This window comes from Ictalurus punctatus, chromosome 1, assembly GCF_001660625.3.
Source record: "Ictalurus punctatus breed USDA103 chromosome 1, Coco_2.0, whole genome shotgun sequence".
Classification (NCBI taxonomy): domain Eukaryota; kingdom Metazoa; phylum Chordata; class Actinopteri; order Siluriformes; family Ictaluridae; genus Ictalurus; species Ictalurus punctatus.
Window position 1 is genome coordinate 20,500,407 of NC_030416.2, and position 121,896 is coordinate 20,622,302.

The following is a 121,896-nucleotide window of genomic DNA, read 5'->3' on the forward strand; positions in this document are numbered from 1 at the left end:
TTTCTCTCAACAGGAAAAAAAGTGGTAGGAGCGATTTGCAAGCCTAGGCTAGTACCCTGCTCCAAAGCAGCAGTCACCTCCTGGCAGTGTGGAGGGTGAGACAACCCCAGCCCAGACCTTTCTAAATCACTGAAAACGTGAGGACAGTAGAAGGCTGCAGCCAGTAGAAGGCTGCAGCCAGAATCCCTGAGCCTGTAACACATGCTTGCTCTCTGTCACTGTGCACTACCAGGTCACCAACGCATCCTATCTAGATATAAACTGAGGTGCATCTCAGGGGTAAAGAGAGAGAGAGAGAGAGAGAGAGAGAGAGCACTGAGGACTGTGCACTCTGTCAGGAGCTGTCCATAAATGTCACTCATGAAAAGAGGTGGAAGCATAGCGAGACATTCGATGCACAGTAGGTTTAGGGGTCTCGAGTTTGCACACTAACCAGCAGACAGCAAGAAGACATAGAAAGCAGTGGAGTGAGACTGAGAGAAACAGAGCGAGAACTGGAGGGAATGAAGGAGATGGATGAGTCAGGGATTTATAGATTCTTAGAGTGCGCAGAAATAGTGAGAAGAATGCTAAACGAGAGGGGGAAACAAACAAAGATGAAGATTTGGAGACTGAGAAGTGTGAGGGGAAAAAACACAGGAAACTACAAGCCTAAGAAAGTGAGGGAGAGAGGGAACAGAAGGATGAATAGAGATAGCGAAAAACAGGCTGGATTCATGACGGGCTATCTGTCGTCTCATAGTTTAGCGTTCATATGGTCAGAATATTAAACATATGCTCAGATACTGACCTACTTTCATCCACACTGACACACAAATCCACATAGGACTGCCACGTCTTAACCATCTGACTCACCGTCATGTCCCCCCAATTACTCCACCATCACCCTGGCCAAATAGTGACCTACTGCCTCAGCAAAACACTCGCTACCTAGTGACTGCATTAAATCCTTAAGAAGCAAACCCTGTAAAATAGTGAAACCACAGTTGTGTCACTTCCAATGGATTACACCTCCTATGCCAAAAACTGTCCCACTTATAATAGGTCTGACTTTGGCTCCTACTGTTCTCCCTTACCCAAGTCTGACCACACGCCACATCCACAACCCACTAGTCCTGCTAAATATTGCTCCTACACATCCATAAAACAAAATCAAACTGCTTGCTACACAGAATAGAGCAGACTTTAAATATACCATTTAGAGGGGTTTGGATGTTGTGGGTGATAGCAATTTTACAGCTGTCCCCAAAATAGCAAATCTTGCTATAGATATGTGGGATCTGGTGTTGAGTAGTTTGGTTTGTATTCAACATTCAACATATGGCCACCTTAAAGCAATCATGAAAGTTTACTGGATATTTACCAAATGCTTGGACTAGCTGGCCAGGAAAGTGAATAGTTTGTGGACCAGACACTTGAACCAGACACTCTATTTTGGTTACTCTAAATGTGCTCCTAGCCAACTATTTTTATTTATGTGGCTTACTTAACACAGGAGTACAAATCTGTATCTATACAGCAAGCGTCAGGTCTAGGATTATCCGATAGTTCTTGTGTCCATCCTTGCACATATTATCTTCAACCCAGGAAAAGGCCAACATGAACACAGAGTCAGCACATGACAAGGGTAAGCAGTTATCATATTAACCACAGCCAACATGCCCTCCCTTGGCCTGCTCTCTACCATAGAGACTGACATTGAGATGTCACACTTCATATTCCTCTCCCACTCCTGCAACTGGAGTACAGGATCTGAACTGATGCATTATTTCTGCTCCAGTTAAGCTGCTGCACACATAATGAATGATGCCTGAACAGATGGAGTCATAGCTGATCCTAGACCAGAGCTTCAGTTCAGGTATTCTTATGAACCCAGGTTCAGAATTTCACATAACATAGGAGAGCTGCACATCACCTTGGCAAGTGTGCCTAGCTTTCCTAAGCCTGTCAGTATGCTTCATCTGGAAAGGAGAGCAGCGTGAGATATGGCACTCTCTAAGGCATAAATCACCTCAGGTTCCTCACAAGACACATTAATAGCCATCAATCAGCACTCAGCAGCATCCTACGAGCGAAAGCCATGTCGCTGGGTCTGAATCAATCCACACATCTCAGCGCGCTCCCAAATGCATGCTGTCAAGCTGCTACGATCATTTCACACTTTCTCAGATTTCCACATTCTTTCCCTGATACATGAGTGTTCATGTGAGTACTAACATGCTGATAATTAGAACCTAGCTGGCAATGGGTACAGAGAAGCTCAATAATGTTGTGCGTGGAATCTGAACTTTGGTAGACTCTCAACCATTGTGATTGTATTTGAGATGCACTTGTACTTAGTCATGGCAACACTGCATCTTGTGCAAATTTTGAGCCAGGAACGCAGAGGATTAAAAATTCTGTGGATTAGCATGACATGTAATTTCACATCTACATGAGTAGTTGGACTGATTTTGTGGACGTCTGGGAAGAAAGAATGGGAGTCATTCCATCATTTCGTCTCTGTAAGAAGACAGAAGAATCTTTAAGAAGGAACAAGCTGTGATTACCTCAAGTCTAAGTCAAACACTAACTGAAGAACACAGAAATGTTACATTTGTTATAGATGTGAGGCAATGTGGGAAAAACTGCTACATGTTGCTTCTGAAGTAACAACAAATTAAGTAAAAATAGCTATTTTGACAAAAAATGTTTTTTTTTTCTGCTGTAGGCAAAATATTTCTGCTCTCTAAATTTGGCTAGGCCACTTTTAGAAGATAATAATAAAGCTAGCATAATAAATGAGGTTGGCTAGCTAAGAAAACAATAAAGTATCTTAAGAGTAAATTATTGAAATGTTAGAGCCTCAACTCTCAATGCTTTAAATATTTTTTGAAAGAGTAAATCTGTATATGATGGGCCTCTTACCATTTTGCAATTTAAGTCTTGAATATTCAGATTTAAACAATTAGGAATTAGTAGTACAATTCTTTCTACTTCCTACCGTTATTCCCGCGCTATGGTAGGGTCTGCTTCAGCGGATAAATGGTCCGCATATTTGATTTGGCCCGATGCCCTTCCTGACGCAACCCTCCCATTTTTATCCGGGCTTGGGACGGGCACTGAGTACAACCTCCAGTGGCTGGGGTTCCCTGCTTGGGAATCGAACCCGGGCTATGGAGGTGAGAGAATTAACTGCCCTCCTATTATTTACACCATGTTTGATTGCAAAACTTGTAGGCTAATGCCCACGTATCAGCGCATCAATTAATAGTTAGTTATGTTTAAATAAAATGACTCAAATTAACTTAATATATATTATGACAGTTGCTTCTACTTACAATCAATGAATGTTTTTGAATTTCTGTGGGTAAACAGACTTCTAATCTCAGTCTCAGAGAACTTTTAATTTTAGAATTACAAATAAATTAAAAAGGTCAAAATTTTACCATGTGAACTGTTTTCATAGGCCACCACGCATGGGCTTGAGACATGAGATAAGGAGAATATGCTGAAGCAGTATATTCCCTAAAGTGCAAAGTATCTTCACTACATGATTCCCATACACATATATGTAGAAAATCAGGTCAAGAAAACACACACACACACAATATATTATATATATATATATATATATATATATATATATATATATATATATATATATATATATATATATATATATATATATATATATATATATATATTTCGGACTTGATCCATTTGTTTGGGTCAACCACATTAGAATCCGTTTTGTACATAACACCTAATTTATTTGAGTTGAATCTGAATGAAGGATTTATATGTAGTGCATGCTGTTTATTCTCAGCAAAACATCAATTCTTGCAGACTATCAGGAGGCTAAATCAGAAACTTAGACAAAATATAAGGTTTCTCAAAAGCCTGGTGACACAGTTATCTATGATTGCAAATAAAATATTCTCACTTGTGAGTACCAAAGACAGCAGCAGAATGAATTCTTAAGTGTATGAAAGCACCTTAACTGCTCAAAATTTTGTACTGTATGTGCTAACAAAGTTCTGGGGGGGGTTGCTTGAACATCATTAAACATGTATTTTACTTCAGATCTTACTGAATACAAGACTTAACCCAGAAACAAGCCAAAAATTGCTCCATTCCAGTTCTGGAAGAGCATCACCAGAAAAGATACTAAGCATCTGTTAATCCTAAAAGTCACAGATTTTATTCGGTCATTGATTAGAATTACAACCAATTACTAAACACAACCATTTTATTTAATGCTAATTTGTTAATTACTAATGACATCATAATAATGGCCATTATGTATAAAAAGGACTGTGATCCATATATAGATGTACAATAATATAGATACCGTCCAATTAGAAAGAACATTGTTCATTTTATCCTCATAGGCTTTCATTCCAAATCTGCATATATGTATATAAATTTGAGTGTGTTCAATGAGAAAGAGGTAGAGAGAGAGCAAGAGAGCACAGCGTGACTACAGACTGCCTGAGTGGAGCAGGCTGCCTGCAATTAAGGTGAAATCAGGGAGAAATCTGCACTGCCTTGATAATGAGCCTCGTCTGAATTATTAACGAGAGTTATTCCCCCAGGACCCAGTCTCCCACTGAGCCCATCAACACACACGCACATGCGCGCGCGCACACACACACATACACAAACATTCACATGAATACAGGTGCACACACATATACACACATGCACTTACAGTGCCTCTGTCTCTCACACACACATAGAGGTAGGTAACAGCCTACTCAATGGACAAATACATAGTCACACACACACACACAGACAGACAGACAGACAGACAGACACATAGACACACACACACACACAGACACACACAGACACACACACAGACATTGTGGCACATCTAAACACTTGCTCCCGTCAGGCACTCACCCACTGGCTGAAATGTGCAACCTTCAATATCCACAGAATGCCCACACACAAAAGAAGCCTTCAAGACCAACTATGTGAAAGGTCATGATAAAATCACAGACAGAGAGATGGGAACCACAAAAACATTTTGATAGTTCACAGAGACTTCTACATGTAAAACACAATTGCACTGTTTATCTGTCTTGCATGCAATGTGTCTTGTATGTTAATATATACATAGATACTTAGATAGATAGATAGATAGATAGATAGATAGATAGATAGATAGATAGATAGATAGAGAAAACAAAACACAGGTTTATCAAAAAAAAATCTTTGTTAAATATAGGTGTGCAACAATTAGTGAAGGGCACTGTATATGTTCTGTCTGCTTGTTATGCATAGGCACACACTTTTTAAATGCCCTATACTTTCGATTTCTTTAGATTTCTAAATACAGATTTTACTCTAATCCATTTTGCACCCAAATCCCTTTAAGTAGCACCTAGTCTGAACATATACTGAGGATCAAATTAAGGCTTTATTGAAATCATCCACCTTCATAGGCAGAACAGCTTGTCCTTGCTTCTTATCCAGTTGAAACATTTCCTGACCTCTTCATGGCACCTTTCAATAGAATAATGTTTAAAAGTTTACTGAAGAGCATACGGCCTTTTCATAAGACATCTGGAATCATCAGGATCTGAGTGATGGTTTGGATAACTGGACAGATCTTTCCAAACTATTCTGAAGCACTACATAATTTCTTCTCTATGACACCTCACACACTCCTGCCTGTGTTTGAGCAGGGTAAAAGGCAGAGCTTGGGAAAATAATGTTAAGTGCTAAGAAGCAAACTGCACTCAAGGCCTACACTTATGGCTCTGTGGGTCCGGTGTACCTCAGGGTTCTGCGTACAACCATCTGGTTGGCATGCACCTACACATTCTTCCTTTTGTTGGTCTCTTGGAATTTGCGCACAATGCAGTTTATTCTCCTCACACATTATAACACTTCATATACAGCAAGTGAACAAAGACAACTATGGCCAAAACAGTCATTACAACTTAAGCACCCTCTCCAAGGTCAACCCTCTCTGCCTGCCTGCTTTCCATCTCCCAGTTACTAGTATGACTGCACTCTAAGCTTGGCATGGACATGTGTTACTCCATCCACATTGTGCTCATAAAGTCCTAGTGCACCAGTCCAATCCAAAGAGCCAGAAAAACAGCACCAAATCTAAGGAGACACATCAAAACCTCACAACACACACCCTCCAGAGCAATAATTTTAAAAATTAAGGAAGAAGCAGCAGTAAAAAGCAGCAATCAAGCTGTTTCAGAATGCAAGAGCAAATCCTGATCAAACAATCTGTAAATCCTGATCCTGGATCACTTTCTGCACTGCATTTCTTAGTGTTTGCACCAATATTTAACGTTCTAGAGCAAATCCTGATCAAACAATCTGTAAATCCTGATCCTGGATCACTTTCTGCACTGCATTTCTTAGTGTTTGCACCAATATTTAACGTTCTAAATAAATTAAAGCTAATAAATTAAACCCTAGCAGAGAATGGTGCATTTTATAGAGTCTAATCTAGTCAAATTACTCACAGATGAAATATGCATGAGTAACTCAAATATTCTATGACTACAGAGAACAGGGATTTGAGTCTGAGTTCTGCTCTGGCTCTGCAACATCCTGTGTAATCTGTGCACCATGTGTGGCTTTGAAGACTAGTGAGAAGCCATGTGAAGCCAGGGGCTATGTGTCATGGCTTGGATGAGTCCAGTTCAGCCACTGATATTCCTCTTTGAGCACAGTACGTAACCTCAGTAAATGACATAATCGCAATATAATTACACTCACCAGAAATTATATTTCTGTTTCTCACTTAAATGCTTCATCTTCATCATTTGTCAGCTCTGCTCACTAGCACCAATAAAATATGGATAAGACCTTAGCTTACTTTCTATCTTTAATCTTTGATTCCTGCCCTGAAGAATGAGCTCCAGTGCTTATAGTTTCACTCACGCACACAGTGTAACCACTTCAGAGTGCTAAGAGACCATTTAAAATAATTGTTTTTATCCATCCATCCATTTTCTATACTGGGCCACGGGGAACCTGGAGCCTATCCCAGGGAGCATGGGGCACCCTGGACAGGGTGCCAGTCCATCGCATGGCACCATCACATACACATTCACACGCCCATATATATACTACAGACACACTGGACATGCCAATCAGCCTACTATGCATGTCTTTGGACTGGGGGAGGAAACCGGAGTACCTGGAGGAAACCCCCACAGGACGGAGAGAACATGCAAACTCTATACACAGGGCCGCGGCAGGAATCGAATCTGCAAGCCTGGAGGTGTGAGGCGAACATGACTTGTGTGACTTGTAAATATTACACCATAAAGGCATGGACTTCGAGTTATGGTGAACCAAAATAGCAAAAGCAAGATCTACACTGAAAAACAATAACGTATATCCTATATATCTCTTTGCTTCATGTCTTTCTGAATTAGATTTAGAATCATAACTCTACCAATTAATAAATATTATTATATCAATAATAAAATTATTAGAATATTTAAAATAGACTCCTTATTCCCATCAGTGTTTCAGTGTTTCCTTCTCCTTCTCTCACACTCTTTCTCTTCTAACTGACTTGCTTGCTCTCATTTTGACAGACTGCATGCAATGGCAGGCTGCTGACCCTTTGCACTGCTGGCCTGTGTTCATACCTAAAGACACGTTATAAATAACGCTCTCGTCACTTCAGATTAGAGCGTCTGACTGACTGCTTGGCACATGCTCTGACCTGACTTGCAATCCTCTGGCACCAGAACACCAGCGGTCAGACACTCATACACTTCATCACTTGCACGCTCCCTCTCCCTCTCTCTCTCTCACACACACACACACACACACACACACACACACACACACACACACACACACACACACACTTAAGGCAATAATTTCAGATATTTGCAAAGAAAGAAATCACAGTACACTGCAGCAAAAGCAATTAACTAATCTGACACTTGCATTCTCACAAATATCCACAACATTTTCTTTCTTTTAAATACTTTCCTTCACACATGCACTGGTACACACAAAAACAAAACAAAAAAAAAAACATCTGAGCAGCACATAATCCACAGCGATGGCATGCTGTCACACTGATCAGAGGATCCCCCTACACATACGTCTACAGAATACGACACCACTTCCTCAGCAGTGTCAGTAGGGCTCAACCAACACATGGTCAACATAATTACACCACCACAAACAGAATAGTAGTGGTTCAGTGGTTAAGGTTCTGCACCAGTGATCCAAAGGTTCTGAGCTCAAATCTCAGGAATTCCAGAGAGCCACTTTTGGCTGTCGAAAGCGCTTTGCTAACCTGTAGGTTTGCATAGTCTCAAACTGTGTAAATGTAACACAAACAAAAGAGAAAACATGTCAGTCTGATGTGGCATGATTACTGGTACCTATACACAAAAATACACCTGACCTACTAAACCAGAGCACAGGGACAAAGGTCAAGTTGCATAATGAAATTATTTAACAGGATTTTTTTTCTCCATAGAAGCAATGTCATAATATGTACTTTACACTCTGAGGGTCCACACGGTCAAAGAAAATAATCCAGAACCTTCTCAGAATGGCTTATTATACTGTTATTTGCATGCTGTTTTTAAAGGCATTTTCAAGTGTTCTTCTTATAGTGAATATGGTCCACTGCCTCTCAAGTGCTAATCATACATCAGCTCCCACAGAAGGATCTCAGGGAGTAATTTGGTGCTATTTAACTAAGATAGATTATCAATGATAAATCACCAATGAGTTACTCATCACAAAAAGGGAGGGTGTTAGTCAACACTACTTAAGAAATGTCAGTTTGAATGGTCCCTACAGTATGCGGCCTATATGTCTGTGTTTAGGGTATATTTTTGAAACACTATTCCTATTGTTTCTACCGGAAACCGGGTCAAATCTATAACTGAGCACAAGTGTGCTTTTAAAAGCATGCCTAAACACCTTCATTACCTGGGCTCAGGCTATGTCTGGATAAGCTCTAAAAATTGCTGCAGTAGTAGACTAACAGTGCTTGTGGTAAACCCCTTAATTTGCCCTTACACAAGCCTGCACTGGAACAGTAGTGCTAAAGATATGGAGGCCACTCTGTGGTTGACTAGCACAGTGTCTTGTCACAGTGAAGGGATAATGGAGCTCAGACACCTGTAGACACACCTCAGCACACATTATTTAAACTAGATAACCTTACATCAGACCCAGGTGCCTAAGCCAAGGAAACTACAATTCCATTGAACACTTATGGGTTTGGAGTTATGCTCAGGTCTTTTTTTCTTCCCACAGCCCACAGAGCGGTGAGCCACAGTGCAGTGGTCATGGTTGGGTCTTCAATGCGCATTTGTCTCCCATCAGTGGACATTTTCAGAACAGTCAACCTATCACTAAAGTTTGTTGTTTTTTGTTTTGTTTGTTTGTTTGTTTAATGAATGGTTTGTAGAATTCTTAGTATACTGCTTAGTCGTCTGCTATAGTTGGCTGTGGAAATCAAAATGTTTTAACATATGATCTAAAGCAAACAAATGATGCTAAAGAATAACAACGATAATGATGAGTATGCTTTATTGTAGTGTAGACCTGGACCTCTGAAACTAATTATTAAGACATAAAAAAGACTACACGTGATAAATAATTTGTAAAATGTGTTCAGGTAGGGCAGTGTGATGTGTGTATGTAAGAATGACTGCTAATGATACTCCACCATACAATGAGCATACTACCGCAGGAGTCCCAAGCACTTCTGACACTATCGTTGTCTTTACAAAATATTTTTTTCTACCTGAGCATCTCAGTATGATCAGACAGATCAAGCGACAGACAAACTTCTAGTGTTCTTTATGCTTGATGTTGGAGTAGCCTATAAAAACTAACTCTCTTAATAGACTAAGAGAGTAAGGAACAAAATATAATACAGATGCAAGCCCAAAATGCAGAATTCAAGAAGAACGTGTACTTGGTGCTTGTACCCTAGTAAATCCGCGTATGCGTGCACGTGCGTTTTACCTTCCATCCGGCCGAGCTGTTGCTGTCTCCTTTATCTTTGAAATAAGGTACGTATCGCACCATCCATTCGTATATCTGCGACAGGGTGAGCCTTTTCTCGGGCGTGCTCTCGATGGCGCGGGTGATCAGGTCCGCGTATGATAGGTTCCCCCACGCGTTGCGTCGTGAGGACTTGGCTTTGCGCAGCTGCCCGGCGACATCGAGTGCAGCGCCGCTCAGACATGGCAACGGCGTGGCTCCGGGTTCGCGCTTCACCTCGGCGGGGTTCACACTCTTCCTCCCTGATCTGCACGGCGGGCCGATCTCGGCTTCTGTCTTCAGCAGTGGACAAGGAGCTCCGTTGAGCTCTACGGCCGCGGGGAAGTCCTCAGGACACGGCAGTGGCCAGGTGCACGAGCGCGGCCGGCTGCGCGGCTCTAAGTCCGAGTCCAGGTCAAGTGCACGCGCATCCAGCTCCTCGTCCTCCACCATCATCGTCCACAGCAATAAATTCGATGGAAGCGTGACTCCGCGGCGTCCACACTATCCGACACCTGAGCCGAAATGTCTACTTCAGTGGGAGGACAGTGAACCGGCAAGCGAAGAAACGCGGCATCTCCAACTGACAGCTCTCAGAAACCGACACGTAGAAACGATATTCGATTAGACAATATTAGACATTCCATTTTCCCCTGCTAAAATGACAATACGAAGAGTTAAATGAATCCACCAAGCACATTCACGCTACAGTCAGTCCAGATTAAATGCACTCAGTGATTTGAAGAGCTTTGTAATCTGTTTGTGCTTTTAATTAAACCGGCTGCAGCAACAGATGATATCTATGATGCGACCAGGCTGTGATTGATCCTAAGCGCTCTGAAAAGTTGCATCTTTACTTTCTATTAAGAAGGTCAAGTGTGGAGAAGTCCTCGATGAATCATTATGCCATGGCCACTGAACAGAGCGAAATGCCTTCATTAGAAATTCTTCAGTCTGAGTGGAGTATGCACAGTCATGCGTTCATTATTAGCCTGTGTATGGAGACAACTGCGTGGCTCAAATCCAGTCCAGGTTCCTCTTAGTTTAAAAGCTCAGTTTAAAAGGCTCTTTATCGCCTGAGCAGGTCTTCCTCTCTTCAATGGATCACTTTGGTCCGTTGAGATCCCGTTCACGCGCCGCTACGCTCGGCCCTTTTGGCGGTTGTAGAAGGATGACGCACCGGCGGTGTGGAGTTGAAGAAATGCAGCTCGCCCATAATTGGCCAGTGAGGAGGGTGCGAGGCCATGCCCACCTATTGCGATGGAGGAGATTAACGTTGAACAAATGCTTTAAGATGTTTCGATCGATGACGGTCTGTACATCTTCGTCAAACAAATCCCAGATTTACACTCATGAGCTTTGGGTGATGAAAGTTTCCACAGACGTCTCTCCCACGGTCTTTATAATCACACTAACAGCATGCATGCCCTGAGTGGCTCCACTGAGAGAACTTAAAGACCTCTCAAACTACTTGCAAGCGTATCTAACACAGTACTATAACATCACATTATTATTTACAGTTGTATGCCTAAAAAAAAAGTACTAAACTGTACCTTCCTTTGTCCCTGGATTGGTACTCTCAAGTTACATACTGTATTTTATACCTTTAATATGTTTACCTAGTGGGTAAAATAATTTAAGACATATAGATAGACCGTAATTAGCTTTTAGAGTAAAGCATTAAACGTACACAACATTCATCTTTCAAGGTATACACAGGTGAGTTATAAAATGTGTACCCTTGAGTGCCTGACTCCATCGATAAGGAAAGATACAGTCTGGTACCCTTTTTCTGAGATTGTATAGAGGAAATTACACCAGCATTGCAGGTTACTATAGGTGTATATCCTGTAGGATCAAATGATCCCTGTGCTTGATAACCATCAGCCACATTACAAAAGAGCAATTTTATTTGAGTCCATCAGGACAAGTAGAAAAATGAAGCAGCAGAGTTACCTCAGCACACTGGCTGTTGCTCCATATCAGACCTTGGTCTGTTCCTTCATTGGTGTGAAGAGATGGTACAAAGAGTTCACCACCACGCTGGATATTTCACCTGGATAGTCTACAGTTTTTTGATAAACAGATTTAAGTGAGATCATCATGGATTAGTTATCTCCAGAGTCTGTTCTTATATAGGGAGGATCAGGGTTAATTTTAATTATTCCAGTCTAGATTTTGAGACTTTCAGAAAATGTGTATATGGTAATGACCACTGAAACAAGAACCTTACAAAACATTTGCTGTTACAGTAGCTTTACTAAGAGCCGAACATAGGCCTACAGGTGGTGACTTCAAATACCACTGCTGTAGCCAAGTCACCACACTGTATTCAAATTAACGTTTTATTTCTCTATAATGTTTTCTATAGAACATACAGGTATTTTATCTAAGTGTACAGAAGCCAATTGATACACCTTTAAATAAGATTTGTTTCCTCTCCACAAAAAAAAGATTAACCTTAACATTTTTATCACAAATAATTGAACTAACTACAATTCTGCGATCATTTCAGTTTTTCTTGCTTGTCAATTTTATCATTAAGCTATTTGTTTTGGGCATGCATGACAAGGTAATTATTAATAATCAATTAAATAATGATTATTATTATGAATAAGTGATGCACGTGTGTGTGTGTGAGAGTGTGTGTGTGAGAGAGAGAGAGAGAGAGAGAGACCTTTCCCATGAAACAAAATACACTCAATTTGCGAGGGTTTTTTTTTTTTTTTTAAATGACCAAATATCCCATGTCTTAAATAAAGACCCAAGCCACAAAATATTGCATAGTCAATGGAAATTATAATGTAAACTATGCTGGAAAAAAAACACCACTGCATGCAAAATTTCACCTTCCTCTATAGCATACATGTAAATTTTATTTAATATTATTTAATATTAAACATTATTCAGAATTGATAAGATGGCAAATATTTGTTTCCTTCACATATAATGAAAGATCTGTATTTTGAGGGTAAAACATAATGCACTTGGACATTCCACAAGTGACAAAAGTTACCATTTCTTAAATCCACAAATTACGTCCATACACACGCATGAATTCTTACCCACCCTCACTCAACACACCTACGATTTGGACACACTCAGTTACACAATACACCAACTGAATCTTTAATGTGTGGTGCCATTTACTTAAGAAATTACAACTGTTATTGCACATGCTAAACATAGAACAGGTATGAGGTGTTCTGATGAGTCATATGCAACCTGGAGTTCAGCATTCTCTTGCGATTTGGGTACCAAGAATTTAGAAAACCACAATCTAATAACATGCCAAACAAAAGAATATTTAGACTAGAAAAGGCACTTTTACCATGGGGTGCATTGAGAGATGCAGAAAAATTATTGGAGTAGATCCAGTTAAGATAGTCAGATAAGACTCAAGTATGTGCAATAATCCACTAAAGTTAACCTGTTTGTGGATTATTGACTGAAATAAATGCATAAATTGAAAGCCCAAGTCAAAAGGAGTATAGTGCACTAGTTGCGGAGGCTGCAGACCAGGGCATCGTCTGAGCATCAAGGCATCTTCAGGAATACTGCTTCACACACTCCTTACCAGACATTCCAGCAGGGTTGGCTTGGGTGTGAATACCAAAACAGTGTTGCACTCAGCAGACTTCTAACCTCATGGTATAATGGCTTTAAGTTAGACTTCATTTCACAAATCAGTTTCTAATCATGAAAACATTTCTGACAAAAACACATTTAAACAGCCCCTACAGGATTTAGTGAGTTCGCGATCGTAGAAATTAACACACAATCAAGTAAAGACCGAAATATTCTGGAGCTTGCAATGTTTCCAAATTACCGCAGATTTTCCACAGATTTGGGCCAAGACACGTCATGTGACGTCATCACAACATGCATTCAGACAAAGCCCTCTTCAACTCATATGCGTAGAACATGAGTACTGATAAAAAGGACTCATTTACCAATAAGCATCACTGCGTCAACACATCCTGCAAAAAAAAACACACAAAAAAAACTACAAGTTGCATCGCAAATGTTGGGGGGGGGTTACAGCATTTTTGGCTGCAAAAATCACAAGAACTCTGCAAAATCCTGTACGGACTGGTTTAATTAGATCTACCTATAGCATGCACAATTTTACATAATGCCCCTATACATACGCCAAGTGGGTGGACCTGCAACACTCAGTTAATCATGACTGTCAATGATTAGTCCCGATATTCACAAACAGCTCCGAGATGAAAGGTATGCATGGGGAGGTTCATTTAAAACAAGGTGACAAGTTTGAAAATAGCTGACTGCTATAAAAAATGTTTTTAAAAACTCTTCACACATGAGGCATTGAGAGAGTTAACTCATGTGATACACTCACACACCTCTTACCACATTCACAAATATAACACTAGCACAGTGATCGAGCTTCCAAGGGAGGAGGAAATTTGGAATGATACCATTTTAGCATATGCTCACAGGTGAAGGGGACTTTTTGGTCCCAGTGCAATATTAATTTCCATTCTGGCAACATTAACATAAACTGAAGATACAGCATATGGAAATATGCTCCATAGGGACTACTGATAATACAGGAAGAGTTGTTAAAGGTGAAAAATGAATGCATTTAAGTCTATTCATTTGCAGGAAGTAGTTATCAGATCTAATCAGGCTTAAGTGTTTAATTTTAAGATATAAATAAAAAAAATACTTCTAAATGTGACTTTAATAATTCAATACAACCTAATGCTGTACAACTGAGGAGAAATGTACTCAAGCTTAGTAATAGTGAGTTGTTGTTTTTTTTAAAGTACTACTCTTTCAGAATTTAAAAGAAAAAATAAAAAATATTTTTAAAGCTTTGCATCATTAAAGTCACTCATGACTATAAGGTGGTATGAAACTGACTAACCAGACAGCACAGGGCCAATGGGATTCTGCAGTACCATACATACTACATACCCAATCCACCTCTTTATGAAAGGAAGCCAACATCAATTCAATTCATCTGAGACAAACATGAGCACTCCAGTAATTTCTATCTCCATTCAAATGAGTGTATGTACTAAAACAGGAATTAATGGTAAATTCTCTCATACATTTTAAATAGTGGGATCCCAGTTGGAGCACCGGAAGAGTAATGGCCTCATCTCTAGCTGCCATCTCTGGTGTCAGCTCTCATGAGTTAATAGTGGAGATGAGAGCAGATAAGAAAAAAAAAAATATCTCCACTTTTCTGACAGGGAAGAAAGAAGAGCTTTCACAGGTCGATGTATCATTAAGCAATTGAGAAAGCTAATTAGAGATACTGGGGGGGGGGGGGGGGGTTTGCAGATCTCTAATTATTGCCATAGCAACTGCATCTCTCACTTGTGAGGTATAAAAGACATGCCACTCAATGAGGAAGCAGGAAAAGTATCAAACAGGATAAGAGAGCCACCTAGTGCAAAAACAGTGTAAAAACAAACATAGAAAAATGGCACCGGTAACAGGAATTGTGCAATATTCAATGAGGCATTTTTTTTTTTTTTTAATTCTGAAAATAACATTTACATCCTCCTGTAGTCAAACTACTGAAAAGACTAAACACATTGATATCCAAAATTGCATATGTTATCCATAGAAACCAAATCGTTTACAAAAGTACCATTCTGTTGGCATGGATAAATTATTCAGTTGCAAATTAAACACACCTTGCAATCTAGCACACTTTACTATTTCAAGACTTGATATTTAGAGTGATGCCACCTTCTTCCAAATAATTCAAACTGACACTCCAATTTCAGTCAGGATGGTTTCTGGCACCTACATGAGCCTTTTGGGGTCGATTTTCTCCAAGTGTACCAGTGGCTTAAGCTGTTCTGCAAAGCTACGCATGTCTTCAGACACTGTGTCCTGTCCAGCTGGTGCCAACACACTAAGTTCCACTAGGTAGGACAAAGACAGAGGTTCAGTGTTGTCCGTGTTGCCCGGCACAAGCACTCGAGACAGTTTGCTCACAACCACCTTGAGGGCCCCTTTGCGGAAAATATGCCCTTTGGCCACAAACTCGTGATCCATTCGGAAGCCCATCTCATTGAGGAAGTCAGGCAGACTATGTGAGGCTGCGACATCCACACAGTTCCGTACCAAGGCATGACGACTCTTATCACCCACCTCCGGCTGCCCAAGGTAACGCAGGTGCCAGGGAGCAGTAGGGTGAGCAAGTGACCGTCTGGCTCGCAGGATGAATGGATTTCCCTGCTGACCTTTCAGAAGGTATACAAGCTCGTGATCAGCAAAGCTTTCTGGCTCAATGTTGTCACATAAACCTCTAAGCCGATGGAGCAGACTGTCCAAGGATTGGTCCAGTACACTGCCTGAGGAAAGAAAGTGCAAAATGTTGCATATGGGATTAATTTTCAGTCAAAAGGTACTGTGGTCACGGATCAAAAAAATAATATGCGTGAATCAAACGTTTAAAAATGCATTTACAATTATATTGCACAAAACTGAAACATGAATTCAAAGTTTTCTGAATCACACACAAAATCATGTTTTCCTTGGTTATATTAAACTTTTTTTGTGCTCCGACATTTTCTGCGCTCCGACATTTTCTGCTCATGTTTTTCTTTTTTTGAACGCTTCCCTTCGCACTCATTTCCACATTCTCCGCTTGGTTTTGCAGTCGAGTTCCATGTAAATCAGGGCAGGCTTTAGCATCACCATTGGTCCACTACAGCTCCTCCTCTAGCCAATCAATCAAAGAAGGGAGTTGACGTCACTCCAATGCAACTCCTGGCTGTTGTGTTCATAAACACACAGATGCCACACTGGCTGCTGAATCGTAGGTCAACATCACCACCATATTGATCCAGGCAAGACTGCCCTATAAACAAATTGAAGTAAATGGGGGGAGCTGGATTTTTCTGGATAAAAAGCATAACATTTACATTTCTCAAACGATTTCAATGGTTTATGATTTACATGGTTAATAAATGCTGAGACGTCCTTAATGTAATATAATGTAATGTACATGAACTGTGCATGAAGTTTTTTCCATTGTGGAAATGGATTTTTCTGTCTTCAACCACATCTTTCAGCTTTTCTTGTGCTCCAGGTCAGAACTCTTAAAGCTCGTTCATTTTTAAATACTGAAAGAAAATGAAATAGGGCATCTTGAAGTACTAATAGACTATCGTTGTATGCAAATAGAACAAAATCGGCAAATAAAAGTCAAATAGTGAGACACTGGCAGTCGGTCTGCTTTCTATATTTTCTGAGCACAAAAAGGATACCGATATACTCAAACAATTACAAAGATAATCATAAAATAATCCTTTATGGACCTGGTAAAACATTTATAGTTACAGTGGTAAAAACATTTGTTGTGATAATTTTTTTAAAAATGCCACAATTTAATGACGAGCTATTCAATCATTAAAGCCTATCGATACTGTTTGGAGATGAGTGGGGATACCACAGTCAGGTGTTTTAGCTCCATCCCTAATCCTGACAGTCCCTAATCTGTCCTGTCAACGTTCTCCTGCTAAAAGTGTTCACTACACAGCACGAAAGACTCACTTGCGGAAACACCTTCCCTTCTAATAGCTCCTTCCCACTGTTTCTCAACTGTTTCTCTTTGGGAAAACTTCATAGCGTGAGAAAAGGTAACTAGCCAACTAATTACATTAAGATGCAAAATATGTCAGTCACTCAGCCTAAATGAGGAGCTTGTCATAAAAGTCAGTTTGCAATTTAGTTTATAATATAAACTATAATATAATCTGAGACTTATTACTGTTGCCCGGACTAATACGGTGGCAATGTTGACCTACAATCCAGCAGCCAATGCGGCATCTACGTATGTCTATGAACACAACAGCCATGAGTCAATGGAGTGACATCAACTCCCCTCTTCGATTGATTGGCTAGAGGAGGAGCTGTAGTGGACCAGTGGTGACGCTAAAGCCCACCCTGATTTCCATGAAACACGAACTGCAACATTTGGAAAAACAAACGGAGAACGTGGAAACAAGTGCGAAGGGAAAAACAGCATAAACATTCAAAAAAAGCAGAAAATATCAGAGAGCACAAAAAACAGAGTAATATAACAAAGGAAAACATGATTGTGTGCACAATTAAGAAAATTTTTAATTCATGTTTGTTTTATTACATGCGTTTTTAAATGTTTGAATCACACTTATTTTTTGATCCATGACCACAATACTTTTGATGGAAAATTAATGCCATAGTTGCATACAAATGTATACATTATAAAGGAGGTGCCAAAATCTACAGTTTAGCGATAGCATTTATGGTCTTTAAACCTAGAGTAATACAGAATACAAACTTTTCTACTATTTCAGCTAAGTTGGCAGCCCAAACACATACATTTCACCTAGTGGAAAAGCCAAATCATTTAAGGGTAAATGATGCAGGACGGACAGATGCATTTATTATAGTTAGTGGTTGCTTTCACTTTTTATCTAGGTGAACTGTGCTGAAGGACTTTTTACAATCCTTTTTCAAAAAAATTTAACCTTACAGGTTAAAATTTGAATACCATGGAAAATTTCTCTCTTTAGTAATTTAATTTAAAAAGTGGAACTTAAAGTGAAAATTTTCAAGCCTTTTTTTGTTTTAATCTTGATTATGGCTTACAGCTCATGGAAATCAAGCACCCAATATCTCAAAATATTAGAATAAAGAATTTATAATACAGAAATGCGGACCTGAGAAGAGCTCCAAGTAGATAATTAACTCGAAACACCTGCAAATTTTTCCTGAGCCTTTAATCTCACAGTCTGGTTCAGTACACACAACCACAATCAATTTTCAGATGAAAGTAAATTTTGCATTTCATTTGGAAATCAAGGTCCCAGAGTCTGGAGGAAGAGTGGGGGGAGACAGAATCCAAGTTGCTTGAAGTCCAGTGTGAAGTTTCCACAGTCAGTGATGATTTTGGGTGCCATGTCATCTGCTGGTGTTGGTCCACTGTGTTTTCTCAAGTCGAGAGTCAATGCAGCATCTACCAGGAGACTGTAGAGCACTTCATGCTTCCATCTGCTGACAAGCTTTATGGAGATGCTGGATTTCCTTTTCCAGCAGGACTTGGCACCTGCCCACAGTGCCAAAACTACTAGTAACTGGTTTGCTAACCATGGTATTATTAGCTGCGTTTACATGGACAACAATAATCCACTCTTAATCCGATTAAGACCATACTCTAATTAAGAAACTACCTTGTAAACAGCAATTTTTACTTAACTTAATCTAATTAAGGTAATAATCGAAGTAAGCAATAATCTAATTAAGACAAGTGGAGTACTCCTGTTTAGTCACATTATGGACGAGTATTACAGACATGTAAACACCTTAATCACATTACGAACGTCGTGTGGGAGTTTTCACCGCATTTTGTGACAGGACACGATCACACACGGCAGTTTTACGGCGAACAAGAGAGTACGGCTGTGCCCCAAATAGCATACTATCCTACTATAGGCCTGTAGTCGGGAAAAATACATGCATCTCGGCTACTATATAGACGATAACTACGCGATTTGGGACACACCCACCGCTTCAAGCAGTTGTCTATTAGCACGTACAGCATGACAAATAATTAACTGCACTTAAAGCGTTCGTTTTAAAAAATAGATAAATAACACCCAAAACTGTACACGGTACCATAACGAAGACGAACTGTATGCTGATAAATGAAATTCTGGAGGGACGTCAGACAGCGTGGCGCGGTGACGTAATGACGCGGGCTGTTAATCTAATTACGTTCTAAAACATGTAAAACGGGAACATGACAGGAGTATTCTAAAAGCGACTCATATAAACACCTTAATCACATTATTATCTTACTCAGATTAAGGTCAATAATTAGATTACTGCTATCCATGTAAACGTAGTCACTGTGCTTGACTAGCCAGACAACTCGCCTGACTGTTGTATTGACATGTATTGTCAAGAGGAAAATGAGACACACCAGACCCAACAATACAAACCAGCTGAAGGCTCCTATCAAAGCAACCTGGGCTTCCATAACTCCTCAGCAGGTCCACAGGTTAATCACCTCCATGCCATGCCACAATGATGCAGTAATTCGTACAAAAGGAGCCCAGACCAAGTATTAAATGCATAAATTAACATACTTTTCAGAAGGTCGAAATTTCTATTATAAATTCTTTAGTCTAATAATTTGATATACTAGATTTTTTTTTTTATTTCCATGAGCTGTAAGCATCAAGATTGAAACAAACAAAAAAAGTCTTGAAATATTTCACTTTATGTGTAATGAATCTAGAATATATGAAAGTTCCACTTTTTGAATTAAATTAAAGGAGAAAAATGAACTTTTCCACAATTTTTTTGAGCAGCACCTGTGTATACTCTCCAAAATCACATCCACCAAAACAAACACACAGTCTGGCTGGATCCGAGCAGGAATATTCAAATGGGTAAATGCCATGCAAAAAGGTGGCATGTGCTTTTTCATGTTTTAAATATAAAAATGAATAAATAAATCAAATAAAAATAAAAAAAGAGCATTGGCCATAGCTACAGGGAGACCTGAAAAGTATATTATTTACAACATGTGCTCTACATGCTCACCCTTTTATGCACTAGACATTTTCTCAGTTCAACATAATTGAATCAACATATTCCCATTAGTTCCTCACTTTTCAGACACATTAAATCAACAGACAGGTTGCTCAATAATAAAAGAACAGGGTAAAATATGCCGTATCTCTCCATTTAATATTTTCTTATAGCATTTAGGCTGTCAATTTTACTTTAATATATTTATTGTTTTTTTGTTTCGCAGACAAGTTGTTTCTTTGATATTTTCCATTCATGTCAATAATAGAAGCAGAAAGACCAATTTTATACTGTACTGATGCTCAGACCTAGAAATGTTTATAAATAAAATGAACTGTAAATATCACTACAGTTGATAGTTTGATATAATGTGCAACATAACACAGACATGGACCAATGTTCATTTTGCAATAATTGTATATAGTAAGCTTAGCTAGTTGATTACAAAAGCAAACTTTTCTGTATATTGCAGTGAAAGATCAGTTCAACCACTACATGTCTATCATTTATGCCACAGGTTCCCAACCCTGGTACTTGAGTGCCCCTTGTAACATACGGTTTCAATCAAAATTATTCAACCCAAGTTTGTCAATTTACAGACTTTCAGCTATTTGCAATGAACAAATCAGACAAGCAATTGAAATAGCTAAACAACAAATGCTTCAAGTGGTTTCCCCAAATTCAACTGAAAATGCAACTTACAATGATTTCTCCAATCTCAAAATTATTCAACACCTTCATGGCAGGCATCTTTAGTACTTAATAAGCACCCTTTTTCTGTTATGACCTGCTGGAAATGAGATGCATAGCTTCTGGCAGCGTTCCTGAGGAATCTTAGGCCATTCCTCATGAGTAATGGCCTCCTGTTCAGTTGAATGTGGGGAAACCACTTGAAGCACTTGTGTTGAACTATTTCAATTGCTTGTGTTTGATTTGTTCACTGCAAACAGCATAAAGTCTGTAAATTTTGATAATAAACCTGATTTGCAATGGAGATTGAATAATTTTGATTGCAACTGTACATTTTAGTGTTTGTCCTGCTAAAGATAAATATGTGGCCCTTTATGAGTTGACGTGGCTTTGTTAGAGCAGATAAACACTCATGTGCAGGATAATGTCCTCCAGGACCAGAGTAAGGAATCTGCGAGTTACGCAGTAAGTGTGTTGTCATCTGGTCCATTTACAAAAGCTTGGGGTTTTGTAGTTTTAAAAGTTTTTTCCCCCTCTTTCTGCGTACTAGGGTTTGTTGTTGGCAGCTCTGTATTCCGGTAGATCGAGGTTCATAGATCATTGAATTAATGCAGAGCTGGATCTGAGATGGAAAACCAGTACACTGTGCTGCACTCTGGAGCGCCAGTACCATAACTGGGGGGTCCTGTGGCAGATCAATTTTAAAACCAGTTATCAAGAAAATAATGTAACTTACCTTGTAATAAGTACTCCATCATATTAATTGTGCCCCCTGTAACAGGCATGACAGTGACTGGTGGAGCTTCCATCGTTCAACTGTTCAGTGTAGAAAAGCAAACAGCACCGTGAGCATGTTAAGCTAACTCGCTTACATCCAAAATACAGACAGCCAACAATGCTTATTTTTTAGCTTTAGAGACAAAACAATGGCACGGGTATTTCACTTTAAATGTATCTGGTCCGGAAGAGTCCTATAGCAGAACCACAGCGTGGTGTCCTGCAGCGTTACGGCGCTCTGATCGGACAAGCGCTTAAATACACACCGAGGATGAGAAGGCCGGGCCGTCTGCAGTGCAGTGAGACAAGTCAAATATAATCAGCAACCACCACGGAAGACTTTTACAAAATTGTATTATTTAAAAGAATTAACGTATAAAGATACGTAACTAAAACTCGCACCACATTCAACTAGTTAAATTAATCCATCTGTACACGATAACCACCTAGCTGGTTAATTTTAGCGGCCTTTATCATGCGCATGCTCAGTTTACATCGGTCGGGGTTGCCAGGTCCGGCAAAGATGTCCAAATAAATGTAAATACATATTCTGACGTTCTGTTGAGGCAAAGTGAAAACAAAATTTTAATTTTTCTGTTTTGCGACACATGAAATTATAGGACTATCTGAATACACTTTTCTAGGACATCGTGATGAAGTGAGTTATAAACTATGATTATAAGATTGTAAAATGTTAACATTTTCAACTTAATATTTGAAATTGCAAAATGTTATAGGTCCATGTAAGTCGCGTTCATTTGATTTTTGGTTTCAAAATTGATAAACGAAAAAGAAACGATGACGTGTTCATTCCTGTTTTGTTTTAATATTCAAAAACAAAATACCAGTTAGGACTGGAGAGTTATGAGAATTGGAGACTTTCCAGCCTGCCCTAGCCTGCCTTGCTCCGGCCTCCAGAATGACCTCACTGATTGGAGGCCATTTTTAAAGAGGAAGACGGAGTGAGAATTTGTGTTGTGTTGTGTTGTGTTGTGTTGTGTTGTGTTGTGTTGTGTTGTGTTGTGTTGTGTTGTGTTGTGTTGTGTTGTGTTGTGTTGTGTTGTGTTGTGTTCCCTTCCCTTGTGGCTAACTCTGTATTTTGATTGCTGTTCTGGTTTTGACTTTTGCCTGGTTTTTCAAATTCGAGTTTGGTTGTCCCTATGTTGTTTTTGTACATTCTCTTCACTTGTGTATGTTTACATGTTCACTTAGTTCACTGGCAGTAGGGGTGTGGTTGCCATTTCTTTTGGGAGAGGGTTCCATTTGATTCTGTTTCTTTGCTTAGGTAGATAGGGAAGAATCCCTATATTTTTCTTTCTTTTCCTTTTAGGTAACCTAGCTACCTAAACAATAGAATCTTTGGTTTATTATTTTGGCCTTGGCCCACCCTGAAGATATGCCTGTTTTGGTTCATTTGTATAGTTGTATGTATATATTGTCTGATATAATATACCACAACCTTTTTGAACAACCTTGTTGTGTTGTTATTCCTGGCACCCTCATTTAATATTTAAAGATCAATCCATTGAATCCTGAGCTGGTTACTCTGTGTGGCCCAACTTAGACTGGGCCGTTACATATGGACTAAAAATTTCTTAGTACAGGCAACATCAGTCACTTTATTGACAAACTTTGTGAACATCTTACTTGACAGGACCATTCCAGCATCCAGTGTATACAGTCTGATGCAGAAGCCTTGTTGAATGTAAAGTGTGTGTGCTGCAGTGACAGGAAACTTCTACACAGTGTCTAAAATGTAGACAAGTGTTTAGCAATGTTTTTGAAGTCACTGGCCTTTCTGATGCATTGTCTGCTCTGGAGGACATTAATTCTGTTGACTAAAATGTTTAAGAACTAATGTTTGCTAATTAGTAATTTCTGCTTTTCTGATTTTTCTGATTATTGTCCAGGTTAAGTGTATCTTCTGGTTATGTTAAGATCTAAGAAAGCTAGTTTGAAAGCTGTGAAGTCTCTGTTCACAGCATCGTTATAACATGTAGAAATGTGAGTGGTGTTCCACACATGCCCTTTGTCTCATGGAAGAGAAGGGATCTGTTCTAAATGTTGAATGTCTAGTTAGTGAAGAGCCTTACTCTGTCATAAAGGTTTGCTGCCTCCTTGGCATGAGGCAACAGATCCTCAGGGATTTTCTTTAGACATCCACCCTCTGCCAACACATTGGGAATACCTTTCCCTAGATCAGAAATAGGTTCAAGTCAGATTGGTTGGTATTAATCAGCTCTTGCTTTTGCTTTAATAAAGTTTCTTTCAGCATACCTGGAATCCTGTGTTCATTCAAAGCTTACACAACTTGACTCATGCCAAGATGACAAAGCTGGCACGTGAAGTTGGAGACACAGTATCTGACAAGATTGTCCTCCCTGTCCAAGATTTCCTGGTCAGCTCGCTCTACAAGTACAGATTTGAGTGGATAATTAGCCCTATTATTTATCTCTGGCCACATCCTTTCAACTGTGTGGTTCTGTTCCCTTTAAAACACAAGGACATTTATATATACATCTGTATAAATAATATGGCATGATATAAGAAAAAAATATACAATTAAAATGCAGATATCTGTGAAATGCTTCCCTGTAAACATCCTTTATTGGTGGGTGCATGGTGGCTCCGGTTTCCTCCCCCAGTCCAAAGACATGCATGGTAGGTTGAATGGCATGTGTCTGTAGTGTGTGAATGTGTATGTGATTGTGCCCTGCGATGGATTGGCACCCTGTCTAGGGTGTACCCTGCCTTGTGCCCGATGCTCCCTGGGATAGGCTCCAGGTTCCCCTGTGACCCTGAAGAAGGATAAGCGGTATAGAAGATGGATGGATATTCTTTATTGGCATAGATGTAAAGTAAAAACCTTGCTGCCAGCAATGGCCAGATTGCCATTGCCAAACAGCCATATCTCCCTGCAGTTGTTGCCTGGTTTCTCACTGAAGCTAAGCAGCATTAAACATGGCCAGTACCTAGATGATCCTAGGGATCATGAGGATCCTGGTGATAACTAAGCTTGCTGCTGAAAGTGGTATTAGTGAGGCCAGCAGGGGGTGCTCAAGCTGTGGTCTGTTTGGGGAAGCTGTACTGTAAAAACAGCACACTATACTGTAAGTTAAAACAAGGTTTTATCCTGACTCTCTGTGGTTATTAAAAATACCAGGACACTTATCATAAAAGAATAGGGGTATACGCCAGTGTCACCAGTGTCCTACTGAAATTCCCCCATTAGCCCTTCTCTTTCATGGCCCTGAGATTTTCTGCGATCTCTGTATATGTGGCTACATTTGCGCAAAAGGCTCCAGGGTGGACATTTTTAGCTTAGAAAAGACAATGAAGTCTACTTTTACTTCTGGATTACTTGTTAGATTGGAAGTATTGTGCATTTTAATATTATTTCCCATTACTCTACTTTCAATATCAAAACAAAAAGCGAACGAATCCGTCATCGTTTGTATTTTGTTATTCGATTTTGAAACCAAAAACGAAGGAATGCGACGTACATGGACCGTTTTACAGTATCTTTAATATTGTAAAATGTTTTTAAAAATTTTACTGAATCTGTAAAATGGTAAAATGTTATAGAATTGTATTGAATCTTAAAATTTTGGTGGAGAATTTTTCCCCTGAATGAAGCAAAGAGAAATATGTTACGTCAGGAAGTTTATTACATCAGTATTTATTACACATAGAATAGAGAAAGTATATTCTCAGTGAATCTGATACAAGATCAATTCATGTAATAGACTGAATTAAAATCACAGATACATCACTTGATATACTGCATAATTCTAACACATGACTGGTTATAGAGGGAAGGAGGATCTACAGTTATTTGTAAATGATCACATCAATCTGATGAAGGGGGAGTAAAGACAGGATTACATAAGGTTAATGGACTGCAGGTGCACTCTACAACTGACTCAAACTGGTTTATTCTTTCCAGCTGGAAGTGAGAAATTAAAACCTTTGAGATGAGTAAAAGGAAAACATTGCATCGCATACTAGGTTACTGCAACCTCTTAAACATGATAGAAAAGAACATACTAGATCATAAAATAAATATGTGTGCAGAGGATGAACAAGTACAAACAGGAGTCAAAATTGAAATAAAAGTGTAAATAATAATAGAATAATACAATTATTAAGAAAGTAGATAAACAAAATTTTCCACTGCATCAAAGTTGTAAACTGGTAAAATGTACAGCAATTTTTATGTATTTATATAATTTATTTTTCTGCACATTAAATAAAAGTATCATGTCAGTTTTGCAGTTATTTTTAAATGTAACTACTGTTTTGCAGTTTGTTAGCAAGCTTATATACTGTGATGCATATTGTTTATCATATATATGTCTTCAACTATTGGGATATGTTATTTTTGTCATGTCGCCCACCCTTGTATACTGCATGTTTCCAGGTGCACTGAAAGTCATTAATATATATATATATATATATATATATATATATATATATATATATATATATATATATTTCAGATCCCATAATATAGTATCCTAACAGGCTGACTGGTTTGTGTGCAGCCTTTTTTCAAACAAAAAATTTTCAGTTTATTTCAAGTGCAACAAGATAAAATAAATATAGCTGCAAGCAGCAACTAAGGAGGGGTCAAGCATTTTCTGTCACTCCTTTAGCAACAGAGGAAGACCAGAAGCCACTAGGACCATGAGTGCTTGCTCCAAAGAAAATGTACTGAATTTGAAGACAAAAGATCAAGCTGTTGCTGAGATATCGCCTCACTTCCTTTTATGATAGCCCTCCCAAATTGAAAATGATGTCAAAATTTGTTTCTTAAGTTCAGGTCATGTTGCTAAATATATAGTATGTGACAAGTTTAATGTCAATATATAAAAGCCTTACTGAGATATTTTCCTGTCCTGTTTAGTGATTTAGCTTTTAAATTTGTTTGCAGAGTTTTGGACTGATCTCACAATCCACATGATTTCATTATGACTGGACAAAGTTTGTAGGAGAAGAAGAGGAAAAATGTATTTGAAAAAATTCTAAATAACAGAAAATCCAGTATGGTAGAAATGAACCTAATTTTGTCTGTTGGTTTGACCTAAAGAATCAGAGGAAAGTAGAATCGCATTTGTATGGCATTCTGTTGTAGAGTTATGATTGTAAATTTATGTGCAAATTTGCACTGTTGGTGGCGCTAGAGGGTTTGAGTGGCATGCACCAAAATTGCTGTGAAAGCAACTCAGACTATCCTCTATCACTATGCCAAATTTCATCAAAAATTCCCTCAAGATATATAATAATAAGAATAAAGAACAAGAAAAAGAAAACATATAATCACTAAAAGGTGCCTACACACCTTTGGTGCTTGGCCCCCTAAAAAATTATGTTCCTTTTTAGGCAAAAATATCTGATATGTAACATGCTGCCTGTGTTTTCCTAAGGAAGTGGATTCAAACACAACAGTATTACAAAGTAAATTACTATTTATATTATAAATATGGCATTTTCTAACTAAGTAAAATGAACATAAAATAAACAACACTGTTATTTTCACTGTTAGTACTGTTGGTTTAGAGCATTTTCCACTGATCAGTGTTGTAATACATAGCTGAAGTTTCCTTGCATGTGAATAATGCATCTAGAGAGAGGGTCAAAAAGCAGTGTGGTTTTTGAGTGGAAAGTGCTAAGGTACCTGACACACTTAAAACACAGTGCAGCTAACAAACATGGGGGAGGTGTGAGGCATGAGATCGGGGGATTGCCCATAATCACGTGCTATATGTCCTTTACTGTTTTTTTTTTCTACTCAAGCCCCCTTGATTGCAAGGTGTGAAGTACATGAATAATATCAGATTTAAAGTGCAGTAACACCTTCACCCCACACTGTGCAGTGTCATGACTGCACTTGATGCACTGTTTTGACACCATACCATTTACCATTTGCACATCACTTTGCACGTTTCTACCATCCTTAACCATTGTTTGTTTGTTTTTTGCACTCCACACTTAATGCTACTTACTGTTTTGCACTTCTGGTTAGATACTAACTGCATTCCATTGGCTTTATACTTGCTCAATGACAATAAAGTTGAATCTAATCTAATCGGATCTAATCTAATTTAATAACAAGATTGTAGCGGTAAAAAAAGTATGGGGAGAGAAAACCTCAGTATATTACCAGTAGGTCTATAACTAAATCACTTAGATGTACTTATAGTAGGTATATATAATAGGTAGGAAACATAGAAGAGGTATAAGTGAATTGAGATATGTTTATTATGAAATGTTTAGTGATGTGATATAAAAGACTATATTTTATTGAACTAAGTCAAATCTAATCAGAAAAGGCCAAAATCTTTATAATCCTCAGCAACCCTTGTCAGTGTCACAGTGGATCCAGAGACAATCCTGGGAACACTGGGAACGAAGTGGGGACATGCGCTGGATCAGACGCACATTCACAGCTGGGGCAATTTAGTTTAGCCACCTACTAGTATATTTTTGCAAGGAAAATGGAGAACCCACAGGAAACCTATGCGGGCATAATTTCACATGCACACACAAATACACAAATTTATGTACACATCTGTTTTCTTGTTATAAAGTAAGTAATTAAAACTGGGCACAGTACAAAAACACAGCACAGTAAAAAGTTTTATACAGTGCAGGGTTTAATGTGCACAGATTGTTTTGTCTCAGAGATGTTTGTAACACTTCAACTATCTTCAGCCATTTATAAAAATGAATGTGATCCAAAAATAATTTAAAAGTAATTTTTCTTTTTTCTAAAGCAAGCAAAGACACACCGTGTTACAGATACCGCTTCAGCAGATAGTAAACATAATTTGATAAACAACAAACATTAAAACAGTACAAAAGATGTGTTGCAATAAAAATATTCATATTAATCTGTTTTTAATATGTTATATGTAATACTATATGTTTATTTAAGCAAATCTTAGAATTTGTGACAACTTTTCTATAAACATTATAGGGATTGCCCATAATCTCACACTATATTCTTTACTGATTTTTTTTATTGTTCAAGCCTTCTTGAGTGCAAGGTGTGAAGAATGTGAACAATATCAACACTAGATTGAAAGTGCTGTAACGCACCTAACCCACGCTGTAATGTCATGACTGCACATGATGTGATTAATAACAGGATTGTAGTATTACTCCCACCAACCATGTAGCATCTAAAACTATGGGGAGAGAAAACCTCATTGTATTACAATATTACTAAACCCTTTGCTTGAATAGCTGATTTTGTTCAAATTGTGCTGTTTCTTGGAAACTTAGGTATACTTAAAATAGGTAGGAAACATAGAGCAATATAAGTGAATCGAGATACCAATCCATCCATTTTCCATATTGCTTATCCTACACAGAGTCACAGGGAGCCTGGAGCCTATCCCAGGAAACTTGGAGCACAAGACAGGGGACACCCTGGACGGGGTGCCAACTCATCACACACTACAGAAAATTTGGAAATGCCAATCAGCCTATAATGCATCTCTTTGGACTGGAGGAGGAAACCGTCGTATCTGGAGGAAACCCCCATAAGCATGGAGAGAACATGCAAGCTCTGTGCATGCAGGTCAGGAATCGACCCCCCAACCCTGGAGGTGTGAGGGAAACATGCTAACCACTCAGCCACCATGCCCCCTGAATTGAGATATATTTATTATCTAATAAGATAAGGCCAAAATCTTTATCATCCGCAGTAACTACTTTATCCTGGTCAGAGTCACAGCGAACACAGAGTCCATCCTGGGAGCTTTGGGAGCGAAGCGGGGACATGTAGTGGATCAGACACCAGTCCATCAGAGGGTACCATGCACACACGCCCAAGGGGAAACTGGGAGAACAATCACAGAAACTCCACAAAGTCAATAACCCAAGCTTGAATCAGGCAACCCTGGAGCTGTATGGCAAAAGCTCTATCAGCTGTGCCACCGTGCTGCCTGACCAAAATCTTTATCACTCTAATGATACTTGTAGCACACCACAGTCTTTTATCTGTAGGCTTCACAGATTTACCCTCCCAGGTCTGCCCACCTTTAATAAATGAAACCCAATTTACAGTTAATAAAAACCCATTTATAGTCCCATTAGTTTCTGAGAGCAAGCAGTAAATAAGTTCCACAAAGATTTAAATTCCTTATTTTATTGCCACTCAGTATCATTTTACACACTCACAAACAAACACACACACACATATGCATTGGGGAGTAGCTAACTAAAACTAGCGACGCTACTAACTTTACTACATTTTTCAGTAGCATGACAGTAGCGCTGCTACTTTAAAAATAGTGTATCTTTTCCAGTAACTAGTTACTTTTTCAAGCAATGTAGTGTGACCAATCGCTACGTATTTTGTCCAGTTATAACGGTCTGAATTGCATATCTATGGTGCCCACTTGTTTCACATGAATTAAGAGCCTCAGTGTAATTCACATGGATAGGAAGAGACCATCTGATGGACATGCAAAGCGACCAACCACAGTTAGTTTCATGATGTAAGCTATGTGGCAAGTAAATGATAATATCGTGATAAATTAACACTGAAGCTTATTCTCTGATACAGAGAATATTACTGGTGCTTTGGTGTTAATAGATAACACAACAAATTGTTTACATTTACTTACAAGTAAAATAAAATAATTCAATAATTAGTGCATGCTGAGTGATTTATTTTATGTTCTGATTGTATTTCTCAAAATCTTGTTTAAGGGAGCAGAGAAAAGAAAAAGTTCCTCTCTTAACTTAGTTATTATTTATTATTATTTCCATGATTCATTAATTAATTATTAGTAAAAAATAAATAAAGAAAGAAGAAGAAACAACAACAACAACAACAACAACAATAATAATAATAATAATAATAATAATAATAATAATAATAATAATAATTTATCATTGCATTTATTGTTATTGGCCTATCGGAAGTATCAATTATTCAAGTTGGACACACTTATTCTTATTATCCATGATGGAGCGGGTGATGGCGTCTGAGTCTGATAATGAGAAAACCAATTACCTAAATTTCATGTGCAATAAGGAATCAAATAATAAATCTTATACCTTTATATGTAATCTTTGCAAACCAAAGGAAAATACTTCATCCAATACTTCGATTATAACACGATGTCCAAGAGGTCAAGCACAAATTTAATGACGTATATAGAGGTGAACGCGACTGTCATGTTGAATTGATAAGTAGCCTAATGTGCACGTTATAAACTCATAATTGTTCTGAATTATTTTAAAATTGTGTTTAATTTCTTTATGCAGAATAATACATAGTTATTCATAAGCTGATTCACAATCATGACATAATAAAAATGTTGCCCATTTAAGTAGCTTCAGTGTAGTTAGCTACTGTTTTTTTGTAACTTGTAGTGTAGCTAAGTACTTTTTTTTAAAGGGTGGCTTGACTGTAGCCTAACTACTTCAAACTATGAGTAGCTTGTAGCTTGAAAAGCTAGTTTCAAAGTAGCTTCCCCAACACTGACACACACACACACACACACACACACACACACACACCACACACACACACACACACACACCACACACACACACACACACACACACACACACACACACACACACACACACACACACACACACACACACACACATCAGTACAGATGATAAATTGGCACCCACACTCACATATTTGTGTACACACTTGTTCTGGTGTAATTAAAAAGTGAGTAATTAAAACAGTACAAAAAGATGGTACAGTACAAAGTTTTATACAATGTAGCTTTTAATGTAAAGTTGAGGGTTTCTATATAAATAATCAGAATAAACATCTTCCAGTGAACATGACAATAGTGCAGGCCAGTGTCACAGTTGAATGACTGTGATCCACCATCAATGGGATTGTTCATCTAATACTGAAATTAATGTAATATGCTGCTTTCCAGCACTGGCATGTACATATGCTTGTAGTTGATTCAACACTTCATTCATACAGGCTTTTATTAAAATAAATATACTATGTGACCCAAGAGTAATTTAAAAGTCTTTTTTTCTGTGTTCTAAAGCAAGCAAGGACACACAATGTTACCGCTTCAGTAGATAGTGAACATGATAATTTGATAAACAGCTGACATCAAAACAGTACCACAGATAAATTTGTGTTGCAATAATTATTATTAATTCAGGCTCAAAGAATAACAAATGCTATTAGTAACAATAATTTGTTTAAAAGTGTATTATGTAAAATTATGTTTTTTTCCTACACTTTAATCTGACTGTACACACACTCAATATCAGATGTGAAGACATTCTGTTGCTGATATCTACCAACTTGAAGGGTAGAATAAATCACCTGAGACTCGTTTCCCTCCTTTTGAGATGGAAATTTTAAAAAAGAAAATGTTAGTTTTAAATGTAAAAGAACAATGTGATAGTGTGATGATAGTCATTCATTTGGCTACATAAGGTGCAGTAAAATAAAATGATGCAGGGTTTGTCATGACAGTTACCTCTGAATGTCCATTTGCACTTCTAGAGTTTCTGTCTGCAGGATGAAAAATGTGAAAGATTTATTATATACGAACCCCCCCAGAGAAATTTCTTAGTGATCTGGTTTATGTAAAATATTTTGCTTCTCACCAGCCATCTGTCGTAAAACACGTAAAAGTATAAAAGGAGCTATTAAGATGATGAAAAGAAGAGCTGTAGACATGCATATTAATGCAGCTACCGGGGGACGGCTGCTGTACAAGTGATCTGCAGTAATGGATGAAATGACATCTGAAAATGAAGTCAGTTTGAATAAGCAAAAAGTTTAGAATTTATGACCACCTTCCTTTAAACCATTAATAACAATAATATAAAATTATTTGTTAAAAAATGTTTAAAATGTTTTTTATACCCTTTTGTATTTTAACATCTCAAAGTGCTTTACATACAAATAAAGTCAAAACAATGTATTTTACCAAAGTATAAAGACAATTACTACAATTCAAACTATATTTAACATGATTTAGCAAATCACGCATAAACTAGGAATAGTCTTTTCAGATTATTCCCATTAGGCATTAGAAATTTTAATTATAAATTATAATATTTTAAATCCCAAGACTACTTACGCAACTGAGCAGTAGCAGCGGCATCCTCAAGGCTGAATGTGTGTGTCTCCACATCACTACTCAGCAGCCTGCAGTTCAAAGAACTCTTTGGCTTATTCACTCTCCCAGTAATTGAGATATTCCATTTATCTGTTTCTACAACAGCCGAGGCTCCTCCATCTGCATCCATATCTACATCACAGTACAGGGTACAATTCTGTGGAGAATCAGTCAGCTTTACACCTCTGACTGTGAAAAGTGTGAACGTAAAGAAATGATCATGCATCAGAACCATTCTATTAGTTTATTATTGCTGTATATAATATGTTTCTGGAGTTCATTATATGTTTTTTAAAAAGGTAAATTAATTCAAAATTTAATAATTTTAAATTAAAATATAATTCAAAATCATTAATACTGAAAATGTCTCATAATATCAACTAATTAAGCTCGATAAATGAACAATTTGTTGATGCTTTTAATTTTTGGATAACTTTGAATATCCTAGTAAATGGCATTTATGTCATAATTATATTTCAATAGTTCAATTTTCATCGAAATAATATATACAAAAAAAAATTGTTATTGTAAAAGAGACCTTTTCCTATAAGGCTTTTTATCCTTATTGATTTAATTTCTTCAGTATTGCATGGATGACATGTACCTGGGAATATTTTAAATATTTTATAAAAGCAGCTTGATTGCTTAAATTAAACCTACCTGTAAGTACACACAGAGTCACAGAGCACAGTCTCTGCTGTTGTCCAGTTGATGTCTCACCCCAGTAGCTGTACTTGCCTGCATTAGTTGGCTGAACATCCGGAATGAACAACACATTTTTATTATTCAATTCATGGTTTAAAGAAATTGCAGTGTTTTCTCCAAGTGCTTCAAATCTCCAGTCCGCTTTCAGGGTTAAATTGTAGAGACAGCTATAACTGAATTGATCACCTTCCATAATAAACAGTGTCCTTAATGCTGTAGAAAATGTGTCTGCAAACAGAAAGAGTATGGCCAGTGCTTCTTATTTTTGAATATTTTTTTTATATTTGAAATTGACTAAATTGTGTTAACTATATAATATAAGGGATTGACTTCCACTTACCAAACAAGGGTAATAGGGTTATTGGTTTGCCATTAGTACATCTCATTATAGATGTACACAATTGACAAACATATGTCCCCTTGTCCAGCTCAGTGAAATGAGTGATTTCTAAAGAAAAGTTCCTGAAAATCTTTTTCCTGGTTGACAGAGGTTTGTTTTGGAAAGTGAATCCCGAATTTTCATGAAAAATTGTCTCAAACTTATTTTCACCTTTTTTGTGCAGCCACTTGCCAGTTCTGTGATCCCCATAACCATCACATGGTATCCGAACTTTGTTGCCCAGCGGCACATACTGGACAGGGACTACCAAACCATGAAATAAAACAGGAGCAGTTAGTGAAAAGTGCACTGGGATTAAGAAAATAGAAAAAAAAAAAATGTCTATGATTGAGAAAGAACAAGGTAAAAATCACACATCCATGAATTTGGCATAAGTATTTTTTACATTATGAAGCACTAGAATTTACTTTAAAACTTCATAAGATTATAAGATTACTCAAGTAGCACAATATAAAATGTATTTTAATGTAATGTAATTGTAATTTCAATGTAATTGAGAACATGACAGCAAATAATATAATTAAAATGTGATTACAAAACCTGTTATTTTAACCAGTTAACTAGATTTGTAAATAGATCATACTGGTATTAAAATTATGCTAAATGCTTATATTGACTAAAAGACAAAGTTAAACAAAAACAAGAACAAGTCAAGAAACTCAGACAAAATGCTGAGTGATTTTACCAACAAAAAAATGGTAACATCTTTCCTGCCAGTGGTCCATTTTTAAATATTTCATACATGAAATTTTTATTTAATTCTGTTTACATATGTTTATAGAGCTACTTATTACATAAAATCTATTATATATTTATATTATAGATATAAAATTGTACAGTTGTACTGACTATCTAGCAATAATTTTTATAGCCATCTAAAAAGACTGATTTATTCATTATAAAATTATTACTTTTGCTGTTTTGTATGCCCAATGATCCTCCATACTACAATCATCTTCTACACAATAAATACATTTACTAATTCAGTGTGTTAAATGAAATACAGATTAATTATACACACTTACTTATTGGCTTTAATTAACTGTTAAACTAGATATAGGCGTAAAAGATTTCTAATTACAAGAAGTGATTTATTACCAAAAAAACAGGTCATGCACATTGACATATATATATATATATATATATATATATATATATATATATATATATATATATATATATATATATATATATATATATATACACACACACACACACACACACAAAATTATACAAAATTATGTGTTATGCAAACCCTTTAGCCCTGTCCCATGTTCATTGCAATGCATTGTCAGTTTGTAATATCTTGAAAAATAAAATGGTCATTGTTACAATGAGGAAAGGTTACTTACCATGAGATGAAATAGCCAAACTCATAGTACATAAGCCCAAGATAACACAAAAAATTCTTCTCATGTTGAAAGAAGTGTGTTTAGCATGCAGACACAAAGCACAACTGAAAGAGAAAATAAATGGTGAGCAGGTCAAGGTCAATGTACAACCAATCCATTATTAGAATATATAAAATTATTTTAAATGAGGTATTTAGCAACAGAAAATTTTAGTAGACATAATTAAGTACATCATACTATTTAAATTAGGAATGTTTGTTGGTCTCACTGTTTTCATGAGCTGTGACTATAGTTATGAGTGGGCTTTTCAAAAGGTAATGCTGTAAGACCACACCTGAGCTGAGTTTCATACTGCAAAACCTCTTGCATGAGTGATGTTTGTTTATACAGAGGTAAACCAGTCACCACAAAGTTAACTGAATGCAGTTTGTCAGGAAAAAAACATTGATGCAAAGAGGAAAATACAATGTGATAAAGGAGCTACACATTCAATCCCAGAAATGGGAATTTGAACAAATAATAATGTTCATATGTGTATTTAATTATTGTTGTAAATATGAGTGTATAATGCACTTAACTGGAGGTAAAATATAGAACCTATTCCAGGAACACTGAGCACAAGACAGAATTCACCCCACAGATCATCATGTACACACACATACACACACTAATAATTCACACCTAGGGACAATTTAAAGTAGCCAATTCTAGCTGACCTGTATGTTTTCCGACAGTGGGAGGAAAAGAGAGAACAGAACAAAGGGAGAACATGCAAAACTCCACACAGACAGCCAACTGTACTCAAGATAGAACCCAGACCTGAGAGCTCTGAATTCAGCAACTGCCACCATGCCACTCACGTAATTTCATGTTTCCTGGAAATGGAAAGTGGAATAACACAAATAAATCATAGGGAAAAAAAAACGTTAAATCTAGAGGGTTCTATGTAAATAATTTTATTCTTTTTAGGGGTGTATTAATGCACATAAACCTGAAGAAAGATATATTGAATATTCTATCATTTGTTAGACATCACCATTTGAATTGACATACAATCACAGTTTAATCATGCTATGGTAAACAGAAAATGTGATAGTTATTTACTTCAGAGAATGAGGGAATAAATATTTTATTATTGCTTTTAATTTTATTGTTTACAAATTTTAACATTCATATTTGTACATGGTCATAAAAATGTATTAAAACATGTGACTTTTGATCTACTCATCGAAAAGTTTAAATCTGTTTAAAAAATCAAGAATGTTTATCATTATTAGGCAGCTATTGCTATTTATTTTTGTTTTAATAGGGACTTATACTATCATCAAAGAACCAAGCAGTTGCTATTTAGCTTTAAAATTAAAAGAACACATTGTAAATATATTTCTCTGCAACAAATTCATAAACATGTTTCTTCAGGAACTAGACAATAACCTGAACTAATTTCTGGTGTAGTTTTGACTATCATTTAACAGTGAACAATTGCAAACATACATTTCCTTCTAATGAAGTATGAAATGTGTATGCTAGTTAAATTAACTTACTGAAATACACAATATGGTCAACAAACACATTTTCCACATCTTCTAGACAGCATGAATTACACATTGTGAAACTGAATAGCTGAATGGCTTAGTTGAGTTGTGTCTTTCATCATCCTTACCATCATTATATTCATTCTAAGATCTATTACTTTCAACTTAGATCCATATACTATTTTATTTATTTATTTTGTCAAAGTAAAAGGCTTACAGTGGAATTCTCTTGTATCCTTAACATCCATGGTCTCTGAAATTTCATTTTTCATCAAGAGCTCATGAGCAAATCCAACCAACATAATCATATTTGTATGTTACAAGAAATCATAGATCATCAGTTTCCTCTGGGGGTGAAATGGAAGGATGCGTAAATAGGTTCCTCAACCCACAGCTTGAAATATTTTCCTCAACCCACTCTGAACAATCAGCTTTGCTCTATCAGGTTTTATATGTGAGTCACATCATGTCTGACAGTGGCAAAGCCTGTTAGTAATTCTCTCACTATAGCTTTTTACATTAGTAATCCATGCACTTGAAATTATCACTCTGGCTGAAGAACAACTAAAAACTAAAATAGATGTTTCCCTAAAATAATTCATTTTTGAGTGTTTAAATTTGGCTAATTTCTTCTTTATAGTCACTGAATAGGTCAAAGGAACGAAAGAAACTTATCACCAAATGTAGGTGTTCAATAGCTAACTAAAGTCAGTAGTGTAGATCTTATCTGTTGGTTGTTATTCAGTTAGAAAGTAGATTATTTTAAATTAATGTGGTGTTGGCATTTGGGATGATTGATGATGTCAACATCATAACACTCCTTGATTATTTCCATGAAATTAATTGAATAACATTGAATAACATTTAATCATTGTAAATACTAGTGTTGGGTCTGAGTCCACCTTTTACTAGTAGTCCACCAGTTTGTATGTTATAAGGGGACACCCCTCTCGCTTAATGAGGAGATAAAGTTATTTTTACATTTATGATGGCAAAGATGAAAACGTGCATGTAACACCAGTCCCATTCACAAAGCAACAGATTTTCTCAGGATAAAATTATGTTGTGAGAAAACAGCTTTTGGTCAAGATCACAAGAAAATTAATGAGAAATGAGAAAACAACTTTTTTTTATGTGGAGATCGCGAGAAAATTAAGTTGTGATCACAAGAAAACAACAGAAAAAAAAAATTAATAATGCATGGCTGCTTAGGGCTTCCATACAAATGACACCTGTTAAACTCACCTCAACATGTCTTTTACAATCATTTAACCCACCATGGGGAATCAAAAAGTTGAAAATTTGCAAAACAGTTGTTATTTTTGACCCCTATGAAGCAGAGGTACACTTTAGTGTAGTCTGGGGTGAAATGCGTTTTGTATTTTCTTTCTTTTTGGACACTCTGCCATGACGCTGCATGACACTACAGCGTTACTGAATTACAGTGGTACACTGAACTGATGGATGAACTGAAAAGAGAGAGAGAGATCAACTTTAAAGCTCGCCCAAAGAGAAAAGTGATATGTCTAGCTAGCAGAAAGAGAGACCAATCAGAATACGCTTTCTGTCACTCTCTTGCCCTTGTCACTCAGGCTGCATCCAAAACCATGGTTTTCTTCAAAAAAATTAGGTGTCTTTTTAAATAAATAAATGGATGATACACAAATGTTTTAATTTATCACCATGTTTATTTGTTACTTTTTGTTTCTTTATTTTTCACTTTGATAGTAAATATACAATACAAAAGATAAAATTAAATTTTATTCAAATGCATCTGAACTTTCTGAGCTAACTCTGAACAAATTTAGTACTACTGTAACGCATGTTGTAGTCAGAACTTTCATTTCTTACATGTCTCACAGATAATGTAAGAATGATCTTTGCAAACAGCAACAGAACATCTCACACAAAAGGCTTGCACCTTTCTGTCCATAAGTATTGGGCAGAGTTTGCACCTGTTCCTTTTCACTGGGCCTTCAACTGTCATTTCCTGTGGTCTTTCTCTATTCAGCCCACACTTTTCATTGCCTCGACATGGCTATGAAGGTGGGAATTTTGTTGAAGCCGATACTGGATTTCTGGAGTGACAATCTTTTGCCAGGTCTTTCAGGAACAACCCTCGTGCATGGGGCATACCTTCCAGGGTCTTAGGGTGCTGGGCTTTAAAGAGTGTGTAAGCATTGAGGGCTGCCACATAAAGGAGATTGTAAAATTAAACCATTGGGCATCTCTTTGTCTTCCTCTTTGAAGTGTAGTTGCCAGTCATCTGCTCCATCAGCTATTTATATATAGAGATTTTTTTTTCCAGTCATTCTGACATTCTCATATGCTATCATTCAGTTATGCTAAAACATGTTCCGATAATTCGGTACAAGCAATACTTACTAAAATAACTTGATAAAATTGTCAAGATGCCATCTTTCATAATTTACTAACTAGTTTATCCATAATATATGAATATCTGAATTTCAAAACTACCTGTCTGTGTTAATATACAGAATTTGTAGTCAAAATTTACCTGACAGGAGCAGTGCAGTGTAGGCCTTTGCTTGTTGTGATTTAAAAATTCTGTTATGACTTTTGCTATGATAACTGATGTCATGTGACAACTGATGTCTGAGGCAAATTCACAACAGATTTTTGAGTAATCCATGAACTTTTAAGGAAGAAAATGCAATATAAATAGTATTATTGAAAAAAAGTAAATAAATAAATGTTAAGTCAAAATTCCATAGGAAATGTATATGAGTCATTTTGATCCACTTTATGAAGAATTGAGGTAACTTAAATTTTTCCTGACCTATGACCAAGAAATATATACTTACATAAGGCTTACATGGAATATTAAAAAATATAAAGTTTTTATTGATCAAATTTTTTTTAAAACCACACCCTTTGGTGAATTTGACCTGCTTTATGCATTTTAGGGTTAAACTCGCTTTGAGCACAGGGGCGTTGTCATGCTGGATCATGTTTGGGCCTCTCAGTTCCAGTGAAGGGAAATCTTAATGCTACAGCATATAAAGACTTCTAAGACTTCTAAGAACTGTGTTCTTCTTCCTTTGCAGCAACAGTTTGAGGAATGCCCATATATGGGTGTGAAGGTCAGGTGTCCACATAATTTTGGCCATATAGTGTATCTGAAATTATGAAAGCATGACTGTAATTAGTGACTAAAACAGGCGATGGTACTTTTAAAACAACAATGTCTAAAGCATTCAGCTTGTTTCATCTTGGCATGGGGAAAAATGAAAAACACATCATCCGCTGCCAAAGCAGTTAATAATGGTTAATAACAGAAATGTGGAACAGGCCAAGATTCCATGAACTCTGATTAAACCAGTATGTGGCCAAATGGAAACACCACTGAATGTGCATGCTATCTATCTATTGCTATCTATCTAATCATGTTCTGTCTTCCTCCACACTAAAATGTCCAGCATTAAACTAACATTGAGAAGAGACGCACAAACAATGATGGAATCATTTCAGTCTAGGCATTGATTTAACACTGTGGTTGTTTCTGCATCTATAAAGGTGGCATACTCATTCAAAAACACTAAGCTTGGATAAGGTTATATACACTCTCCATGACAATGCTACTTGATCCACTATACTGAACTGACTATGGCACCATGCCAGACTTCTAATATTTCAATATAATAATTTGCTATTTTACTATATGTTTTTTATTACTCTTTTGTTTTTGTTTTATTAATCTTGCTGCAAAATAATGTTACTATGCTCTTGTTATGTTCTAATGATTTCTTTAGGGTTCATTAAGGCTTGTATCATGAATTGTTCTTTATACCTAAAGGTGTTCTTTTTGGAACCCCCTCTGACAGGAAAAGTCCCTATTGTATAGTTATTATTGTTCTACACAGACACTTTTAGAGTTCCCCTATAATGAAAAGCCACAAAGCCCTTGAAGGTTCTAGTTTTAATTTTTTCCCCCTCATAGTGCAGTAATACAGTTTAATTTCTTCAGATTAGTTCAGATCTCTCTCTCTCTCTCTCTCTCTCTCTCTCTCTCTCTCTCTCTCTCTCTCTCTCTCTCTCTTTCAATTTCAATTTCAATGTACTTCACTGGCATGATTGTTTACATACAATATTGCCAAAGCATCAATATAGAATTAATAGTAGTTGTAGTCATAATAATAATAATATAATTAAAAATATATAATTGTAATAATTACAATAAATTAATTTTTTTTAAAAGAGCAAAAAAGAAATAAAAGTGACAAAATGCAAGGTACTGGTGTTGGACAAAATATAAAGGTTACAATAATTATGTACATTAACGCCATAAAATAAAATATATAATAATAAAATCTCTCTCTCTCTCTCTCTCTCTCTCTGTGTGTGTGTGTGTGTGTGTGTGTGTGTGTTCTGCGCTCACTCACTCATGTCAACAGTGGGGTGTTCGCAGACTACGGCGGTAACTAAATATGAAGCTCTATAGCTATTTCGCGAAACTAACACCGTTTAACTTGGAAACATTTCACTTCTATCATGTGTTCGCAGTCTTGTGTATAATCTACATTTCAGCGGTGCTGATTAAATGGTCTATAAAGAGAAAGAAGTGGATGCGTGCCTTAGAGCAGTTTCCTGGACCTCCTGGCCACTGGCTTCTCGGACATGTTACAGAGGTAGGAGTGAATACAAAACGCTTCAAATCAGACTAAAATGTTTCGCTTCGGCGACTGAAAAAGATTTAATGGCAATTTCGCATACAGAGTGCAAGTTAAACCAGTGGTTTTCAAAGTGGGGGCCGCCATTTTTCATGTGAAAAATAAATAAATACATTACTTTCTCTTTCTCACTTTCAGACAACCACACACACACAATCAATTCCTAATCTAATGTAAAGATGCAAGATGTAATTATTAATAAATAAAAAAAGCGGGATATATTCAGAAGTCTGTATTTTTAATGTGTTTTAAAGACATCTTGAAAAAGGGAGGCCATGTTAATGCCATTTGGGGGGCCTTGCCCTGGAAAACTTTGGGAACCACTGAGTTAAACCACTATTAATAATGTGTCAGAATTCAAACATGCACGTGAAAATATAGCCGTGGACTACAGTAGCCTTATATCAATCTTATTTATATGTAGACATATCAAATATATAACAGTATATTACAGATTGTTTCATGTCATTTGAATGGTTGGCAACCAGAAAAGCCACACAGTGGGCTATAAAATAGTATTACAGAACATAATCCCTTACTTCTCTTGCCCAGAGACTCAGGAGAACAAATACAAACTTTTGTCAGTTAAGTTTATTAAGTTACTTCTAAAATGATAAGGTTGTTACAAAACAAGCAAAAAATCGTTGGTGATGAATTGATTGTTATTCTTAAACATGCCTTACTACATCCATATTATTAAACTAGAAAATTGTGAATTGGACTGCATGTGTTCTTAGAAAAAAAATCTGGTACAGATTGTTCTCTCTTTGTCTAGGGAAAACTTTAAAGGTTCTGTGTACTCTACAACACTTTCAGTTTCAGAGAAGTTTCCATGTAGAACTTTTTAATTCACAAAGCTAGAACCATGACTCATCCAACGTCGCTCTGGATAAGGGCGTGTGCCAAATGCAATAAATGTAAATGTAAATTACATAATTTCTCCATCTGGGGATTAATAAAGTATTACCTTATCTTATCTTAAATATAAGTCAAGTATTAATTATCATACCAATCTCCTTTCAGCAGATCCAACCCATGGTAGTATATACTAGTATATATTATATTGTAAATATTCCTTTTATGATTTGTTTCAATTCTCATATTTGTGGTTTTGAATTTGTGGTTAATGATTGTAGGTTGTTTTATTCATGTACCTTATTATAAATAGTTTAATATATTTTATATGTAAAACACTTTGAGATTCATAAATCAAAATTAAAAATATAATAATAATAATAATAATAATAATAATAATAGCTATTATTATTAGTAGTAGTAGTAGAAGAAGTATTATTATTATTATTATTATCATTATCATTATTATTATTATTTGGGAGAGAGTGTGTTTTACTTGGTTACTTGTGTGTGTGGGGGGGGGGGGGGGGGGGGTCACATGTGTAGGGCAAGCAGCAGCAGGGTTTGTCAGATGAAGCTATCTGAGCTGGACCTCAGTAAAATACCATACACCACAATGTGCATTAAGGAATCTCTGTGTATGTACCCTTCTGTTCCAGAAATTGGACGAATGTTGAGCAAGCCTATTACTTTTATTGATCGAAGAACAGTTTCTACATGTAAGTTTTCTCTCTTCATGACAAGATGGCCTCCTAGAGCTAAAGTAATTCTAAACTGTAGCCTTGTAGACATTTGAGTTTGCAAGTGGCTATGATCTAGCATCATATACTAATATTACATTAGGATTGTCATTGCTCCACATTCAGAACTTGAGAAAGCAAGTATATTGATAATGCATGCTGTGGATTTCCTACAAAAGATGAAAATGTATTTAAAGTGAACATATAATCACAGCCTGTAGAATCTGCCTCTCCACAAGCAGAGTGTCAGAATATGCTCTAGACTTTATGTTCAGTTTTTACAGGTAACCCTTTTTTCTGTCCATAAACCTAGATAAAATATTACAGTCTTCACAATCAAGGGTGTGAAATTTCTGTGGTTTACAAGTGTTTGATCCACTGAGATTTCTGCCAGAGAACACTGCTAAGAGATCACCCCATGCTTTTGTGCCTTTCTTAGCTGGACCAAGGTTTGTATCTATAGGAGTTTACATTGTTGTCTTGTTGCATTAGACATTGACATTTCATTTTTAAATCTAAAATGTATTTTTTTTTTTTACCAAATTATCATAATTTAGTATGTGTAAGTTTCTGAGAAGAACTTCTAATAATAAAGTCTACTTAAATTCAAAATATCTTTTGCAAAGAGTTTAAGGTTTATCCTAGGCATACATCTTTAACATGAATTATGACACATGACGTTAAACTACACCCAATTTATATTGTAGTATGAGCCAACAGAAGTGCACAAGAAGTAGGCAAAGTACAATTATAACCAAGATAAATTAGCTTATGTGTTCCATGTTTACAAAACAGCAATAATTATAATCATCACCTTCATCATGGTGTGAATAGTCATGTTTCAAACCACAAATATATAGGTGCATCTCAAAAATTTAGAATATCCTGGAAAAAGTACATTTTTTTTCCATAATTTAATTCAAAAAGTGGAACTTTCATATATTCTAGATACATTACACATAAAGTGAAATATTACAAGCCTTTTTGTTTTAATTTTGATGATTTTGCTTACAGATCATGGAAATCAAAAATCCAGTATCACAGAATATTAGAATAAAGAATTTATAATACAGAAATGTCAACCTGAACAGAGCTCTAATCAGCTAATTTACTCAAAACACCTGCAAAGGTTTATTGAGCCTTTAATCTCTCAGTCTGGTTCAGTACACAAGCTGAAACATTAGCCGTGAGTCCAGACGTCCAGGGTGGCAAATAATGTTTTCTGGCTCAGCAACAATGTGGCTGGAACTGTTAGGCAATGGAGGAACACTCCAGCCTATTAATGTCATTAGCTCTGATTGTAGGAGGAATATTAAAGGATACACACACTCATATCCCATGAGACGAAGCAGCTAAATGGATGTCCAGTAGGTGGTACAACAGTATTGGAGGGATAGTCATTTGGAGTGTAAATTAGCAAGCTAAGCTAGAAATTAGCAATTCATTATACCAAGTCACAGCCAACATTCTGACAGTACATGCCATTGGTCCACTCACAGCAGTGAAAAACGGAGTCAGAACAAAATAGAAGAGAAAAATTGGAGTGTTCCAGTCAGCTTCTGCGGACTGAAAAAATATAGCTGTGGCTGTGGTCACAGCTGCACAGGAAAGCTCAGAATCTACACACTTTATTCGGAACACCTGTACATCTACTCATTCATGCAATTATCTAAACAGTGATCAATCTACAATTACATTTACATTTATTCATTTAGCAGATGCTTTTATCCAAAGCGACTTACAAATGAGGAAATACAAGCAAATCTAGTGTTCAGTGAGGGTATATCTGGTCTGGCATATACAAAGGCAAGTACAGAAAAAGGGATGAAGTAACTTGAAGTATCTATAGAAATAGTTCATCAGTCAACTTTGTTGATGGTCTCAGTATGGTGCACACAAGAGCACATCCATAGAAATATTTCCCAACAAGGAAGTGTGTTGGTACATGTCATGTCTGTCTCAGTACTGACACCTTTGCAACTCTTTACAGTTTGAGATGCCTCTGAAGTTCTCCTAAACACTTGCCCATTTAAGAGTACTTTTAAGTGCCTTATACACACCTGTTCAGATCAGTAAACTGTTTATTTCCTTTGATAATATTTTGTTTATAATATTATCTTTATTCACTGTAGAAACGGTATTGGCCAGAACTTTGCTTTGAATGAGATGAAAGTAGTCGTGGCTCTGACACTGAGGAAGTATGTCCTCATCAATGATCCAGTTCATAGTCCAAAGATGATCCTTCAAGATCAGATTAGTGGAAAATTAACCTTGAGAAGATATAAATAGTATATAATAACAATACTGGTATTTTAAGTAATATGTGTTAAATTGATTCATTAATGTGATTCCATAATTAAAGTGCATATAAAACTCATAATACAAATAGTAAGCAGTATTAACAAGCTTGTAATAATACCTTTTTAGCAAAATAGACTATTTAATGAGAAAGATGTATATAAAATAATAGTTCATAATTTCTGACACTTCATTTTGAAAGCACTTGTCTTTATTATCTGAAGCACTGACTTATAAGTGTGGGGTATTGCAATTTTTAATACATGGATGTAAAATATGCAACATATTTTGATTTATACTGCACATAAGACACAACAGGTAAAAACAAGATACAATATACTAGAAAATATTACATATTTAAAACAAAGGACAGCTGCAAGGTTCTTGTAGAAATGTTTCGACATGTTCTCCAGGAGGGAAGGTTTTTATAAACCTCTTAACAACCATAATGCTTTGTCTAGTATGGTCTTACTGCCATCTAGCGACTGCATTGAATAAACATTTCTATCTCACACGAGCCAATGGTTCTTTTTCTTTCCAGAGCCTTGCCTCAATTGCATATTTTAATGCCATTCATAGGAAAATATAAATAGAAAGCTGGGCTAACCAGAAGCTACAGAAGTAAAGATGGAGTGGGCTTTTTGCCCTGATGTATTTCTTTGTGCAGGGTTCTCTGAGCACTTCTGGAGCTCAGAGGCCTGAGACAGAAGTGACTATATAAAAGGAAGTTGCTCCAAAGAGATACAGACTGTGGGAACAAAGTAGGAGATAACTACAGAAATAAGTACGTAAAAAAAAAGTTCAACTAATTATATAAGTACCAAAAATAAAGAGGACAATTGTGTGTGTGTGTGTGTGTGTCCGTATTGGGCAGTTTGTCTGGGTCTGAGAGGCAGCTAAAATTGGGGATGATTTCGTTCATTTTAATGAATAATTTTGTTCAAATCCCAGCTCACAACTTTTGGTTCCCTGAACAAACATTTGTTTTTGGTTAGCCAGTAAAGTTTTACAATAGAATACAATAGAACATTGTTTAGGGTTGTAGGAAATTACCTTAACATTCTCTTAACTTCAATTTTCATAATTTATTTTTAATATTTATGCATTCATGCATCATTAATCATAAAACAAATCAGTGTATATAAATTAATAATCAGCACACAATCCACGTTTTTGATGATCCATTGTTTACATAAAATAACAAGCAACAAATCTCTGGGCATTCAAAGCAGTACTTATTTAGTTTGTTTAAAAAACACACACACACATGAAAACCTTTTCATAGATAAAAATCTGCAAGAACACCATCATTAAAAAATTAATTGTAATTATAAACACAGATTAATTTTTCAGCTTCTGATCAACTTCTCCAAAAACAGATTCACTCTTCCACCACTATCATCTGCAAATTTCACACAGAAAAAAGGCAACACAAGTTAAATATATTAGATTAAACAAACAATCAGAATTAGATGAACAATTAAATAAATAAATAAACATAAAACACAAAGAAAACACAACCTCACAATCTTCATAAAAGTATAAATTAACATGAAAATCAAACATGCATTGGATATTATGATTTGTGTATTTTCTCAATTCTTCTCAATGAAAAATAAAGTACACTTAATTCTCTGCAGTTTCTTTATCAAATTAATTTATTCCTTTTTAAAGATGTTTATATATTTATACTGAAAAACAAGACAAATACACTGATTATAGCTCAAGTGCAGCATCGCAATATGACATGATTTTGATATTGACTTGAGCTGATATTTTAGTTTAAATATAGTAAGCAAAAAAAAAAGGAAACGTCCTCTCACATTCAACTGCTTTTATTTCCAGCAAATTTCTTAACATGTGTAAATATTTGTATTAACATAAAAAGATTCAACAACTAAGACTTAAACTGAACAAGTTTCACAGACATTTGATTTACAGAAATGGAATAATGAGTCCCTGAACGGGGGGGGGGGTCCAATATTAAAAGTAACAGTCAGTATTTGGTGTCTCCACCAGCTGCTTTAAGTACTACAGTGCATCTCATCCTCATGGACATTTGTCACTTCTTGCTGTGAGATGTTACTCCACTCTTCCACCAAGGCATTTACAAATTCTCGATCACGCCTTGGGGGACACATGGTTACATGTAATTTTCCACTGCAAGGACGATCAGCTGTCCTTCCTGTCTCCCTGTAGCACTGTCTTAGGCATCTTATTTAGGCAGTTTATTGCTCTGGCCACATTTGCAGTCCTCATGCCTCCCTGCAGCAGGCCTATGGCATGTTCATGCAGGTGAGCGGGCACCCTAGGCATCTTTCTTCTGGTGTATTTCAGAGTCAGTCCACAGGTGCATGTGCAATAATTGTTTACAGTTCATTGAATAAGCATGAAAAACATTGTTTAAACCCTTTCCAATAAAGATCTGTAAAAAAAAAAAAAGAAAGAAAAGAAAAGCATATTCAGATTTTACTAAATTATTTTTAAAACACAGTCTCCTGAAAAAGTGACGTTTATTTTATTGCTGAGTATATATATTCTAAAAGTAATACTTAGCTTTAGAAAATGCATGACTATAAGTTGACCCGTCATTATTGCTTAGTCGAAGTGGTCACTGTGTCTTCGGTAGGTTTGGGGGACCTCATGCTAAGACAAATCCTACATTCTGCATTAAATCTACTATAGTCATAATGTGAAATAAAAAGAAAACTTCTCAATTTGCAGAATCTGTTGCTTTTACTGACAATGTTGCTGTAATTTTTCTTAGAAATCCCTCAAAGTGACTAAAGAAATAAATTACTTAGTGGGCTTAAATACATTACTAAATAAAATCTATTTATCTATCTATCTGTCTATCTACAGTAAATAGTACAGAATATACCGTATGTAAAGTTACACACAGCACACTAACAAGTTCACTTGCAGAAGTCATACTTTGTATAGAATAAATAGTCCTTTGAAAGCCAATTTGGTTGAGCCAATTAACACCAGGTGCAGAGCACACCCAATCACACCATAACCACGCCTCTGCCGCCTCAAGAGCTGCTATAAATAGGCTAATTTTGGTTTGAAAGGCATTCTTGGAGGTCTTTTAAACGTGTGAAAAATGTTATTGGAAGCTGTGTTACTCTCAGTAGTGCTGCTGTACATGGTGAGTTCTTATCCTTCTATGACTGATGAAGCTGCATCAGATGACCTATGGCCTGATCTGGAGGAATCATTGCCAAAATACAAGGCTCAGACTCCAGTAAACCCAACTCCTAATACTGTGTCCACCTTTTGAAATTACCACAGTTTCAGCAGATCTCAGTTCTTCAGATGTCCATAAGCTTATTTTTAAATCTGCAAGAAACCTTAGACTGACTGCTACCTGCTTTGATGGAATCTATATTGTTGCAATCACCTCCTCCTGCAACAGCAGCTCCCTTGCCTTCTAAACCAAGAAGTATGGAGCTTTTGTTCTATGTTGACTGGATTTATGTGAGGGTTCTGAAGAGTCTCTTTACCAGTCAAGATGCTGGGAAATATCTCAGTGGGAACATGTCCTGTGAATAGACACCTGAGTATTACTACTTCCTGTATCCCATCAACAGCTGCAATGTACAATGTCATGTATGTATTTCTAATTGGCTAAGTTTTCTGGGGGGGGAATTGTTTGTGTGCAAAGTAAACCTCTTAAGTTGTATCTGCCATAATTTCCTCAACTTCTGTCTCTACAGGAAAATGAGACCGATGTCCTTTATTCAAACACTCTGTTCTTTGAGCCTCTGACTGATGAACCAGTTATTTGTGACCTACCATTTTCTGTGCCACTGGAGTGTTACAAGTTAGAAATTTTTTTTTTTTTTTTTTTTTTTTTTTTTTTTTTTTTTTTTTAAACTGCAGTTGTATGTGCTGCTTCTCGTAAGGCTGAACATCAATGCTTGCATTATAGGCATTTCCACTCCTACCACATTGGATATCAAGTGGAAGCAGGGACCGTTTTCTTGAGCTTACAAGGTGGAGTCTCCCTCACACCTGTAGATGGTAAGTCCACAGAACCTTCCCTGTATGTAAGGCCAGATCTCATAAGCCTAGTAAATGCTTAAGTGTTGGGCAGTGCTTGTTTATCCTTCTGGGTTTATGCAAAATCGTATATGCATATTTAAACCAGTCCAACTTCCACTTCCCATGTCATTTGGTTGAATTGGGAAGCTGTTTTAGTGCAATGATGAGCTGAGCCTGAACTTGTAGGATTGGTCTAACAATGTTAATATGGCTAAAAACACTAGCCTTGTTGGCATTGCCTGACTGTTCTTTCCCCCACACTTCCATTTTGGGAAGCTACCAGTCATCTGTGAATGTGAACATTATTCAATCTCAGTAAGATGAAGGTCCCTTTTTGAAGAAAAGGCAAGTGACCATGTTGGGTGGTGAACTGGGTGTCTCCTTAACTTTCTACTATGGTTATAGAAAATATCTATGAAGTGTGATCAATATGTATAACTAACTTTTGGATATGTTAATGAAGTGTACTATGTAAACTACACTTTGAATTACTACTTAAAACATAATTGAATAATCTGTGGGTTAAAGCATAATCTATATGTATAATCAATAAATACATGGTTATATTCTGAGTGTGGCTTGAGTTAGAAGAATTGTCTAATTTAAAACTATAAAACACTTCCAACAGGTGGTATTCTAAGTGTGTAAATTAAGTGCTTTGTGTCTGTCTAAAGCAAATTCACTCTGGCAATAAATTGCACATTCCAGAACTGGGTTTCTGAACTAAGCCCCCTAAGCTTGCAAATCAGTGACAAAAGGAGAGAAGAGTTCAAGGGGAAAAGTACCAAGATGAGGCTATAGGGTGAAATGTGACCTAATAAAATCCAGGTCTGGTAAAACTTTTAAAGAACATACAACTGACTATGCATGTGCCACAAAGATAAGGTATCATATGGATGTGAATAATTAGTTAAGGAAATGGTGATGGGTCTGTTCTAGAGAAAGTTGAATGCCACACCTAGGGATAATTTTACTGTGTCAGGGAGGTATATAGACATGCTTGTGTATGTACAATTTGGCCTCTCTGCAGACAGTCACACTAGCTTTCAATGAAGCTTATTTACTTTGACATCTAAACTGTCTCTGAAGTTTTTGGCTTGTGAATAAAATCAACCTCTTTAGCCCAACATGGTCATCAGAAAACTAAATTGGAGTAGATCAAATGAGCTGTATCATGGAAGGACTTATGCTTTAGGGCAGAGGTGCTTCATTGTAAAGATGAATTCTCTCTTCCAGCAAATTGGGAACTTCTTGCTAGTTGGCAAACTTATGATTGGCCAGCCCATGTATTTCGAGGCCATAACTCCCCATCCTCATGCTGGAAAGAGGCTCTACTTAAGCAAGTATTACATCACTGCTTCTCAGAACCCTGACATTATACACTGACAACTATGGGTAATGAATCGGCTAATGCTAGCCTTTGCTTATATGTAGTTCCATTAGTTGTAGTTGGTTGCTTTAAATAATCCTTCTGTGCAGATGCATGGTGGACAGCAAGAACACTCCTCATAGCATATTTTACCCTACTGAGGATAAGGCCACATCAAGGTTCTCTGTGGGAGCCCTTGTGTTTAAGGACATGGTCTCCCATCCTACAGACAAGAAGGTAAATGCATGTCATAAGCTGACCCTGTTTGTCCAACATCCTTGTAATGGAATTCAAATAACTTGCCAGGCAAGCAAATGGCATAGATGTTTTTCAGGACATGTTACTTGCAGAACAGTAATGCTAAAATAAGTTGATGTACTGCAAAGAACTTTTACAATGTACAATTGACCTGTGATTTTCTTCTCATCCATCCCCCCTCCCCAGGAAGTGTTCATTCATTGTGAAATGCTTCTGGACCAGGGATACCAACTTCAAGCACTAAATCATGTTCCTACATGGCAGATAAACAAGGGTAAGGTTCATGGTGTTACATTGCTTACATAAACTTCATTGATTTACATAAATGTAAAGTAAATAGTTGCTGTGCTTTTAGGTGGTCAGAGTTGTATGGAAATGACTCGGTTTGTGCTTGCTGTGACACTTCCTGTCCTGCCCCAGATCCCTCAGGTTTGTCATTACCCCCATTTTGTCCTTTCTTCACTTAAGTGGGATGAAGTGTAATTTTGTGTGAACAGTTGAGCCCTAGATTTTTTCCATTGTTCCTGTTTTTGCATGAGAGCCAAACTTGGATGTTCTAATTTATGTAATGAGTATGGAGACCATCTCCAGCAGTGCCTGGGAGGTTAAGGGTGACCAGTGCACAAATTGAGGGAGGAGAACTTGAATTATGCAGAGTTGGAGCTCTTCTTGGACAAAGCTGGTGAAAGGTTTTATCTGTGCCTCTGTTGCTACAGTGTATAATAAAATCTGACTGTTAAAAAAAAAAAAAAATTAGACTCTTGTAATACTAAAAGTACTGGGGTTGGAATGGTGAATACCAGCCTTTCATTTAAAGAAATGTATAGCAAGCATACCTTTTGGATATGTGCTATGGAGCCTTTGTGCTTAAAAGGGGCTATGTGACTATATTCCCTCAAAGCTGATCTTGAAAAATTATTGCATGTATTCTTGCATTAGGTGAAGCATACTTAATTTGGTCTTAAATCACACAAATTCCAAGGTAATGGAGTAATTCTTATTGAAATACTCAAATATAGGGTATGTTTCACCAGTTCCTGCAAGTGTTGAATTCATCTGTAAAGTAACTCCCTCTGAATATAGTGGCAGATATTAATTGGCTTTTCAGTTACCTGCTCACTTAATTCTGTACATTCAGGTGTTTCAACATCTGCACACTTATCCAGGTTTGCTGTAAGGCTGGCTTGCCTTAGTACTGCCCTCAAATCATTAGTATAGTCACCAAAATCTGCAGGGGTATGTGTGGCAGTAGTGGTTAAAGATTGGATATAAATGCCTGGCCATTGGAAAATATAAAACACAACTGCTCATATGAATTTAAACACCCAAGTGGACGGTCATTAAGTTATCAGCAGTGTGCAAAAGCATAATGTGCCTTTAGGACTGACAATTGTTTCAATTTTTCCAGTTTGTGTATCAACTCACTCTGCAACTTTGATTGCAGCAACCTGGGCTGGAGTGTTTGTCACATGCCTTTCAGAGGGAGGGCCAGGAGGAAGGAAGCATATTTGGGGAAGGCAGGAACTTGATTCACATTTAGGTGATTGAGTCCACAGAACTGTCAAGGCCTAGAGGACCTGACTAACTTTCAATCAGCTTGGAAGTGTGCCAGCTCTCTTTGTCAGACATGCTGTCAAGACAGAATGAAGAGAAGGTGATGAGCTTGCTCCAATATCTGGGGCTAGGGAGGACAATGTTCAGTGTTCATGAGCCCACAAATGCAGACATGTGGTCCTGCAAACAAGTGTAAGGTTGGAGAAACTGGACAAATACCAGTGTACCAACCAGACCTTGGGTGCTGAAAATTCTCCTGCACCACCTGTTCAATCACCAACTCTGACTGTGCTAGGTTTGACTGGGTGAATGTAAATGGATGGCCCCCTTTCTCCAATAACATCCATTGGAACTGATAGTGTTCCTTTGGTGCCAGACTGATGCTTGCAAGCACACCTTAGCTGCCAGCTAATTGAGCTGCTCTTAGGCAGCAGAATACTGGCTGGTAGCTGGGCCTCTTCAGTCAAAAAATAAGGCTAGATTCAGAACCCCCCCCACACTCTTGGCCAAGCTGGGCTAAGCTCCTGATCTCATGTGTTGAGGCTCTAGGAATGAATCCTCAAGGCCTTTTGACACGTACACAAACTGATTAAGCTTGACTCATGGGCTATGCAAGCCTTTATGACTGAAAACACAGCTGATTTAATCATAGAGTTTGAAAATTAAGTGGCCACACATCTTTGTCCTCCTTCTTTGCTGATGGCAACAGCAGCAAGCAGAGAGGTCAAACTGGGAATAATGCACCTGAAGCTATTTTAGTTTTGGAAGAATGCTTGAATATCAGCTACATTGCAAAAGTAGGTGTCATTATTGGTATTCTCTGTGGTTGTCAGATGGAGACATCAATAAAGAAATTGAAGAATACAGAATGACTACATTTTATTGGAGCTGACATCCAAGTTGTACTAACTTTGCATAGAGGAAGACAGCAAAGATAATTTTGACAAGTATGATGTTATCCACACTATTGAGGAAAAGTTATGTTGATGACTGACTATAGTCAGTAGCCACAGAACAGGCTATATCACTGAATAAGGAGCTCCGAAATGTATATACTGAAGGAGGATTCAAATTGACAAAATGGGTAAGTGCGAGCAAAGCAGTAAAGACATCAATTCCAGAAGAAGATATGGCTGATGTAGTAAAAGATCAGAGTTTGGACAGAGAAAATTTGCCTTTTGAAAGAGTACTGGGTATGCAGTAGAACACAAAGTGATGCCTTTAACTATAAAGTTCTCATGAAAGACAGAAGTTTTACTAGAAGAGGCATTTTCTCAATTGTACAATTTGTATATGATCCACTTGGCATTATTGCTCCACTTTTACTCGATGCAAAACACTTCCTTCAAGAGCTTTGTGAAAGGAACTATGGATGGGGCTGTTTTGAAACTGTTACTGAGACCCTGGCAAAGGTGGCTTTTGGACCTCTGTGAATTGGCCTACACGCCAACAGATGCATGAAACCAAACATATTTGGCCAAATGTGGTCAACACCATTTCTCTGATCATAACTTTAATTTCTCTGATGCCAGCATTACAGTAATATGTCACAAACTAGCAGTTGAATGCTGTTGCCGTTCCATTTGCAGATGTTGCTTAAAGTCCCTATTACAGAGGGAGAGGGAACGCTGGGTTTTTCATGCATGCACATTCTATTTGAAAAGCAATAAAATACACCAAGTCCCCAAATGATTCCCTGTCTTTTTTTTTTTTTTTTTTTTTTTTTTTTTTTTTTTTTTTTTTTTTGTGGGGTGTTTTTTCTTATTAAACAACTTGCGCCCCCCCCTTCTGATCTCTCTGCTCCTCACCTCCCAGGGCCCCTCTTGTTGAACTACTGCTCTAAATTGACCTGAAAATAACTATTAGAGAACGTTCTGTATTGATTCTCTTTAGGTTGTTACACATAAAAACCTCCCTGCAAAGTTCTAGGAAGGTTAGTTTTTGGTAACAAAAAAGAACCCACATAGAATATTCATAGAACGTTATTTGGTCCCCCCCCCAAAAAAAAATAACCAAACGGGAACCATATGCTATTGTTGGGGAAACGTTCTGTGTATGATGGCATGTGGATATATTTAGTGCATTCAGTGAGGAAGTGTAGCTATGTCTCCATTTTATTTAGTGTGCACTGCTGGTGCAGTCTCTTCTCTACGGACAGCTTTCTTAAACCATCTCTTTTTTTTTTTTTTTTGTGTAGGTTTAGATGTAGTTCTAACTTTTAATTTAGCCTTCTCTGCTGTTCTTTTGAAGATCATATTTTGAACTGGTTGATTCATATTTACTATGGATGTATGTCGTGTCCAGAAAGGTGTGTCTCTGTGTGTGTGCTCACTCACGCATTTAACAGTGGGGTGGTGGCGGTAACTCAATATGGAGCTCTATAGCTATTTCGCGAAACTAGCTGTTTAACTTGGAAACATCTCACTTCTATCATGTGTTCGCAGTCTTGTGTATAATCTACATTTCAGCGGTGCTGATTAAATGGTCTATAAAGAGGTGGATGCGTGCCTTAGAGCAGTTTCCTGGACCTCTTGGCCACTGACTTCTCGGACATGTTACAGAGGTAGGAGTGAATACAAAACGCTTCAAATCAGACTAAAATATTTCGCTTCGGCGGCTGTAAAGAGTGCAACATTAATGTGTCAATTTAAACATGCTCGTGAAAATATAGCCGTGTACTACAGTATTTGTCGACTTGTATCATATAGTATATTACAGATTCTTTCACTTACCTGAATGGTTTGCAAACGGAAAATCCACACAGTGGACTGGAAACTATTATTACAGAACTTAATCCCTTACTTCTCTTGTGCAGAGACTCAAATTCAACCTTTTGTCTATTCAGTTTATTGAGATACTGCTTGCATTTAGCCTAAATGATTGTGCTGTCACAGAAAACATATTGTGTAATAAACTGAATGCTAGGCTGTGGCATTGTTAAACATACTAAAGCTATTTGAATATACTAGTAAATTGTGAATAACTTGCAGTGCATGTATTCTTGGAGAAGAAATCTGGTGCACTACAATATTCCTGTCTGTCCCTCTTTAAGAAAAATTCTTAGATTATATGTAGAATTCTGTGTATAACAATGTTGCTTCTTCATAGAAGGTTCCAAGTAGATCCCAAAAATCCATGAAACCTCTTTTTATTTAGAGTTTATCAGAGGATATGTAAATGCTGTGCTTCAAATTTCATGCTGTCGATATTTAAGATTGACCATGTTTTGCAGTTTAACCAAGATGGAACAGATTTGGAGAAGATACCCAAATGGGGAGAACATTATCCCTTTGCTTTCCCAATGCAGTTTAGCCCAGATAGTACACTTCTGTTTGTCCATCACCCAGCTTATGTCAAGCCCATTCTGGCAACAACAGGTGAAAAATGTTGTTTGTCTATAATTAAATCAAACAATAGCCTATAATTTGATTAAATTAGTCAGTTGATTGTCATGTTCAGAGACCTTCTGTTTTGCTTTCTTGTTTCACAGGACCAAAGGATGACTTTGGATATAGATTTCTCATCCCTTGGATAGGTAATGTTGTACAAGAGATTTACATGTGCAAGTAAACTAATTATACAGAATAGAAATTTCAGATGAAATTCAGTGCAAAAAAGCAAGGCTTCTACAGGTTTCAACCAGTTAAATTTAAGACCTATTTCACATCCTTTCTGGCAAACAAAGTTTGAAGGAACATTGAAAACCATGGTTAGCCCACACATCACATCGCAACACACTGGGCATGCTATGATAAATTCTGACCAGGCTGCACAGTTTGTGTGTGATTCCATTTTTGTAACCATGTGATCAATACAAATGTTTCCCAGAAACACACTTAAGTGAGACTGATGTTTAGAACTTTATAAAAGTAACTAACTTCATAATCCAAACAATTTAAGACCTGTCAAAATCATATTTAAGAAATTAAGGTGTAAAATTTGGATTGTCTTTAAGGACCCACAGAAACCCCCAAAAGGGCAAACATTTTTTAACTTAAGTAATTACAATTGTGCTACAACAAGGTTAATAAAAATCACAAGGAGGCAATAGTTAATATTGTCATTAACTTCAGTGTTTGACAGTGTTTCCATTTTATTAACCACAATTTAAGTATACATGCTGGAGTATTTTTATGTAAGCCCTTAAGCATAACTGTGTTCACAGAGCTCTGGCATAATTAGATCTGCTTCAAAAATGTGAGGCAGATCTAATTATGCCAGAGCTCTTTGAAAAGTTTTGTTTTTGTGCCAGTTCAACTTTGTAATATGAACAAAGCAATAATATAACTGAGCAGTTATGAAAAGTGGTGTCAGTACTTCAGACAGCTATTCTGTCTCTCCAGGTGAAGGTTTACTTGTTTGTATTGGACAAATGGTTTCGCCACAGACGACTCTTCACACCAGGATTCCATTATGATATTTTAAAACCTCATATGAAACTAATAGCAGATTCCGCCAACGTTATGCTGGTGAGTTAATTTTAGATTTGTTAGCTATAAGTTAAACATTTATTTGCTTGATTTGTGCAAACTTTTTTTTTTTTTAATTTAATAATCTCTCTCTCTCTCTCTCTCTCTCTCTCTCTCTCTCTCTCTCTCTCTCTCTCTCTCTCTCTCTCTCTCTCTCTCTCTCTCTCTCTCTCTCAAAGGACAAGTGGGAAGTATATGCAAGAACAGGGCAGACCTTTGAACTTTTTCAGCATGTTAGTCTGACACTGGACAGCATAATGAAGTGCGCGTTTAGCTGCCAACGCAACTGTCAGAGGTGGGTTAAATGCAGAAAACTTCAATGAACGTAATTAATATGAATGTAAGTCAAGTTCTATTTATCAAACCAATCTCCTTTCAAAAGATCCAACCCGTACATAAAGGCAGTGTATGAACTGTGCAACCTGGTAAGCCTATGGTTTTGCATCTTTCCATATCACAATGACATCGTCTTTCACATGAGTCCACATGGCTACAGATACAGAAACGCATGCAAAATTGCACACAGCCATACAGGTATATGTGAGTGAAATTGGTCACAGTTGGAGGCTGCTATTAATTTAACCTATTAAAATCTGGCCTTTTGTCCTTGCAGATGAAGTCATAAGACAGAGAAAAGAAATTTTAAATAAGAAGAACCAGGATAATGTTCCAGAGAAGAGATGTTTAGACTTTCTGGATATCCTTCTATGTGCTCGTGTATGTCGTCACCACTACATCCTTGTTTCTTTCATCGTAGATGATGAAACCATAGTATGTGCAACATTGATGTGCTACATGTAGCCAAATGACTACAAAGTCATTACAAGTGTATTAAGTAAAAGATTGCATTATATACAAAATCATACTTCTATAATCTGGGCTATTCATATTTTTTTTTTTAATAGGGGGTTGGGGGGGGGGGGAGGGGTAGTATAAACATGTATAGTAAATATCTTTTATATGTAAAGTGCACTGATTTTTTTAATAATATTATTACTATAATATTATTATTATTATTATTATTATTATTATTATTATTATTATTATTATTATTATTATTAATTATTAATATTAATTATTAATTATCTGGGAGAGTGTTTACCAGGGTTTTTTTTTCACATGTGTAGGACGAGCAGCAGCAGGGTTTGTCAGATGAAGCCATCCGAGCAGAGGTGGACAGTCAATGTACTGTAGAAAGTTATTACTTTCTGTGCATGGTCGACCGCGTAAAGGTAGTTTTCGAGAAACACTGGTGATGCAGTATGCATGTATTTTGCTGAAAATAATGAGTAAATTGAAGAAAAACCCCAACATACTAGTTTTGCAGCATTTTATCTTAAATATACTTTTCATGATTTGTAGCAATTCATACTTTTCATATTCTAACTTTTTTTTTGGTGTATTAGTGATTTGTAGATTGTTTGCATTAATGTGTCGTCATAAATACTTCTCAAGTTTTACATGTAAAGCACTTTGAGATTTTGTACACAAAATATAATTCATGAATATAATAAACAACCCGGAGACAAATTTTTTTTTTTTTCTTGATTTATAGGACGAGCAGCAGCAGGGTTTGTCAGATGAAGCCATCCGAGCAGAGGTGGACACTTATGTTTGAGGGACACGACACTACTGCCAGTGGCATCTCCTGGATCTTCTACAGCATGGCCTGCAACCCTGATCATCAGCAGAAGTGCAGAGAGGAGATCCAGCAAGTGATGGGAAAGGATCCTATTGAGTGGTACAGTTATTAGCATTATGATAGTGATAAGCTATATTAGACAGGCAGTTATTAGCAAAATGCTTATATTTATAGATTATCTTTTCGTAGTAGTTTTGGATCATTTATTCCTCTTAGTGAACTCCTCAATCCCAGACAGTCCATATTTAGCACATTGATTATTGTCTGTCTTTTTTTTTTCCCTATTTGTGTTTTTGAGTCTCTAACCAACTGTATGGATTTTAGGGAGGACCTCAGTAAAATACCATACACCACAATGTGTATTAAGGAATCCCTGCGTTTGTACCCTCCTGTTCCAGAAATTGGACAAATGTTGAGCAAGCCTATCACTTTTTTTGATGGAAGAACAGTTCCTGCAGGTATGTTTTCTCTCCATGATAATATGGTCTCAGAGCTAAAAAATTGAAAACTAGGGAACTGTAGCCTTGTAGACATTCTAACAGATTAGAATGAGTTTGCAAGAGTACACAGATCTTGCATCATATATTACTTCAGGATTGTCATTGCTCCACACTCAGAACTTAAGAAAGCAAGCATATTGATGATGCATACTGTGGATTTCCTACAAAATATGAAATTGTATTTAAATATTTTTAATAAAAATAGTTTTTGCAGTTTTCACTTATAGATTTTTAAAATTATTTTAATATAGCTATTCTGCTGCAATTTGCCATCATAATTTCCACTTGTTATTGTTGCCTGATTGATCTTGCTCCAGCTCAACAAAAACTACATCAGAAATTTGTATGACTTTATATGACCCTTATCTAAGAAGTAATCTGGTGAAACACTAACAAGCTGTTTTTTTTTTTTTTTGTTTTGTTTTTTTTCTATGACCATCTGCATGCACTGTGAGTGGTTCAGTCGTAAAGGTATAATCATTGAGAAAGTACTGGCTGACCCATAACATTTAGTTGTTTTATGTTTTCCATAGGTTGTGTTATTGGAATCAGTATTTATGGAATTCATCACAACCCTTCAGTCTGGGGGAATCCAAAGGTATAAAATCACAGCCTGTAGAATCTGCCTCTGCACAAGCAGGGTGTTAGAATCTGCTCTAGACTTTATGTTCAGCTTTTACTGGTAACATTTTTTTCCATCCGTAAACTTGGATAAACTATTTCAGTCTTCACTACTTTAACACACAGAATCAAGGGTGTAAAATTTTCTGTGGTTTACAGGTATTTGATCCACTGAGATTTCTGCCAGAGAACACTGCTAAGAGCTCACCCCATGCCATTGTGCCTTTCTCAGCTGGACCAAGGTTTGTATCTATAGGAGTTTTCATTGTTTACTTGTTGCAGTAGACACTGACATTTCATATTTAACAGTTTGTTTTTTTTTCTGAGAACTCCTAATAGAATTCTACTTAAACATCTTTAGTGAAGAGTAATGGTTTATCCTAGACATAAACCTTTAACATGTATTATGACAACACAGATGAAGTTACATCATTCACAATTTCTGTAGTACAAGCCAATAGAAGTGCACAAGAAGTTGGCAAAATATAATCATACCATAGATAAACCCAGCTTATGTTTACAAAACATCACCAACATGAATAGTCATGTTTCATAAAGGAAATATTGTTCTACATTTGTCTGCTCCCATCGCTTTGGGTTGCCACAGTGGATCATTGGTCCACATATTTGATTAGGCACAGGTTTATGCCGGATGCCCTTTCTGACGCAACCCTCCCATTTTATCCAGTCTTGGGACTGGCACTGAGAGTGCACTGGCTTGTGCAACCCCTAATGGCTGGGTTGGTGCCCTGCCTGGGAATCGAACCCGGGCTGCGGTGGTGAGAGCATAGGATCCTTAGCCGCTAGACTTCCAGGGAACTTTATAAGACAAATGTATTCGTGTGAATTAAAATTACTAACCCACAGATAAGTTAGTCATAATGATACTGGATTTAATGCCTCTTTCACCAAGGGCATCCATTTGCAGCTTCTCTGTATTTAAGTGTCATCTTCAAAGATTCGGCCTGTTTAACTGTTCAAATGCAAGTTCCACTGGACCCAAATATAAACCCTTTAGCTGATTATCCGAGTTGCTGGAAGACAGTATAAATAGTAGATTCCCTTTAAATTGATTAGCAGTTTGCTTGGAGATGGAAGAAACATTTAATTCCTAGTATTTTTTGCTGAATGCTTTGTAACTGAAGTGTGTGTGTGTGTGTGTGTATATGTATGTATGTATGTATGTATATATATATATATATATATATATATATATATATGCATACACACACACAATGCTACATAGAAGCATACAAAGCTATTACATTGTGCCACTTTACTCTTGAGATCAAATAGCAAAGCAGCCAGGTGACTACATGGAGCGCATACAGTGAGGGGGGAAAAAGTATTTGATCCCCCTGCTGATTTTGTACGTTTGCCCACTGACAAAGAAATGATCAGTCTATAATTTTAATGGTAGTTGTATTTGAACAGTGAGAGACAGAATAACAGAAAAATCCAGAAAAACGCATGTAAAAAATTTTATAAATTAATTTGCATTTTAATGAGGGAAAAGTATTTGACCCCCTCTCAATCAAAGATTTCTGGCTCCCAGGTGTCTTTTATACAGGTAATGAGCTGAGATTAGGAGCACACTCTTAAAGGGAGTGCTCCTAATATCAGTTTGTTACCTGTATAAAAGACACCTGTCCACAGAAGCAAGCAATCAATCAGATTCCAAACTCTCCACCATGGCCAAGACCAAAGAGCTCTCCAAGGATGTCAGGGACAAGATTGTAGACCTACACAAGTCTGGAATGGGCTACAAGACCATTGCCAAGCAGCTTGGTGAGAAGGGGACAACAGTTGGTGCGATTATTCGCAAATGGAAGAAGCACAAAAGAACTGTCAATCTCCCTTGGCCTGGGGCTCCATGCAAGATCTCACCTCGTGGAGTTGCAGTGATCATGAGAACAGTGAGGAATCAGCCCAGAACTACACGGGAGGATCTTGTCAATGATCTCAAGGCAGCTGGGACCATAGTCACCAAGAAAACAATTGGTAACACACTATGCCATGAAGGACTGAAATCCTGCAGCGTGCGCAAGGTCCGCTGCTCAAGAAAGCACATATACATGCCCGTCTGAAGTTTGCTAATGAACATCTGAATGATTCAGAGGACAACTGGGTGAAAGTGTTGAGGTCAGATGAGACCAAAATGGAGCTCTTTGGCATCAACTCAACTCGCCGTGTTTGGAGGAGGAGGAATGCTGTCTATGACCCCAAGAACACCATCCCCACTGTCAAACATGGAGGTGGAAACATTATGCTTTGGGGGTTTTTTTTTTCTGCTAAGGGGACAGGACAACTTCACTGCATCAAAGGGACAATGGACGGGGCCATGTACCGTCAAATCTTGGGTGAAAACCTCCTTCCCTCAGACAGGGCATTGAAAATGGGTCGTGGATGGATATTCCAGCATGACAATGACCCAAAACACACGGCCAAGGCAACAAAGGAGTAGCTCAAGAAGAAGCACATTAAGGTCCTGGAGTGACCTAGCCAGTCTCCAGACCTAAATCCCATAGAAAATCTGTGGAGGGAGCTGAAGGTTCGAGTTGCCAAACGTCAGCCTCGAAACCTTAATGATTTGGAGAAGATCTGCAAAGAGGAGTGGGACAAAATCCCTCCTGAGATGTGTGCAAACCTAGTGGCCAACTACAAGAAACGTCTGACCTCTGTGATTGCCAACAAGGGTTTTTAAACCAAGTACTAAGTCATGTTTTGCAGAGGGGTCAAATACTTATTTCCCTCATTAAAATGCAAATCAATTTATAACATTTTTGACGTGCGTTTTTCTGGATTTTTTTGTTATTCTGTCTCTCACTGTTCAAATAAATCTACCATTAAAGTTATAGACTGATCATTTCTTTGTCAGTGGGCAAATGTACAAAATCAGCAGGGGATCAAATACTTTTTTCCCTCACTGTACCTAAATAAGATGGTATGGTGTTCAGAACTCTTTGTTCTGAACAGCAGGGGTCATCATGACCCATTGACCTAATGTAGTCACTGTCTAATAGGCGAGTTTTTCAGCCAGCTCCTGCTCTTCACTGGTGGGCTCCATGCAGTTTTTTCAATGTGAGGTATAGGAGTGTTCCACTGAACCCACAAGATGTCTCGGACACTTGTTTTTGTTAGGGCCCCAGTTGCATGGTTCCTGTAGGCCTTTTGAGGGTATTGGAGCATTGGCTTGGCCCTAGCCAGTCTAGTGGGGCTACTTGGCTGGTCTGTGCTGTTATACTGGTTTTGTGATTTGATGGTCTGTGCCTCTCTAGGACCTCTTTGGCCACAGGCCTAAGGAATAGCCCAGGTTTGCAGGACAGACCTTGCAGGGTCATTTTGCATACTTCTAATAGTGTGGACTGTGCCAGCCACACCTCCATGTTATAATTTGGCCAAACTGGCAGTGTTTTACCATCTCTTGAGCCATGTGCCCTGCTGTTAGGAGCAAGGTCTTTATAAGCTCCATGGTATAGGAACTGACCTCTACCTTTTGCAGGTGCTGCTTTAGCTAGAAAACAACCATACAATTGCCCATGTATGTTTGATACACTGTAGTGTCATGAGCTGTCATCATCTGGCTGTTGGTATGTCCACTAAATACTGGGGCTTCATCTGGTGAAACTACCACTGGTGTGATGCAGAGAGAATGTGGTTTAAGCTGAAACCACGATTTCACTGAGTGAAACCACTCAGTGCTGGATATATTGGCTGCAAGTCCACAGGTCAAGCGTGGCAGATAAATGTAGCTGGTACTGTTGGGCAATGGAGGGACAGGGAAACTCCAGCCTATTAATGTCATTACCTCTGCTTGTAGGAGGGATGAAGGGATACATACACTCCTATCCCATGAGCTGTGGCAGTCAAATGAATGTCCAGTAGGTGGTACAACAGCAGTGGAGGAATAGATGATTATCAATTGATATTGAATTGCTAAAGTCACAGCCAACACTCAGACATAGAATGCCATGGGTCCACTCACAGCAATGAAAAAAGAAGGAAGGAAAGAAGAACTGGAATCCACCACAGCTTGGAAGGACAGAAATATAGCTGAAGCTTTGGTCACAAGCTGCACAGGATAGCTCAGAATCTACATCCTGGCATATGCAAAGGGATGTGGAGAAAAGGAGATGAAGTAACATGAAGATATCTATAGCAAACACTGTCACCATTTTTGATGTAACTTTGATGGTCTCGGCATGGGGCACACCACCAAGTGCATATCCATGTGTTAAACACTGCTTCTGGCAGTTAGAAAAGACAAAATAGAACCTTTTCATTGATCTGCTTTGTCTATATAAACTTTATCACAATCAATTGTAGCAGTAAATATTTCCCAAGAAGTGTGTTGGTACATGTCATGTCTGTCTCAGTACTGCCAACTTTTGCTACTCTACAGTTTGAGATGCCTCTGAAGTTCTCCTAAACACTTGCCCGTTTAAGAGTACACTTAAGTGCCTTTATATACACTTGTCCAGATCAGTAAACTGTTTATTTCCATTGATTATATTCTGTTTATAATATCTTTATTCAATGTAGAAACTGCATTGGCCAGAACGTTTGCTTTTGAACGAAATGAAAGTGGTCGTGGCTCTGACACTGAGGAAGTATGTCCTCATCAAAGATCCAGTTTGTACTCCAAAGATGATTCCTTGACTAGTGCTCAGATCTCTCAATGGTATGCACCTCAAGATCAGATTTGTGGAAAATGAACTTTGAGAAGATATAAATAGTATAGAATAAAATACTAGTATTTTAAATGACATTTGCTAAATTAATTCATAAATTTAATTCCATAACTAAAGTGCATATAAACCTCATCATACAAATAGTAAGTAGTAATGAGTTTCTAATAACTATTTTTTTTAAATTAAAATAGCCTTTTTAATGATAGAAGTTTAATAATTTCTAACACCATTTTGAAAGCAGTTGTCTGAATTGTTTAATACATGGATGTAAAATATGCAACATTTTGTTTTATGCTGCACATAAGAGACAAAATCAGGAACACAAGATAAAATGTACTGTTTTGTGATTAAAAAAGAAAAGCAGCAAAATTTACTAGAACGTATTACATGTGTATTGCTGAAAGGTTCTTGTAAAAATGTTTTGACGTGTTCAGCAGGAGGGAACGTTATTGTAAAGCTCTTAAGAACCATAATGCAGCATCTTGTATTGTCATACTGCTAGCAACTAAAGTCAAGCATTGCAGGCATATCATCTAATGTGTTGAACAGTCATTTCTATCTCGTGTAAAATAATTATTTTTCTTTCCAGACCCTTGACTAAGTTAAATGTCTTTTTATGCCATTCATATGAAAATATAACTAGAAATCACAAACTGTGCTAACAGGAATCTAGAGAAATAAAGATGGAGTGGGCTATTTGCCTTGATGTATTCTTTCTTACGAGGTTTGCTGAGCTCCTCTGGAGCATAGGAGCCTGAGACAGAAGTGGGATTGCAACTAACCCTAACAGGTGGTATAGGAGACTATGGGGCTAAATCCACCTCTGCGTCTGAAATCACATACAGTGACAGTACCTACTGCATGGCCGTTGACAGTACGTACTAATCAGTATGTGTGTAGTCCTGTTTAACCAAGGTTTAATACTTAGAGCCGACGTGCTGTCTTCCACAATTTTTTTTTTTTTTTTTCTTTTTTCTGTGCTCGACCACACCAGTCCTGTTGCATTATGGGATTTTGGCTCGTGTAGTGTCCATCGATTGCAAAATCTCACTGGAAGCAGTTTGCCATCTTGTGTATTCCTCACCTACTATTTCTCACCTGAGAATTTAGACTATATATTACTCCTCTTGTGTACTGCTTTTCTCATACAGGGTAGTTTATTTTGGACACAACCCACCTCTTGAGCAGGGTTAGGTGGAGGGAGTCCAGCCAGCACACAGCATGACCTTTATGGACAGCGGATGGTAGCTCTAATGTGTTAGTGTGTTCAATATACCTAGAACATTACCAGGATAATTTTTTTTTTTTTCCTTCTGGTAATGGAGCAAGGGGGAAAAATTAAATTAGATGGGTGTGTTGGTTTATTTTATAATTTGCATCACTGAATAAGCTAAAACACCCAACTTTACCTTTTAGCGTTGTCTGCATGAGGCCATTTTAATGCCTCTTGAACGTATAAAAACAATGTGTAATTATGAAACATAACCTGTGTACTCTAAACCCTGCAAGAAAGAATACATCAAGGCAAAAAGCCCACCCCATCTTTATTTCTCTAGCTTCCTGTTCACCCAGACTGATTTCTACTTATATTTTAGAGTAAAATAAGGTGGATTTGTACAATAGGTTATTTGGGCATAGCATACAAGCCAGAACTTATGGACACACATTTACATACATATGCTTAGCTTCTACAAGTGCACATCATTATACAAATCACTCTTCCGTTCCATCTGATTTGTACTCAAATATCCATTTGTACATGTAAAAGTGGTCAGCACTTGGTCGAGGCTAGACCAGTCAACTTCGATCCACAGTCATCACGGGTGGTTTGAGACGATGTAGTGGCCATCAATCCAATACAGCCACGAGAGTCTTTGGTAGTGTTTTTGCCAACTTGGAGACTTTGTCCTTAGATCTGGTGACTTTTTAGACCCCTTTAGCAACTTTAATATAAAATAATATGCAAATTAGTCTATGATGGCTGAGAGTAGCACTTTAAAAAAAAAAAAGTATGCAAATTAGTTTGACATCATCTTGCGACTTCTGGTGCCTTTTTGAGCGTGCTTGAGCTACTTTCTTCTGAAAAGAGTTGGAAGCACTGGCCTTTGTCTGAGCTGTAAAAAAAAATTTTTTTAATTATTTTTATGTGCTTGAAGACATGGTGGCAGACCCCAATGGGTTGCTTGAGTTTTCACTGTAGCAGTTATCTGAAACAGTGTTCCAGTGCTGTTTCAAAATGACTGTCATTTAACCAGGCTTCCTTACTGACTGAAACTGCAGAATTCAAGATCAACACTATTTCATCTCGTCTTTATTTATGACAAACATGTAACAGTGCATTTCTTCACATTCTACTGTTAATCTCAGTGAATGTATAATAAAACAAGTTCTATTTGTCCAGAAATAAATAGGTTGTTCATTGAAACCCATGTGTTTCTGCATTTGTTAATTTTGGTATTCTGTTTAGTTTTGAGTTTGTGTAATTAAGTAATCACATTCTGTATTATATTATCTGCAGAAAGTACTTAACAAGCCAACTTTATAAAGCAAATATACTATAGACTAATACAAGCACATATTGCCTTATTTATCAAATACAAATATTTTTGCTGATCCAAAAAACTTCAGTCAGACCTAATAAACGTGTATTTTTTTTAAAATCTTTTTTTGTTTGTTTGTAGGAATGCGTGTCATATTCAGCTGACACGAGAGGGCTGTAAGAATACTTATTGTCTAACAGATGTCAGTATAGAGCTGGCTGTCGGATGCTTCGATGTGCCGAATCATTTTCCCTTCAAATATGTTACTGTCTCAAAAGCTTCGTTGTGCTCATCACCTCTTTGCATAGGCTATTCTGAACATCCAGCCTAAACTGAATCCTTGCTTGAAGCAATCCCTAAACGAGGGCGAGGCTTCAGTATGCCCTTGCTTCACCTGAAGGTAGTGCGCTATATAACTTCTCCACACGTGCTTTGAAGCTCCAATAAAAGCTATTAGTAGTCATAGGCATCACAGACTAATTTGCATGTTCTTTTCTTTTAAAATAAAGTTGCTACATTTGCAAATCTCATAAACCCATGTTATTCACAGTAGAACATAAACATATCAAATGTTTAAAATGAGGAAACGTACCATTTTGAGAAAAAAATTAAGTAATTTTGAATTTGATGGCAGCAACACGTCTCAACAAAGTTGGGACGGGGGCAACAAAAGACTGGAAAAGTAAGCATTAATAAAGAGAAACAGCTGCAGGAACATTTTGCAACTAATAAGGTTAATTGGAGCAGTTTACTACGTAACTGAACATCAGTAAAAGAAGACGGCAGTGTTGTAATTTTGTATCTTCAGTGAACGGAGTGTTGTATTTGGACTATTAACTATGATGTTAAAAGTCCAATAGGAATCTCGCCTAGGACACCAAAATGGCCAGAAACAAGTGCCCTGGAATGCACGTATGGAGGAAGGGTCTAACTATGTAACTGCGTAGTCAACTACACTAGTCCCGTCTCTCTCTCTGTGTGTGTGTGTGTGTGTGTGTGTGTGTGTGTGTGTGTGTGTTCTGCGCTCACTCACGTATTTAACAGTGGGGTGGTGGCGGTAACTCAATATGGAGCTCTATAGATATTTCGCGAAACTAACACCGTTTAACTTGGAAACATTTCACTTCTATCATGTGTTCGCAGTCTTGTGTATAATCTACATTTCAGCGGTGCTGATTAAATGGTCTATAAAGAGAAAGAGGTGGATGCGTGCCTTAGAGCAGTTTCCTGGACCTCCTGGCCACTGGCTTCTCGGACATGTTACAGAGGTAGGAGTGAATACAAAACGCTTCAAATCAGACTAAAATGTTTCGCTTCGGCGACTGAAAAAGATTTAATGGCAATTTCGCATACAGAGTGCAAGTTAAACCAGTGGTTTTCAAAGTGGGGGCCGCCATTTTTCATGTGAAAAATAAATAAATACATTACTTTCTCTTTCTCACTTTCAGACAACCACACACACACACACACAATCAATTCCTAATCTAATGTAAAGATGCAAGATGTAATTATTAATAAATAAAAAAAGCGGGATATATTCAGAAGTCTGTATTTTTAATGTGTTTTAAAGACATCTTGAAAAAGGGAGGCCATGTTAATGCCATTTGGGGGGCCTTGCCCTGGAAAACTTTGGGAACCACTGAGTTAAACCACTATTAATAATGTGTCAGAATTCAAACATGCACGTGAAAATATAGCCGTGGACTACAGTAGCCTTATATCAATCTTATTTATATGTAGACATATCAAATGTATAACAGTATATTACAGATTGTTTCATGTCATTTGAATGGTTGGCAACCAGAAAAGCCACACAGTGGGCTATAAAATAGTATTACAGAACATAATCCCTTACTTCTCTTGCCCAGAGACTCAGGAGAACAAATACAAACTTTTGTCAGTTAAGTTTATTAAGTTACTTCTAGGTAGGAGGTAGCTAGGTTACAGAGGTAGGAGTGAATACAAAACAAAAAAGAGTGTAACATAAATATGAATAATGTGTCAAAATTTAAACATGCTCGTGAAAATATAGCCGTGTACTACAGTATTTGTCGACTTATATCATATAGTATATTACAGATTCTTTCACTTACCTGAATGGTTTGCAAACGCAAAATCCACACAGTGGACTGGAAACTATTATTACAGAACTTAATCCCTTCCTTACTTCTCTTGTGCAGAGACTCAAATTCAACCCTTTGTCTATTCAGTTATTGAGATACTGCTTGCATTTAGCCTAAATGATTGTGCTGTCACAGAAAACACATTGTGTAATAAACTGAATGCTAGGCTGTGGCATTGTTAAACATACTGAAGCTATTTGAATATACTAGTAAATTGTGAATAACTTGCAATGCATGTATTCTTAGAAAAGAAATCTGGTGCACTACAATATTCCTATGTCTGTCCCTCTTTCAGAAAAATTCTTAAAGATTATATGTAGAATTCTGTGTATAACAATGTTGCTTCTTCATAGAAGGTTCCAAGTAGATCCCAAAAATCCATGAAACCTCTTTTTATTTAGAGTTTATCAGAGGATATGTAAATGCTGTGCTTCAAATTTCATGCTGTCGATATTTGTTTAAGATTGACCATGTTTTGCAGTTTAAGCAAGATGGAACAGATTTGGAGAAGATACCCAAATGGGGAGAACATTATCCCTTTGCTTTCCCAATGCAGTTTAGCCCAGATAGTATACATCTTTTTGTCCATCACCCAGCTTATGTCAAGCCCATTCTGGCAACAACAGGTAAAATCTTGTTTGCCTATAATTATAACAAACTATTTATGGTTTATTATACAACAAAACATGGTTCCATTCAATTAATTTGAACAAGTAGTGTTCCATGATTGCTGATTTTTAGTATAACAGCAATGGGGCATTTCACTGTTTGTATCACTCTTGTCTGTGTTTGTGATCTAAAATTCCAATTCTAGCAGTAGTTTGTTACATTAAAACCATTTCTACACTTACTACAGGCTGTAAGTCAGTCTGTGTGTTGGCATGGCAACACACGCAACTCTCTGTCCAGCTAATCTATTCTTATAATTAGAGAACTGCAAGAAAAGCAATCATGCTGTTATAACAAATATCAACATTGCCTTAATTACCTGCAGCTGAATCACAGCCATGCTCATATTCAGTATAACAGCTCTCTTGCTTGTGCAATATTGCTTAATTAAATTATCTATGGTCATTTGATTGACTCCATGTATACAGACAGACCTTCTGTTTTGCTTTCTTGTTTCACAGGACCAAAGGACGACTTTGCATATAGATTCCTCATCCCTTGGATAGGTAATGTTGTACAAAGCTTTACATGTATATCTACAAACTAAATTAATAATACTGGCGATTCAGAGCTTATGAGTTACTCAGTAATTGGATTACACGGTAATCAACTACATCCCAAATTCCTAAAAAGTTGGGACATTATGGAAAATGTGAATAAAAAAGAGGAGTGATTTGTAAATATACTTTGACTTGTATTTAAACAAAAAACGTTTAAAGACAAGGTATTTGATATTTTACCTAATCAACTGCATAGCTTTTTTTTTTTTTTTTTTTTTAAGATAAACATTTATTTTAAAATTGATGCATGAAAAATGCCATGCAAGGTGTTCCAAAAAAGTTAGGATGGGGCAATTTAGGATTAATAGTGATGTGTGACAAGTTGAAATAAGAAGGCGATGTACAGGGTGAATTGAATTTTAAAATGACTCTTTTTGTTTACTTTTTTGCATTTTCCATACTGTCCCAACTTTTTCAGAATTGGGGTTATACTAGCTGTGAACAGTGATGGGTAGCGCACTCATTAACACTGCTGAAGTAAAGGTACTGTTACTGTAATAAAATGTTAACCCAAGCCTAATTGCATCGATTGGGATGCCTCCACCGCAAACAAGTCTAGTCCTTCTTATTACTAATTTGTATGCCTGAAATACCCTTAAAATATACTTCAAAACAGGAAGGAAGCTATTGAAGAAAAACTATTTCCTACATTTGACCTTTCTGTGACCTTGTCCCAGTTTGGATCAATTCCAAAACTTAAGTGAATTTGCTGGTTACACTGAGAATTCCATATAAATCCTGTTTAACCACTCACCCACTTCGAGATACTGCATTAACGAGAATCTCGGACAGATGCACAGACACACGGATGGACCAAAGGCAAAAACTGTAGATACATGTATACAGAAAATGGGCTTCGAAATCCTGAAGATGAACATGTAAGTAACATATCTGTGTGACAAACAGGAAGGAAACTATTGAAGAAAAACTATTACAGCCATTTGATATTGCTGTGACCTTGACCTTGTATGGGTCAATTTGAATCAGTTCATCTGCTGGTTACAATGATAATTCCATATAAATCCTACAAACATTCAACCACTTGTTCTTGACATATGGCACTAACAAGAATCTCAGACAGATGCACAGATGGACAACATAAAAACATAATGCCTCCACAGCATCAAAAAATAATATTTAAATATTTGAAAAGTGGTGTCTGTACTTCAGACAGCTATTCTGTCTCTTCAGGTGAAGGTTTACTTGTTACTGCTGGACAGAAATGGTTTCGCCACAGACGACTCCTCACACCAGGATTCCATTATGAAATCCTAAAGCCTTATGTGAACGTAATGGCAGATTCAGCTAAAGCTATGCTGGTGAGTGAATCTTAAATTTGATAGCTATTTGTTAACTTGTAACATGCAAGTTAAACTTTTTTATTTGCTTGATATGTGCAAACAGTGTGTTTTTTGAATAATCACTCTCTCTCAAAGGACAAGTGGGAAGTATATGCAAGAACAGGGCAGACCTTTGAACTTTTTCAGCATGTTAGTCTGATGACACTGGACAGCATAATGAAGTGCGCGTTTAGCTGCCAAAGCAACTGTCAGACAGAGAGGTGGGTTAAATGCAGAAAACTTCACTGAACGTAATTAATATGAATGTAAGTCAAGTTCTATTTATCAAACCAATCTCCTTTCAGAAGATCCAACCCATACATAAAGGCAGTGTATGAACTGTGCTACCTGGTGAACTTACGGTTTCGCGTCTTTCCATATCACAATGACATCGTCTTTCACATGAGTCCACATGGCTACAGATACAGAAACGCATGCAAAATTGCACACAGCCATACAGGTATATGCGAGTGAAATTGGTCAGACAGTTGGAGGCTGCTATTAATTTAACCTATTAAAATCTGGCCTTTTGTCCTTGCAGATGAAGTCATAAGACAGAGAAAAGAAATCTTAAATAAGAAGAAGAACCAGGATAATGTTCCAGAGAAGAGATGTTTAGACTTTCTGGATATCCTTCTATGTGCTCGTGTATGTCGTCACCACTACATTCTTGTTTCTCTTTATCATCGTAGATGATGAAACCATAGTATGTGCTACAAACGTTAATTTGCTACATTCAATACAGGGGTGCTTAAACAAAACACTGGGCTACTGATGGGATGCTGTTCTGTTTTGTTGAGCCAGTGACTGGCTCTGAAAACACAACAATCCTGTAAACATCACTGAATGGGTTCATGTTCTGGGCCATGTAATGTGACACTCAAGCCTCATACTCAGTCATACACACTGCTATAAATATTCTCCAATGGTTAGGAGTGGGCCACTGCATAGAGCAAAAGTGATTTCTTGCCTCTACTCCTTTTAAAGTATTTGGAACGATTAACACATTTGTAGCTTAAGCTTAAGAGTTTTCAGGCAGGGTACTGGTTTATGTTAAATACTCATTAAATGGAATAGTAAAGACTTTACTCCCAGTGTCATTTGTTTATAGTTCAACAGATTAAATAAGGTAATTAATTATGCTATGAACTACGTTCACAGTAAAAAATGTACTGTAGAAAAAGTTATTACTTTCTGTGCATGGTCGACCGTGTAAAGGTAGTTTTCGAAAAACACTGGTGATGCAGTATGCATGTATTTTGCTGAAAATCATGAGTAAATTGAAAAAAAAACCCAACATACTAGTTTTGCAGCATTTTATCTTAAATATACTTATATACTTTTCATGATTTGTAGCAATTCATACTTTTCATATTCTAACTTTTTTTTGGTGTATTTATTAGTGATTTGTAGATTGTTTGCATTAATGTGTCGTCATAAATACTTCTCAAGTTTTACATGTAAAGCACTTTGAGATTTTGTACACAAAATATAATTCATGAATATAATAATAACAACAAAAACAACCCGGAGACAAAAATTTTTTTTTTTCTTGATTTATAGGACGAGCAGCAGCAGGGTTTGTCTGATGAAGCCATCCGAGCAGAGGTGGACACTTTTATGTTTGAGGGACACGACACTACTGCCAGTGGCATCTCCTGGATCTTCTACAGCATGGCCTGCAACCCTGATCATCAGCAGAAGTGCAGAGAGGAGATCCAGCAAGTGCTGATGGGAAAGGATACTATCGAGTGGTACAGTTATTAGCATTATGAATATAATGACGTTAGTAAGACATCAGACATCTAATTATTATAAGCAAAATGCTTATGTTTATTGATCATCTGTCCCTATTAGCAACTTCATCAATCCCAGACAGACCAAATTGTGTTCCATTTCTATTGTTCTAGCACCCATTTCTGTTTTTTTTTCCCTGTATGTTTATTTGACTGTGTGGATTTTAGGGAAGACCTCAGTAAAATACCATATACCACAATGTGCATTAAGGAATCCCTGCGCATGTACCCTCCTGTTCCAGGAATGGGAAGGAAGTTGTCCCAACCTATTACTTTTCCTGATGGAAGAACTGTTCCTGCAGGTACGTTTTCTCCCTTTGTGATAATATGGGTTCTAAAACTATGGAACTGTAGAATTGTAGACATTTTAACAGATTAGAATGAGTTTGCAAGTGGCTATGATCTAGCATCATATACTAATATTACTTTGTGGATATCATTGCTCCACACTGAAAACATAAGTAACATACAGTAAGCAAATTGATAATTCATACTGTATATTTTATTTCTACAAAGAATCACATTTTATTAAAAGTAGAGAACATTTAATCTTCCATATCATATTTTCACTTTTTATTGCTGCCTGATTCATCTGGGTCCGGCTCAACAAATTTTATGAAACATTATTATGCAATCCCCTATGGAGACTTTAATTACACAATAAAGGTTCTCAGTATCACTTTGTATGACCTTTACCTTAGAGGTAATCTGGTGAAACATTAACCAAGTTGTCTGCTTTTCTGTGACCTGCTGCATGCACCATGACTATAGAATAAAATCTAAGATATAATCCCAGAGTATGTACTAGTTGAACCATAAAATGTTTATTTTTTCTCTATAGGTCTACTTATTGGAATCAGTATTTATGGAATTCATCACAACCCTACAGTTTGGGAGAATCCAAAGGTATAAACACACAGTCTTACCTCTTGTAGAATCTGCTTGTGCACAAGCAGTGTTTAGGTTCAACTTTTATTGCTACAATTTTTTTTTTCCATCTGTAAGCCTCGATAAAGTATTTACACCTTTATTCCTTTACCACATAGAATCAAAAGTGATATTTTCTGTGTATAAAGGGAAAGAGTAATTATTGGGTGGTTGTTGTTGTTTATTATTATTATTATTATTATTTATTTTATTATTTTTTTTAACAGGTGTTTGATCCATTGAGATTTCTGCCAGAGAACATTGCTAAGAGATCACCCCATGCCTTTGTGCCTTTCTCAGCTGGACCAAGGTTTGTATCCTTGTGATATCTTTGTAAAAGATACATAAGAAGGAACAATTGGTTTAGCCCTTATCCACAGAAAGCTATTGATTTCCTCAAATAGAGAGTTGGTGGTTCCACAATCTCATCTGTAATTAACAGCCCCTTGGTACTAACACAAGCCTTTGAAAATGTCTGGATGCCCAAGAGTTTCAAGTGTTCTGTTCAGATAATGGCTGAAGGATTATCTCTAGGACACAGTTAAGAAGAAATTTGAAATTTATAGCAGCAGGACATTCACTGTGTATTGTTTCACATTATCACAATGACAAAAATTGTGAGGTAGCGTATGCTGTTATTAATGGTGGAAAATAACACACACATTTTACTTTTTGAATGTGATGAACATTTTAAGCATGCCCACTATTTGCTTTTATAATTGACTCCAACCACTTTCACATGCCCTGAGTAGCTTTTGGATCAATATCCAATATTCACCCTCCTCCCCATGTTCTTTACATAACTCTGACTGGAGATCAGGAGGTTGGCAAAAGTGAGTTTTGATTGTCTTATTGCAGGAGATATACACAGTTTAGTTTTAATCTAAAACAATCCACACTGATTGTTGTTCTGTATGTACAAAGGTGTGTTTTTTTTTTTTTTTTTTTTTTTTTTTTTTTTGTTTTGTTTTTTTTTTTGTTTTTTAAAAGTAGTCCTAATAGTCTACTTAAAATTGGGGGGAAAAAAATCGTTAAGGTATAAACAGTATAGGTATAATCTTTGAAAGCTGGGAGTAAAAATGTGTTATAAAAGTTCTCCGAACAGATTTTAATGATTAATGCCAGTTAATCATTGGCGTAAATCTCAAACATTAAGTATAATCTTGAAATATGAAGGCAAAGCACAATAATGATACTAGTATTGAACACCAATTTTTTTTCAGTAAATATATTTCCAATGAGGCTATTCACATAAAATTTATCAGACATCAGTATTAGCTCAAGAAATCTGCAAATATAAAGAATTCCAAACATTAAAGTCCATAAATAAAGTTATGTGTAGTAAAGTGGAATGCCACAGGAAAAAAGTATTGAAGATGCTAAGAAAAAGCAGTTCTCCAAGGCAAGGCAGCTGAAATGCATAAGTAGTTAGAAAGTAATTATACCTCCTATTTGTGCAAATTAATATCAGCTGGGTTAGTACATTAATGGTCTATCAAAAGGCTTTTTGTTACCAAGGGGTCACACAAGAAACATCTCATGATGGGTAAAAGCAAAGAATGATCCCAAGACCTTTGCAACCTTATTGTTACAAAATATATTGATGGAATCAGATACAGACATACTTCAAAACTTCTGAATCATCCAGTAAGCACCATTGGGGCCATTATCTGCAAGAGGAAGCAACAGCACTCCTTCATCAACCGGCCACGCACAGGAGCTCCTCGCAAGGACCAGGGAGTCAGAAGAATAGTAGACTATCCCAAGAGCCAAGGACCACTTGGAAAGAGCTCCAGAAACACAGCAGGCACCATTGTCACAGAGAAAACAATAGGCAATACACTCCACTGCTCACGCTCACCCTGAAAGACTAGATTACTAAAGAAAAGGCATTTCGAAGCTCATTTAAAGTTTGCTGCAACTCATTTGGACAAGCCTATGAAATAATGGTAGAGTATTGAACTTTTGGGCAAACTTGAAATTTTTGGCTGTCATACTACACATGTTTGGAGAAGAAATGGCACTGCACATCACCCTAAAAACACTATACCAACTTTGAAGTTTGGAGGTGGAAGCATCATGGTGTGGGGCTGTTTTTACATCACATGGTACTGGAAGACTTCATATAATTGAAGGAACGATGAATGGAGCCCTTTCCCAGAAGATTCTTGAGAAGAATCTGCTGCCATCCACCAGGATGATGAAGATGAGAGGTGGGTGGACCTTCCAGCAAGACAACAATCCAAAGCATACAGCAAAGGAAACTCTCAATTGGTTTCAGAGAAAAAAAATCAAGGTGTTAGAATGGCCCAGCTGACTTGAATCCAATTGAACAAGATATAAAGACAATATGTTTAGAAGAATGGGCCAAAATCACACCTGAATACTGCAGCCCATTAATTTCTTCATTCAGGAAGTGTCTTGAAGCTGTCATTAAAAACAAAGGCTTCTCCATTAAGTATTAAATAAATTTCACTTAGTGTGTTCAATACTGTTTTTCTGTGTCATTCTGTTTAATTACACTAACTTCATTTATGGACTTTAATGTTTGGATTTCTTGAGTTAATACTGATGTCTGGTGAAAATTTCATGTGAATAGCCTCATTGGAAATTAATTTATTGAAAAAAATGTTGACACGTTCAATACTTATTTCCCCCACTGTATTTACTAAAGTGTGAATGTGAATATATATAACATAATCCAAAAATAATATTAACCCACATTTAATTAGCTACTTTCTTAAAAATAACAGATTTTTGCCACTTCCATGGGTATTCATCAAGTACATTCTTTTTTTATGATATATTATCTGCAGGAACTGCATTGGCCAGAACTTTGCTTTGAACGAGATGAAAGTGGTCGTGGCTCTGACATTGAGGAAGTATGTCCTCATCAAAGATCCAGTTCATACTCCAAAGATGATCCCTCGACTAGTGCTCAGATCTCTCAATGGTATACACCTTAAGATCAGACTAGTGGAAAATGAACCTTGAGAAGATTTAAATAGTATAGAATAACATACAAGTATTTTAAATGATAATTTGCTTACTTGATTCATTAATTCAATTCCATAACTAAAGTGCATATATCTGAATATTGTTAAGGAAACCTTCATTCTAAAAATAAGTAATATACAGGAGCTACTTTTTAATTAACTAATGAATACAAAATGATTATTTAAAAATTCTAACACTATTTCAGAAGCACTTATATTTACGTTTGGTGCACTGTCGCAGTACCCCACATTTTTTTATTTCTTTTTCATTCTTGTCATTACTTTCTCATCTGTATTAACTTGCATTTATTTTTTTCTGAACACACCTTATACTTTTTGTCTTACTATGTTATCCACTTTATTCAGGTGTTAGCTTAATTAAACATAACACCCTTGTCAAATGTATAGTCATTAATAAGGTCTGTCCTGTTATGAGATGCTTGTCAGAATTACCCGTTTAGAAAAACGTGGTTTCAGTTATTAGACAGGAGTGTATCGTTATTTTTAATAAATGGATGTAAAATGTGCAACATGTTTTTTTTTATGCTGCACATTGGGAAAATCAGAAACACAAAATAAAAATAATTTTAAGGTTTACTGACTGTTTTTGAGATACAAAAGACAAAAATATACCAGAAAACATTACATGTGAAACAAAGGATATCTCTGCAAGTTTCTTTTAAAAATGTTTTTGAGGTGTTCAGCAGGAGGGGGCATTATTGTAAAGTTCTTTAAAAAAAAAAAAAAAAACGTAATTCATTGTCTCGTAGGGTCGTGCTGCCATCTAGCGACTAAAGTTGAGCATTACAGAGAATGTTTGAAGAATCACTTCCAATGGCATGCGTTGAATACTAATTTCATAGAATTGTTTTTACTTTCTAGAGCCTTGCATCAATGGAATGTCTTTTAAGCCACTGGTATAAAGAGGAAAATAAGTAAAAATCACAATCTATCTATAAAATCATGAGTAGCTCCACTGGCAAGAGACTGTCCAGGTTTACCAGCAGCTAGAGAAGTAAAGATGGAGTGGGCTTTTTGCCAGGCCATGCCTCCTTTGCATATTTCTTCTTGCGTGGTTCACTGAGCCCCTCTGGAGCATAGGGGCCTGAGACAGGAGTGGGATTGAGTGTAATAGGTGGCAGTGGAGCCTCTGGGGCTAAGTCCACCTCTGGAGCAGGGTTTGGTAGAGGGAGTCCACCCAGCATGGTGCCCCCTGCAGCATGAGCCTCGTGGCCAGCGGGTGGGAGATCTCCATAGAGCCCACCTTTCAAGGGAAAACTGTGTGCATGATGTGTGACTGTGTCCTCAATCCCTAAAACATTGCCACTCTCCATTTTTTTCTTCTGGAGCAAGAGGGAAAAATTTTATTAGATGGATGCAATATTTTTTATTTATAATTACCTTGTTGGTAAGGACAGCAGTGTTGTAGTACTTCTCAATAACTTGATATGTAATGTTTTCTCTTGATGTTTTTGTCTCGGCCAATTCCCACCCCTCCCATTAATCCCCTATCTTCCACATGCTTGAATGCACCAGCTACCATGATTGGCATAACTGTCACGAGTGTCACTGTGATTCACAGGTGAGAGCACAGCCAATTTTTTACTCTTGGACTTCAGGGCACAGATGGCTGTGGTATCGTCAGTATTCAAACTCTTGATGATAGGGCGAATACTCTTCTGTTGCACCACTCATAGCAGCCACATTTTTGTCTTATAAACTTATCAATGGAGACAGCTTTTTATAGCTGCTATAACAAATAACAGGATCTGAGTTGTTTTGCTGAAGTTCCAAAACATTAAATCATAACTATAAATGTTTAAAAAGTGTGCAGTAGGATAAATTTTTTAAATTGTAATCGTTGCAAATTGCTGTTATGTTGAACGACTACAGGACATGCTGTGCTTGGAAATTAATCAACTTCGTAGCAATAATGTTCCTTCAAGTCAGGCATCACACCATCCTTGAATTACTTATTTTCCTACAACAGCATGCTCCGACAATGTTTTTTTGGTAAATGGTCTGCACTTGTATAGTGCTTTTTTATCCTTAGCAGTTCTACAAAGCGCTTTACACTGTGTCTCATTCACCCATTCTCACACACACACCCCAATGGTAGCAGAGCTGCCATGCAAGGCGCTAGCTTGCTATGGGGAGCATCTTGGGGTTCAGTGTCTTGCCCAAGGACACTTCAGCATGTGGAGTCATGTGGGCTGGCAATCGAACCACCAACCCTACGATTAATGGACAACCCGCTCAACTATGATTTATTCCTGACATATCATTGCACAAGCCACAACAGGCTAAATACAGAACCATCTTTACCTTTAAAGGAACAACAGCAGTCTGCACCATGTTTCGGAAGCGTCCAACAGAGGGGTCAACATCCTCTGTGTAAAGAAAAAAAAAAGTGTAATTAAGTCTATATATGTGCGATAATTTTTAAACACTGAAAAAGGAAACATTTCAAGTAAACAAAGAAAAGGAATAATAGGGATAGTGAAGGGAAAATTATGCTTGCCTGGATTGATAATCTCCTCATCCTCAGTGAAGCTCACTCTGGAACTTTTCCTTCTCCTCTTGGGTCTCTGAATATCCAGATTGCCCTCCTCTATAGTCAGAGTGGAGATGCGCTTGTTGTGTGCAGTGTTGAACTCCGTCAAGTTCTTCCATGATCAATGGTAGTACAAAGGACACATGAACATGAAAGAGAATACTATTGAGTACACTGAAATAAAACATTTGAAAATGATGGGGGACCACTTCAGTATACACACCTCCAGCTCCGTCTCCTCCTCTGGAAGACCCAGCAATCCTTTCAGTTCCTCATCATCTCCTGTTTTGTCTCCTGCACTCACATTAGCCTGGCTTTGAGGTTTCTCCCGGATGGTGTAGACACGTGTGGAGGCACCAAAAGACATAGTAGAGTCAATCGGAACCTGCTGAGGTTTATGTGGCTCAAGACGAATGTGTCCAAGAAACGTGCCATGTGCTGTTGGGTATGTAAACAAAAGAAGCATCATAAGTATAGTATTACAATTTCAAACCTTTTTAACTCGTCATGGTTTGACTGGATACTAGTTGCTTCTGTAGCCTGTAACTTACTGCTGTTGAGGTCAATGAGAAAAAGCCTCTTGAGGTGTTTGTGGTAGACAAGCGCAGCATGGACACGAGAACATGACTGATGATCAATTGTGAAGTCACAAAGGTCTGGGTTTCTCCCAAACAAGTAGAACTTTTTTTCATCGATGATCAGTTTCTGCAAAGACACCAAATATGTAGGTAGCATGTTTTCAAGCATTCACTTTGTGACAAATTAAGTTCTAAACTAAACTAGACATCCTCTGTGTAATAGAGCTGACTCTCAGCAACCTTCTGTAAACATTACAAATATGATGGTGAAATAAACTTTCATTTGTCTTTTATTCACGTGCATGATCAGTGTCACCATTATGTCAAAGTGCATCAGTGGAATGGATCAGAAAATTAGTTCAATCACTTCAGACATTAAATTTTTTTTTTTTTTACATCGGTTCATCCATAAACATGACAATATCCTTGAAAACGTCACTCTTTAGCATATTTTGGAATATTACTGATGCAGTTTAAAGAAGTGGCTCTCCAACTTTTTCAGTCAAGGACCCCTTTAACTATAAAGTAAACTTCACAGACTCCTCTGAATATAATCCAACTATTTAAATATTAGGTTAATTATTTAAATGTGTACAATACCATCTTCTGTACCGCATACCCTACACAGGGTCAAAGGGAGCCTGGACCCTATCCCAGGGAACTCAGGGTACAAAGCGTGGGACACTCTGGACAGGGTGCCAACCCATAGCAAGGGACAATCACACACACAAAACTGACAATGTAGAAATGATACTGAGCCTACAGTACATGTCACTGGACTAGGGGAAGAAACCGGAGTACCCAAGGCACAGGGAGAACATGCAAACTCCACACACAAAGGGCGGAGGTGGGATCCGATCTCACAACCCCAGAGGTGCGAGGCAAATGTGCCCCAGGTTTTTTCAGTTATTGAGGTTTGGATTAAACCCATTAAATTCCAGTCAAATGGACTAATAACTATAAGAACTCAATAACATTTTATTTTACTTTATTTTGGTGTTTTGTATTTTATTGTCCTGTATGTGTATATGTACAGTTATGTGAAAAATAAGTACACCCCATGGAAATTGTTGGCTTTTGACATAATTTGACAAGCAAACATTTGATGATCTTTGAAACAGTGCCTATTAAGTTGATATACTTAAATAAAACCACAAGGATAATTATCTTTTTTTTTTATCATTCTTCTGTGGAAAAAGTAAGTACACCCTTGGCCTCAGAAGCTAGCATTGCCCCTTTTAGAAATAACTTCTTGTAGGCGTTTTGTATAATTGTCCACCAGGGTTGCTGGAATTTTTGTCTTCCATGCAATATTCTTTCAGTTGCAAGATGTTTGAGGGTTCCCCCCCATGTACTGCACGTTTCAGATAACCCCACAACATTTCAATGGGAGTCAAATCTAGGCTTTGACTTGGCCATTCCATAACCCTCCATTTCTTCTTTTTGAGACATTCCCTGGTGGATTTGCTAGCTTAGGATCATTATCCTGTTGAAAGTTCCACTTTCAGTTCAACTTTTGGACAGATCACATTATCTTCAAGCACTCTTTGAATTCATAGTTGAATCAGTGAATGCAAGCTGTCCAATCCCTGAGGCAGCAAAGCAACCACAAACCATAACATTTCCACCACTGTGCTTCACAGTTGGTATGAGGTGCTTCTCCTGAAATGCTGTCTTTGGTCTGCACCAAACATGTCTGCTGTTACTGTGGACAAACAACTCTATCTTTGATTCGTCTGTCCAGAGCACATTATTCCTACAAGTTCATTGGCAAACTGTAGTCTTGCAAACGCTTTTTCTTGGCATGCCTACCATGCAGGTCAAATTTGTGCACTCTCTTTCTGATTGTAGAAGCATGCACTTTGACACCAACAGTTGCGAGACTTTCTTGTAGATCCTGTGATTAAATTTTAGGATCTTTTTGCATCAGACAGTCTGCTCATTTGCAGAATTTGCTGCTACAAAATGGTAGTCGTTTGAAATCTGTGAAATTTGTAGATTATTTTCTTTACAGTGGAATGATGATTGAATGATTTCAAATAATATGGAAATTTTTTAAATCCCTTGCCAGACTCACAGGCATCTACAACCTTTTTTTCTGAAGGCCTTACATAACTCTTTAGACCTTGGAATGATAAGATGAGACTTTATTAATCCCCAGATGGAGAAATTAGGGTACCACACCACACACCTCAATAGCAAAGGGAACACCAGACACTAGATATGAGAGGGGTTTAAATAAGACAGGTTCCACCTGCACTCCCTAAGCAGGTTCTAATCACTGGCACCCAGTCTTCAACACCTGATTCTAATTTTATGGATTTGAAGGTGTGGGTAAATGTAGGGGTGTACTTACTTTTTTCCATGTGACTGGCCTGTTTTTTTTTAAATTATTTAAAATGTGACAATTACTACAAAATGTCAATTGTATGTGTCATTTGATAGTGTATCATCTTTATCAATAGGCACTGTTTCAAAGAGTACCAAATGTTTGCTTGTCCAAATAAATCAATCAATCAATCAATCAATCAATCAATAAATTTCATGGGTTGTACTTATTTTTCCACATGACTATGTATGTATGTATGTATGTCTTGCCGCTTCTCTGCCTTTTCGCTAAGATCATGTGTATGTCTTGCCATAACACCAATTCTCCCTCAGGGACAAATAAAAATTAATAAATAAATAAAGTGGAAAGTCAAGTTAAGTTGAAAGTAATAAATAAGTATAAATATAAGTTAGATGTTGGTGGGCTGTGGTTTCCAGCACTTTTGAAAAGTAACTTTTTAAAAATAAACAAACAAACAAACCACAGACCCCTTGGTGTCTCAAAACCCCTTTGTGAAGACCACCGGTTTAAATCAAATCCAAATTCGCATGTGTGTGTCCCTGAGTAATAACATCTGAGGTGACTTCCCTCTCAGTGCTTAAATCTCAGGGCTCATGTTTTTATAGCACCATTCTGGACCTGACAGCCACTGAAGTGCACCAGTACAAAAACTACTGGGCAGCAGACAGTCAGGTTAGTATCTAGTGCATACATATCAGTTTTATCATCTGAAGAAATGCACAAATGCCATATGATACTGTGGAACACGTTCTGAAAAATGGATGTAGGTAAATATTAGGGCCGCAACAACTAATCGGCAAAACCGATAATAATCTATAATTAAAATAATCGGCAACAAATTTCATTATGGATTAGTTGGGTCTGTGACGTCACTGATGGGGGTTATCCACAGTGACATCACTTCACAATGGTGAAAACGCATTTCTATGAATAAAACACATCTGAGATACAGCGGAGGTCACAGAGTGAGCTGCTCCGGGAAAAGTGCACGATCCAGGTTGTCCAAAACATGAGAATGTTTTATATTAAGTGCTTCAAACAAACTGTATTAATAAGTGTATTAATGTGGCTTGCTGTGTCAGATGCTGCGACAGATGTGTGTGCTGTTTAATGTGTTCCAGACACGTTTTCTTCAGCGCAGAAATTACATTTTTCCCATTATATACTTATCTGTAAATGTTAGAAATTCATGCCAGTATTTCCATTTTACATAAAGTCTTGTCCTAACAGTGAGTGAGTCTCCATTAAACTTCACTGAATGAGCACAAGTCCACGCAAGTGCATCAATCTAACAGCGCAAAAGAAAGGAAGCGCAATAACTCTAAAATATTCATTTTGATCAAATATGTTGTTCGAGGCTATATTTAGAAACAAAAATAATTGTTTTTTTTTATGAGCGCAGTAACTATAATGGTTATAACATGTGATTGTATATAAATGTAAGAAATGTCATACATTTACAGAATAAAGTAACGTTGCTGTGTTCAGATGAGTGAATGTGTGTTACTGCAGAACATTCAACTTCTTAGCAGTTAACACTTGGTTTGTGCTTTTGTTTCTCTTTTAGCATTTTAATACAGTGATTTAACGTCTGCTTTAAAACTTTCAATCAGTTGGTTTTTTTTTGTTTTCAAAATATAAAGTTAATATTTTTTTAAAAATCCTTTGCACAATGTGTAGCATACCCCACAGATACATTTAATACCTTTTCCTAGCCTTCAATTTGCACAATGTTTGAAGAACAACATTGTGAGGAATGTGAAAAAGACAGAAAATAAAAATTAGCTTTTTAATACAACTAATCAATTATTCATAGAAATAATCGACGGATTAATCGTTTATCAAAATAACCGTTAGTTGCAGGCCTAGGAAAGATTAAAGCACCATTAGGATAAATAGGATTGCCCACCTCAATCAGTTTGTCTCCTTTTACCACGTCCAAATGCAGCCCTGGTGGAGGTTTACCTGCCCTACACACACACACACACACACACACACACACACACACACACACACACACACACACACACACAAATATGATCCTTCTCCAAAGTTTAGCTGCAGTCCTGAACATTGCAAGGGAAACCGGATAAATCTAGATACTAAAAGCGCCAATGTGTTTAACGAGAAATTTTGCTGGACAGTTAAAGTAAAGCCGTTGTTGTTTTTCTTTGTGTTATTGTAGTAGCATATAACCAAAGTTGTAGACACTGATGATATATAGATATATCAATAAAAATTAAACTGCTTTTTATTGAACCAGGTTTGTATTGGTTTTTGTTAAGGTGCTTAACAATCATCGTGACAATTGGGTGTCGGACAGAAAGAGCAAAATGATCACAGTTATAATAACTAGCGCTCCAGCTAACCGCGCTGCTAATTAAACAGACGCGGTCAGAAAACTAATCATGTTTGCAGTCTCGAGCATTATTATTAACCACGCATAACAGTTTGTCCAGAGGCTTCTTTTACTGAAATGCTTTTAAAATTATTTACAAACTTACACATCTCCCTTGCTAGCTGGCTAACCTTTACCAGCAGCATGCTAGCTAGATATGCAAAATACTTCGAAAGCTAACATGCTAAATTAATCTTTTGACAAAAATAGTAAACAATTAACGACACTGTCAAAAATAAGTAAGAAAAATAACACTCCTTACCACGAAGGACAATCAAAATTTGGAATATTTGCTAGTGTATTTTTTGCCATCATTCATTCCTAAAGCTGCATGGCACTATGGGTAGATTCTCCTGCCAGCACTTCTTCTTCGGTTGAATTCCAGGCAGATTGTTAGATTGAGCGTCTGTAGCGCCCCCTGACGTGTCGGGCATTTAGCCTGTCAGAAAAATGCTCTAAAATGTCCGGTGAAAAGCCTTTCCACTTACTTTTGTCCATATAGTGTGTGTGTGTGTGTGTGTGTGTGTGTGTGTGTGTGTGTGAGTGTGAGAGAGAGAGTGAGAGAGAGAGAGAGATACGCGCGCGCGTGCGTGTGATACATAAGATGTACTATTGTAACAAAATTAATATAAAGTTAGTTCACATTATACACAGAGGTTCACAATGAATCATTTTCAAGATGTCACAGAAATTGGGACATATAATACAATAGGGGTGACACACTAGCTAGCAAGTGGTTAGCACATTTGCCTCGCACCTCTGCAGTTGGGGGATCGATTCCTGCCACCGTCCTGTGTGTGCAGAGCTTGCATGTCCTCTCTATGCTTTGAGAGTTTCCTCCAGGTACTCTGGTTTCCTCCCCAGTCTCAAGACATGCGTTGTAGGCTGATTGGAATTTCCAAAATGTCTGTAGTGCGCTGGGTGGAATCCTATCTCTCAGACAGATCCTTCAAGGTATCATGGAGGGGAGGTATTTCTAAAACTCAGCAACTCACAACTGGCGTTCCACGGGGGTCAGTTCTGGGTCCACTGCTCTTTTCTATCTACACTACATCTCTGGGGCAGGTTATTGAGTCTCATGGCTTCTCATACCATTGCTATGCTGATGACACCAGCTCTATTTGTCCTTCCAGCCAGGGAACACCACCTTAAGCTCAACCTGGCAAAATCTGAGCTTCTCGTCATCCCAGCCTGTCCCTCAATCAACCACAACCTCACTGTACAGCTCGGATCAACCACACTCAAGCCAACCAGGACGGGCAGGAACCTTGGGGTGATTCTCGATGACAGCTTGACCTTTACAGACCACATCTCAACTGCACGGTCCTGTAGGTTCATCCTGTACAACATCAAGAAAATCAGACCCTACCTCACCAAACAGGATACACAGATACTAGTCCAGGCTCTTGTTATCTAAAAACTAGACTACTGCAACTCACTACTCTCGGGCCTCCCGGGTGATTATTTCCAAGATGGCGCCAATGTACCTGTCGGCATGCCGTTTCTGTTATCTTTCCCGTCTATTACAGTTTGTTCTATCTGTTTTGTCTGTTCGTCTGGCATCTCTGCTGTTTTTACTGTGTATCGTGTCACACTGGTATCATGTAGATTCAGTATTGACCTACAATCGTCAAGCTTTGCTTAACATCAGAAGCCATATGGGAGCTCATCTGCGATGTTGTCCTACTCTGTATTCTCGTTTTCAATCCTCGTCCAGCTGACCCGCGGTGGAGTGCACTCGCCGGCTACCTTGCTGCTTTCCTCCTCTAAGGAAGCACCACAGGAAGAGAAGGAATTGTGCTGGTGTTCGGGTGAGAATCAGACGGACAATCGCTTCCTCCATACAATCGATTGAGTTTCCCTTAAGCTTGGAAGGGCTCCACTTGACACGACAGTCATGGGATAACAGATATGTTTTTCATTTGGCTATTTTCCCGGACTTCCTACATTCGTCTAATTGTTCTGCTCCTCCACGATTACGGATTCGTCAGAGAAGAGTGATCTGTTTAAATGTCTGACAACTGGAATTCGTTTCACCGGATCGGACCTCGCTACCTCAGTCTACTATGAAGATGGCCCTGGTTAATGCTAGGTCCTTGTGCAACAAAACTTCCATTTTAAATGACTTTTCTACCAGACATAACCTGGATATTTTATTCCTGACGGAGACCTGGGTTAGTCCTGGTGAGTCAACCGTCTTCGAGGAACTCTGTCCACCGAACTGTTGTTTTATTAGTACTCCAAGGCCTTCTGGTAAGGGTGGTGGGGTTGCTATGGTTTTTAAACAGTCACTGAACATTCGGAGAGTTTCTGTTGGGAGTTACTCATCCTTTGAGGTACAGTGTGTTGTGTTAGAGTCAACCTCTTCCATGCTATTCTGTGCTTTGATCTATAGGCCACCTAACCCGGACAATGCCTTTTTAAGTGATTTTTTTTTTTTTTTATCTTCTATTGTTCCGTTGTATGATCGTTTGTTATTATTGGGTGATTTTAATGTGCATGTCTGCTGCCCTGGTCCACCCTTGGTTACTGAATTTTGTAATATCTTGGATTCCTTTGGTTTTATTCAACACATAAATCAGGCAACTCATGTCCTTGGTCATACACTAGAACTTATATTGTCATATGGAACCGCTGTTGATAATGTTAATATTGAAGATGCTTCCTTCTCTGATCACAAGCCCATTGTTTTTAATGTCCCTGCTGCCAGCTCTGCCGTTATGACTAGGCCTTCAGGAGATTATTCTCGTTGTATTAATTCACTCACTGCCTCTCAGTTTAGAGAAAGTTTTCTAGCTAATGCTGTTGAAACATCTATCTTGAGTGCTGCAGAGTCTTCTTCTGGCCCTGATGATTTGATTGCCTTATTTTAAACATTTTGCTCCAATATTTTAGACTCCATTGCCCCTTTTAAGCTGAAGCAACCAAATCGTAAATCTTATTACTGGCTCGATGATAATACTTGTTCTCTCAGACAGGCTTGTCGTAGAGCTGAGCGGAGATGGAAGCATTTTTTTTGATGGAAGCAAGATTGTTTGTTTAAGTTTCAGAGTGCAGCAAAATCAGCTAGGTCTAGGTATTTCTCTGACTTAATTGCTACACACTGTCATAGACCAAAATCTTATTCACCACGATAAATTCAATTATTAATCCAAGTTGCCAATTCCATGGGGAACCCTTGGCTGAACTTTGTGAGAAGTTTTTAAAATTTTTTGCTGATAAAGTAATTACTATTCGTTCTTCCTTCACTTTGCATTTATCAGACGTGTCCCCAAATTCACTGGCTTTACCGGATCAATTTGAACATGTTTCTACATTTACATTTACATTTATTCACTTAGCAGACGCTTTTATCCAAAGCGACTTACAAATGAGAAAGATACAAGCAAAGCGATATCAAGCAGAGAACAATACAATAAGTGCTACCATACGAGATCCATTAATTGAATTCCAGAAGAAGCAAAGTGCAGAGTAGAGGTGTAAGTGCAATTTTTTTTTTTTATTTTTTTTTTTTCATTATGAGTTTGTTAGGTGTTCATTGAAGAGGTGGGTCTTTAGTTGTTTTTTGAAGATGGTGAGAGATTCTGCGGTCCGGATTGATATTGGAAGTGCATTCCACCACTGAGGAACAGTTAGTGTGAAGGTTTTGGAAAGGGACCTAGCGCCACACTGAGTTGGAACTGCTAAACGTCGGTCGCTAATCGATCGCAGATTGCGAGAGGGAACGTAGGCCTTCAGGAGAGAGTTGAGGTAGGAGGGTGCTGTTCCTGACACAGTTCCTTTCTCTAAAGGAACTGTGTGATCTGGTTAACCAGATGAAACTATCATCCACGCCACTTGATGTTGTACCCGTTGTGCTTATAAAAGCAACCTTTTCTGAAATTGGCCCCGGTATCCAAGTGTTGATAAATTCTTCTTTGGATGCAGGGGTGGTCCCAAATTGTTTTAAGCATGCTATTGTTCAACCTTTGTTTAAGAAACAGGGTTTGGATGAACGTTGCCTTAATAATTATCGGCCTGTCTCTAAGCTACCATTTCTGTCAAAGCTGATAGAGAAAGTAGTACAATCTCAATTGCTCCTGTTTTTAATCTCCGCTATGTTATTTTAACCTTTACAATCTGGTTTCACTGCTTTTCATAGCACGGAGTCTGCTTTGTTAAAAGTGTCCAATGACATTTTAATAACAGTGGATGCTGGTAAAAATACTGTGTTGATGCTACTAGATCTTACAGCTGCCTTTGATACTGTAGACCATTACACACTTCTCTGGTGCTTGGAGCATCTGTTTGGTATCAAGGGCACTGCCCTACAATGGCTCAGCTCATATCTTAAGGACAGGTCTTTCTCGGTAGCGTTGGGTAATTTCTGCTCTTCTTCTAGTCCTATTATTAGTGGTGTTCCTCAAGGCTCTATTTTGGGCCCACTTCTTTTTAATTTATATATGCGGCCGTTGGGGAATATTATTAGGGCTCACAATGTCTCTTTTCATTTATATGCTGATGATACCTAGTTGTACATTCCTTTGAAAGCTGGTGACTCCATTCAGCCATTGTTGGACTGTCTGGATGACATTAAAAAAATGGTTAACAAATAATTTCCTCCGACTTAATGAAGACAAAACTGAAATAATTGTTTTTGGCCCCCTGAGATTGAGAGATGGTCTCATTAACGAGCTCCATAAACACTTTCCCTCAATTTCTTCCCAGGTTCGGAATCTTGGCTTCATTCTGGACTCAGAATTATGCTTAATCAAGCAGATAAATTTGGTTGTTAAGACTAGTTTTTATCAACTACAGATTATTTCAAAACTCAAAACATTTTTGTCTTTCCAGGATTTGGAGAAGGTTATTCATGCTTTTATTACTTCTCGCTTAGATTACTGTAATTCATTATACTTGGGTCTTCCTCAGTCATCTCTGGCTCATCTTCAGATGGTTCAGAATGCAGCTGCAAGACTGTTGACCAGGGCAAAGAAGTTTGATCGTGTCACCCCAATTTTAGCATCGCTTCACTGTCTCCCAGTCCGTTTTAGGATTCAGTTTAAGGTTCTGAAGTTTGTTTTTAAAACTCTTAATAATCAAGCTCCTTCGTATCTTGTAGATCTTCTTAATCCACATTCATCAAACAGATGTCTAAGATATTCTGATAGGTTTCTTTTGCATGTCCCTCGTTCCCGGTCAAAAACAAAGGGGGATAGAGCTTTTGCTGTTGCTGCCCCGTCTTTGGAATCAACTGCCACTGGACATCCGCCTTGCACCTTCTTTTACTACTTTTAAAAATAGGCTTAAAACATATCTCTTCTACCAGGCTTTTTGATCAAATTTTTAATTGTTTAAAAAAAAATTTATTGATTTTTTCTGTTGTCTATTGTCTGCTTTTATTTGGTCTAATTCTGTTTCTATTTTACTTTCTGTACTCTGTTCAGCACTTTGGTCAGCGTTGCTGTGTGAAACGTGCTATACAAATAAATTTTACTTACTTTTACTTACTTACTCCCGACCAGCTCCATCAAACCACTTCAAATGATTCAGAATGCAGCAGCACGCCTCGTCTTCAACCAGCCCAAAAGAACCCACGTCACACCCCTCTTTATCTCACTGGCTTCCTGTAGCCGCCCACATCAAAGTGAAGGCCTTGATGCTCACCTACAAGACCTTGTCTGTAACAGCACCCTCCTACCTCAACTCTCTCCTGAAGGCTTACGTTCCCTCATGCAATCTGCAATCAATCAACGACTGACACTTAGTAGTTCCTACTCAGTGTGGCACAAGGTCCCTGTCAAGAACATTCAAACTAACTGTCCCTCAGTGGTGGAATGAACTTCCAACCTTAATCCGGACCACAGAATCTCTCACCATCTTCAAAAAACAGCTAAAGACCCACCTCTTCTGTGAACACCTAACCAACCCATAAATAAATAAATAAATAAATAAATATAAATAAAATTTACTCTGGCACTTACACCTCTACTCTGTGCACTTTGCTTCTTCTGGAACTCAGTTAATGGATCTTGTATGGTAGCACTACTTGTATTGTTCTCTGTTTGATATATCGCTTTGCATGTATTTTCTCATTTGTAAGTTGCTTTGGATAAAAGCGTCTGCTAAATGAATAAATGTTATGTAAATGTAGTGTGTGTGTGTGTGTATGAGATGTTTCCTGCGATGGGTTGGTCCCCTGCCTTGTGTCCCAAGTCCCCTGGGATAGGCTCCAGGTTCACCACGGCCCTGTGTATTATAGGGAATAAGGAAAGACTCGGAAATCTAGAAGCCTTACTACTTATTATGCAGAGACTTGTACTTAACGTACTGTGTGTATATATATTGTAATGTATACTGGGTAATATACTGTATATACATATAATTTTAGAGATATTGATATTGGTATTGTTTTTTAATCCTGTGTTATGCTCCTACCACAATAAATAAATGATAAAAATGTTCCTCATGTACTTTTACTATACTTTTAATTATACTGCCCTGGTGATTTTGCAACTCTCAAGCAACTTACTCTTAAGCAACTTTTTAATTCTCCAAGAACTGTAGGTCATGGAGGTGGAAGTAACAATTTTCAAGAACTGTTTTAAATGTAAACTCAGGCCTGTTGAAAACTTTCTAATCTTTGAGGTCTAGATCTTCAAGGTTGATCTCACTAGCTTGCGCTGCGTCCTGGTTTACAGATCACCTAAATTCAGTAAGGATTTCATCCGAGAATTTTCTGACTTTTTGGCCTAACTGAGGTCACACTATGATAGACTTCTGATTCTGGGTGACTTTAATATCCATGTGTGCTGTCAGTCTAAACCCTTGGTCAAAGAGTTTCTTTGTCTCATAGACTCACTTAACTTTGTACAATTTGTTTCTGGACCCACTCAACAGAAGGGTCACATCTTGGACTTAGTGTTTTCACTGCGTTTTTCAGTGACTAAATCTTGACATTTGTGACACTGCTATTTCTGATCATTGTCCAGTGGTTTTGGACTCTGTGTTGGCTTGTACTCTCCCCAAATCTTATCAGTCACATGTCTTCTGAATGTTTTAATTCCTGTACTGCCAGATGATTGATCAATGATTTGCATTTATCTACACAAACCCCAAATGTTGTGAATGCCCTCTCCTCTTGTGTCTATCCCGATGAATTGGTTGATCTTTTTGACAGTACCTGCACTGCTACCCTGTACTCAACTGCCCCCTTGGAGTTACAAGATCCAAGGTGATGAAGAAAGTTCAGCTCAAGTTAAATAGGTCCACTTGAGCTCTCAGGCAGGAGTGTAGACACACTGAGCACAGATGGAAGAAAGACAGAAATCTGAAACTATAAATATCATATGAAATCTTCAGCGAGTGTCTTAAGCAGTATCAGAGTGCTGTTAAGGAGGCACAGTTGAAATACGTCTTATTTAATTGCACAAAATGCACAAAGGCCGAAGGTCCTTTTTAGTACAATTAATGCCTTTCTAAAACCCTCTCCTAGTGTTCCATTCGAGATTTCTACTGACCTGTGTGATCAGTTTTTAAACTCATTTTACTCATAAAATTGAGGGTATTCAGTCTAACATACCATCTCGTAGTTCTTCTCCTCTAGAAATGCCTCCATGTCAGAGCTCTCTTTAGCTTTTTCAATCAGTGTCTCCTTCACAGATCTCTGAAATTGTTTCTGGTATGAAATCCTCTTTCTGCCCTTCTGATGTTTGCTGGCCCAAATTTAGCCTATTACCCAAAGACACTTAAAATTCAACATAGAAGCAAATACTCACATCTGTGAACCCAGTTGGAGATAGAAAAAAGACACCAGCCGTGAGTGAGAAGAAGCAAGGGTCCAGATTTTATTTCCACCTCACAAGATCCACACCAATGAGAACTCTCAGAAGTGATCTGACACCTGGAGCTCAAGCTCCAGTATTTATACTGTATTTACACAGTAGATAACCAATATATTTTAGAAAGACTATGATTTCAATACCAATAGGGTTAAAAAGAGCTCATCTACATTACCATGATGTTTAAAAAAGGCTTATCAAATTTACCATGATATTTTGAAAGAGGCTTATCAAATTTACCATGATGTTTTGAAAGAGGACTTTCTGACTACCATTAGGATTGAAAGTGGGAGAGAGAGAAAACAATTTAGAGAGATCTTAGTCTCATGTTGTTATCTCATAATGTTATGTGTGTGCGTTGGGGCCTTTAGGTGTGTTATGTCTGCACGCCCGCCCTTGACTGTACGAGAGTGTGTGTGTTTCTCAGCCTGCACTCCTCAGCTCTTATATTTCTCTGTGACTAATAAACCATAGTGTGTTACTCTTAAAGATCTTAAAGTGTGAATCCAACCAGTCCTGTGAATTTTCAATAAAATTACATATTACTCATACTAGGTCTCCCTCGTGTTTATTTCATGTAATTTTTATCCACAACATGTTCTGCCTTTGTATATATTTTTAACGAGGCTTTTCCTGCTTGGAGTCTAATCGTGACCACTATTGTGAACAGCTAGTCTAGTCAATGGGGTGGTGCTTGACACGTTTAAACATGCCACAGTACAACCGCAGTTTAAAAAAAAAAAAAAGCATCATCTTGATCAGCATGTCATGAATAACTATAGACCAATTTCTAAACTATCTTTCATTTAAAAAATCTTGGAAAATGTTGTCTATTCTCAGATTTCTTCCTACCTGAGTGCTTTTAGTATTTTGATTGATTTCAGTCCGGTTTCAGGGAACTTCACAGTACTGAATTTGCTTTGTTGAAGGTCACCAATGATATCTTACTCACTCTTGACTCAGGCTCTTGCTGTATTTTAATCTTGCTTGATTTGAGGGCAGCATTTGACACAAAAGATCATGATATCCTTTTGCAAAGACTTGATCATGCTGCTGGGTTTTAGGGGTCTGTGCTGGCGTGGTTTACCTCTTATCTCAAGGACAGAACCTTTTCTGTTAATGTAGGGTAGTGTTTCTCATCCTGTGCTCAAATGCCCTTTGGTGTTCCCCAGGGTTCCATTTTGGTTCCTCTTCTCTTATCTTTATATATGCTTCCTCTAGATCAGGGGTGTCCAATCTTGTCCGCAAAGGGCTGGTGTGGGTGCAGGTTTTCATTCCAACCAAGCAGAAGCCACACCTCTTTGCCCAAAATTTATGAATTTCCAGCCACTTTAAACCCACATAGGTACCTACTGTACATGCTGCTTACACTTAATACATACACCAGAACAGTCGTTATCATATATACTACTACAATATGGCATATTTTGTAATTTATGTACAGTACAATAAAAAAAAGTATTTCTTCTGGTTTTGTGTATGCTTCACACTAAATTGTTTCAGCAATTAAAACAAAATCCAAGATAAAACAAAGGCAACTTGAATAAACACAAAATACAGTTTTTTAAATGATAATGTTATTTAATGAAGCAAAAAAGCTATCCAATACCAACTGGGCCTGTCTGAAAATGTATTTGCCCCATAGATACTAATTCCCCAAATCTATGAAACCGCATTCGTAATGTTGTTCAGCTGGACTAGACACAACCAAGACTGATTACTGCAAACCCTGTTAAATCAAATCAACACTTTAATAGAACTTTTTCAACAGCATGAAGTTGGTTGAAGGTCTTACCCCAGGGGTGTCCAATCTTATCCGGAAAGGGCTGGTGTGGGTGCAGGTTTTCATTCCAACCAAGCAGGAGCCACACCTGATTCCACATGTTTAATCAGTTGATCTTGGCTTTCAATAGATTCGTGTGTGGCTCCTGCTTGGTTGGAATGAAAACCTGCACCCACACCGGCCCTTTCTGGATAAGATTGGACACCCCTGTCTTACCCAGTAACACACTATGCCGAAATTGAAAGAAATTCCAGAAATGATGAGGAAGAAGGTGATTGAAATACATAAGACTGGGGAGGGTTACTAAGCTATTCAAAGGCTATTCCCAGAAGTGTCCAACCTTCCAAAATTCCTCCAAGAACACAGCAACTGCTCATCCAGGAAGTCACAAAGAGCCAAGGACAACATCACAGGAACTACAGGCTTCATCCATCCATCCATCTTCTATACCGCTTATTCTTCCTTCAGGGTCACGGGGAAACCTGGAGCCCATCCCAGGGAGCATCGGGCACAAGGCGGGGTACACCCTGGGCAGGGTGCCAGTCCATCGCAGCTACAGGCCTCTCTTGCATCAATAAAGGTCCTCAGTCCATAAATTGAAACTCAAGCACAACTGGATAATGCAGCAAGACAATGCGTAAGGACTAAGTCCTAGTCCTAGAAGTAAGTGAAAAACGGATCTGTTGCAGTTATTATTGCTAAAGGTGACACAACCAGCTTTAAACTTTAAGGGGGCAATTAGTTTTTCACATGGGTGATAGGTGTTGGTTCACTTTTTTTTTTTTTTTTTTGCTTCAATAAAAATATAAATAAATAAAAACTATATTGTGTTTACTCAGATTGCCTTTGTTTAAAATTCCGTTTGAAGATCTAAAACTATTTAGTATGAGATATACACAAAAACGTAAGAAATCATATGGGCAAATACATCAAATGTGTGTAAATAGTCTACATTGGCGGAAACCTAACAGTAAACGTGAGCATACGTGTGAACATTTTAATGAGTTTGAAACGTAATTTTATTTGTTTTTGTTTTTTTACTTTCTGCATGTTCATCTCGACCCTGTGAGACACTAGGCTACGTCGTTTTACTTGTTAATGGTTTCTGAGAATGTGTGGTCAGAGCGATGCATTAGTGTATATTCGAGCCTCTTGTAAACGCGTGATATATCTTCTGGTGTATTTTCGCAGTTCACACATAACATATACGCAGAAGTTGACAGGTCGACATATTTCCTTGACGACCATTGAAACGAAACTCGATTGTTATGAGGAAGTGGCCAGATTTCACATTAGCCTACATGCTATCCTGAAACGGAACCAGTCGACGCCTCGGGTGCTTTGTCGAAAACAACAGCGTTGTAAACTGCATTTGTCGGCTCTGGCGTCGCGCGTTTAATGGTTTTAGTGATGGAGGACAGTGATGGAGTTCTAGCTCTGCAGGAGTACATCAACAATGTGGATCATTCCTCCTTACCGCGCATTCTCCAGGTCTGCTCCGGAGTATATTTCCAAGGTAACTAATCGCTACACTTTTTAGATATTTATCCTACAGCCGCATGGCGTAATCTGCATCCTGTGACCTTTATAACAGTTCAACATCTGGTTAAATATTTAAGCGAAATTTGCTACTTGTTTCACGTCAGAAAGCGCGAAACATTAAGTTTCACAAAAACTAATTCATACAGACTATACAATGAAGAAATCATGACATCTGAAATGAACCTGGGACTTTTATTTTCTTTGACTAATAAAGCAATGCTGATTATCAATCTGTATTTTATTAGATCATTCATACAGGAGCAAGTTAGACGTCATTTATTTTCTGCCCATCAGCCAGCACTGTAAAGATTCAGTTATTTATTTGTGTGTCTATTTTGTTTAATGAGAAGTACTGGGGCATTGTTTTACAGGCTCCGTGTATGAGATCTCAGGTAGTGAGGTCTGTCTGTCTACTGGCGACTTGGTGAAGATTACCAGTTTCGAGCTCTTGTCAGTCTCCTGCGAGGACATGAGTAATAAGACCACATTTGAGCTGCCACTCGAGCATTCTGGTAGGTATTGAAATAGTAAGTATGTAATGCATGAAATAATGGCATAAAATGAGTAAATAAGGCATTGGAAGACACAACTACAACAATATTTTGTATTCAAGTTGAGTATTATTTATAAAATAAAATAAAAACTATTTTTATTTTTTTTTAAATGCTGTAACTATTCAGTTTCCTTATTGTTCATGCTATTCTTTAGGTCTGTTCAAATTGATTCCTGAGGATCTTCCTTACAGTACAATAGAGGAGATAGCAGGCCTTCTACCTGTTGGTCTGGATGCCTTTGGCTCATTCACCTTCTTCAGCAAAAATGAGCTCATCATTGAGAACCTTACAGTGCCAGCTGGAACAGAGATGACAGTTCTATCTGTGGAGCTCAATAACTATGGGGAGAGTTTTGCTCGCTGCCGGCTGATGGGCCAACAGGAAGCCTCTGCAGAAGTGTACATTCCCTTCTCCTGTCATGGAGAGTTCTATGAATGTCAGAATGATCGTGACTACTCCCTTCATGAGATCATGTACTCAGCCAGACTGTGTAAGAGAAGATTCTGTAAGACAAAACCAACAAAATGTGGCGGCCCCCTGTTTTTTAGCCCAATCTATCAAATCCAAGGCATCATGCACAGTATGTATTACCAATCCATCTGATCTAATATTTCTTTCTTTTCATCATTAGCTTGTGTATGTAACTAAGCCTCATCAGTATTTGACGTATGGTTATTATTGTTGTTTTCACAGTGAGAAAGAACATAGTGAAGTTTCCCTCGAGCCTGGAAGTGGATGTAATTGACGTGACTGAACAATGTAAACATTTAACTTTTGTAACACCACTATCTCTAGCTGAGGTAGCTTCTCAGCCAAATGAGGCCTTTCCAACTATGGCAGAGATCTTAGAAGGACCTGAGGCTAATACCTTATTTCACTGCAGCTGGTTCAAAGAGCTACAAAAAGGCAAGCACCTATTGCTGCACGGGTGCAATACAACACACATGGTGTTAGCATGTACACCAAAGGGGAGAAAAGCCCAGCAGTACTTCCTGCTTTCTCAGGGCTATGGTGGCCAAATACGGAGAAGAGCAAGGGAGTTTAGCTCAGTGTATGAAGTGTATGTGGCATTCTCTCACTCTCCAGGACTAAGAATATCTGTGACAAGGCACTGTGAGGAAGTTGAGGAGGAAGGTGTGCCTGCTCTAAGCGTTGGGGAACAGCTGGAGGTTCTGAGATTGCAGACAGCAAACAGGTCAGGAAATGAGTTAGGTGCTCCACCGAGTGTGGACAGCCTGATCTGCAAAATAATTGAGGACGAGGACGAGGACGAGGACGATAATCAGAGTGATAGAGAGAGTGAGGTATGCCTCCCTCTATTCACTCCAGCCAACTTTGTTGAAAAACTTTCGGACAAGAAAAAGTATGGCTTAGCCGAACTATGCAAGAACTTCTCCTTTCCTCTGGATGTCAAGGTGGTGAATCATGATAAAACACTGGAAAAAGATCCACTGGCAGGATTAGCAGCGCTGAGACTTGAAGAAGCTCTAGAAGAGACAACTGTGCTTGCCAGCTTGCCTAATACTCCAGAGCAATGCTTTGAATTGCCTGTTCGCTGGCTGAAAATGTCATTCTCCTTCATCTCAGACACCATACCCTGGCCTGATTGCGAGAACTCAGAGGTTCACCTACAGACCGTCACTGAAGTAACAGAGCACTTCTACCATGAATATCATAAGCTTACTGAAAAACCTATGGCTCCTCCTCCACGTCCTCCTAAGCACAAAAAATTGTCCTTACAACCACAGAAAAGGTGTGCTACACCAAGGGATGCCAGTCAGCATGTCAAAAGTAGCCTCCCCATTGGAAAACTGGACAGTACGTCTCTGGACCAAACAAAACGCAGACCACCTCCACCACCACCAAATAAAGTAAGCAGTCACATGAACATCATCTTTCACTGTTTTACTCTTTCACTTATATTAATTTAAAATCAGACATGTGTATTATTGTCTGGTAGATTCTGATGCACATTTTGTTTTTTACTTGAAGTGTTGTTCTTTCACATTTTAAAGAACAGTGCCAAGTCTCAAATCCTAAAGACAAATATCCATGTATCATTTGTTTTTTCATATTAAAATTAAGAACCAAATATCAGAAAATAACAATAAAATATAAATAAATCAAATAAAAATGTATGATTAGATTTCAATAATAAGTTTATTAAAATATGGTTTTAGTAGCTGCTTTTTAAATGTATTTTATGTTATAGCCTCTTTAAACTTGATAAATTTTGCCCATTTCTTTAAAAAAAAAAAAAAAAAAAAAAAAAAAAAACTTAAATACAAAAACTTTTATAGGATTATCTAAAAAAGCAAAACAACTTTTATATAACTGTAATTTCAGGGAAAGCAAATGGTTTAACTGCAGTCAATGTTTCTGCAGTCTTCTTTGAGAGTTACACGTTTGGCTCCCTTAAATAGTAAGAAACTCGATGCTCGGGGGGGGGTCCTTATCCAGCACAACACAAACAGGTAGCTTCCAGATTATGGCCAACAAAGCCATTTTTTCATTTTCTGATATTTGGTTCTTAATTGAATATAAAAAGTACAAATGATACACAGATTAACATAAACTTCCCCTTTTCTCCGCCTGAATTACTCTGACGTTAATAACTTTCCTCTTCTGCTTTCTCTGCTTCCTTTATGCAAATTAGACAGAAGAGCTGCCCCCTCCTTTGCTTCCTAGAAAGTCTGTGTCAGACAGTTTGGTCATACCTAATACGTATGTGAAGCCCCCAAGGAAACAGCTTGAAAATCCACAAAATTCAGGTCAGTGCTCACTTGACAAAATGTAAAGCTTTACTCTAATCATAGATGTCTTAATTAAAAAATAAATAAATAAATTCAACGCTATCCATTTCAAGACCAACAGAGAAATATTGCGAGTATTTTTGACCCCCTTACTTTTTTTTTTTTTTTTTAAATCCTAAACAGCAAGAAACTCCTCAGACAGCGATCATGACTACGAACCTGTGGAAGACATTATAAATTCTTTTGATCATATCATGTTTTACTAGAGCTTTATAATCCTGAAAATGACACTCACAAAAAACCACATAGGAGATAAAACAGTGTTGTGATATGTCTAATGTACATAATGAAACTGTTTTAATCTTTTTTATTAGGCAATAAGAAAAATAAACAAATTGTAACATCTAAAAAAGAAAATTTGTAAAGACTGTTACAAATTAACAATTTATTTAAGGATAGAAATGTCTTTAAAGTACACTGTGTACATTAATATTAAAATGTGTACCAAAAGAGTTTATTATTTCCCTCACAAACTACATGAACTGTTGAGAGGCCTGCATGAATAACCTCGCATCTTAAATGTTGCTTTGTTCAACACCTGTCAGGCCGACCATTTTCTGGCCACAACGTATTCCTAGCACTGATGATATGCACTGCCTCAAATGTTACATCGTGTGCTAGCATAGATTAATCTAGTTTTATCATTAGCAGGCAGTTAGAGATGGTTTACTGTTGCAGTGCTTAAAGATGATAGATGGTCCTTAGGCCTCTTGATCGGTTGATCTGAAGTGGTCCTCATCGATAGTAGAAAAGATGTGTCCTTCATTGCTGAGAAAGTCCACAACCTGCCTGTGAATACAATGGAGAGTATTTACTCTAGTAAATAAAATACATAAAGTGCAGGTTCTCAAAGTGTGAGCAGGGACACCCAGAAGTCTGTGAAATAAAGTCAGAGTCCATGGTTTTTATTTTATTTACAGTGGTGCAAAATACAACCCACCATAATCAAAGTTATTGCAATTATTATGGAGTCCTTGTAGTTTTTAGCCTGTTTGACTGATCCGTTAAATTGGATTAATCCAAACCTCAATAACTCAAACAAGTAGAACTACAAATAAAGTCAAATCAGACCTAAAGTGTTTAGTTGGTAGAAAATTCAGGAAACGAAATGAACATGGCTCTGATATATAGACAAAAATACTGTACACTTTAAAATAATGTTCAAGAAATCAATCTGTACTTAAGGAGAGTGTGGAATTTATTTAGCAGTTCCCAAAGGGGTCCCTGGATAGAAAACATTTCCCTGATCAAGGGAAAGTGGTACAATTAATTACATCAATAAAATATTACATTATCAGCATCCTGCTTTTCCTAACCATTTGGTTATGAACCATACATATTATGGTTTTTATAACCAGTGTTCGGGTACTCATTTGGAAACTCCAATGAGTGTTCAAAGTCTTTAAAATGTTGGATGGTCCAACCTTAGTAATGTTTATGCTGAACAATCATTTTCCAATCCATAACTCTGGCTAAATGACAGAAAAAGGTCTAGTTGTGAATATGTACAGTGCTCTGAAAAAGTATTTCTTCTGTTTTTATCTCTCTCATACTAAATAGTTTTAAATCTTGAAACGAAATACAACATAGAACAAAGGAAACCTGAGGAAACACACAATACAGTTTTTACTTACTTTATTTTTTATTGAAGCAAAAAAGGTCATCCAACACCTATCAACCATGTGAAAAAACTAATTGCTCCCTTGAACTTAAAATCTGGTTGTGCCACCTTTAGCAGCAACAACTGCAACCAAACGCTTCCGATAACTGGAGATCAGTCTTTCACTTGGAGTAGGACTTACTCCTATGCTTTGGATCAATGACTACATTTACATGGACAGCAATAATCTAATTATTGACCTTATTCTGAGTAAGACAATATTGTGATTAAGGTGTTTACATGAGTCGCTTTTAGAATACTCCTTTCATGTTCCCGTTTTACATGTTATAGAACATAGAGCGATTAACGGCACACGTCGTTACATCACCACGCTACGACGTCCGACATTCCCTCCAGAATGTCACGTATCAACATACAGTCCGTCTTCATTATGGTACCATATACAGTTTTGGGCGTTTTTATTTGTAATTTTTACGAACTCTTCAGGTGCAGTTAATTATTTGTCATGGTATACGCGCAAATAGCCGACTACTTGAAGCCATGGGCTGCGTCCCAAACTGTGTACTTACCTACTATATAGTAGCTGAGATACATGTATTTCGCCTACTATAAGCAGGTAAGTACATGGTTTCGGACGCAGCCGTGCTCTCTTGTTTGCCGTAAAATGGTTGAACACTGCCGTGTGTGTACGTGTCCTGTTGCAAAATGAGGTGAAAACTCCCACACGACGTTAATAGTGTGATTAAGGTGTTTACATGTCTGTAATACACGTCGATAATGCGACTAAAACAGGAATACTCCACATGTCTTAATTCAATTTCTGTTTACTTCGAGTATGACTAGTCGGATTAAGGTAATAAAAAACTCCTGTTTACATGGTAGTTTCTTAATCAGAGTATTGTCTTAATCGTGTTAATATTGGATTATTGTTGTCCATGTAAACTTACTGATTGTCTTGCTGCATAATCCAGATGCACTTGAGTTTCAACTTACGGACTGATGCCTGGACATTCTCATTTAGGATTTTCTGGTAGAGAGCAGAATTCATGTTTCCCTCAATTATTGCAAGTTGCCCAGGCCCTGAAGTAGCAAAGCATTCCCACACCATCAAACTGCCAACACCATGCTTGACTGTAGGTATGAGGGTTTTTTTTTGTGGAATTCTGTGTTTGGTTTACACCAGATGTAATGGGACCCACGTCTTCCAAACAGTTCCACTATCAACTCATTAGTCCACATTCTCCCAAAAGGTTTGAGGATCATCAAGGTGTGTTTTGGCAAAATTCAGATAAGCCTTAATGTTCTTCTGTGGTTAGCAGTTTGAAAGCAGTGTGATTTTAAATATTAAGGATTTTTAAAGTAATTAACATATTTCATGTGTTTCTAACAACACATTTTAGTAGGAGAGTGCAATTACTGCGTATTAAGGCCTACAAGTTTTCATAGTCAGGGTTCCTTTTAAGACCTTTTAACCAATTTCATGCTGATGAAAAAGTTCTATTTAATTGTTGATTTGATTGAAGAGGGTTTACAGTAATCAGGCCTGGCTGAGTCTAGTCCAGCTGAACCACATTATGAATGTTTCGGTTTCATAGATTTGGGGAATTAGTAACTACGGGGGCAAATACATTTTCACACAGGCCCAGATGGTATTGGATAAATTTTTTGCTTCAATAAATAACTATCATTAAAAACTGTATTTTGTGTTTACTCAGGTTGCCTTTGTTTTATCTTTTAATTTATTATTATTTTTTGCTTTATCTTTTAATTGTTTTAATTTCTGAAACAATGTAGTATGAGATGTACACCAAAACAGAAGAAATCAGGATGGGGCAAATACGTTTTTATAGCACTGTAAGTGTAAATAAATATGCAACGAGATTAACATAGGGAAAGGGACAGATACCTGATTATAGTCATGCTCATGCCGCTTAGTCTTTGTTTTAGCTCCTGTATGCTGATCCCTTGAGGTTCTGGACAGCTCTTTATCAGACATAAAACCTACACAAGAGAGACCAGAAAAAAAATGTGCCTTTCTCAATTCTTTCATTTGTCATTTTATGTACATAGTATTGCCAATTTGTTTTGGCAATAACCACTTCAAAGACTCAAATATTAAATATGGAATGAGACTAGTAAGGTCACTTTCTCACTATACCACAACACATTTGAGCAACTTGTAACAAGAAAATAATGCCTCATTTTTTAAAAATAATAATATACTCTAGTGACATTGCATTTATCATTTTTACCTGATTTTGATTAGGGTTTAATCCATTATTGGCCATGGCATTGGCACCAGAGTAACCCCCACTCACGCCCACGCCACCCTGGCCAGGGCGGGACATAGGCACCATGCTGCTGTTCATGCTACCTCCTCCTCCGCCCCCTGTCTGAAAAATACCAAGAAACAAAGGGGGTTTGTTTGCGTGCAGAGCTTTCACTTTGTTCTGCCACTTGACGACTGCATTGACCCTGCTGGGTAATCATTTACACACATTACATTTAACACACTGTTAAAAGGCAAAGCTTTGACAAGCTTTTTTAGTTTGCATACTGTGCCATCATTCAAACTGTATGTGATATATTCTGTTCATATAGATCATGCATGTTCAAAGTAGTACTAACACATATGGGTGTTATATGCAAAAACTCATTGGTCTACAGTTCTGCTATTGCACAGGAAGCACACTGGGTTATGTGGATGAGCAGAAGACTTCTCACCATGGTCTGTGGTTTGCTCAGCAGCAAATGAGCCTGTACGACCTCCAGCATGTGAGAAGTGATCTCATTCATGTCCTCTAATGGCCGTACACTGAATGCCACCAAAGACCTGTTATTCTGTTGCATTAAAAAGAACTGTTTTAGCTGCCATACTTTGACAGAATCTATTAGCCACATTCAAACATTAATACATTAAATGCAGAGAAAACACAGATTACAATAAAGACAATAGAAAAAAAGAAAAAAACCCAGTACATTTTAAATATAGCCCCTTCAAAATCACTTGTGCAAGTTAGTAACACACGTATACAAGGCTTTACAGTAACCTTAAGGCACTGGGGTGGGGAGGGGAAACAGCTGATACTTGCATGGTGGTACTCTAAAATCATGTATACCAAAATTTTGAAAACCACTGTGCTGACTGGCACATGAAATTTTAATCACTTTCAAAATACCATCACCGCTAAATGATAGAATTCTTTGTAGGCCTTTTTTTTTTTTAAAAAAAACAATTATTAATTTTTTTCCCTTTAATGAACAGAAAATATTCTCTGTTTAACTTGAGAAAAATATCAAAATACTGTCGGTTAATATCAGAGAGTTCAAAACACCTGTGCAAATGTCAATCATTCTACACCCTCTTTGACAAAAATCACGTGGCTCACCAGGTTTCACCCTTCACCACCATATCATCATTGAAAAAAGCTTCACTAGACACATCACTAGAGAGCAGTTTCCTACAGAAAATGTAAACTAAATTACAATTCATTTGTTGTACAGCCTACTGAAGTTGATGAAAATAATATATTTCAAGTTGTTCCAGCCAGTGCACGTATGGAGTGCTGTGCACACATGTCATGACAATCAACTGCAAACCACTCACTTTTCTATGGTAACCTCTCGTGGTCAGATTCAAGCAGCTACCTAGCTAGTTTGTTGAGACAGCAAAAAGAAAAAAATTCAGAGGTGCATTCAAAATTAACTGGACTGAAACATGTGCTTTTATCGAAAGCTCAGGTGCTCTGCTGTGCCTGATTTGCACAGAACATATTGCCTCATATATAATATATATATATATATATATATATATATATATATATATATATATATATATATATAAAGCACAATTGTTAAGAGGCATTTCAAAACCTACCATGCAGCTTTTGCACCAAAGTACCCTGTGGGCAAAAGCCAAAGGAAGGCATGCACAGAGCTCCCACATAATCTGTTGCTGCTGTTCGGCTTCAAGCGTGGACAGAGGCAGCTGGAAGCCTGAATGCTGCCAGGATGCATTGCTGGCTCATTGGAGATTGTAAAACAAGGAAAACCTTTTGCTGATGAAGGCTATGTAAAGTCATGCATGTTGAGTATGGCAACTGAACTGATTGTGGATTTCCCGAACAAGGAGAAAATCATTCAGAAAATAAAAGGGTTGCCCATGTCAGCCACAACAATGCATGACTGCACTGCCATAATGGCACGTGAGATAGAGATGGAAATGAGCATGCATATTACTTCAGCAGATTTTTTTCTCTTGCGCTGGATGAGTCTACTGTACATATATAGACACACGGTTTTATGCTGCTCAGGTCAAAACTCAACCTCAAAGTGAAAGCCCTCCAAAATGAATTCCATATTACAAAATGTTACCTATTGTTTGTTGCATATTTTTTTGTTTGTTTGAGTTGTCTATCGACCTTAAAATAAAGTTATTGTTACTGAATGTTATTGAAAAAAGCGTTTTTTATAATAGTAAAATATTAGTTTTTGCAATGGCCCTTTCTAAAAATTTTTTTTACAAAATGCATTAACCAAAAATGAAAAATGGCTCTTTGGTGAAAAAAGGTTCTCGACCCCTCCCTGTTCTACAGTCACATCAATTGCCTCATCTGCCATTTTTATTGGGGTTGGCTGTTTTTGTGAATTTGAGAGTGATAATTTTAGCAGCGTATTCCAACATTAAAATGCGGAGTTCCTACGCAAAATACATAAAGGTTAGCAGGCCTAAGGTTTTTTTTTTTTTTAAAAAGGGGCAGGGAGGGGTAAAACACTGCCTCAAATAAAGACATGTATTATTACCTTCACAAAGTCATCCATCATTTAGAGCATTGGGGCTAAAAAATAAATTGTTAGAAATGCTGCAATGACATCAGTCAGTACTTCATCAGCAAAGGCATTAAAAAGTACAGTGACATAGTCCAGGGCTGTACAGTGCGACCATTGCAGTCGCATTTGTGACTAAAGATTACTGTGTGCGACTGTGAAGATATTTAGGCGCACACAGTGCAGTGATCCAATTGAAGCCCATGAATATAGTTGCATATGAATAGATGTATAAATACAGTCAGAATAAAAATGAAAGTTGCAAGCAGCATTTAAAGGGGCCAAGCACCAAAGGTGCAGTAAGTGCAATGCGGAGCCTGAAGAACATGAAGAGGAGAAATAGAATGTACATGAATTAGGACTGCACAATTAACTGAATATTGATCTCGATTACGATTTTAACTGCCCACGATTACATGAACATGATCGACTGCAATATTGATGTTTAAAGTTCGTCCACCGCTCATAGAAAACTCCGCTGCATAACAAATCCAGCACTTTCTAAACTTACAGCCAGTCACCATATAGTGGCGCAGGGATGATGCCATTTTGTAATGCCAAAACCCGGAAACGAGTTAGCATTTTAGCCCTTCCGGTTCTATAATCCCGAAGTCAATAGCCTTTATTTAATGGGATTTTGGTCAAAACCCTGAAATAAGGTCTGTGGTGAACGCAAGCTCAAAAATATTTTCACGTTTTATTTTACAACATAAAATCACCATTAATACCCCACTCATGAGTTTTTTAAAACTTTTACGTGTATTGAAAAGGGTGGTCACTAACAAGTTGCTAAATGAGACTACAGACATTGTCGGGGACATTAAACATCATCACGCTGAACAGGTTAAAACTTTGCAGATAAACTGGTTCAGGTATGCCGTGCACAATACCCCCCAAAAAAAACGTGGATGAAGATTCATCCATAGGGTAAATCCATATTATCAAAAAAGTTTTAAATCAAGTTTGGAAAAGTTGTTGGAAGCTCGGTGATGGTGACAACGTTGAGCGACCGTGGTGTAGTTTGTTTATAGCATACAGTTAGCTATTTATTTCTGCCGATTGTATTTAGGCTTCAAACTTAATAAAAGTTGTGTTCATTTGTGAAAATTATCTTGATGGACAAAACGTGTTAATACTGTAAACTTTTGTTGATCACACAGCTTATTTTTTTTGCAATAATCCAAAAGCCTATGGGAAAATCCTATTGGGTTTTTGTTGAGGGAACCGGTGTGATGCTAACTCTCCTGTACTCTCTCCTCCTGTAAACACTGTTATTAGCTATTCTGCATAGGCCTGAATTGTTTATTTGGTTGCATATTGCTATATTTGATTGCAAATTTTCATTTGGTTGATGGTATATTTATTTTTACTTATCCGATATTTTGGGTACAATTTTATTTATATTTTGCTTCTATGAGATGATGCACTTTAAGGATCAGTCTAATTTGATGCAAATATTTGTACATTAGCAGGAATATAGCACAACATGGAGATGAAAGCAGTGGTCTGTTTAATTACACGTGAAAGTGCAATAAAAATATGTTGTCCCTAAAATCAATTAATAATCGTGATCTCAATATTGATCAAAATAATCATGATTATCATTTTGGCCATAATCGTGCAGCCCTAACATGAATGAATAAATGACAGGTTCAGAATAAGCAGCTGAGAATAAGATTGAACAGGAAATTAACAGAACAGGCTGAAAGGTTACTGCAATGCTGAGCCACAAAATTAAGGAACTGAAACACAAAACATTACACAAACTTTTATGAACTTGCAGCAAACAGAAATCGAACCCAGGACCTTTAGAATTTATGCTTGTTTTTTTATCACGGCGCACCACACATGTAATGGCACTTAACAAGCTAATTTTGGACAATGTTTTCAAAAGTTATGCTTTAAAAAAAAAAAACCTTATAATCTCTACACCACTAGGTGGCGATGTGCTCAAATTTCTCAGGTCCTTAGAGGACATGCTATGGATGATCCCTACGAAAATTTGTGCCAATATGTCAAATATTTTAAAAGATATTACAATATATGGCAAATTTCAAAACGGTGGACAGGCGGTTTGTCCAATCCTGGCAAAATTGGTATCCACAGATTCGCCATGACCCAATGAATCTTTAGACACCAAGATCATAATTTTCTGTCAAGGTATTCAAATGTTATAAGCAGAAAGAATAATTTTTCAAATCTCATGACCTGTACGTGGTGCTGTTCTCAAATTCGGCGTGGACCCTCAGATCATACTGCTGATGAAGCGTACCAAGTTTAGATACAACTGATCAAAGTCTGGCCGAGACACAGTCTCTGATCCAATTTTGGGTCAACATCATTAAATTTGCGACATCATAACTTTTGAGCAGAAATGAATATCAAAACTGTTTAGTAATTTTTGTGCGGCTCTGTCTCCTGATCATCTGAGCCAATTTTGGTGAGAATTGGACAACATTTGAACTAGAAGTGAAAAAAAATAATACTGTACATTTCAAAATAGTGACTATTGTAATATGTCTTAATGTAAGATATGGACTGTGATCACCATGAGGAGAATAATCTGATTAACTAAATTTCATTTTTCTAGGATAAAGTGTTAATAATAACCATTTGAAAAGTGAATTTTTGAACTAGTGGTGGCACTATAGAGTTGGTATAGAGTATAGAGTTATACTATTCATGATCATGTCTATAAGTGTGCCAAATTTAATAATTTTCCTATTTACGGTTCACGTCAGTCAACTGTGTACTCATAAAAAGTGGGACGAAGGCAGCGTTTTAGTCAGCTTTATGAAATGAAAAGAATAAGAAGAAGTTTCTGTTGTTCCTTGTAAGAAACAGAAACTTTCCATCACAGGTAAATAGTACAGGTTCAGAAAAGAATGGCTGGAAGTAGGGATGCAGAGGCTAAGTACCATTTGCTTAGTTTTTTTTTGTTTGTTTGTTTTTTTCTGTGAACTCATGGAAGCTGTGGTGGGTAAACTGTGCTCCTGACTTTTTGACTGTGCTCCTAATTTTTTTTAAAGATACGATGTACTGATGTTATTGATTGAAATTCAGTAGCCCTGTAGCCCCGTAATGCTAAGATACATTCAACACTATTGTTTGATTTCAATACAATTCATAATTGCAATTAAAAATAAGCAGTAGAAAAAAAAGCCCAATCATGTAAGTAAGCATTGCTCTTTACCTGAAAAGAACGCAGGTTGCCAGAGACCTTGACATATGTGTCTGGAGGAATGACTGAGCTGTCCACACTGGGATCCTAAGAGTCACAAGAAGCACTTTTAAGAATGGGCAGTTTTTTGTACCTACACTTAGTGATGCAATAAAATTAAACTCAATCTTTTGCATATTTGACACCTTTCCAGCAGAGGCTATATGATGTTATTATTCATCTTTTCACACTGAGGACAACTGAGGGACTCAGACACAACTATTATAAAAGGTGCATACATTCACTGATGCTCAAGAAGGCTACACACTGCTTTAAGAGACAGGGGGTGTAAAGTTTTAAACAGGATGACATACTGCAAATATGTAAGTTGCTATAAACAGAGTGGCAGTTTGGCAGTGCTGGGGCTTGAACACCGACTTTCCCATCAGTAACCCAGAGCCTTAACTGCCAAGCCACCACTGCCCCAAAGATTAGCACCAAGTGAAGTCTTTAAAAAGTACAACTTAAAGTAAAAATCTAGGTCTTTCAAAGAAATCATGAAGGGTTTACTGTTTTATAAAACAATTGAAACAGGAATTAGAGCTAAACTAAGAATGAAAGAACCCTTCCCAATTCAGTTCTTATCTTAGCCTTACTGACGAGAAAAAAGAGGAAGTTAATTCCTCTTATGAAACTACACAATGTGTTTAAATGAGACATCCTCATGCTGAAATGGTGAAGTAATGGAATTAATTCTATATATAATAATGCGCTTACTGAGCAAACTGCTTTGCGATGTGAAATCAGTCTCTATCCACCAGGTCATTAAAACATTAACACTGTTAATCTAAACAATTCATTTAGCTATGCACTGTCTTACTGCTATCACTCTTAATGTTTACTATAAACATCATCACAGCAAACAGAAACACAGCTTGGGTTTCACATGTGAAATCAGTGCTATATTGAATTGCAGCCTGTTGTTTATGGTGGTTGTACTTGCGAATGGTGGACAATGGCTGTTTCTTTTTTAACACCAGCAATGTTATTCATTTCCAGTAATAATATAACACTGTTAACTTTTCTATAAATCCATACTGACATCTTCCACACCGAGTGGGGAAGCACATTGCTTTGGCCCTACCTCTGTATCTACCCACTGCTTCACATCCATGGGGGCTGCCGTCATGTCATCCACTTTGTACTGAATGTTAGTCATGGATTTATCTGTGCTTCTGATGATTCCAACAATAGTAACCTATGAAACACAACAAACACTGAATCACTTAAAAGGAGAAATGTTTTGGAAATGTTTAGTGCAACATGTCACATGAGAAACATGTCGTACATCATATTACTAGGAGTTATGGCTATGAGTTAAAGGAGTGTACAGATGAGAAATGAAACTCACTTGAACAACCTCCACCTCGCCTACTCTGAAGACATCCTCCGCCTGGGCTGCAGACATGAGCTGTGACACTGTGCAGGGGACTATCTGCTGTGCCCGTGTCCTCTACAAAATGTACACAAATGTTATAGACGCTACAGCCCGTTAAAGGAACACATGATGCATGTACATTTGAAATGGCAACAGTCTGTCTATGCTTTCAGTAAAAACAAAATACAAAGAAAGAAAGAACAAAATCAAAAATAAAGACTGACCCCTTTTTTCTCTCCTCCTTGGGAAGCAGCAGGTGAGCCAAAGCCCCCTGGAGACTGAGTGTATCCACCAGCCATACTTGCCTCTCCGTACGACCCTGATACAAATGGAGAAAAAAAATATATTTCCTATAAAATGTGTTGAAATTAGTAGGTGCACAGGGATTACTTTATTGGATCACTCAGACAGGTGGGTTCTCAGGCCAGTGATTATACATTTGATTTTGTCTTTGCCAACTTAGTTGAATTTTTAGACCTCTTTATTCATAAAACGAGTCTAGCAACAAATCTACTTTTTTGAGCAGAAATTGGCTTTCGATACACCACTTGATAAGGCTCTCCAGCTCACATCAAAACTGCTGGTTATACGAGTTGTGAGAGCAGCTTCAGCACCAGGCCTATCTTCAATCATCACCATCTCTTGTACCTTCCCATCCTATTAAACTCTCTTCTTGACTGTACTTATAAATATAAATATTTAATATAAATATAAAATGAGTTATTTCATCCATAACATTTCCTTCATGTTTAGATCCCAAATACTTACTAACTCTACATTTTTTTTTAAAATACGTAAGTATTTAGTGTTTACTTGTTTCTTATAATCGAATATAATGTGTTATAATTTATTATACTGATACAACTATTTTATGTCTTCTTTCTTTAATGTCTTAAATGTTTTGACCATGACGATTAAATTAAAACGTCGGTCGATTACGTCATCATTTGTCGACTTCCAGCGGCTTTTTGAGCTTGCATCAGTTTTTAGTTAATATTTCATTTGAAATACTTCCAACATGGGTTATATGCCCTGAACACTCAAGAGCTACAGCGGTTATAGTCTCCTATTAGCGAAATCGTCTTTCTGTAGCTGGGTTAGTTTAATGTATTTCTGAGCAGTAGAACCATCTGCTAATGCTCAACAGAGCTGATGATTAGAGCTATCCAACTGTTTCTAAGATTATATTCGGCATATGATGGCAAGTCCACCTCAATAATCTGTACAACTGTAGCTAGTTAAGCAAAATAAGTTAAACTCTACATAGCAGTGACACTATCCGCAGTGCATTAAAATGTCTTTATAGAGTAAGTTTGGTAAACAAGTCCGTGTGGTTGAATGTGTAGCGCTAAGCATGGTATTTTCTCTTCAGAGGATGTTTGCTAGCCTGCTGCGCCTGTGGCCCACAATGTGTCTGTGGAAAGTTACGTGCATCAAAGTTATTAAAGCTGCATACCTTGGTTCCACATTTTATCACTATGAGCAAGAATTTCTTCGCAATATAAGAGAGAAATGTACAGCCTCCACAGACAGCCCTTGTGTTTTATGTGCCGCGCTCAATGTCTGTATTCCTCGCGCGCAGAACATTCACCGAGGCTGTATTACATTTGAATTCCTGTAGCTCATATAAGCGCACTAGATAGGACGCGGAAGCCATTATTTTAAACAGAACACAGTACACTTATATAGACAGTAGAGAAGAATTTGGAAAGCAACCACTGAGTTCGCGCATGCGTCACAAATCTGCCGGGAAATCTACGTTTCGAAAAAGAAAAACTTTATTGACACAAATGTGGAACAACTTCTGATAAAAGTAGAGTACGTGCTTTTGATGGATAAAAAATTTGCATTATACATTGTGCATGTTACTCCTCATTTGTCTTGAATACAAATAAAATATCTCCTACTTATATATGCTGCTTATAGACTATATATCTATACTTATAGACCAACCTATGTAAATAGTTTACAGTAACCTACACGCCTCAATGTGCAATAATTAAAGCATTCAAGTATGTTAACTGTTTGGGAATAAAGAAGGTGGAGTGACTGGTTAGGGTTAGGTGGTTTAGGGTAAGAAACCACCAGTTGGGTTTAAAACTGAACAGGTCTTTGCAAGACAACCAGCAAATGTCCTGATACAAAACTGAGCACTGAATCATGCTTATCTATTATAATTAGTTGACGTTTTGATTAACAGGGTGATAACGTTCAGGAAAACATTTCCCCTTTTTAAACATTACCTAATTTATCATTCACAATAGTTGTGTAAGAGCAAGGGGATCTGCTGAGAGGCCAAGGACTGTCGTTGTGTTATATGGCCAATAGATAAGATATCGCTTATATGTTATATGATAAAACGGCATATAGGTGTATTATGGCAAGTAATTAAACATTACATCTTGTTTTGCCAATCAGTTTGCTGGAAATCTACACTGACTTTTCAAAGATGATAAACTGTAGATAAACTAAACTAAGCCATATTTTTAAAGCAGGCACCAAGAATATTTGCTACAAAGGATTTTATTACTCTTTTTCCTAACAAGCTGTAAAATTTTTCGTTAACATTTTAAATGTCACACTGAGGGTTCTGCCGAAGGCAAAGCATCTAAACAAACACATATTCGGATTATAAATCTAGAAAAATAGGTGACAGCATAATCAGTGCTTAGTGTATGTTAAAGTTGGTAGGCAAGTGTATTATGTAGATGTGGATGTAGAAGCATTGTTGTAAACACGGAAAACTATCAAAGCGCCAGCTAGTAGATAATGGGACACAGAAAAGTAAAGAAAGATATTGCACATACAATTGTTAATTATTTCTTCATTTAAGCTATTTTACTCAAGGTATCTATCCAATCTGTGTGTTTCAACAACATGTGTGTAGCTTTAGACCAGCTAATTACTCTAAACATGGACAAACATTCTACTTTTAGGCTGTTGGGTGAATAGGGTTACTCCAATATGACATTTGTGTTAGAAGGGGTGAAACATTAATCTGAGTTATTCCATTTGCTACAGCTGCTCTATCTTATCATTCATTTTACTGTCAGCTGGCAATTGCATGCCTTTGCTGTTGGATAACATTTAATTCATGGGCCAACAACTTTCCTCTTTGGCTGCAGTTGGACAAGTCTCACTATGGAGTGCATCTTGAAAGTTCTTGTTCTTGCTGTTTTAAGTGTCTCTGGGCAAGGCCAGCTGTTGACAGGTGAGTTTGTAAAAAGATAATCTGTATATCTGTAAAGATGAAAAAAGGTTCAGAATGAGGATTATCATCATTAAATGTTTCCTGAGTATGCAACTGGATAGTCTACTACATAGTTAGAATTAATGACAGCATTATAGAATATTAAACTACAGTTGAAAAGAAAATTTTTAAATAGCTCTCGGCTCTTGAGACAAGTTAATAGTTAACTATAAACTTGTGCAGCAGTGGTAAATTAAGATACAGTCATGAGCTACCATGCATGTTAAGATTGTGTGGCATGGCTTAGAAGTAATGGCATGAATATGACTTAGGTGTCTCAATGTAGACTGAAATGATACATACTTGCAGTGTGTGTTTCATCTGTGGTTTTACATTTGTACATTTCAGGTAGATTTTGGCATATCACAGACCTCCACTTGGATCATACGTACAGATTATCAGATGGAAACTCCGGATCAGTGTGTAATTCAAGTGGGAGTCATCCAAGCCCACAAGCGGGTAAATTTGGAGACTATCTTTGTGATTCACCATGGGACCTCATCAGTTCCTCGGTGCATGCCATGAAGGATATCCTGCCTGATCCAGACTTCATTATTTGGACCGGGTATCCATTGTCATTTTTCGGGTTAATTTTAAATATACAGATGTGTAATTCTCTTTTTAGCACAGAAATCTAGTGATTTTGATTTACATTGATAATGAATGGCATCTGCATGTTTTTCAACCAGCATTGATAGTTTTGATTGATCAGACATTTAATGCAAAATATTTGAACCTCCTCCACAGAGATGATACACCTCATGTTCCTAATGAAGATCTAGGAGAAGAGAAAGTCCTGGGAATCATTGGAAATCTCACCCACATCATAAAAACACTGTTTCCCAGTATGTATGGTCAATAACAAAGGATTCAATTACAATTTTATATAAATTTATGGACCTTTGGTGAGTCTCGTCCAACTAAAATGATGGATCATAGTAGTTTTTGGCTACTTTTTTTGTTTTCTCAGAAACAAAGGTCTACTCAGCTCTGGGCAATCATGATTACCATCCAAAGAGTCAGTTACCACCCACACAAAACAACATTTATGAGCAAATACAAAAGTTATGGGAAGACTGGCTGGATCCAGCATCGAGAGATACTTTTAAAAGAGGTAAAACAGAACAGCAGTCTTGCCGACTGGGCAGAAGAGAATAAAGAAGCCTCCCCAAACACACATTTAACCATGGATCTGATTTAAATATTTACTTCAAGAAATAAAGTATAAACTTTAAGAAAGTTCTATATTTAAGATGAATTAATTTTGTGTTTTGTTTTCAGGTGGATATTATACAGAAAAGCTGCTAAATCAAACCGGTTTCAGAGTTCTGGTTCTAAATACTAATCTGTATTATGACCAGAACAAAATCACAAAAAACATGAGCGATCCAGCAGACCAGTTTAAATGGGCAGACCAAGTGCTCACTGAAGCTGCCAAAAACAAGGAAAAGGTCACATTTTTGTTTCATCTTAAACACTTCATAAATTGTGAACAAAATGTAAACAATGTGAGCTTGTATTGTATAATGTTCATATGAATAGTACTAGCTTTCTTCCTTAATCAGGTGTACATTGTCGGTCACATTCCTCCTGGGTTTTTTGAGAAGAAACGACATAAGCTATGGTTCACGTCCGAGTTCAATAAACAATATATAGAGCTTATTCAGAAATATCATGACATTATAATCGGACAGTTCTTTGGACATCACCATACTGACAGCTTCCGGATGTTCTACAGTGCATCAGGTATCGTCAGTCATATTGATTGTGAACATATGTAGTGTTATAAATCATAATATGTTATAAATTAGAACAAGTAGAATATTAGTAAACTGAAATGAGAATTCATTGTCATTTGATGTGTACAATTTTGCCTGAAATGTATTCAGTCATTGAGTTCAATATTCTCTATTATAAAATAACTAAATGCATTTGTACAGGATCTCCAATCAGTGCAATGTTCCTGAGTCCAGCAGTTACACCTTGGAAAACAACACTACCCGGAGTAGTAAATGGGGCAAATAATCCTGCCATTCGGGTGTTTGAGTATGACAAAAAAACACTTTTGGTTGAGGTATGGCAACAGTATCCATCCTGAAAAACAATGGATCATTCATTTCTTGACTGCTGTTAAAGTAAAATAAAATAAAAATAATTTTAAAAATTCATTAAAAACAAAACAAACTTTAAGCCAATTATGTTAAACATTTCCTTTCTGTCCCTCATTTTTAAAGAAAATCTGTGACCCAGTCTTTTCCATATCACCTTTTAGGATGTAGTGACCTACTATCTGAACTTGACCTATGCAAACATTGCACGTGCACGCTGGGAGAAGGAGTATCGTCTGACTGAAGCGTTCAGAGTGCCGGATGCCTCCCCTGTCTCCATGCACCGTGTGTTGGAACAGATAGCACATGAGAACTGCTACTTGCAGAAGTATTATGGCTTCAACTCAGTAAATTACGACCTGTCAGAATGCAACGCAGATTGCCGTCTTGACCATGTGTGTGCCATGAGAGAGGTGGGCTTTGAGGCTTATGAGGAATGTGTGAAGGAGGGGGCTTCTTCTTCTATCCCAGCACTTCTGACCATAGGTTTTGCACTTTCTATAAGCATGTGGGCCAGCTACTAATCCTTTAAGAACCCTTCCCGTTACCAGCACTTTTGTGCCTTTGTAAGTGTCCTCTCATTTTATCACACCAAGCCATTAAACTGAGAGGCAAAGAGGAACTAGGGTAATGTTTTTCTTTTGGTGTACTTCCTTCTCTTATTTAGCCCACCACAACATGTACAGTATTACAAATCCATCACATGGAAATCTCAAGACTAAAAATATATACTTTTAATAACTGTATATAAATTTGTGTGCCCAGCATTGTGTAATACTGCTATTACAACTGCTTATACTAATGTTTTAGGTTGCATGATATTGCAATGATCAGAAATCAGAAACTGAAGACTTATTTGAAAACCTTTTTAATGAGCTATGAACCAATTTCACATTTCCATTTATTAATGCATACATTAGAAAAAAAAGGATTCATCCTCCCAAACCTATTTCTAAACCTGGCGATATGCAAAAAATGAAATTGTGAAATAATACGAAGTATTGAGGCTTCAACTAATGTGAAATATTTCTTGAGGATTACATAAATGGATAGCGCTTATTGGATTTTAATGTTAAAAAGTAAAATTTGTGCACATGGGCCTAGTGTAATAATTACTTGTTAATTGCTATTGTGGAAACCTGAATTTGTGTGGGCTCACATGACCAGAATTTGTTTAGATGAGATGTATGGTTTCATGGCATTGTCCAGAGCTTTGTGGAAGTCCTTCATGCCCACTTCAGTGCAGGGTGGAGCTGACAGCTTTCCAGCACGGATCAGGGTACACAGCTCTTCCAACATGACACGCAACGCCTCATCTGTGCAAAGCACAGATACACTTTAAGAAAGTTAAGACTCCCTGCCATGTCACATCATGTGTCAAGTATATTTGTTTTCCATACACACATAAAGAGAATGAGGGTGTTCATTCACAAAGACTATAGTAACTAACTAAGTTGGCGTTTTTGTGCTTACCATGCTTATGGTCTCTTTTCCACTGAGTGACCCAAAATCCTCGTACTTTTACGTCCTTGAAGATGAGAGCACCCTAAACAGAGGAATAACAAAGATAAGCCAGAAAACAGAATCATAGTATATACAGATATGCCATATATGCAGTTTAACAAATTTAATATTACCACAGGCACAGTAACTGGCTGCTTGGCCATTCCGCCATATGTCAGCATGGTGCCCCCAGTCCTGCACAGAACAGAGCACAAATTGCATAAGCAAAACTCTTACTTTATCACGTTTTGTTCCATTTTGTTTTACTTAGTAAACACTAATCAACTATTTTATAAATTTGAAACACTAAAACCACTTTTTGTTCTCAGAAATGCAACTTACTGTAAATGCCGAAGAAGCTCCGTGGCACTTTTCCCTCCCACACCATTAAGGGCCAGTTTAGGTCGAGGACAAACCTGTGTCAGATAAACATTAAGTTTTAAGATATTAAGTCTTAAGATAAAGCTTTCACATATTTTCTTGTTTATTATGAACTAACCAATTTTGTGCTGCGCTAATAAAATAAAATATTACAAAAAAGTATCTAAAACTAAAATGTTCAGTTGATTTGATTTTATTTTTGTACTAAACTAGCCTTAAAGATGTCCTTCATTTCTGGCTTTCTTAATGTCTCCTCTTTAATCACATATGTGGCTCCAATTGCTTTTAGTCTGTCAGTCAGCTGTTGCAGGTCTGGCCTAGATAAGTAAATCAAACACATTTATTTACACTTAACTCAGGAATATAATTTCTCTGTAAACTATATTCTGAGCTGAAAAAATGGCTGTACAACAAATTATTACCTTTAAAATATAATTTTACCTGTCTCTGACTACACTAATTGTATGGATACCCTTTGCTGCAGCTATCTGGATCACAGCCTGTCCAACTCCACTGTTCGCTGCATTCTGGATGACTGTGTCTCCTAAAATCATAGGTTATGATAAATGCACATGTGACATGATCCCTCCCAATCATTTAAGTGAAAACTATTCAGATTTAACATGAGGCCAACATTATACTGAACCTTTTATCACCAAGACAAAAGCACAAATTACCAGGCATGAGACTCTCAAAATCAGAGAGCATTCGGAATGCGGTGCAAGGGTTGACTCCTAGGCTGGCTGCTGAAAGGACAGAGATATCACTGGGCACAGTCACCAAATCATCCTCACTGAAAACAGCAGCAGTCCGCCATGTGCCTATAAATAAATAAATAAATAAACAAACAAACAAACAAAAAAAACACAGCATATTAGGATACAGCATGTGCATTAACGTGCAAGGACTCACCAAGACCAGCATCTCTAGGAATGACCCAATCACCCACTTTGACAGTTTGGACCTGGCTGCCCACTTCTAAGACCTGACCCACTCCCTCATTGCCACCTACAGCTGGAAGATCAGGCAGTATAGCGTAGGTTCCTATTAAGACAGACATAGTGTGTAAATAGCAATGGATTAAACGATGTATGTCTACTTTAGGTAAATCATGAGGCTATCTACTACTTGCTTGTGCATATTTACTGTAGTCTGATATACTCTAGTACACTAATAAAAGTGTGTTCATTGTTTTGAGGTTACTGTTGAGCAGGTCTAACAAATATGAGGAAAAATCCAGCCAAGTCTGACCAGTTACCAGCTAGAAAAACATGGGCCAAACTGGTCAACTTTGCCAGATTTTCACCTTACATTACCATTGTTTTTTCTTCTTCTTCTTTTTTATTTTTAAATTAACTTGTCTATGATGTAGCAGCAGTGGGCGTTTCTTTTCTACCAAACTTAGCAGCTGGCAAAGATGGTCCACCTGCCTTGACCTGTGTTTAGGCAGCTGGTAGCTGGTCAAAACAAGCTGGAGCACAGGCTGTTTCCTTTGTTTCCATTCATAACTTCCATACATCCATTTTCTGTACCTCTTAACCTATCCCAGAGAATTCGAGGCACAAGGGTGGACGGGTCATCCTATCATAGGGCACAATCGCACACATATTCGCACACAATTTCACACACAATTTGGAAATGCCAATTAGCCTACAAAGCATGTGTTTGGACTGGGTAGGAAACAGGAACACTCCATGCACACAGGAAGGAGGCGGGATTCAAACCTCCAGTGAGATAAAATGCCCCCCATGCCCTCAGTAAAGGCTTATCCTTGCATTTTTCTTGCCTTGGATCATGTTTATATCCGAGGGGTTGATGGGAGCTGCAAGCATTTTCACAAGGGCACTTTTAGCTTCCAGGGCAGGAAGCTTATGAGTCTCCAACCTGCCAATGACAAAAAGCAACAGAGTTTATGGAAGTGTCACTAAGTAGGAACGTGTTTACATTATGCACACCGTGCTTACTGAACGACTTGTGATGGAACTCCGTGACTCCTGTACACTAGCGCAGTGCTCTCTGTGACTGGTGGCCCTGTTGAAAAGTAAGAGCGAGAAATGTTGCCCTGTATCACAGTCACACCACAAGAGCGAATCCGGGATCTAGTGACTAAATCTCCTCCACACGACGAACCATGAAGCGACAATTTCCGGGACAAAACCGGCAGAAGGCGCCACACCTCCATCCTACTGCGGAGCTCCGTAACTAGGACAACTGCGATGATTGCATCTTTGCATATTATCCGCAGTCTGAACCGTCAACACAAACGTTATACACACTAGGAGCCCATGTTGTTGCGCAATTCTATGGCGCGTCTTCATCTTCTTCTGTCGTTTTAAACGGCGGTTGGCAAATAATGTTATGTGCATTACCGCCACCCACTGATCTGGAGTACTGTGAACTAGTTCAGTTCACAATCTAATATGATATCAGAAATCGCATTGTTTTAATAAGACAGGTTATTTTTAATAAAAATACCCAAAAGACATTCTTTACTGTTATCTTTTGAAGACTACCTCAGAATTGTACTGAAATCAAGTTCTTCTTAGCATCACCCTTAGTATTTCCCTTTCTTTATTTTATTTCTACATACTTTAATAACATAGGTTACAATTTCCTTCTCTCTGTATCATTCACCGTTACCAGTATCATTACAAAAGATAATGTATTGCTTAAACCTGTATGAACCAGTCCTATTTTAGTCAACGCAAATCATTTCTTCCTTCCTTTTTCTTACATCATGCTTCACACTTCCCACCATTGCATTTAATTCATAATAATTGCACCCTCTGGTTTCCCTACTCCATTCCTCTTGCAATTTCCTTTATATAAAATCCCGTTGGCTCTGATTTGATCAATCCCACATCAATCTGCACATTATTAAAGTTCAGAGGATCCTTTGCGTATTTATCTGCATGTTCATTACCCACCACTCCAATATGTCTCAGAATCAACACATACTGTACCTGCATTCTTGAGCAGGGCCCTTAACCCTCAACCGCTCACTTGTATAAATGAGATAAATGTATGTTGCTCTGGATAAGGGTGTCTGCCAAATGTTGTAAATGTCCCCATTTCTTTAATCCCATATAACACCATTAATGCTTTAAATAAAAGATCTGGTCTACTTTGAGATCTGCCTGATTATAGACTCATCGGCACCGAGCAGTAATCTGAGCATATATGTTTTCTTCTAATTTGAGCTCCTCCACACATTCCAAGGAGGAATAACTGGTAGAGCAATAACAGTCACACAGTATTTTCTGTTTATAATATAATATGGATAGTCTGGTTTATACTTGGAGCTAGACTTTGCCTGCATATGTCCAGAATTGCAGCAGCAACGCAAGTGGCATTGTTTACACACTCAC

At 37.4% G+C, this 121,896-nt stretch overlaps 9 protein-coding genes, 1 non-coding gene and 1 pseudogene across 19 annotated transcripts in view; 4 read left to right on the plus strand and 7 right to left on the minus strand.

The window, feature by feature from the left end:
- The window catches only part of foxo6a (forkhead box O6 a), a 30,105-nt gene extending 18,738 nt beyond the window's left edge, over positions 1-11,367 (minus strand). The window contains exon 1 of the mRNA XM_017454692.3: positions 9,979-11,367. Coding sequence (XP_017310181.1) covers positions 9,979-10,452 — 474 coding nt within the window. The 5' untranslated portion in view covers positions 10,453-11,367. The remainder of the gene's footprint in view (positions 1-9,978) is intronic.
- Positions 11,368-12,980: 1,613 nt separating this feature from the next.
- On the minus strand, positions 12,981-22,546 carry med18 (mediator of RNA polymerase II transcription, subunit 18 homolog (yeast)). Of its 3 annotated transcripts, none has more exons than XM_017466830.3 (3): positions 22,302-22,546; positions 21,995-22,074; positions 12,981-16,337 (listed from the first exon to the last, which is right to left on the minus strand). In XM_017466830.3, the coding sequence occupies exons 2-3, from the start codon at positions 22,065-22,067 to the stop codon at positions 15,784-15,786; spliced, it is 627 nt and encodes a 208-aa protein (XP_017322319.1). In that variant the 5' UTR covers positions 22,068-22,074; positions 22,302-22,546; the 3' UTR covers positions 12,981-15,783.
- Positions 22,547-31,786: 9,240 nt separating this feature from the next.
- On the minus strand, positions 31,787-37,565 carry LOC108257214 (uncharacterized). Of its 5 annotated transcripts, none has more exons than XR_008396958.1 (9): positions 37,380-37,565; positions 35,865-36,502; positions 35,628-35,731; positions 34,216-34,518; positions 33,831-34,103; positions 33,132-33,327; positions 32,653-32,793; positions 32,523-32,557; positions 31,787-32,383 (listed from the first exon to the last, which is right to left on the minus strand). XR_008396958.1 is itself a non-coding variant. In XM_053682515.1 (9 exons), exons 2-9 carry the CDS (start codon positions 36,476-36,478, stop codon positions 32,273-32,275), a joined length of 1,170 nt encoding a protein of 389 aa, XP_053538490.1. In that variant the 5' UTR covers positions 36,479-36,502; positions 37,380-37,565; the 3' UTR covers positions 31,787-32,272. The 5 variants fall into 5 exon arrangements, 4 of the variants coding, with proteins under 4 accessions (XP_053538490.1, XP_053538482.1, XP_053538495.1 ...); XM_053682515.1 differs by having other exon boundaries at positions 33,132-33,302; positions 36,447-36,502; XM_053682507.1 differs by having other exon boundaries at positions 33,132-33,359; positions 36,447-36,502.
- A 3,985-nt stretch (positions 37,566-41,550) lies between these two features.
- Positions 41,551-68,301, plus strand: LOC108269385 (cytochrome P450 4A4-like; annotated as a pseudogene).
- Positions 68,302-68,424: 123 nt separating this feature from the next.
- Positions 68,425-78,443, plus strand: LOC108269368 (cytochrome P450 4A6). 2 transcript variants are annotated; one of them, XM_053682525.1, is made up of 12 exons: positions 68,425-68,705; positions 70,042-70,186; positions 70,691-70,735; positions 71,981-72,108; positions 72,226-72,350; positions 72,438-72,589; positions 72,671-72,777; positions 73,693-73,883; positions 74,094-74,227; positions 74,767-74,831; positions 75,080-75,162; positions 77,669-78,443. In XM_053682525.1, the coding sequence occupies exons 1-12, from the start codon at positions 68,505-68,507 to the stop codon at positions 77,844-77,846; spliced, it is 1,554 nt and encodes a 517-aa protein (XP_053538500.1). In that variant the 5' UTR covers positions 68,425-68,504; the 3' UTR covers positions 77,847-78,443. The 2 variants fall into 2 exon arrangements, with proteins under 2 accessions (XP_053538500.1, XP_017330699.2); XM_017475210.3 differs by having other exon boundaries at positions 68,426-68,705; positions 72,435-72,589.
- Positions 78,425-86,132, minus strand: ppp1r8b (protein phosphatase 1, regulatory subunit 8b). Of its 2 annotated transcripts, none has more exons than XM_053682531.1 (7): positions 85,991-86,132; positions 85,240-85,300; positions 80,954-81,107; positions 80,626-80,840; positions 80,370-80,514; positions 80,174-80,238; positions 78,425-79,188 (listed from the first exon to the last, which is right to left on the minus strand). In XM_053682531.1, exons 1-7 carry the CDS (start codon positions 86,041-86,043, stop codon positions 78,856-78,858), a joined length of 1,026 nt encoding a protein of 341 aa, XP_053538506.1. In that variant the 5' UTR covers positions 86,044-86,132; the 3' UTR covers positions 78,425-78,855. The 2 variants fall into 2 exon arrangements, with proteins under 2 accessions (XP_053538506.1, XP_017330735.1); XM_017475246.3 differs by having other exon boundaries at positions 78,425-79,191.
- On the minus strand, positions 83,860-84,019 carry LOC124628774 (small Cajal body-specific RNA 1). The gene has a single exon (XR_006983450.1). It is a non-coding gene; the product is annotated as a small Cajal body-specific RNA 1 (non-coding RNA).
- Positions 86,133-96,454: 10,322 nt separating the features above from the next.
- Positions 96,455-100,905, plus strand: themis2 (thymocyte selection associated family member 2). Its single transcript, XM_017475267.3, has 6 exons — positions 96,455-96,847; positions 97,245-97,385; positions 97,582-98,007; positions 98,121-99,298; positions 100,084-100,198; positions 100,364-100,905. The coding sequence occupies exons 1-6, from the start codon at positions 96,730-96,732 to the stop codon at positions 100,444-100,446; spliced, it is 2,061 nt and encodes a 686-aa protein (XP_017330756.2). The 5' UTR covers positions 96,455-96,729; the 3' UTR covers positions 100,447-100,905.
- rpa2 (replication protein A2) lies at positions 100,533-112,901 on the minus strand. Its single transcript, XM_017475269.3, has 9 exons — positions 112,743-112,901; positions 111,511-111,605; positions 111,260-111,361; positions 110,993-111,106; positions 109,882-109,956; positions 104,586-104,702; positions 104,114-104,254; positions 103,768-103,862; positions 100,533-101,029 (listed from the first exon to the last, which is right to left on the minus strand). Exons 1-9 carry the CDS (start codon positions 112,753-112,755, stop codon positions 100,942-100,944), a joined length of 840 nt encoding a protein of 279 aa, XP_017330758.1. The 5' UTR covers positions 112,756-112,901; the 3' UTR covers positions 100,533-100,941.
- Positions 112,902-114,460: 1,559 nt separating this feature from the next.
- On the plus strand, positions 114,461-117,266 carry smpdl3b (sphingomyelin phosphodiesterase acid like 3B). The gene is made up of 8 exons (NM_001201044.1): positions 114,461-114,497; positions 114,885-115,101; positions 115,284-115,381; positions 115,507-115,650; positions 115,818-115,987; positions 116,102-116,282; positions 116,477-116,610; positions 116,809-117,266. The coding sequence occupies exons 2-8, from the start codon at positions 115,058-115,060 to the stop codon at positions 117,166-117,168; spliced, it is 1,131 nt and encodes a 376-aa protein (NP_001187973.1). The 5' UTR covers positions 114,461-114,497; positions 114,885-115,057; the 3' UTR covers positions 117,169-117,266.
- Positions 117,267-117,496: 230 nt separating this feature from the next.
- Positions 117,497-120,854, minus strand: mecr (mitochondrial trans-2-enoyl-CoA reductase). Of its 2 annotated transcripts, XM_017478248.3 has the most exons (10): positions 120,493-120,853; positions 120,315-120,412; positions 119,441-119,572; positions 119,206-119,349; positions 118,970-119,072; positions 118,743-118,845; positions 118,490-118,563; positions 118,282-118,342; positions 118,118-118,190; positions 117,497-117,960 (listed from the first exon to the last, which is right to left on the minus strand). In XM_017478248.3, the coding sequence occupies exons 1-10, from the start codon at positions 120,708-120,710 to the stop codon at positions 117,800-117,802; spliced, it is 1,167 nt and encodes a 388-aa protein (XP_017333737.2). In that variant the 5' UTR covers positions 120,711-120,853; the 3' UTR covers positions 117,497-117,799. The 2 variants fall into 2 exon arrangements, with proteins under 2 accessions (XP_017333737.2, XP_017333748.2); XM_017478259.3 differs by lacking the exon at positions 119,441-119,572 and having other exon boundaries at positions 120,493-120,854.
- Positions 120,855-121,896: the final 1,042 nt, after the last annotated feature.

Bases quoted from the DNA above. Each gene is read 5' to 3' on its own strand.
- mecr (XM_017478248.3), bottom strand. From the start codon at position 120,710: ATGGAGGTGTGGCGCCTTCTGCCGGTTTTGTCCCGGAAATTGTCGCTT. The intron at 119,073-119,205 runs GTAATTTGTGCT...CTATGATTTTAG, and splicing joins TTTTGAGAGTCTCATGCCTG to GAGACACAGTCATCCAGAAT. The intron at 118,343-118,489 runs GTAAGTTGCATT...TGTTCTGTGCAG, and splicing joins GAGCTTCTTCGGCATTTACA to GACTGGGGGCACCATGCTGA.
- smpdl3b (NM_001201044.1), top strand. From the start codon at position 115,058: ATGAAGGATATCCTGCCTGATCCAGACTTCATTATTTGGACCGG. The intron at 115,988-116,101 runs GTCACATTTTTG...TTCCTTAATCAG, and splicing joins CTGCCAAAAACAAGGAAAAG to GTGTACATTGTCGGTCACAT. The intron at 116,611-116,808 runs GTATGGCAACAG...ATCACCTTTTAG, and splicing joins AAAAAACACTTTTGGTTGAG to GATGTAGTGACCTACTATCT.
- LOC108269368 (XM_017475210.3), top strand. From the start codon at position 68,505: ATGGAGCTCTATAGATATTTCGCGAAACTAACACCGTTTAACTTGGAA. The intron at 72,351-72,434 runs GTGGGTTAAATG...ATCTCCTTTCAG, and splicing joins AGCAACTGTCAGACAGAGAG to AAGATCCAACCCATACATAA. The intron at 73,884-74,093 runs GTACAGTTATTA...TGTGGATTTTAG, and splicing joins GGAAAGGATACTATCGAGTG to GGAAGACCTCAGTAAAATAC.
- themis2 (XM_017475267.3), top strand. From the start codon at position 96,730: ATGGTTTTAGTGATGGAGGACAGTGATGGAGTTCTAGCTCTGCAGGAG. The intron at 96,848-97,244 runs GTAACTAATCGC...ATTGTTTTACAG, and splicing joins CTCCGGAGTATATTTCCAAG to GCTCCGTGTATGAGATCTCA. The intron at 98,008-98,120 runs GTATGTATTACC...TTGTTTTCACAG, and splicing joins AATCCAAGGCATCATGCACA to TGAGAAAGAACATAGTGAAG.
- rpa2 (XM_017475269.3), bottom strand. The intron at 104,255-104,585 runs GTGAGAAGTCTT...GGTATTTTTCAG, and splicing joins TGAGCAAACCACAGACCATG to ACAGGGGGCGGAGGAGGAGG. The intron at 101,030-103,767 runs GTATCTGTCCCT...TTGTATTCACAG, and splicing joins ATGAGCATGACTATAATCAG to GCAGGTTGTGGACTTTCTCA.
- med18 (XM_017466830.3), bottom strand. From the start codon at position 22,067: ATGGAAGCTCCACCAGTCACTGTCATGCCTGTTACAGGGGGCACAATT. The intron at 16,338-21,994 runs GTAAGTTACATT...TTCTTTCCTCAG, and splicing joins GATGGAGTACTTATTACAAG to GCAGTGTACTGGACCAATCC.
- ppp1r8b (XM_017475246.3), bottom strand. From the start codon at position 86,043: ATGATGGCAAAAAATACACTAGCAAATATTCCAAATTTTGATTGTCCT. The intron at 81,108-85,239 runs GTGGGCAATCCT...GTGTCTTTGCAG, and splicing joins AAGGAGACAAACTGATTGAG to AAACTGATCATCGATGAAAA. The intron at 80,841-80,953 runs GTAAGTTACAGG...CATACCCAACAG, and splicing joins TCTCATTGACCTCAACAGCA to CACATGGCACGTTTCTTGGA.
- LOC108257214 (XM_053682507.1), bottom strand. From the start codon at position 36,478: ATGGTGGCAGTTGCTGAATTCAGAGCTCTCAG. The intron at 34,519-35,627 runs GTAAGTAACCTT...ATGGTTTGGTAG, and splicing joins TTTGGCTATTTCATCTCATG to TCCCTGTCCAGTATGTGCCG. The intron at 32,558-32,652 runs GTGAGAAGCAAA...TTCATCCTGCAG, and splicing joins TGTTTTACGACAGATGGCTG to ACAGAAACTCTAGAAGTGCA.